General features: G+C 41.0%; 6 protein-coding genes across 10 annotated transcripts in view; 4 read left to right on the forward strand and 2 right to left on the reverse strand.

The window, feature by feature from the left end:
• Positions 1–16,528, forward strand: part of LOC308099238 (thyroid hormone receptor alpha) — a 132,956-nt gene extending 116,428 nt beyond the window's left edge. For 4 of the 5 annotated variants that reach the window (XM_080447914.1, XM_080447916.1, XM_080447915.1 and 1 more), the window contains 5 exons: positions 1,336–1,483; positions 3,038–3,243; positions 9,249–9,395; positions 11,841–12,099; positions 12,908–16,528. In XM_080447914.1, the coding sequence (XP_080304040.1) occupies positions 1,336–1,483; positions 3,038–3,243; positions 9,249–9,395; positions 11,841–12,099; positions 12,908–13,158 (1,011 nt within the window). In that variant the 3' untranslated portion in view covers positions 13,159–16,528. The remainder of the gene's footprint in view (positions 1–1,335; positions 1,484–3,037; positions 3,244–9,248; positions 9,396–11,840; positions 12,100–12,907) is intronic. The other variant, XR_013934368.1, reaches the window with a different exon arrangement.
• A 21,081-nt stretch (positions 16,529–37,609) lies between these two features.
• Positions 37,610–42,981, reverse strand: LOC308098185 (dual specificity protein phosphatase 3-like; the record flags this gene model as incomplete). The annotated part of the gene is made up of 3 exons (XM_080446437.1): positions 37,610–37,821; positions 39,758–39,990; positions 42,857–42,981. The coding sequence occupies 3 exons, from the start codon at positions 42,979–42,981 to the stop codon at positions 37,610–37,612; spliced, it is 570 nt and encodes a 189-aa protein (XP_080302563.1).
• Positions 42,982–64,833: 21,852 nt separating this feature from the next.
• On the forward strand, positions 64,834–67,762 carry LOC308099509 (uncharacterized protein; the record flags this gene model as incomplete). Its single annotated transcript, XM_080448253.1, has 6 exons — positions 64,834–64,914; positions 65,200–65,328; positions 66,428–66,524; positions 66,749–66,781; positions 66,891–66,947; positions 67,298–67,762. The coding sequence occupies 6 exons, from the start codon at positions 64,834–64,836 to the stop codon at positions 67,330–67,332; spliced, it is 432 nt and encodes a 143-aa protein (XP_080304379.1). The 3' UTR covers positions 67,333–67,762.
• Positions 67,763–69,860: 2,098 nt separating this feature from the next.
• On the reverse strand, positions 69,861–94,013 carry LOC308099296 (histone acetyltransferase KAT7-like). The gene is made up of 15 exons (XM_080448008.1): positions 93,810–94,013; positions 87,815–87,965; positions 86,155–86,376; positions 84,437–84,718; positions 83,663–83,745; positions 82,672–82,758; positions 82,073–82,171; positions 81,358–81,468; positions 78,980–79,171; positions 77,884–77,973; positions 77,265–77,405; positions 77,086–77,179; positions 76,677–76,823; positions 74,330–74,436; positions 69,861–74,055 (listed from the first exon to the last, which is right to left on the reverse strand). The coding sequence occupies exons 1-15, from the start codon at positions 93,822–93,824 to the stop codon at positions 73,957–73,959; spliced, it is 1,920 nt and encodes a 639-aa protein (XP_080304134.1). The 5' UTR covers positions 93,825–94,013; the 3' UTR covers positions 69,861–73,956.
• A 941-nt stretch (positions 94,014–94,954) lies between these two features.
• Positions 94,955–113,428, forward strand: aldh16a1 (aldehyde dehydrogenase 16 family, member A1). Its single transcript, XM_080447757.1, has 17 exons — positions 94,955–95,156; positions 96,527–96,626; positions 97,539–97,665; positions 98,697–98,854; positions 99,490–99,567; positions 99,844–100,031; positions 100,856–101,014; positions 102,567–102,725; positions 103,399–103,555; positions 103,710–103,785; positions 104,146–104,251; positions 104,620–104,756; positions 104,962–105,132; positions 109,180–109,384; positions 109,948–110,133; positions 110,932–111,057; positions 111,535–113,428. Exons 1-17 carry the CDS (start codon positions 95,070–95,072, stop codon positions 111,709–111,711), a joined length of 2,397 nt encoding a protein of 798 aa, XP_080303883.1. The 5' UTR covers positions 94,955–95,069; the 3' UTR covers positions 111,712–113,428.
• A 3,968-nt stretch (positions 113,429–117,396) lies between these two features.
• Positions 117,397–120,227, forward strand: LOC308098503 (ferritin, middle subunit). The gene is made up of 4 exons (XM_080446889.1): positions 117,397–117,727; positions 118,384–118,530; positions 119,322–119,447; positions 119,726–120,227. The coding sequence occupies exons 1-4, from the start codon at positions 117,623–117,625 to the stop codon at positions 119,879–119,881; spliced, it is 534 nt and encodes a 177-aa protein (XP_080303015.1). The 5' UTR covers positions 117,397–117,622; the 3' UTR covers positions 119,882–120,227.
• Positions 120,228–127,500: the final 7,273 nt, after the last annotated feature.

A 127,500-nucleotide genomic window follows, 5' to 3' on the forward strand; every position in this document is an offset into this window, starting at 1 on the left:
TGCTGCTTATTGTTGGGTTTAAACAGGAATCCTTGCAGGAAAAATAATCATCCTGCTTATTATTCACTCTTGTTATCATGATTAAATTGTACTTAATTCACCACCCCTCTCTAGAAACATGAGGTGTCACCATCTGTCCCAAAACAAAGTACATTTAAGAAGCTTGATGCAAACATACTGAGACTGCATTCTGTTTGTTCTTGTTGTCATAGCTGTAGTGGTACTGAGGTTCATTGAACTTTCCAACCTTTGTAAAATGAAAGATGAAATCTATAAACATCATCAGTCCCAGGAGGAAGTTAACTTCATAAACCCTGCCCAAAGGCATTCAGTTTGTGTGCGTCTTTGTTGTCATAGTCAATGTAGATAATGTACTGAGATCAGTGCCCTGCCTTTCTATGGAACCCAACGTGGAAATACCAAACTCCAAAATGAAAGGTGCTCCTTATCTTTTATCAATAGGAGTTCAGTTGCTGCACTGGCCTGGCCAGCACAGTACAGTTCAACCCGGCACTATCAAGTTAAGCAATTAGAGCGTGGTGCTACAACCCAACCCCTTGTCTTCAGTGGAATGGAATTCCAACCATTTAGTTCAGGCTTTATTTAACCAGGCCCGTCAATTAGAAGAAAATACCGATCATGTTGAATTCGGTTATTGAGTTTTTTTGCTCATCAGTATGGTTTCCCTTTAGCATCTGGCCCAGGTGGTCAATCTACCTATACTATTATATCTGTCTGTTTACCATTTACGTTATTTATTGGCCTGTCACACAGTGTTAGGGGTGAGGGGCTCGGTTTCCACTGCAGACATCCCTGCTGGCTGTGGTTTAGTGGTGTTCACTTTTTGTGGTTTCAAATTTCTCTGGGAAAACCGCCCACAAAACCACAGAATAACTTGCATACAAAGTTGTCCTGGCTTTCATAGCAGTGACAGTTACAGTACATCAGTGAGGTCTCTGTGCAACATTAACACAGCTAACAACTTCTGGTGCCAGTGTCCTCTGAATGGTTTTGTCCACACACCAAGCCAGCTTTGGATTCTGACCAGATCTTTCAAAAAAGAAAGAAAAGCACCAGTATTTCATGTACTGTATTCTAACTGAGAAGAGAGGGCAGGCGTTACGCAACATGTCACTTGCCAACCCATTTTTGGCAGTCTGGATGCAATCAACAGCCCGCCATGTGATGTGACTCGCTTAATTGACTTGTTTGATGAGATTATATCACACAAGAACATTTCTTGTTTGATTACATTTTGAGTTTATATAATTTCACATTAGATTCAGACACTGATGGTCTTTTCACACCGTCTCTTTCTGTCTCTCTCCTATCCAGGGTTTCTTCCGTAGAACCATTCAGAAGAACCTCCATCCTTCTTACTCCTGTAAATATGAGGGCTGCTGCATCATCGACAAGATCACACGCAACCAGTGCCAGCTGTGTCGCTTCAAGAAGTGCATCACAGTGGGCATGGCTATGGACTGTAAGTGACAAACACACACATCCATACAACCATACAGTATATCATCATATCAGCATACAACTGTATAGCATACAGTCAAACACAGTATACAGTCATACAGCATATCATTTGTTTCCCTTCTGGCAGTTTGTTTCCATTAGACAGTACTAGGCATTTAGTTAGTACTTTTGTTTAGTTTTTCTTTTCTTTATTTCTTTATTTTTTCATAATTAAGCTGTCCCAATTTTTTCCCATGGTCACCTGGTCACCCTAGGCCCAACATGATCCCAAACTAAGCAAACAAAGTTAAGTTTAGTTTTATTATGAGGCCACCTGACTAAAATGCCAATTTTGCTACTCATTGCATGGCTAATTTAATAGCATTAAGATCAAATTTTCATTCCGTTTGTGATGAGAGACATACAAAATTTAGTTTCTATGGCAATTATAGCCAAGTTTTACAGCGTGCGGCTGAATAGGCTTAAATAATAGCTTCCTTTCATAGAAAGTTCAGTGGCCTTGCGGTTAGGAGGGTTGGGAGGTTGGGGTTCAATATTGACCAAGTCATACCAAAGTATAAAAATGGTACCCATTCTCCTCCTCAAGGGTTGGGTTAGGGGTAAGTCCCTGCTACCTGCTAGTGTCATGTCCAGGGGGTGTACATAAAGCTGGTTCACACTACGGAAACAGGAAATGGGCTCCTGACCTTCTGTATGGGCCATGTGGCTCAGGACCCCAAGGGTACTTACTTTTTATTGATATATAAACACAGCATGTTATTGGAAATCATTGAATAAGCAAAAAAGCCATGAAATCGTTTTTGTAGTTATTTTTTATAAGATTTATTTAAACTTCGAATATTGAAAAGCAAAAGCCTAGCTAGCAAGTAAAATGACACACAGCACATTTTTAACCTCTGACATGTCTAGTTTGAGGGTGATAATCTGGCACAATAGCCAGCGCCGTGTTTTCCCAGAGTATTGCGCAGGCACTAATGAAATCTCCTGTCAGCATCAATACTCCTAAATGTTGTGAACTGAAACCGTTACCCTATGTTTTTCACATTTTGACCTATGGATTTTAGAACTTTCCAGGCCTGAACACATTTTTTCATTAACAAACATTCCATGAAAGCAATGGAAACACGCCACGGTCATGGACATATCCCACTTAAGGATTTAAGTACAATATACTATAGGTGCGGTATCTCAGATATGATCGCATCTTCTCCGAAATACAGCGCCCCTCCACACATCCACAGTCATTGCAAATGGAATATTTGACATTTCACTTTTAGAGACTTCTACATCACAGACTTTGTCTCTGGCGTAGGAGGACTAGCTGTTTTGGTTGGCAAATATGTATATCAATAAGCAAATGTTGCTGGTGAGAGAGGATGTATGTAAAATGTGCATACAATTCAGAGAAATACACGTGTAGCTTGGTAACATACTGTATACAGATATTGTTGGCATCAGTTATGCTCAGGGTCAAACTAGCAACTGAGGCTTTTGTTGTAGTTCATGTTCTGAGATCAGTTCCAACCCAACCTCCCTCTCCCCCAAAATCCCACAGTGGTCCTGGACGATTCCAAGCGCGTGGCGAAGCGACGTCTGATTGAGGAGAACCGGGAGAAGCGGAAAAAGGAGGAGATGGTGAAGACCTTGCAGACGAGGCCAGAGCCCAGCGGCGACGAGTGGGAGCTCATCAGGATGGTGACGGAGGCCCACCGGCACACCAACGCTCAGGGCTCCCACTGGAAGCAGAAACGCAAGTTCTTGGTGAGAGAACAACACATGCATGTTGCTGTGGGGCGGAGCACGCTTACGCCACAAGTCACACTCTGATGAATGGACGTCTGTTGGACTGTTTTGCTGCCACTTGTCTTAGCGTTAGATTTTCTTTGTTGGCTAACGCTCAACTTTTTTAAGTCTTCATATAGTTTTCTGTTCTTTATCGCCCCTCCGGATTCATCACTAATCACTGACACACACACACATTTTAACCATTTATTTATGTCCACATAAAGGATAATACATACAGGGACACAAATATTATAGGTGCAGTAGGGTTACATTCACAAAATCATGGCATATGTTTTCATGATACAATAGACATGTCACTCAGTACTCTACGGGTATAAGTAACAGCGTCTCCGCCATATATGGCGACTGCCAATTATAGCAGAGATAGCACAATACTTTGCCAGCCTTTTTGCCTCCTTTTTGGGCATCCTAAGTTGTTGAAGCCCTCTAACAACTAGTCTGTGGGTATGTCCCAGGCTGCCGAATATAAAAACAAATAGTCTGCACCTATAACCTAGCTCTGAGATGGTATGTAGGAGTGGTTGGTATTTAATGACCTTGGTCATAAAGGCCTCCTCTAGGCTAAGGTCAAAGGTGCATGCTATCTCTAACACAGACACTTCCCTGGACTCTTCATTCACCACAACAACATCTGGTGTATTAGCTGTCAAAGATGTAAAGATGTCTGGGTTATCACAGAGATGGAACATGGATGAAATGACACGGGAATGTTTGTACATTCTCACTGTAGATGAATGATATTTTGATATGTCCTTCGCTATGAGCTCCACTATTCTATCGTGACGTGCTATGTACATCCCTTTGTATGCATAACAGCCATTCAAGATGTGCGACAGTGTTTCAGTGATCTGTTCTGTGGTGTGGTGCATGCAATGAGGAACCTGAGTGCTGGGGAACCAGATGGATAGGTTGAGTCTGGTGGGAAGGACTTGTAGTCTGGCTTTAACTGTGAATGTGGTGATGTCCTCATTGAGTGCAGTGTTCTTAAGAAATGAGTGTGAAACAGAGTGATCAGCATAGGGAAGACTTGCGAGTTTCCCTTGTAGTTTTAGTCCAGTCCAGTGTTGTTGTTGTTGATGTTGGTGTAGATCCATGAGGACTCGTCTGGCACCTGCAGCTGTTAGCAGGCGACTGTGACCAGCAAAGGTGACTGTTGCCCTGACCTGGATAAGGGGGTCAGTTATAATGTCCTCTGAGACCCTCACAGTCCCAGAGTCAGACCGCACCCACTCTAAGGACACTCCAGTGCGGGTACAGAGGTCGTTCAGATCTGACACACACACACACACACACACACACACACACACTGTTCTGCTGTCAGGGTCCATTTATCTGAAATGGTTGAAATTTAGCAAAATCCGACATTATTCCTTCAGAAATGTAATAACATAATTCATTACTTTTTTATTTGCGGCAAATATGCTAATTATCTAATTAATTATGCACAATACAAAAATGTACATGGCAGAAATTGATTCTACGGGAAAAAACACATAAGAATCAACTGAGAAAAGTTTGGTACACCCTTTTATCGAATTGTTATAGGTTTTGCCCAGTCTAACACGCAGCAAAGGTCGTCGGGAACGGGAGTTGAACCCGCGACACGCTGACAGGCTGGCACCCTAGGCAGCCTAGGGTACCTGGACCGTCAAGCTATGGCCCAGGCCATAATTCATTACTTTTAAGTAATGATGGCTGGTCCCTTCGGCGCCATACCCTCATCCTCTGAGAAAATAATTGTGTACTTTCTGAAAATGTCTCCTGGGAAATTATTTATAATGATATTTTTGGAAGAGTTCAGCTCAAACATTATTAATTAAACCAAATATGTGTACAAAAATAGACTAGAATAGAATGTCTGTGGCATATGAAGTTCATGTAATAACCTGGGTACATCCAGGGTGACAACACATATTTTTTCAGTAGTACCGCTGAGAAAAGTACTTTGGTCATTGAAATTATTCTAGAAGTTAATGTTAAGTTTATGGATAAGTTATGGAAAGGTCTTTCTACCCCTCACTAATAACTTTCTCTGAATAAGAGCATCAGCATCATAACAAAGATACAACAGTGATTATAAGTATATAATATGATACAGTAATTACACTTAACTTATATATCACCTTTTTTATACAGCATTTACAAAGTACTTTACAGAATAAAAGACAAAAGGGAAATAAAACAACAATAACAAACAATACATAAAAAACAAAATGCAACATTTTCATACAAATAAAATAAAGACCTTTGAGAACACATCATGTGCACTTCAAACTTCCAGGACGCAGTTGTTGGGTCCGAAACACACAGGCCAAATGATTTCACCTTTTGTGGTTTGTTTCTCGTCGGTGTATTAATGAAATTACACCATGGGTTTGTAATTAACAGGTAATGGGTTTATGATTGGGATTGATTATGTAATGGCTTTGTGATTTAAACCCTACCTGCCCCCTGTAGTCATGGGGAATGTGAGATGACTGGCCAACAAGACGGATGATTTATCATCCCTGGTGAAAGACCAATGTGAGTGTCGGGAGTCCAGTGTGTTGTGGTTTATGGAGACATGGCTGAATAGGAATATACCAGACTGTTTATTTGAACCAGACTGCTTCATTGTGGTGTGAACCGACAGCGATAAACAGAACGGTAAGAAGAAAGGCGGAGGACTTGTTAACTCCAGATGGCGTAACCCCGGATACATAACTGTAAAGGACATGGCGATGTTGGCTGTGGGTTTGAGGCCGTACTATATGCCACAAGAATTCTCACACACCATTGATGTTATTGTTTATGTCTCGCCGAGTGCTGTGGCGACGCATGCGAGTGGTCATGGTCAATGAAGATTTTAACCTAAAATCGATGTAAACCCTGATGAACTTCACCCAGTATGTGACCTGTAATACAAGAGAGAATAAGGCCCTGGACCTGCTGTATGCCAATGTTAAGGAGACATACATTTCCACTGCCCCCCAGCAACATGCCCTAGATCAATGTGGACATTAAAGCCATGTTGCTCAGGAAGAAGATGGCTTTCATGGCAGTGGACACAGAGGGGGCCAAGAAATTACTGAAGAAGGGGCTGGGGTGGAAAAAGACAGTTACAAGGACAGACTAATAGGCTACAGGCCAACAGCTCCAGAGAGATTAAGTGTGTGTGTGTGTGTGTGTGTGTGTGTGTGTGTGTGTGTGTGTGTGTGTGTGTGTGTGTGTGTGTGTGTGTGTGTGTGTGTGTGTGTGTGTGTGTGTGTGTGTGTGTGTGTGAGTGAGTGCAGTGGGGGCGACTTCCACTTCAACTGGAGTATGTGCCACCTACAGCAGTTCTCCAATGACTCCTCCATTGTAAGCGCATGACATTGAGGAGTAGAGAGCCCCGGTGGAGAGATTTGTAGGGTGGTGTGACAACAGTCACCTCCAGCTCAACATCAGAAAGACCAAGGAGCTCTTCTTTGCTGTGGTACTGCATTGAGGGGATAAATAAGGATAATTCCTTTAACAGGTCCGTTCATGAAAGTCCTTGCGGTCTTGTTTCCAATGAGGGCCTGTGAGCAATTAGGGGTTAAGAGTCTTGCTCAGGGACATATTTCATTTCATCGACACATTTGCTGGCCTGGCCTGGAATCGTACCTGGGGCAACCAGGGCCTCTGGCTCCCTAGGCTCACTAACCACTCAGCTATGGCCGTCCCCTGGGGGGTACACAAGGCATGCATACCAACAAACTAGACAAGCTGGTGAGGAAGGCTAGCAGATGAGGAGGAAGCTGGATGCTATCCTGGATAACCCCTCCCATCCCCTGTGTGCTGAGCGAGTGAAGATGAAGAGCACATCCAGACACAGACCCATCCCTCCTCAGCACACCACAAAGTGACTTGGACAGTTCTTTGTGCCAGCGGCCATCAGGCTCCACAACCAAGCTTGATCCCCGATTGAGAACGTTAACACTGTGTGTTACAGACTTTTGACTACTGACTCCTGCATGGACTCTGGCACACTTGCACATGGACTACATATAGACATAGATGGCGATAGATGTATTTATTGATTGACCTTCATTTATCCAGAGAGGACCATTGAGAGCAAGCTCTCTTTTTCAAGGACGCCCTGATCACAACGTGTTAAAAAAATACATACAGTATAAATATATTAACATTTGTTCGTATATTCACTGTGTACAGTATGTACAGTTATTTATTGACAGACTCATTCAGAGATCCAGTGCAGATATCTAGGGCCAGCAGCTTTATTGTATCTTGATGTTTTTGTTGTGATTATGATATTAATGTTTTATTTGTATTCTTATTTATCTTGGTTTGGTTCTTCACTCTTAAGGTCCTTACACACCGGGGCGATTTTTTAAAAAACTTATAAAGTCAATGCAAGCTTACATGGAGCCTCTCCTGTGTTTCATTGTCACTGCTGTTGCTGCTGTGACCTGAATTTCCCTACGGGATCAATACATGTTTATCTTATCTTATCTTATCTTATCTAGGTTACCATGGCTCCAAGAGAGTCTCACACCCACGTGCACATATATACGTAAACAGCCACTTTCCTCTCAGTTCAATTCAGTGAAGGCAAGACCTTGAAGTCCCCTCTCTCTGGTTCTTTCTCTGTAGATTGCTACTTCAAAAGAAATGGCTGAATGCCCCCTTTCCATTCCACTGTGTCCTTCAGCATTCACTTGGTACTTTGTTAAAACGCCAACCTGTTCTTCCCCATCGCCTCACACAGAGTGGCATGTGTGGTTATGAACAACCTCTGAGGATACTTGAGTCGCAGCCAACATGTTGGGAACAGAAATTTGGAACATGAACTCCTGGGGTTTTGTCTCACACTCCCCAAAAGACTGAATCTAATTCAGTTTATTTCCAACATTCATTATGGGGAAGAAAAATATATATTTAATAATCGTAAGTTAAAAAAAAGTGTTAGATCCAGTCTGCAAAAGCTTTACCATTTTGTCAATCAAGGTTTGAAGTTACATAATTTAAATAGAAATTAAAATTATGTAGAAAGTGGGACCTCTTACTTTTGCATGAAACATTTGATATAAAAAGTTGTATTCATTTTAAATTCTTCATGATTGTTTAAGAGGATTGAATGCCTTTGTTCTAACACATACGATGCACTTTAGTATTTGAGAGGTTGTACAGTGGTTAGAACTCGACTCTTGAGATACTGTATGTAATCTTTCCTTCAGTCTTTCATTCATTCACTTTGTGCAGCACAAAATCTTCAGCTCATGAACATGCAATGGGTCTTGAACTACTACAAAATTATATACATTTATTAAAGAAAATCATTTAAACTTTCTATTTAACCACTTGAACCCCAGCATCCATCTTCTGGGGGGAACTTTTGCCCAAAATAGCCGATCTACAAGCTGTGAGCTTGTCAATCGGCTATTTTTGGCGAAGCGATTTGGTGTAGAGGCATTCGTTTTACTAAGTCTAGAGAGGGTTTGAGTGGTTAAACATTCTGTTCTAAAAAAAATTAGAACACCCTAACCCCACCCTCTGCCCTTCCGTTCTTCAGAGACTGCAGCCCTGTGCACGTGCAAGTGTCAGTTGCCAGGCAACCACAACACGTGGGCACAGAGAGGGATGGAGTCAGTAGAAAATACTGCAGCTTTTTTTCCCTTTTTCTTTTGAAGGGTTGTTGAAAATGTACAAAAGCAAAAACTACCAACTATGGAAATGTCAGTGGTGCTCGAACCTTTTAATTTCAAGGACCCCCAGTTTATTATGCATTAGGCCATGGACCCCCCCCCCCCCCCCCCCCCCCATAACGCAGATAGTGTGCAAAAGTTTTGCACACTCTCAGAGTTACAGACTGGTAAGGGTCCATTTGGTTCTTAAGTATCAATCATTTAGCTGGGGATCCTCTGGAACCCCCTCAAATGCCAAGTCCCCGGACTCCACCACTGTTTTATGTGACCAGGTGTTGTGTACATTGCTTCCAGCCCGAGGACATCGGCCAGGGACCGATGGTGCCCACGCCAGATGGAGACAAGGTGGACCTTGAGGCCTTCAGCGAGTTCACCAAGATCATCACCCCCGCCATCACCCGCGTTGTCGACTTCGCCAAAAAGCTGCCCATGTTCTCAGAGGTGGGCTGTGTGTGTGTGTGTGTGTGTGTGTGTGTGTGTGTGTGTGTGTGTGTGTGTGTGTGTGTGTGTGTGTGTGTGTGTGTGTGTGTGTGTGTGTGTGTGTGTGTAATATGTGGAATACCTAACCCTGACAGTGTTGAATGCATTCCTAACATATCACAATGTGGATAAGTGAACATTGAATTGCTTCCAGTACTCAAGTACCTTTAGCATACTTGAGAAAATTGGTCGTTTTGAGAGGATTTCTAGGCAGCAGAGCTGTACCCGCTGTGCATATATCAATAATTAATGGCATAGTGCAAGAACTTCACTGCTTGCAAAGTTGCTAAAGCTGTATTTTAAGCACGTGACAATAAAACCATTGAACCTGTTGAGGAAAGGGGGAATTTGTTTTCACCTCGATTTCATCCGCTCGCCAGACAGTATGTTTGGTACTGGTGTTAGTGTCACACTGCACTTACTGTAGGCTTGAACAAGGTCCCAGATTTTTTGGGGATAAACCAGAACTAGATTAAGAAGATTTCTGGTGGTGTTAACCACTTAAAGGGATATTTCACTTTCAAACATGTTTGGGGTCATTTTAACTTCATATTCATTTTATCAGACACACCCCCTTCCTATGCAAACGTGTTTGAAAGTGAAATATCCCTTTAAACCGTCTAGTCTAGATTTAGTAAACTGGACCTGAGTTGGCTCTGTACTTGGACAGCTTTTTTTTTTGGTGTACACCAAATATCTTCGCCCCAAAATAGCAGATCTGCAAGCTGCGCCGCGTTGTGAGCTTGTAGGTCAGCTATTTTGGGCGAATGTTCCCCCCAGAATATGGATGGTGTGGTTCAAGTGGTTAAGGGGTGGCAGTGGCAGTGGATCAGGGGTAGAGTGGCCGGGTAGAGTCAACTGGAAACCGCAAGGTTCCCAGTTCGATCCCGGGCTGGGGGGCTCCCCCAGAGTTAGTGTCGAAGTGTCCTTGTGCAAAGACACTGAACCCCTAATTGCTCCCGATGAGCAGGTTGGTGCCTTGCATGGTTTCCTCCGCCATCGGTGTATCATTGGGTGAATGTAATGCACAGTCTATGTAAAGCGCTTTGGATAAACGCTCTATATAAAATGCACCATTTATTTACCATTTAAGGGATTTCTATTTCCTCCTCACATTCGAGTGTTTACACAGAGCTAAACACGAAAGGAGTGAAAATTGAAAGAAAAGGGGATGTTGTAATATGGAGCAATCAGAGGCAATATCCAATGAACTCATCAAGTATCATCTTTGCGTGTGCCATTGACAGTTTTGATTGAAAACTCATCAGAATAGACATTTGCTGGTGCAAAAGCCACACGCGAGACAGCATGGTAGAGAGACAGACTCAATTTCTATTAATCCTCCCTCGGCTGCTCTGATCCGCATTAGTAGTTGACAGAACATTGTCATAGTAATCACTTTAACATTGATTGGCCTGTGAATACATCTTGTCCAATGTATCTCATTATCTGTTTAATGAGGCTGTTTAATAACCCAAACTGAGATCTGTTGATTTGATGCTTCGTCAAGCTAGGAGTTTTTTTTTTTGTGTTTAGTTTTTTGTCAAGCTGCTTGTATGACGTTTTTAGTGTAATTACACTAAATGTCCCCCCCCCCCTCTCTTTTTCTCTCATCCCATTCTCCCACTATAGCTTTGGATCTCTACATCTCTCTCTTACTCTTGATATGCGATGATCACCTCAAGCCTTTCTCCATGTCGTTTTTTGTTCTCTCTTTTTATGTCTTCTCCTGACGGCTGATGCCTCCCTGTCTGGGTTCCGATAATGAATAACAACGGCGATTGCCAGGCGATAATTTGTTTATCACATAGACACATACCCATAGCCTTATTTATTCACAGAGACAACAAGAAAATTGCATCTGATCAACATTTCAGTTGAATAAATACAGTGTAACATTACTGTCAGTGTCAATGATGATTGCCACTGTGAACGAAATTGCAGTACCGCTGGGATTTCCCAACAGTGTGGGGAGGGAAATGCTTACAACACAGCAGGTGCTGCTGCTGGCAGGCATCACACTTGTTGATACAAAGCCATGCTATGCATGGGTGTTGTGAACACCCGTGTTGTGAACATGTAGATCTGTTATTTTTGGTGCACAACGGTTGCACAACACCAGTGCACAACTAAGTATAACTCAGGCTTCTGTGTGTCTGTCCAGAGTAAATTTTTTGAGATTTTTATACATTTTGAACTTGTGAAATGGGACATTCTGCACAATGTGTACTTTTACTTTTGGTACTTTCAAGTACATTTCGATGTCAATGCTTTTGTACTTTTACTCGAGTACATTTTGAATACTGGAATCTTCCTTGTAACAGAGCATTTCTACATTGCAATATTGATACTTTTACTTAAGTAAAACATGTGGGTACTTCTCCCACCACTGCTTTAATTCCACAGCTGCCTTGTGAGGACCAGATCATCCTGTTGAAGGGCTGCTGCATGGAGATCATGTCCCTGCGCGCCGCCGTGCGCTACGACCCGGAGAGCGAGACGTTGACGCTGAGCGGCGAGATGGCCGTGAAACGCGAGCAGCTGAAGAACGGCGGTCTGGGCGTGGTGTCGGACGCCATCTTTGACCTGGGCAAGAGCCTGGCGCAGTTCAACCTCGACGACTCCGAGGTGGCGCTGATGCAGGCCGTGCTCCTCATGAGTTCAGGTGAGGAGACGGTGGCGGGTCGATTAGCTTACTTAAATGAGCTTACGTTAAATAATGTTACGCATGCATTTCAGTAAAGAGGGCATTTTTGATTTCATGTCTCTTGATTGAGAATGGGAATAAATAATGACTTCTTGATCACCGGTTCTCAAACTTTTTCATGTGAAGGACCCCCAAAATGATATGTATTTGGCAGCGGACCCCCATCTCAAATGTTTTATTCCAGGGACCCCCAGAAGCAAAGATTTGAGTTACAAATGTTCAAGATTTTTCAAAAATAGCAGATCTACAAGCTCCGTGCCGCGCTATGAGCTTGTAGATCTGCTACTTTTGAATAGCCAAAGTATAAAAGGTTAAAATTATTGTGATTTAGCTGGAGACCCCCTGGAACCCCCCCCCAAGGGCTCCTGGGGGTCCCCGGACCCCACTTTGAGAACCAATGTTCTAGATGACAAGACAAGACAATGGAATATGTATCATTAGCCCATACGAAAACTGGGGTTGAGCATTGTACTCGGCTCTGGTTGGTCCGAGCCTTGATTTTGGCACTGATTTGATAGCTGTAATAAATTGATCATTGGTACCTGTAATTTCTCTGTATGTATCAGTAAAAGTCTTTGTATATTTGTTATTTATGTTATTTATGTTTACGGAGGCTAAAAGGCTAAAAGGCAAACAGAAATGGATTTTTCTTTTCCCTCTGTTCCAGTGTTTCAATGCCAAAATGACAATTCAACTATTATGTATTTGTATGACGTTTAAATAGTCATGAAAGTAACCTTTCATGATGGTGACGGCCTCTCCGCAGATCGCTCGGGGCTGACCAGCGTGGAGAAGATCGAGCAGGTTCAGGAGACCTTCCTGCTGGCGTTTGAACACTACATCAACAGCCGCAAGCACAACATTCCCCACTTCTGGCCCAAGCTCCTCATGAAGGTGACGGACCTGCGCATGATCGGCGCCTGCCACGCCAGTCGCTTCCTGCACATGAAGGTGGAGTGTCCCAACGAACTCTTCCCGCCGCTCTTCCTGGAGGTCTTCGAGGACCAGGAAGTGTGACACCGATCCCCCTGACACCCCACACGCCTTCTTCTTCTTCTTCTTCTACGACTACTTCTTCCTCTTCTGTGAAATGATAAAAGACCCCTTGGAAACGAACTTGAGCCCTCCCGCTTGAAAGAGGTTGCTGAGCGGCAAGGGGCAGAATGTTAAGGGGCTGGGAAGAGGAAGAAGAGTGTGTGGGATGGACAAGATGCACCCTATAAACATTAGTTGTTTTGTTTTTTTTGTCTTTATTTTTTGGTCAGACGTGACTCTCCACCCTCTAACGCCCCTCACACTGACACAAACACAAAATGAACCACATCAGAGAAAAACCACCCAGCTCTCTCTTTTTCTTTCATGGTCTAACCAATAAACTTTATTGGTTCGTCTCTGCGAGCCTTCGGTGTGTCGCCCCCTGTCTTTCGGGGAGATCACTGCGGGGGGAGAGATGTGTGCGTGGCGGGTGAGTGAGTGTGTGTGTGTGTGTGTGTGTGTGTGTGTGTGTGTGTGTGTGTGTGTTTAGGGTCTTCACTTGTGCTACACCACATAAGACATGCAGTCAGCACCCGAGACAGGGTGTCAATTAGCTGGGAGTAAATTCATGAAGATCGATCAAAAGTTTATGATTGAAAAATTGGTACAAAATGTTTTTCAATGGATTATATTACTATTGGCCATGCTAAATATTATTAAAAAAATATGTAGGAAAATCGAACTTCCAGAAAAGCGTCATTTTCAAGATGGCGTCCATGAGGAGCCAGGAGCTTAAAATTGCAATATCTCAATTACAATTCAACCTAGAGAGAGTTTTGGTGTCTACTGTCTAGGGCTCGTTTTAGGGCTCAAGGAATGCAACTAAATCAGTGAAATTACCATCAGTTAACACATTAACCGCCAAGACCGTAGTCCTACGGGCCGTTAAATCCAACTGTTAAGCGCCGAGACCGTAGCCCTACGGGCTGCGGTCTTTTCGCGCATGCGCGGTCCGGGTGCACTTTCGGAATTTTTTTGATCCACTTCCGTTTCCGGTTTGATGACAGGAAATAGAATTATTTGGGATCCGGTTTTGACGATCACGCCCGCTCCCATTCTACAGACGAAACTGAAACTCAATTCTCTTCCTGTAGTTTTTTCTCCTCGCATTTCACTGTTTAACGTAATCCGCTCTAACTCAAACATGGATGCCCCGTTTGACACGTGGTTTTCACTGGGAGATACAGGGAGATCTCGCGGATGTAAACAGACCGTGTAGCGCTCAATCTTAAGGATTTTAACAAGATCTATGGCGACATGAAAAAAACAACAAAAACACCTTGGCACTGGTGAGTACATTATGAGATTAGCCCTTGGCGGTGGATGTGTTAATTATGTATTGCCAAATCCAAGATGGCGTCCCAAGGTGATGCCAACAGCAAAAATCTAAAACTTGTCGCCAAGTGTACAATCTTTATGATTTTTGACATATTTGCTCCCAGCTAAATGATAACCCCTCTGCAGTGGTGGAGGGTAGCATTGTAAGACAGACACACACACACACACACACACACACACACACACACACACACACACACACACACACACACACACACACACACACACACACACACACACACACATCACTAAACATAAAGGATTCATAGACAATCACGTATCCAACCCTCCACACTCTGATCAGGATCATATAACTACTGTATATGCAAACATAGACACAAACTAATCTACACCAACAACCTCTCTGGCTGACAACTATATGCAAACATACACACACAAACAAATCCACACCAAACACTGCTCTGGACCACAACTATTATGCAAACATACAGTACAGTATATACACACACACAAACACACACACAAACTAATACACACCGACGACTGCTCTGGCGACTCCACAAGTGAACCTCATCGGGAGCCGTGCGAGCCAGTCAGAGTGCACGTGGAACTGGCTCATTCCTCACACAGTGGAGGCAGTCTAACAAAACGCATGTCAGCTGTTTCTCTCCGCTTGTGTTTCCTGTGGGATGTTGTCGTCAACCCCATCCCCCCCGAACACCCCCCCCCCCCTCCCCCATGTTCCGCTCAGCGGTGGATCGCTCTCTCCAGGTGTGCAGCCCCAGTCCACAGCTCACTGAGGCCCTGTGAGTCTATGTCCAGCCTACCTCCTTCCCAATGCATTCAGACCTCACTAGTCGTAAGCACGTAAACATGCCTACAACACACATATTGCATACTGTACAATGTACATACACACAGAGACGTGCAAAATTACACATAGGCAATAGTGAAAGGACGTTAACGCAAGCAAACGAATGCACGGAATACATACATACATACCCACACACACACACATACCCACACACACTCACACAAACTGCCATCGCATAAATTCATGCACAAATTGCATGCCAGCCGACCACTCGTACCTCATTGTAAAACGTGTAATATGTTGTTTCCATCCATGGGTGACTCTTATCAGACTTTGTAATGACCTAGTAGTTAATACCGCCTCTAAAATCCTCACCAACCATGTACCTCTCTACAACATTGTTCGTCCATACGTACATGTGCATCCTCACCTACCATGTACCTATCTACTGCATTGTTCGTCCATACGTACCTCTAAAGTCCTCATATTACCATGTACCTCTCTACAGCGGTGTGCAGTACGTCCATACGTACCACTCTACGTACATACCTCTGCCTCCACATGTATTATTACCACAGACACTATACTGTACGTGCATGGATATGCATACTGCATAGTCACGTCCTCAGCGTTAATTCAACTATGCGCGTATAAATAATCTATCTTTACCCTCTGCGTTGAGTGAACGCTGAGGATTTAACTGTGTGGGCGTACAAAGTAGTAATACATATACGTGTCTACCTGAATACATATAGTATACCTCTCCTTTAACACATACCTCCTGTTTTTATTTACCTCACAGAGACATGACACACCTGCATTTTTTCATGGACATTCTGTGCACATGTGTTACCAACCACACACACACATGGACATACAAACGTACTGCACAAGCAGGCACACACAAACGTACACGTAAACACGAACACATGGCACACACACGTGCTACACACACACACACACACGCATGACCGAGCATGCATCACTTATGTTACCTCAGTTGTTTTGTTGAATCTCGATATCCATCTCCTAAACGGCATGTCCCCATTGGGCTGCACAACACTTGTGTGTGTGTGTGTGTGTGTGTGTGTGTGTGTGTGTGTGTGTGTGTGTGTGTGTGTGTGTGTGTGTGTGTGTGTGTGTGTGTGTGTGTGTGTGTGTGTGTGTGCGCTCGCGCGTGTGTGTGTGTGTGAGTGATCTCATTGGTGCCCCGCCCTGTCCGTCATCCTGTCCATTGGTCCCTCCTGGGGGGGTGGGTGTGTGGGTGGGTGGTTGGGGGGGGATTAGGCACTTAACCCTTTTGCAAGCCTCGCCATTGGCTGCCCGGTTGTTTCAAGCCCCACCTCAAACCAACAGATTCTACCTCACCACTCATCTCAGTGCAGCTGCCCCTCGGTCTACAAGACACACACACACACACACACACATACACATACATGTTCCCAACCGCACGCCACAGACCAGTTGCCAACGTGGACCCAATCTGACTTCAGCCCAGTGCACAGCAGGTGTGTCAAATGGACCACACATCATCTATAACGACACAGCGGTCTTTCTATTGGTCACTCTGCTTATTTTTGTCTTTTTTATTAACTTTTTTTTTCTTCGTGGATTCATTTTTAAATCACACACCACACGGGACCAACAGTAACTCTGGATTCCCTTTTTTAATTCATGACAACCCATTGAGCACGTGCGTGCTGAGGGAGGAGGAGCGTGTGACTTTGATTTACATGGTCGATGGACATTAAAGAAACACCATCACAGAGGTGGTGGTGGTGGTGTGGGGGGAGGGGAGGGGAGGGGAGGGGCAGACAGTTGCAAACTGGGAACACCAGTGGAAGCCATTTTGGCCCGATGGGTCAGGCCAAAGGATTGTTGCCACGGCAACCGGGAAGTGACTCAGCAGTATTCGCCTGTGGATGGATATGATGTTTTTCTCACAGCTGGCGGAAGGATACGGCGACGGAATGACTTTTGGAAGCGAGGCAGTCGTGTGACTCGGGCCAAGCCTATAGAAAACTGCCACGCGTTTATTCAAATGCCGCCCTCCTTCCCCCATGCTGGCGTCACTGATACGGATCCCTCTCTGTTTTTCGTTTGTGTTTTGTTTTGTTTCTTCCCTCGCCGCTGTGGCAGGGACGGATGCCTGGGAGGGACAAACCTAGCCTAGACATTCACGTGACTCTCCGACTGACGTTGTCCTCCCAGCAAACGTCCCAGTTACCAGTCGAACTCTGTTGGAATAAGCTCCACCACCATTACCCAATTTGCCAGCAGGTTTTGTTCTGTTGCACTAAAACTACAATGTCTGTATCCCTTAGTAGACCCTGTACCCACCTCCTTATGCCCCACTTTAACCCTCTATGCCTTTATATTATCCCGCAGTTTGTTCTCTTTTACCCCACCTGTCTGTCTTCCCTGCTCCCTTGCAGTCTTAACAATAACGTTCTCGTAAGTATTTCAGCCGTCCATTGGCCACACAAATACTTACACACACACACACATGCAAATGCACACTCACAAATACCTACAGTACATGGACACCACACACACACACACACACACACACACACACACACACACACACACACACACACACACACACACACACACACACACACACACACACACACACACACTACTGTCTCTATAATATCTGTTGTACCCAACAGGACTGTGACTTGGCAGAAAGCCAGCATCATTCTCAGTGTTACTAATCTACCTACAGTACCATGCAGCGTATTGAAAACAATATGAACCATAAGCTCTTTGACTGTACACGCAGGAACTCACACACACAAGTACAGGTACACTCAACACACATTCAGATGTGCTGTAAAAACACAGGAATAAACACACACACACACACACACACACACACACACACACCCACACACACACACACACACACACACACACACACACACACACACACACACACACACACGCGCACACACACAACCATGCAGTTAAAGTTACCACTTCTTTGGCTGTATTATACATGCTCATAAATACACACAAATAAACGCAGGTCTACACACAGATGTAACACACATACAGCAATAGCTGATTCCGTTCAGTTCTACGATACTTCTCCGACTTGTGCAGGTGCTAAACACAGTGCACACACAGTCGTCATACAGTACGTGCAGGTGCAGTTAGGACTCGAACCGCGGCCTCCAGTCTTGCTGTGCGTGTAGCGTACTCCTACACTATATCACTGTGAAATATAGCCATGCTGCGACAAGGTTATGGCTCTGACAGGGACATATTGGCTTAGTAATTACGCAACATAAATGTGCCTCATGGAGGTTGATAATATATACACATATAGAACTATATCTACGTAAATATAAATGTATATGAATATAGACATGTTACAGATTATATGTGTGGCATTAGTGCCATATTAGTGGCAAATCTATATTTACACTGCCCAGGTCAAATCTGATTTATTTATTTGGTTTGTTTGATCTATGTGGCCAGAGGATGTAGTGAAGAGTCCGCTCCACTTCAACTCACTTTTTTAGCCACCCATCGTTTTGTGAAATAGTGCTCTCAACTTTTAAAGATGGTATCGCATTATACTTCTTTGCATTAGTTCATAGTTTTATAAGCTATGGTGGTAGTTTCTGAGTCCTCTAAGTTTAAGAAAATAAGCTAAAGAAGATAAAACATGAGTACTACTGAGAAATATATACATAGATATTAAATATATGTATCGGTCTTTGGTCGCTGTTTGGTGATCGTTGACTTCATGGTTCATGGTTTACAGAGTTCATCCTTTATATTTTCATATATCACTACAACACTTTGTGTGACACAGAAAAGATCATTTCACCACCGTCTCAGAGAAGAACAAATGAATACGCCAAGGGACACTCGTTGTCCCTTTTCAGACAGCTGTGAAAAGATTACTTCGGTGTCACATAGACAAACAAAATCAGATTTGACTTGGCAGTGCAGCCTCTCTCACACAGCCAAATGATCACAGGAGAGAGGCGTTCACCTTTCTCCGATCTCCTATCTCAGACAAAACCAATCGCACCAGCACCACAGAGCACACTGCCTTCAACCATGATCAGTCGCACCAGCATAGCAGAGATAACAGATCAGTCTCAGTGGCCATTCTCAGTAAAGAAGCCATCCTAGTAAGACAATAATTGTCGGCTAGTGTAAGGGGTGGCAATGAAGTATGGATTTTCTTTTAGAGCAGTTGCGATGTAGATGGACAAACGGCAACATACTGAGCCAGTGGGTCAGAAATCTATTCAAACCTTTCAAGCCAACAAAGTGTACACGTCAATAAAGCAACAATGTTCAAACAACTGCTTGGCCACAATTGCCCATCCGTGTTGGCCAAAAGTTGAGCTTGACCTCGCAAATCTAGAATATCTGCAATCTGTTATGACAGACAATTGTGATTCTTTGCGTATTTAAGGGAAAGATGTGTCATATAGTCACCCGTAATATTGAGGTCAGGTGTGCATTTATCTTTTAATGTGAAATTCTAAGCAGACTTCCTTCGCTGCTGCTTGGCCCAAATATATAGCAACAACTCTGAAGACGTGAAAACCTAGCTAGCTTCTCATGCAACGTGTAGTCCACAGTTAGCCAGGCCACATTACTACAACAACTATACTACTATTACTGATACTACTACTAATACTATTTATCCAGGGAACACATTTGTAAATCAACATCTTTTTCTCTTTCTTATATCTCTTATCTCTCTTATAGTACTTCAATCCTCGTTCCGTCCAAGTTTTTCCCACCCACCTCAGTGATTGTATATTTGACAATCTCATGGTTTGGTATTAACTTCCTTTCTTACCAGTCCTTTCATCCCTACATATTCCTTCCTACTATTTCAAACCTTTTCCCCCTTTAGTATACCTCCTCGTCCTCACACACACACACACACACACACACACACACACACACACACACACACACACACACACACACACACACACACACACACACACACACACACGTGCAAACGCACACATCCAGTACACATACAGTACACACACAGGTCGTCTTTCCCCAACACCTACCCCAGCTCATTCAAGCACTTAAAAAGTGGTGGAGAAAGGTGACAATCCCTGCAGGAAAATGTCCACACGAGGAATGTAAAATAAAATACAAATTGTACGATTAATGACACGATGTGAAGTCCCAGATATTTTATTTTTCCTCTTTGTTGTTGCTGTTGCTGTTGTTGTTGATGTTTATATTGATGTTGATGCTTTTGTTGTTGCACCAAGTGTTTGCTGTCCGGCTTAATCTGGGGTTGGATATGTGTGTCTGGTTGAGGGGAAGGAGAGGTATAGGTTTAGACTTAGGTTTAGGCTTAGGCTTGATTTATATTTAGTTGCACGCAGGTGTTGCGCTGACGATAGCAGATACAAGTTCACAACGCAATGCCTTGCGTCGATGTCCTAGTTTTGGTGGCGACACCCACGCGCAGCTAAGTATAAGTCAGACTTTAAGCTGGGGTTTGATACGTGTGTCTGGTTCAGGGGAAGGAGAGGTTTAGCAGGGGAGGATGCAAACCCCTGCTTGCATCACAGAGAGTGCTCGATAAAGTTTTTATAAATATATAAATATATATTCATAAAAGACTCTTGAAAAGTGAGGGCTCAAAGTCCTCGCCACTATTAACGTCTGAGAGAGAAAGCAGGAGTAAAACTGAACTGTAAGTTCACAATTTGGATAAAAAAGATGAAAAAATATTGAGCTGTCTTTTTTTATTATTATTCTTGTTTGTTGTTTTTAATTTGCGTATGATTTTATCGGTAAGTGAATGTCTGTCTTATCTGTGTCAATGCTTTACGGTGTGAGTACGGCTCTGTTTGCACTTTCAGACCATCATTGGTGCAGTTATAGCTTGTCTTCAAATATCACCCTCACAAGGGTCAGAGGGGGCTGCACTTGACTTTCAAACCAACCAGTTCCGAAATTTGCTAATTAAATCAACATTACCGAGCGCTACCGACTACCGAAAACTAAACTCACTAATTAAAGACTCCGTTTTTGGAGTATTCTTAGACAAATTTCTGTTATTGTCTAATACTTTCTGGCAAAGGTTTCTTTCCATTTCTGAACTTGAAAGAAAGATTTCTTGCATTTCTGCTTCAGCTGGTTGAATTGAAAGTGATTTGTTCAAAACCCTGCCCTCCGCTACTGCTTGATTCTAGTGATCGCTCTGAGCTGCACGTTGGTCCTAAAGCTGATCTTGGTCAAATGTACTTTGCCCCTCATCCTAAACGTTTAATCTTCAGATGGTTCAAAGACATTCTGAGCCCCGGTTCAGTGCTTAGGACCAACGTCATCTATTGTTGTATAAATCTGCCGTATGATATAAAGTTAACACAGAAATATGACTTTTTCTCTGTTAAATGAAAACGCTTCACCATACAAAAAAAAAAAAAAGTTAAAAAAATATATAAATATATATACACACAAAATCACAAAATAGAAACCAAAAAAAAGAGATTTAACAACTGTTCATACCTCAGTGTATTGCTTTGTACCAGAGTGAAGAGGAGTGATCAGTCATAAAAGCATGGATAATCACTATAGCTGTGGTTTTCAAAACCTGGCTGGGGACCCAAGGTTGACCATGGGAGAGATTCAGATGTGACCAGAAATTGTTGTATAAAAATGTAAACCTTAAAAAACTCTTGACATTATGACTGGCCAATTCCAGTTTTTAGAAGCAACTGGCAATGGCAATGCCTCTTACACAACTCAAAAGCCTAACACATAAGCAGACTTATAAGGTAGTGAGATGCTAACCTTGAAAAGAAAGTGGCTGAATTCTGTTGACACTATGCAATCGCCTATAAAAATGCATTTAGGTCATGAGAAAAGAGAGAAAGTGGGTCCTCAGAATGGAAAACCTTTGAAAATAACTGCTTCACGGTGTACCTATTTTGTACTGTTGAACATGAAATAGCAGCATGAAATACCCCACCATGCTCTCTGTCTACTATCGTTGGACAGCAGACATACTCTCTCCCTTCACATTCTGCCCAGGAAAAAAACAGGAGAGGACAGCGGCATCATCGGGGGCCGTAACTGGAGATCCACCACTGGCCAATGTCTAAAATGTAAAACAAATCTTTCATTCCAGTAAAGACATTCACACATGGCACTATTGGCTTTACATGTAAGTCACTGCAGTGACTCATAATTAACACAACTGTGGATTGAGCTTGATCTCCTATAGGTTACATGGTTTCCATGGTTATTAACAACCGTTGAGCGTAAGGGTCAAGATTATGATGCCCAGACATTAGATGCATCAAAATCTATAATAGTAATCTAATAGTATGCAATCATTGGAGCTAGCAGCGCCCCTCAACTACCTGTTAGAATTGCACCCCAGATCTTGCACCCTGAGTTCTGGACACCCTCCCACCCCCCCCCGACCCCACCACCGCTACATCCTTTGGTGATCATGTCCCCTCCTGCGGCTTCCTCCCTGCTGTACTGTGACATCATGCGGTAATCCACACAACCAACCCTCCCTCCTGTACTGTATTAGCCTATAGAAACATCACAACCTTCCTGTACTAGTGGACAATTCTCTCTGTTTGATCGGCGGCCATGTTTTTTGTTTTGTTTTGGCACAGCACAGTGTTGAATGTAAAGCTGAATGAGATGTGGATTCAAGCACTTAACAGTGAGAGCCTGATGAATTTGTCGGTAATGCTGGTCATGAGTTTGTAACGGGCATGGTTAGTGTTTCTTTCTTTCTTTCTTTTTTTCCGTGAGAAATTTTATTCATGGCACAATCAGAGAATGGCATCTCGGGTCTATGCTGTTTGTGTATGTGGCTATGTGACATTCATTTTCGACATGATAAAATAATTTGATATCAATTTTCCGACTCCATCTGTCTTTGTCGTAGGTTCGCAGAAAATACACAGCTGATGCTATGCCAGCTGGAGACGGGGGGGTTGGGGTGGGGTATAACGATTGAGTTGTACAAAATTGAGTTTATTTATTTCCAATGGTACCACACTGACAAACATAAACACAGAGATAACAAGAAATACAGATAACACAGGTGATACTTAAAATAACAATCTCTAGGACCTTATACTGTTGGAGAAAAAAACCCACAAAAAAAAAACATTTTACCCAAATGAAGATGACGGATATACAGTATGCTATTTTAAGTGTCCATTCATCACGATAGATAGATACATACATAGATAGATAGATCTATCGATAGATAGATAGATCTATCTATCGATAGATAGATAGATCACTAAGTATATCTTTACATGAGTAATTCATTCAATACTTTTCATCAATGTAACAGTACTGTTACTTGAGTACTGTATTTGACTATCCTACTCTTTCAACCCAAGCCCAACAGTACAACAGAAGTGTGAGTGTTTCTTAAATTTGAAATCAATTTATATGTAATAATCTCTTTTTTTCTGTTAAAAATATGACAATTTGTCAAGAGACAATTGTCAAAAGGGTTGCTCGACAAAGTATAAATGAGTCTTCAGTGTGCTGTTTGGTGTCTTCTCCAGAGATGTTTTCCTGCCCACAGAAGCAATCATGGTCTGATGAGACAGACAGGCTTTGATTTTGCACTCAAAAAATATTTTCCAGTTGATGATGCTCTTAATCACTCTCCACGATTTTCACCTCCCTCTGGCCTCTTTGTGTGTGTTTTCTCTACTCCACCAAATAAACTAGACCAGTGGTTCTCAAACATTTTAATTTCAAGGACCCAACTCTCAGAGTTACAGACCTGTAAGGGTCCATTTGGACCTTCTCAAGGAACCCTGAGGGTCCCTGGACCCTACTTTGAGAACCACTGAACTAGACTATCAGTGACCTCTGGGTCAGGAGAAGACATCTGTTCCATCAATGGACAGAACTCCACCGTCACACCAGTCAGCCGACAAGTTCTGCCGAAGTAATGCTATTTGACTTTGACAGTAGATATTAGTATGACACTATGCAAACTTTTGATCTGTGGTGTTAGCCTGCTTAAGTACCAGATGGGCTTAATCACTTGGACATTGTCAATGACTTAGAGATAATCACTGCCATAGTAATACATTTGCTTTAAAGAACAGTTCCCAGAAAATGTTGATGCTGTCCACAAAACCATATTCTGCCAAGAGAGAGATTGCATTTTCTTGCAAAGAAAATTGCTATTAATTATTTGTTACGAGAAGTGGGGACTGCTACATGCAATTAAGCTGTGAGGGAGTTGACTATCAACATAATATCAACTGCTAGATTTGTGAATAAATTCTTCAATAACATCATTTCAAGTCCCTTCAGTAAAGCAACTTGCATTGAGGTTGTTGGCAAGGTAATGATGTAATAAAGGCAGTTTTTGCTTCCCACCAATGCCCAAATTTTTATGCTGTAGCCCCTCCCTCTCAACACATGTTGAGAACACAGAACACAGTTGGCATGCTTTGCAAGAGAGACAGCAGAGCAAATTATTGCTGGTATTATTGCCGAATGCATGGAGATATAAAGAGTGTGTGTGTGTGTGTGTGTGTGTGTGTGTGTGTGTGTGTGTGTGTGTGTGTGCGTGTGCGTGTGCATGTGTGTATTGGTATGTGCGTGCATTGGTATGTGTGACTCCCTTTTCACTCAAACACAAACTACCAAAGTGACACAGACTGACAGAATGGGACATCCATTACAGATTTTTTCCACTCCACTGGCGAAAAAGGCCCGCCAGCCACAGTCTAAAAATAGCATGCTAGTACTGTAGCTATAATGCCAACATCAGCTGACACAGGTCCATTCATTCAGCTTCTACTGTCTCACGCTAGAAATGACATTCCCGTAGAGATAATCACATTGTCACAGTAAATGTAAGTGATGTCATAATTAAAAATGAATTGGAATAGCTAGAACATGCTATAGTGTTATTAGTGGACCATAGTGTTATTAATATGATGATTTTGATTCACTTCCTGAATATACTGTCGTTTTGTAATGAAACATATATGAAGGATCAGGATGTACTTTAGTGAAATGTTGACAACTCTGCTGACATGGTGATGTCTAATTACTAATGTGCTTAAACAAGACTCATTTTCACACCAATACCACTCTGGCTAAGCAGGCAGTAGAACTCATTAGCCTAGCCTAGTAGGCCTCTAGAGGAACCAAAGCCCATAAAAGTGGAGATACCCCTACCGCAGGTGTATCAAAGCATTGTTTATGTATTGTGAATGATTCTGTAAAAAAAACGTTTGCTTGATGTCGATCCTCCCCAAAAATTTAACAAAATATATTGTTATGTTATAATCCAATACATAGCTACTGTATATCAAACTATATTTAAGGGCCTATGTCACAGCTGAGTATTTAATTCCCATCCAGTTGATTACTAATAAGCATTTCACAAGGTTACAGAGATACATCACACAGTTAGCTCATGCAAGGATGTGCCAGCTACCTGTTTGACATGAGATTCACCTGCAGAACACCTAATGACTGAGGAGTTTCACCTGAGACAGAGCACAGAGAAACACATTATGGTATCTCAATATGAATGCAGCGAGGCATGGGGGAAAAGTGCCTAGTGCCAAGAAGGGCATCACATGAGGATTATCCCCTAGCTGTCATGACATAAGGAATATGCTGTGCAAAGACATTAATGTTGGAGCCCTTTTCCCCACTTTCTGTTCCTTTGGAGTACATATACTATAAGCTTGTCCACATCAAAACAGGATTGTTGTCAAGAGGAACAACAGTGTTGCAAACCAAGAGACAGCTCACAGGCCAAGTGTTGGAGAAGTCATATGAAGCAGGTAAGTGCTCACCATCGCAATATACCAGTTTTTTGAAACTCCAAGCAAGAGTTTGTGTTATGTGCTAGATGTTTAGACAAGGTAGTCTTGCGTGGCCAGACTGTTGCCTCCCACAATTTTCAAATGTTTCCGGTCATACAATCTGGGATCTGATCATGATTAAAATATAAAGCGGATGTGAAGCCTCCTCCCCACTTCCGCTTTGTCTTTACAGTCGCGCAAATGTATCCTACTATAAATCAAAATCATCTAAGCATATATAGCTTGATGCTAAGCAGAAATGGAAATTAAAAAAATAAAATGAAAAAAAATATATATATATATATATATATATATATATATATATATAATATATATATATATAATATATTTTAAAATATATTTTAAAATATATTTTAAAAGATATTTTCGTGAACGGAAGTGCCAGCTTCCTCTCTTGGATTTCGGGAGGTGTAGTTCCAGGCTATATAGCATTCGGAGATTGTGGAATAGTTGTCTGGCTACGCGAGACTAACAATGTACTGATAGTAAACAGAAAACACAATGGGTTGGCTCAGTTGTGGCACAAACGTGCATAATCAAATCAGAATTCTTAAGAGAACTTTTCAGCTAGATGAAAGGAAGCCTCGTGGGTGAACTCCAAGCACACTCCCAGTGAGCAGAGCCAAAGTTTAAAAAGCCTTTTAATGTCTCAGGGCCTGTACACACATTTAAATGAAAGTTAAAACCGCCAAAGGGACGCCAACCGGTTTCGACAAGTGTCTTCCTCAGGGTGTGGCTAAGGTCTTTTCAGCTAGCCAGTGTGTCTGGATGTGGAGAAGTTTGTTTGCCTGGTATGCAAACTGCAAGGGGTCCAGGAAGTCACACACCAGGGGCTTGAGGTGCTGCAGTCTCTCAAAGATCTTCATGACATGTGACATCATAGAGCAACTTGCCTGTAGTCATGGAGAGTGCTGCGTGGTCCCTTCTTACGCACTGGGACAATAATGCAGGCATTGTCCATGGTCCATTGAATGTCCATGACATTCCAGAGCTGGGGCACCTTCTTCAGCCTCAGGAAGAGGTTGAAAACGTGCTGGAATGCTGCTGCCTGCTGCCGGGCACATGCATTGAGCAAACTGGAAACAAACAACATTTTACTAGAAGCAGAACAATTTGAAATCTCTAATGTCATTTTTTAGTTCCTACGATATTTAACAAGTTGAATTTGTCTTCATCTGCAATTGAGATTTTACAAGAAAAACTCATTATTTCTCCCAAATGTCATGTGTGTAACCCAAAATACATGACCAGTTGTCTTTCTAACTCCCCCACTGTTGTCCAATGTCCAATCTTCCCCCAGCTCCTTCTTGACCCCCACAGTGTCCCTCTTCTTCCTGATCAATGTTGGTACTGTACAAGCCTTATTAGATTTGTGGTCTGACCCCTAACAGCTCCCTCCCAAGTGCTTCTGAGCAGCCATCATCTGGGTGAAGCTGAAACTGAATTCCCCACGGCATTAATAAAGTCTATACAGCCTAGCCGGGTAGCTCATTTATCATGACACACACTAGCTCTGAAATGAAATGCAATATGACAGTATAGCAAATGAGACTGTCACTTAATGTTGCATGAGTCAGCTCATCTGATCATCTCATCAGTTGTTATTGGATATTATTTGTTTGAACAATAATGGAAGTGAAAGCAGATGGTGGAATAACTGGCTATTGAAGGATAAATCTATGGATTGATTTGCCCTAGTATTGCCTGCACAGCAATTCTTGGGATGTTTTGGTTTACTTGCACAATGTGATGAATAGCATTTCTCCAGCTAAATTTTGGAAGTACGTTAGAACACCATATCACACATAACCTATGAACAGTGGTATGCTTTCACGTTTTTAAAAGAATCGCTCAGCCAATAGGGAGTGACATAAAAATGATTATCTGAAATATTTGCCATGTGTAAGAAAACATGACTATATGTTGAGTACTAATAGCTGGACATAACATTGATTGAAGGTACAGCAGGTTCTGGGACCTGAACCTGCTATACCGTTGGCGTTGCCTGTAGGGGGCTGATGACATCAGACGGTGAAGAGAATAGTACAATTATATGATAAGATCACAGTCTTTCGTACATTACATTGATTTAATTTGATTGTATTTATTTCTTTAACCCTTGAGGAAATTTGTCCTCTGGATTTATAAGTAGGTTGGGTGAGGCTTATTGTTGGTATCAGCCAATAACGCAGGAGTCCCCGTTACAATGTGCTATACCCCTGGGAGATCGATTGCAGAGGTGGAGCGCTACACCTACCATCAGCTCCCAGTATTTACTGGCACGACTTGCTGCACCCAAGCCGTGCTACTCATATGTTGAGTTGGCAGTGCCCGGGATCGAACCCATGACCTTGTGGTCCAAAGACGAGAGCTCTACTGACTGAGATACGTATTACAAATATTTTTATAAGACATGGTTCACTTTGATCCACATGTCTCAAAAACAAAACTGACAATGTTCTCAGTCTGTTCACGCTTTATTAATGCAGACAAACAAAACACTGCTCTCCACAAACATGCATACAACTCAAAACATATGCACGTGCACGTACACTCACACATTTGCACATGTGCAAATAATCAGTCATGTACGCACGTACTCTCTCACTCACGCACGCACACACACGCACGCACACATGCACACATGCACACACACGCTCTCTCCTATACGTTCTCACAAAATGCAAACACTTAAAGGGTTAGTTCAGATTTATTGAGTATTTTCTGTAGGAAATACTTACCATTAATGTAGTGGTTGCAAAGGTATTAATTGATTGCCCGAGTCCTGTGGTCAGAGTTATGGTCCGGTTCTGATAAAAATGAAGTAGTTCCGGTAGATTAGTAGATTTGGTGGGGGCCGCTCATTCAAAATAAATTAATTAAAAAAACTAGCGTCATTTGTATTGTTGACCTATTTCTACCATATAGAGCAGGTTTCGTTCAATTTCGACCCCTCTGTCACATGGTACTAATGTTTGTGTCCAGAATCACTGCGCCGCGGCAGCCTACTCACGCACAAAATATATGACACAAAAAATAGTACCATGTGACAGAGGGGTCGAAATTGAACGAAACCTGCTCTATATGGTAGAAATAGGTCAACAATACAAATGACACTAGTTTTTTTAATTAATGTATTTTGAATGAGCGGCCCCCACCAAATCTACTAATCTACCGGAACTACTTCATATTCATCAGAACCGGACCATAACTCTGACCACAGGACTCGGGCAATCAATTAATACCTTTGCAACCACTACATTAATGGTAAGGATTTCCTACAGAAAATACTCAAAAAATCTGAACTAACCCTTTAAGCACACATGGCTGAACCTCCCTCCCCCTACCCAGGGTTCATTCATGCAGACCACAGAGTTACGTAACAGTTTTACCCTCCGCTCTCCTCAGAGACGGAGACATGTCCTCAACTCAACTCTCTTTGTCACGCCAGGACACACAAAGACAGAGGACAGATGAAAGAGAGGGAGATGAGGGTGAATGAGCAGGCAATTAGAGAGAGAGAGAGAGGGAGAGAGAGAGAGAGAGAGAGAGAGAGAGAGATGAAGATAATTAAAGGACCATGCCACTGTTAGCCTACTATTGTTCATGGGTGTTGTTGACAATGGACTCCATTGTCAACATCAGCCACATAGTTTGAATACACCTTGACCATTCCCCCCAAATCTCGTGAGATATTGTGTTTTTGGCCTTCAATAAATGTTACAGAATGTACCTGAACATTTTTGTCAATTTTTGCTGTAACTCACTGTATTGCTTTAAAAAGAAAGCCTAATCAAGCTAAGATTCAAGTTTGAAATGCAACACTTGTAAGGAATGATTTTAGGAAAGGAAGTGAATTTAAATTACTTGTATTCAAGTAATAATACTTTTTTTTTTTTTTTTAAATGAACAGTATAGTGACTTTCAAAAAGGTGAATTACCTATGCCTAGCAACTTGTCTCATAGAGACTTCCACACCATTTGAACAAGAATGGCAGTGAATGACTTTTAAAAACTAGAAGTTTCACATCTAGAGTTTGGGCCGCTATGCGCTAAGTGTACGTACTGTACGTATGTCTGAGTCCAGGGGTGCAAAGCTCACAGGACGGCCTTGCACGCCGTGCATGAACCTATTTGACCAGGAGCACGCGCAGGCACGCGCATAGATTTAAAACGACTTTAAATTCACACCTCAACAAAGTTTTCAAAGGCTCCCGACTCACACCTGGCGAATTAACATAGGAATTATCCTAGATGCATATCAATTGTCCATTGTGTGACCTGTAGTGTAGGTGTTAAGCGACGTGCGCATCATGTCATTAAAATAGAGTGCAACCACGTTCCACTTCAGCATTGCAACACTGTCTGAGTCATAATGACAGGGGCCTTGTCAGAGTACCTGTTGTACCGGTCTGTCTGTGTCCCTTTATGCCCATCTATGGAGATCTCTGTATCTGTCAGTCCTTGTCCCTTTTATACCCATATATGGAGATCCCTGGTTCCTTCAAATTGGCCTGTGCTCCACCATGAGGCAGATTGTCCAAACCTCACGCAAATCGATACACATTATCTGTAGTCATGTGATCAAGACGATCTGTCAGATATTTCAGTGTGTGTGTGTGTGTGTGTGTGTGTGTGTGTGTGTGTGTGTGTGTGTGTGTGTGTGTGTGTGTGTGTGTGTGTGTGCCTGAGAAAAGGTCAGCCTACAACGAGTAGTGCGATCGGCAGAGCGGATAATGGGAATCGAGCTCCCAGCGCTCCAGGAACTGTACAAAAAGCGGTGCGTGGTCAAAGCCAAGCGCATCATCAAGGACAAGCACCACCCAAGTCACAGACTGTTCAACCCCCTACAACGACCGCGACCGGGCAAGGGGCTCTACCGCAGTATCAAGAGTTCCACCACCAGATTTTGGTGTAGTTTCAATCCAGCTGCTGTCAGAATGCTGAATGGGGCATAAGCCTGGATGAGTTCAGCAGCCTGACAGCAGGCGGCGCAGACTTTTCTGGCTCTTCCTGAACACACCTGTGGATTATACCAGGGACAATGACTTGGACTTTAGCCCCCCCTCGGACACACCTGTGGACTACACCAGGTACAAATGACTTTTTGTTGCACTCCCTCATGGAGCTACATGCGGATTATACTAGGGTCAGTCCACCCTAGGTGGACACGCACTGACCTTTTGCACCTTAATCCCTTGTATAACGCACTGACTTTTTTTGGGTCTTTTTTTATTGTGCTCCTTTTCCTCTAAGCACCTTAACGTCCATTGTCTATCATGCACAGTATAAGTATAACATGCACAGTATACAATACATTGCTGCTATGCTCAGGCACCTTAGTTTAGTTTTTTTTTAGTTTTTTTTATTATCTCAGGTAATTTGTAAATATGTAGATAACTTGTCTGGCCTTCTGTTGCTCTCTTGTTTTGATCTCCTTCCCACCTGCCCCCCACCCTCTTCTTCTCCCCCCCCCCCTCTCTTCTTTCTATGGAAACTAACGTTGCGATGGGAACGATGTACAAAAAAGAATTTCACCCACTTTTTTACCTTGTAAACCTGTGATGTGACAATAAAACTGATTCTGATTCTGATTAGAGAGAGAGGCAGCCCCTCTCATCTTGTCATCGAGTAGAGTTAGTTTGGAGAAACATTGCTGTCAGTGTTATAAATAACAGATTCCGATCACCAGAAATTACCATACCTGATTCAACCCACAGTACATTACATTGGTATCAGAAGTGGGATAGCGAGCGTCATTTGAGGGAATCAACTCTGCCCTTCAGCATCTTGTGGAATAGCCCAAAAGGGAGCAAGTCAAACACCGGTGCACAAACAGACCAGTGCAGGCCATGAGCGCAGACGAGAGCTGATAGGCCACACCAACTCTGTACTGGGAATCAAACTGCCGATCTCTGGTTTCTGCGGTAGCTGTCGTCCAAACCTTCCTACAGACGGAACACTAAAGGATAATTCCTCAAACTTGGAGGTATACTGGCTAGTGATGGCAGTCAGACACCAATGCTTTGATATGTGCTTCAAACTCAAAACTTCATTTCCATTGGAACCACCGTTTCAAAGCTTGTATTGGTGCGGATGGGGTGTCCGTAATAACAGTCCATGGAAACCTGCGAAATGGGAGACACAAAAACTCTGGGGAGTGAGTCTCCGGATTTTGAATTAGTGGCAAGCCTTACTGGAGTGTGAATCCATACAGCGTGCACTGATGAGACATGAACCCACACAACCAAAGGGATGAAGAAAAGAGAGAGGAAAGGGATGGAAGGAAGAGGGGAGGGGATGGTTTGTAAGCTGTCGTGGTAGGTGTGTGTGTATAGTTGTCGTTGTTCAGTTATCATTGCGTTTGTACAACTGGTAAAGAACTTGGTAGCAATCCTGAACAACAAGTATGAAAGATTTCATATGGTCAATGGCTCAATGGTCACGACCCTTTCTACACTGCTCGATCCCATAGGATCAAAACAATTATCAGGTATAAGCAGCATTCCAACGACATCCGACACTCACCAACAGAACAGCCGTCCACATCTTCCCAACCGGAACCAGCAGCACCAATTATAGAAAATCCATCCTCTATACTGTCTGCAGGTAATGCTATAAATAGTTAATCGATAAAATACAGGACAAAATAAGTGAAAGTAAAAAGAGGATACAAATGGAAAACTTTCAGTACTGATTACAGTCATATTTGTCTTCCAGATCTTAACATTTGGGAAATTCTTGACATTGATGCCACTGAGGCAAGGAAATCAAGGAATGCTACTGCAAATGCTTCAGTGGGGCTGCAGCTGTATATGACTTATCCACCGGTGTACTGGATAAACCATCAGAATGTGTACCCCCATTTGTTTACACTGGCAAAACTATTCTTCTGTATGCCAGCGTCATCTGCTCCTGTTTTGTTTTTAGTTTTTTTCCCAGCATGGAGAAGTTGCAAGAAATTAAGTAACCGTCTGTTACTGTTTACTTTTTTTATTTATTGAATAAGTCTTTGAGTGTTCCCCATCCCACATAATCACCCCCTGCCCTGTTTACACAAGCACACCCTTCCTATGCCATATTTTCCCAGTACATCCTCTGTTTCCCAAGCAAATACTCTCCCAAATATTACATTGCACACATTCATCAATCTTTATTTGTACAAAGAACATACACGTGTGTGTGTGTGTGTGTGTGTGTGTGTGTGTGTGTGTGTGTGTGTGTGTGTGTGTGTGTGTGTGTGTGTGTGTGTGTGTGTGTGTGTGTGTGTGTGTGTGTGTGTGTGTGTGTGTGTGTGTGTGTGTGTATACTGTATATGAGTCTGGTTGAATGGTTTGATAATCGTGATTGAGGTTGTTGATTTCTGTTGATGTATCCATTTGTTTTACGTGTGTGTTAATTTGGGGGGAACGGGAGCAACAGGGGACTTGGTTTGGAGACACATTGCTGTCAGTGTTATAAATAACAGGAATTCCTATCACCAGACGTTGTCATGCCTGATTCACAGACTACAGTTCATTACAATAAGTTTTGCATCTATTTGTGAAATTATTTGCAGAATAGATCAACATACGTTATATGGATATTTTTGAACATTGTGGCATGTTGAGTTCAGCAAATTAGAACAGAAAAATGCAAATCTTGATTTAACCATCCACTAATTTTTCTCTAACACTCGATATGACATTCAAGTCCTATGATGACAGGGTGAATGAGTCATGCTATTTAGAAGTAATGCCTTAACTTAAAAACAGTTCACTCCTGTCATCAGACTCCAAATCCCTACTAGAAGTTGGCAGCGTTCACTGTCTGTAATCGTAGAATATTTTGTGAATGAGACTGGGGGAGAGAGATAGGCAGGTCTTGGCGTCACACAGACACAGCTGACAAAACCTTTTGGACGGACTTACTTCCCTGTGTGGTGGCATGAAGTATGGTTTCCATTAAAGGAGGGCGGAGTGATAATTGTTAGGAACCTACTGGTTCAAATAACATACGAAGGCTATACAGACTGTGAAAAGAATGACGTTCCACTTCTAGCTCTCTGGTGTTTACAGAAGATGTGTGGTCAGCTTGTGATTGGCTGGCTGTTTGGTTGATTGTCAGCGGGATGGGAGGTCATTGAGTGGGTCACTTCAATAATTGTCTGGTGGATTTGTTACCCTTCTGGTACAGACTGTTGATGGATCTTAGAAGAAGAAGTTAATGTAAGGCTGATAGACTTTTGACATTTAAAGATTTAAGGACACTCAATTCCCGTCCCTCTATGGATTGTCCTTAAGAGGTGGTCCAAACACTGGATGTGCATGGCACTCTGGGACTGACAGTGGTCTGAATGATTTAAAACTTGTTAATCACCTCGATTTTGGACCTGGTCCAGTATCCTAGCTGACACAGAAATAGAACCCCAATCACACACACACCAAAACAGATTAAAGGTGGATTTACAGTATAGAGCTATATAACACCTTATCCTCAAGTCTTTGTGGTGCACACCTGATCTTCTTACGTCTGTCTAAACTGGGTTACACCACATGGAGTCTAATTCACTCAGTTTACAATTACAAATAGAATTTAGAATGAGAGAATGAGAGATACAAAGGCTACCATACCTGCTGTAAATCACAAATAAAGATATACTGGTTCCAACTGTTAAAAGGCTGTTTTCATGTGAAAGCAGAACTAAGAGCAAGTTTACCCAATTCATTAAATTGATTCAGTTAAACTGAGTTCTGGTCCCTGTCTCCCCCTGCTGGCTATACACGATAAAGCAGTTTTATTAAGGTCACAGAAGCAGGTTTAGCCCTGAGAGGAAAAGCTGGAAAGGTATAGCAGCTGAAAGATTTCAGATTTCACCCACCCCACCAACCACCACACCATCAGCTGTTAAACAACAGAAGAGAAAGAAGGGCACAGTGCAAATACATCAGTGTATATAATGATATATAATTAAGTAGTCAATTTTGAAGCATAAACAAGTTGAATCAAGATGTGAATATAGGGAAGAACTCCTATGACCACTTGTTAGAGTAGTGACATATCAAATTACTCCTATTATTTTGGTTGCTTGTTAAGTGCTATCGTAACAGAATTCACAGCACTGTGAGAGGATTACAAAGAGGTGATGTGGTCGGGTAACTCAGCACTCTTGCCAGAACTTTACCAAGTCACCGTAACTGTGACCTTTTGGGCATTCATTTATTTGTTTAATGATCTACGTCAATCGTTGCTGTACTGTGTAGTATGTGTTGTCAGGTTGACATGCCTTAAAAGTAATCTGAATCTCCCGATGTGCAGCTGAATTGAATGCGGCACCTCTTCGAAGACAGCTAGTAGGCTCCGTCCACTTCAGAACAATTTGTACATGGTTGCTTATTGCACATCACCAGCTAAATGATTGTAGGATGGGTTAACTTATGACACTGCCACCCCTCCATGAAATGTACAGTAATTGTATATGATTGAGTGATAACTCAATCATAACAATATAGTAGATTTATATAATACAAGTAAGATAATCATATCACCCATAATGAACAGAATTTTAAATGTTGTGTCTGTTAAATGTAAGAAAGTTTGATCTATATGTTGTCAAATAATATATATATGTATAAAAATATATATAAAGAAAACAATCATAATTTTTCAGTTTATTAGTGAACATATGAAAAGAGAGGTAACAATAACAACAATCACAAGTGTCATTGTATATAAAGTGCACTTTGAATGCAGCAGCAGTGAGATCCGATGAAAGCTTACTAAACAGCACAAAATGACTCTCTGTGCATGACGACTTAATAAAGACCATGTGCCAACAACAAATATATAAACAATACTTTTGTCTTTGGCTCAAACGTACAATATGAAGCATGCTGCCGGACAAATTGGTATAAAAGTAAACACAATAATGTGCAAAAGGTCTCTATAGAACACTGAAGACAAGACAGAAAATGTAATCCACAAAACTAACAATTGACATACTGTATACTACTATATCTCAGTGTCATAATTGGGACAACAAACCAGCGACTTCGAGGGTACGCCACAATGTCGTTGTTTATTTTCACCTGGCAGTGAGTAGTTTCACCAGGAGGACGTAACGTGTGACGAAGGAACACGCTATTCTTCCCAGTTCTCTGCTGAACGGGCACCCGGACCTTCCTTTACAGCGAGTCACTAGTGCAGTGCAGTGACAGAGAATGCCCCGCCCTTGCCGGCTTCCCCCACAATTGTGTTTGTTGGAATTTACGGTGGTGGGCAGGAACTTTACCCCTGCACCACCCTAATGACACAGCTTCATAGACAGATCTGGTTTTAATTTGATGTCACAAGAAAATCCGTATTGTAGCATTGCGTGAAATGGTGCTACGGCTACTTCCGTACCAATGTGAGAGACAGATTTTTTTAAAGACCTAATAAAGACTGGTCGTTAAATATAATATGCTTTTTTTGTTTTTCTACAGTACATTACTGCACTGCTGTGCAGTAAGCATAACCTGAATAAATCTGATGTATCCTGATATTGTGTGACCCTGACTCCAACCCTAAGCTGAACCCTAACCCTGATCCTAAAAATATGAATAGAACCTTATAACTAACTGCCTATGTAGGCTAGTCATTCCCACGGGTACATCCTGGGACACAGAAATCTGGCAGTGCTCAAAGGTTCAAGGGTAGAAGAGTAGAAAAGAGTGGCATTATGTGTGTGTGTGGAATGGAGGGAGAGTTAAGGGAATTATTTGCGCACCTGTGTTGCACACAGAAAATCCCAGATCTACAAGCCAACAACGCAACATGCTGGGACACATTGTGAGCTTGTTGATCTGCTATTTTCCAAGTATAACTCAGGCTTCCATTACCAGTTTTACATTACATCACAGACAATGTTCACCTGCTTATAGAATGCTGGTGTTACATAATAGTGCCAGACGATCAGTTTGATAATGAATAGACGAGTACAGTACTACATACATACAGTATAGCATTTCCGTGTACATTGTTTAAAAATTCCTGTTTTCACAAACACAAAGAGCAGTAACAGTACACTCTGCTGAACAGTGAGTGTTTGGCAGGGTCCCGCCTTCCCACAAAGAACAGGAGTTTGGCCTGTTCAGCCGCTCAGTGGCATCAGACAGACCGTGAGTCTAAATTGTCCAATTTAAAAAGGTGTGAAAGTGAAGGGTACAACTTCAGCAGAGTTTCACCTTTCCTGTTATGTTCCCCTGGCTTCCACTACCCCCCCCCCCCCCCCAATTTGTTCTAGAACCTCCCTTAATGAACTGTACTCGTTAAAATGTCAGAAGGGGTGAAAGGAAGTGACATGCAATTAAGCAGACTTCTCTCATTCATTTTCCCGCCAATCTCCTTTTTACTCTCTCTCATTAAGCAGAGTTTTCCCTCATTTTGTACTACCTCTTCTCTCTCTCTCTCTCTTTCCCTCTCTCTCTCTCTCTCAATCTCATTTGTTCCAGGGCAATTTCCCCTCGGCTGACAAGCTCTGGTTGAGGCAGCAGAGCTGGCGCAGGAAGCCATCATTTGGTCCGATCTCTCTCTTCTGCCGCACCATGGCCAGCGCGCTGTGCACATCCATGTGATGCTTTAGCATCAGGTAGGCGATAACCAGCGATGGAGATCGACTGTAGCCCTCCCTGCAGTGGACGTACACCTTACCTGGAGGGGGGCACACATACAGTATAAACATTTATACAGACCCCAAACACACAGACATGCCAGAAGACAGGAATACAGATACAGTTAAAGTTACAAAGAGGATGCAGTTCTTCCCTGCAGAAAATGTTAAGTATAGATATATTGTGCTAAAGGTATCAACTAGTGGGCCTACTCAACTAGTACTCTAGACTTATGCTAATGTTTTTTGATTGATTGAATGCTTTATTATAAAGATTATTAACAGTATGCCTACAGGTAGGTTATGGTCAAAGGTTATGGTTATACTTTGTGGCTTAAAGGAGTTAGTTATTGTAATGATAATAATTAAAAGATGAGTGTAGGGATGTTTGAATCGGCCTCCCGATATTATCGGACGATATTAGCATAAAAATGTAATATCGGAAAATATCGGTATCGGTATGTGCATACAAAGTTTCACGGCAATCGGACGCTGCGTTCATGATTTGAGGCATTTTGTACAAAACGGGCCACTCCTGCAAACTTTGGAAGCCAATCAGGAATATGAAAAATCAGACAGATCTGTCTTGATCACACGAGTATAGAGATACTGTGTACCAATGTGCGTGATGTTTGGACAAAATCTGTAGGAGTAATATAAAAAAAGGTAACATATATAACAGGCCGATGTGAAAAATTTGGGGCAGAGGTTCTGCCCTGGCCTCCATGCCTTTGGCCTCGCGGAGACAAAGAACCAATTACCCAAATGCCCCCGGCCCCCAATTAAAAATCGCGGAAACGATAGAAAGCAATAAATGAATACATTTTAACACTCCTCTTCGAATTATTAACATTACAAACTAATAAAAGAACCCTTATTGTAAAAAAAACTAAGTTGTCCATTAACTTCAGAAGGACTTCTAATCTATAGCTGGAAGAATTTTTGTTATCTGGTTTTTGGCTTCAGTTCAGCTTCTAAAACATTGACTGGACTCCCATACACCCAGAAATGCTACCAAAAATGACACTTCTGTACAAACAATACTTTTGATGCGACTGACAATAAAGTTTGGCATATTTTTTCATGCAATTACTGCTGTTTAATGCAGTATTGCAGGCAGGGGGCGGAGTCAGGTAGGCAACGCATCAGGATGATAAACCACACCTGTACGCAGTTATCTCTTCCCCATCTTACACCTGTGTGTTTTAGCAGCTTCTCAAAGAATGTGTGGAGGCAATAAGGTGAGGAGTTTTGGTTTTAGATCAACAGTGGAGCTATGTTTTTATAATATTAATCTCAGTCAGGAAATTCATGCATTGTACCCTGTCTGTGTGTGATGTGTCTGTCCGTTGCTGATCTCGCATACTACACCAGTGTAATCCTCTTGCTTAATTTATATTTATGGGCGTGGGTGGACATTGAAACATGGATTTCATTCAACTCTCTTCGTTGACAAAAATTCCCTCCATTCAATCACCACACCGGAACTCTTGCAACCCCTCAACAGGCCCTTCTATATCCTCAGACCAAAGTATACATTCCCCCTATCCCTGTACAGTGTTAAGTAATACCCCCAAAAAACATTCCCAACATTAAAACAATTATCAAAAAAAAAATACATCTCATTACACTGCTAAGCTGATCAGCATCATATTTCTTGTGCACACTGACAGTAGCCCTTAATTGACTGGCAGTACAAACATAATTGACACTGTATGAGAGAAAGGGCAGAAGACTGTAGGGGCGATGTACAACTGTCACTGCATACATCGCTTTTAAAAATAGTTTTGGACAGAGGAAGGCTTATTATTCAATATTTGGCTGGCTCAGGACAGAGGGGAGAGATAAGCGATACAGCTCATGAATTAGGTTTGAACGTGTTGTCTGTGTGTTTTTTTTGGCATTTGTAGAATCGGCCTAAGGTCTTAATGGCTTAACAGTACGATTACTAGTTATTGTTATGACAGCTTTCCTTACCTTTGCCATGTTTGTGCGCCAGGGCCTTTTCGATGAAGTCCGCCCCCTCCTCGAAGTAGACGCTGAGGTCGAAGTGGTCGGTGTCACTGGCTTGGATGCCATGGTAGACGAGCCCTGTGTCAGCGTAGAACTCTGCGTTGGTGTTGACGTGCATGTAGGAGTTTCCCTCTGCCGCATTCAGGATATGGGTGATGCGCAGACGCTTCAGACGCATTACATTCATCGCCACAAACCTGCCAAAGTGAGGTAGGTGAAAGGTGGTTATTTCAATAAGATAGAGTGGCCAAAATACCCTATGTCTGATGTGTATTTCCCTGTGAAATGTTGACAGTGCGAAACGATGAATCTAACCAGTGAAAGTCAGATTCAAGTCTTATATTTTGTACAATTAAAGGGATAGTTCACCCCCAAAATGTTTTTTTTTATCGATTAGGCACCCTGTGGACACTTTTTTTTGCGACAAAAACAAAAATTCATTTTTTGGGCTGAATTATCCCTTTAAGTATAAATTAGATTTTAAGAAGAACAAACTGAGTGGTTGCTCTCTTGACTTTGTTATACTGTAGAGAACTGTGCACATGTATTGACGTACCATTATGTACCATATGCATGTACATGCCTACTGTACAGTATATCTGGATTTCTCTATCTATCAATCAATCTATCTATCTATCTATCTATCTATCTATCTATCTATCTATCTATCTATCTATCTATCTATCTATCTATCTATCTATCTATCTATCTATCCATCTCATCCTCTCTCATGCTCCATCTGCCCATCCTACAGAGATAAAAGACAGCAGTGTTTCTGCCATGTCGATTATTTATGATACGGAGAGAACACCAACACAGGGAACGTGAGTATAGTTCTATAGGCTACATGACTGGCTCAGTTTGAGAGCTAGTCCCTTTAATAGCAACCACTGTGTAAAAACCTTTTAAAGATGCCATCTGGAAATTCTCTGCCCAGATAGCAAGATTTCAGTTATTTTCCATGTGTTACCGAGAAAAGTTGTTGTTTTGCAAGCAGTTTTAGTACATTACTACTGGAAGATCAGAGGAGGAACTTGGTCAGGAACACCCTTTATTGACAGATACATTTGCATGTACAGTGCATGCATGGAATTAGACTTCTTCACAGAAATTAATTATAATGCGTGTTAATAAGAAATCCTTTGTGGCCAAATTGACCACAAATCCTACCATGGGTGGTATTGGGCACGTTTGACACCACCATTAGACTAAAATGTCCACTTGCAGATAGGATAGTCAGAAATGTAAAACAGCATGTTGTACAGTAAGACATTAAAGCTAAAATTGTGGTCCTATGTATTCAATTCATCAACATAGCATTCACAATTAACACAATAATACATGTCATCAACAAATACAAACACAATGTACACAAGAGATGGGAAAATTGAATGTTTCTCCTCCTGATAGATGTTTTTGAGCTTAGTCTAGACTCTAGTCTATGTGCTGAGTTTGGGAGAACTCCACTTTTCCTTGGTGGTGGGAAACGGCGGCTGTCCAAAGCACCTGGAGTCACCAGCGGAGGTGGCATATCGCCAGGCATACTTGGCGGTGCAAGCAATTGCTGCCAGTAGCCTTGGGGTTGTGCCAGCGGATGCTCTTCTAGTTACTTGCTGCTGGCAAGGCCTGTCCTGCTGGAGAACCATGGGGTTGGCAGTTTATGGGTAACCGGAACGGTTGGTACAACAACCTAGTTGGACCCTTTTTTCCGCAGAACGCTCACCCCCAGGAGGTCGCTGGATTTGCGGGTCCGACCGTTCCAAGATCGCCGGATATGACTGGGGAGAGTCACACGAGTGGACTTGGTGGCCAGAAATACGTGGGTCCGACCGTTCTGAGGTCATCAGATTTGACCGGGTCCAACTAGGTTGTTGTACCGACCGTTCTTGTATTCAGTGTAGGGGCACTCTGCTGGCCGCCAGCGAGAGAGGTCGACATCTTTGGCGATGGGTACTCTCGGGAGGATGTCTTTCCCCGGTGTTACGCCCAGGCGGACAGGGTTTTGAGTTTAGGTTTAGGGATTATTTCTGTGAGGTTAGGGTTAGGGTTAAGGTTAGGCATAGTGTTTGTGAGGTTAAATATTAGGATTTAAGCACAATCAAGGCAAAACACCAAGGAAAGAGGGAGTCCCGGCCTCCGGGTACTCTCAGAACCCATGGGTTCATAACAGAATGTGCACATGCATCATGAAAATAAATGAACATAGTCATGTGTGGGTGTGTGTGTGTGTGTGTGTGTGTGTGTGTGTGTGTGTGTGTGTGTGTGTGTGTGTGTGTGTGTGTGTGTGTGTGTGTGTGTGTGTGTGTGTGTGCACCAACGCATGCTGGGAAGTCCTTCTCTGTCCTCCTTCTCTTCTTCATACGAGTTATTTTACTTCACCAGAGCAGGGGTATAAAATCTTCTGTAGCCTACTTATCTATTTTCAGAATTCCCATCTCCCATGGCTTCCTCCCATCTCTGCTCCATTTCGCCTTTTGTAAAAATGCATTTGCCTCGTCTCCCAGTCCAACCCATGTAAGGTCAGATCATGTTTGGTTTGTTTCAAGTTTATTCTAATGCTTACTCAAAAACAGGGCAAGGTAGGCTATAAATTAACAGACAAAATAATAGACTGAACTGAAAATAACCAAAAATAGATAGGCCGAGTCTTTTCCACAGGATTAAGTCAGTTGATTCAAAAATGTATCAGGCATTTTATTGATTCTAACACAAATAAGCAGGTTTTTACAAATATTTTTTTTTAAGCTGAGACATGATCTGTCTGTATTGATTTGTCTTTTTCCGCGCTGCAGCCTGAATAGAACACAGAACATTGACGTCAACTGATGACCACAACGTGCTGATGGGCGTGTGGGTGTGTGGGGCCGCAATGTGGAATACAATTGTGTTTTTATTCAATTAAACTTGTATTGTAATCAGGCTAGTTACAGAGTGTCAGAAATTAACAGACAGATCGCCCTCATCGCCGATCAGAAACAACCTTAATGGAACACTTGTTGTGGACACATGGCGTTATTATCCCGTTACACACTTTTATAATTAGGTTTCAAAACAATAACTCACGCATTGCCGACGTAGATCCTGGGAAACACTTCATGGCAGTGTTGTGTCGGCCAGCTGTAGAAGCCGCTCTCGTCCGTCAACAGATCATTGAGCTGCTGGAGAGTCACGTTGAACTGATCGGACATGTCGACTCGGGCTGGCCTGGGCAGTCTGGCAACCGTTATCTTATTGTCTTGACCTGTTGGTTGGAGCGACATTAAAGTCATAACAATATGTGGGAAATCAAAATAAAACCCATGGGAGGAGGGAGGGAGGGATCGGGGTCAAACAGGTGTCTGTTTACAGAGGGAGCAGACGGTCCACGGACAGACTTGTAGGGACAACGACGCGCTGTCGCGACTCAGTCACGCCCTCTGTGTAGCAGCCAGTGGTGGAAAAAGTACTCCCAATTTTTACTTAAGTAAAAGTAATCAATACCGCAATGTAGAAATACTCTGTTACAAAAGTCCGGAATTGCCTTGAGTAAAAGTAGGCCTACAAAAGTATTGGTATCAAAATGTATATACTTTAAAGTACCAAAAGTAGAAAGTAGCCAACTCATTATGCAGAAGGTCCCATTTCACGTTTCAAGTTTTAAAATGAAATCTTTTGAAAATAGCAGATCTACAAGCTCACATTGCGTTGCATACTGCCTTAATCTGAAATAAAATGTAGGATACCAGATTCAGTTGCCTAATGGTCAAATATACAGTACGGTGTTATTTCTCATCATTTCCTTAACCCTTTTCACGTTAGTTTTGGCATTTCTGAGAGGTCATGTGATTCCAAATAGCCTATCTATGCTTGGGAAGACCAAGGGAGAAAGCAGTTGTAGAATCACATTGATTTGTAGTAGTAGTGGCCTGCCTACTAGTTTTTCAATAAAATGAAAACAAAGCATTTGTTGCAGACGTGAAGGCATGTGATACACAAAAACTACCAGTAGATGGCAGTACGGTCCAAGGAGTTAATTATGTGAGAGGCCTGCACACACACACACACACACACACACGCACGCACGCACGCACGCGCGCACGCGCGCGCACACACACACACACACACACACACACACACACACACACACACACACACATTTTATTTATTTGATGGGGGGGCTATACTTTAGATGAGTTCATATATTCATCACAATTTTCACTTTTACTTCAATACATTTAAAATAAAATATATGCTTTTACTCCACTACATTATCATTGGACACCTTGTTACTCAAATGAAATCATAATATAATTGCTAGTCTCTCATCATCATGGTATCGAATTATCCAGTCTGTTCATATTCACATGAGAACAACTGGCACTCTTATCAAGACAAGTTGCCTGGTCTCCATTGTTGTGTGGACACAACAATTATAGGGACTTAATAGCACCTGGCTGTTCACATTTTGATTTTTGATAGAATAAATCACTGTTTCTCAAACAGTGGGTCGGGACCCATGTGGGTCGCAGAGCAATTTTGATGGGTTGTGAGGAAAATACCCCTTTATTTTTATTATTCTTTCAAAAGATTTAAAAAAAAATCCAAAATGTTCACAAGTTAAAAGCAAATTCAAACATTTTTTCAAAAGAATTCCATAAAAAAAATATTTTAAAAGTGAGCTTGTAGATCGGCTATTTTCACTAGTTTGGGTCCCGGGGAGACATCAGATTTCTCTTTTGGGTCTCAAGCAAAAAATATGAATATTCCAGTGTGTGTTCTGTGCATGGGGCCAGGCACTGAAGTGTCTTTAAGAAGGGCAGTGGAGGCTAAATGAAATGAAACAAATGACTTTTTTTCAATATTTGTTTCTAAAACCAAAACGTCAAAAAGGCTGGCATGTTGAAAGTGTTTCCATGTTAGTAATATGAATCAAAGGGTTTGTTTTGTTGTTCCTGGCTGATGAGCACAGGCTCTTATGGTGTGTTTGTTCTTTCATGAATCGTTAGTTGATTGGTAGATCAATCAGCCAGGGACACTCTTGAGTGACTGAATGAAACATACTAGGTAAAAGTGGATGTAGATGGAGAATTATTTCTTTCATGTGATGGAAAGAATCCACTTAAAACGAAAACATACCACTGTGTTAAAGCTACAAGTGGTTTGATATGGAGAATTATTTCTTTACTAAAACTGAAAGATATGTGAAAATCCAAAAACGTGTTTGGAAATGGATTATTATTTCTTTGGTATGATGGACAGAATACACTAAAAACTCAAACATAGCTGGATGGAGATGGATATTTCTCCCTTTGATGTGCACTAAAAATTCACCTGTAGTGCTATTTTATGTTGATGTGCCACTGAAAATGTTGTGATGTAGCTTATTTTGTCAAGCTGCCCAGCTACATGGTGAAAACTAAGAATAGCTGAACTATTTGCAGCTACATAATTCTGAAAGTAGTGAATCTAGGCACAAGCTACTTGGAAATGTAGTTGAGCTAGTAAGTAGCCCAACACTAACACGTGAGATTGTTCACCTGTAGTGGTACTGGGACAAATTATGAAGTCTCTTTATTGCAAAAGAGAAATGTGAAATGTCCTTCACAAGCCGGCATGGTGATGTCCACTGTATATGGGTCCTTGATATGGGTGACAAATGAAAGGAAAAATCTGAATAATTGAGTGGGAAAATACAACAAATGCTGATGCTTCCATACAGATTGACTGCATTATACACAGTGGTGGACAGGACAAAATAGTCTACTCAACCCCAGGACTTAAATCAAAGTGTAGATACTCCTGGCCAAATATTACTTAACTACAAGTGAAACTTGCTCTGTACAATTTGTACTTCACTTAAAGTAATAGAGTAGCCTACTTGCTTTTAAAAATTACAAAGTAGCCTACATTTTCTTTTTGATATCAATGCTTTGCTGTGTAAAAAATTACACATTTACAAAAATATCAAAAATGATGCGACGCGTTGTGAGCTTGTAGATCTGCTATTTCACTGTAGCCTATTTAAAATAGGGCTTAAGTAGTTAATTGATAATGTACTTTTTCCCTTCCTAGAAATGAAGCAAAGGTCAAAGTCAAAGGTACAGTATTTGTCTTTGAAATGCAGTGGAATGAAGGTCATAAGTATCCAAAAATACTCAAGTATAGTGCAGATACTATGAAATGTTCTCAAGTGTAACATAACTCAAGTAAATGTACTTATAGTTACTGTCCACTACTGATTATACAATTAAGCAATTAACATCCCATCATGCTCTGTGGCATGTATAACATGCTGAGCAGGATCACTTGACCTCAAGATGTCAAGAAAAAAGATATCTAAGTGACTACTATGAAAAAGTTCACTGTTGGGGAATGGATATGGCGGGAACATCAGTCACAAAGACTGCTCAACTGGCTAGTGTTTACTAGAATGGCATCTGCATTTCCATCTGTGGGAAATGGTTAGAAATTGAAAGCCCACATTCACTGTTATGCTCATGCACCCTAACCGTAACCCTAACCCTACCCTAACACTGAATGTTGTTTTTTTTACTGATGAGTGAGAAAACAATGTTGCACATCAAGCTAATCATCTGGGGACCCCCCAAAAATAATTTGGTGCATTAGTGTGATGTACAGAAAGAAAAAACAGAAAGAACAACTCTTCCTCAGTTGACTGAGAATATCAGTGCGGGATGTGATCATACTGTGTGTAAGAACAGTCGGCCGACAACATAAAGAGAGAGGGATGTTATAGTGTTGCAGTGCTTAAGCCCCTCATTACAAAGACAAATGTACATTTGAGAGTTCCGTGGTGCCAAGGCTATTGACACTGGTCAGATGACTGAGATGAGTCATCCTTCACCATATTCTAGACAAGGAGGCGAGTGCATGCACAGTGTACACCAAGAGAACGGTACAGGCCTGAATGCTTGACCTCTTCAGTCTCATCTGTTATGCTCTGGGGGGCAATTTCCTGTCATGGTTAGGGTATACTCATGTACCCATGCCTCTAGAGAGGGATGGGTCACCTTTAACTTTATTTTGACATCACAAGTTTACAGATAATAGCGGGGCACAGCAAATTATTCTGATCACTTTGATCCTACTAGAGGTTCGGGCCGCTACGCAGCCCTCACATCTACGCGGCCGTCACGCGTTGCACCGTTGGTCCAACTGATGAACATATGGAGATCTCGGTATCTGTCAGTCCTTGTCCCTTTTATACCCATATATGGAGATCCTTGATGACATTATGCCCATATAGACGAATCCACAGACGCGCTGCCTGTAGCTGCCTGTAGCTGCCTGTAGGCGGCCATTGCTGCGGTGTCGCGTCCGCGGAGCGTTGACACCGCAGCAATGGCTGCGCGCAGGGCAGCGCTCCGTGGATTCGTGTATATGGGCATGTGACAGGGTTATGTTTGAGTCATAGTGACAGGCCGCGGTGGTCTGCCGGCCGGCCGGACGGCCCATATGCCAATTTTAATATAGGGTGATAAAACATGTATATTGTGATGGGAGTCTCTTGCAGGATGACAATATCCAAATCATTATGCTATTGCTTAGTCAGTAGATCTCAACACCTTTGGACATGATTTTAGATTTTGGACATGTTAGACAGCTTCTGTGAGCCTACAGTATGTGTTTGGAACGTACCTAACAAACAATGTATAACCATCAGTTCCTATTGGCGCCTCTGACTCATGTATAATGAACTAGGGAGTATAGAGGAGGATGGGGTGTTTATTGCATTTGACCAAACAGCAACCAGACCAGTCAAATGCCTGCCAGGCTGTGTGGGATATACAGAAGTGTGAGCTATGACTAATGTTAGTCTGGTGCATTGTATCGACCTTTGTAATCTTTGCTCTATGTCTCACTCACTCACACACACACACACACACACACAAACATGCACACTTCCGTGTGCATGTTTGTCTGATTACTTTTATTCATGTGTCAGTTTTTCCATATCTGTGTGCGTGCGTGCGTGCGTGCGTGCGTGCGTGCGTGCGTGCGTGCGTGCGTGCGTGCGTGCGTGCGTGCGTGCGTGCGTGCGTGCGTGCGTGCGTGCGTGCGTGCGTGCGTGGATACACATTGTGTATTTGTGCATGGACTGCATTTAACATGCCTTATTTAGCTGTAGCATGGGACCACTTATACAAAGAAACTTCCATGAATAAGTGGAGTTTACTAATTGGACAGTGTTCAATTTGTCATCGGAGCAGCTCCTTAGCAGCTCCATGCACAATACATATGCATGCACAGATTGCGCACACACACACACACACATACACACACACACACACACACACACACACACACACACACACACACACACACACACACACACACACACACACACACACACACACACACACACACACACACACACACACACACACACACACACACACACACACACACACACACACACACACACACACACACGTACTGCATGCATCATGAAATAGATTGTCCCTTATCTCTCTTAATTCAAATGGCTTTTTGGCATGCGTGAACAACTGTTGTAGCTAAATTGATTGTGTCCTCTCCTTGAGTTCATGGTAGCTGTAACACTTTGCTGATATGATTTCTGGTACTTCTCATAAACATGTGCGCAGTTGTTCATCAGATGCTTTGTTATGGTGGGATGTTGACAAGGACTGAGGCAATCAGTCCCAAGGGAACAGAGATGGTGCTTTAATATATGCCTTAAACTTTGTAGTATGATGATGCCACAAGAGTTCTAAGACTCACACAGGAGACAGACAGGACTAAGGAATGACTGGTGACACAGACACCATAATTAAAATTGTATAGGAACGTCTCTCTACCTGTCCATACCTGAGGCAGTCGAGGAGGAAGTGGAATGAATTTTCCATGTATACATTTTTTTGGTAACACTCTAGAAGAACATTATAGGCAACAATTGTCAAAAAGAGGCTAGGCCTATATGCTTTAGGCTACACAGTCATGACATTTTGTGTGCGCTGAGTAGATCAGCCATTTTCACCGTGCGACACTTAAGTATAGTGTTTAATAGATCAACTCTTAGTTAATGAGTTATTAATGACTTAAATGCTTGTTAATTGTTCTTAACGATTTAAAACTATGCCTTATAAATAGTTAATAGATAATGAACAGGCTTTAGTTAATAGATAATGAACAAGCTTAGTAAACTGTACTTACTAATAACTTGCTAAGTATTGTTCATAGTTTATTATCTTTATGTGCAAGCAAAATGCCAAATATTTGAACCTTGACCTTGTTTCTTCTATACATTAAAAACTAAATGTTAATGTTTTCATATGTGCTGTTTCTTTGGTAAAATACAGCATTCACAACAGCAAATGGGTGGATCAAGGTTACGGTACAAAAATGAGATATTTTGCCCAACATCCAACAGCTTGTTTGTAAATGAGGAACATCCCAGTAATGTCTAAGTAACCTATAAATGCAGCTTGATGTACAAGTACATGCCCTGACGCTAGTATAGTATAGTCACAGGGACTTACCCCCAATCAACCCCTTGATGCTGTCATGCTGAGTGCCAAGCAGGGAGGCATTGGGTACCATTTTTATAGTCTTTAGTTTGCTATGACTCGGCGTCCCCTGACAGGGCAGACGCTAACGACAAGGCAACTGAGCCGGCTTCTTATAAAGATTACAGAATGATAGGTAAACTAGAAAAAGTGCTCTTCGGAGCACAGGTCTCCGCCAGGTCAGGTAGGTTATTGTGGCCTCCTGGTGGCGCTATAATAGGCCAATGTGAAAAGGGTGCCATTTCTTCTTAGGCCTTGCACGGCAATCGGACACTGCATTCATGATTTGAGGCATTTGATCAAAAAAATTGTTTTGCTAAATTAGACCTGCTGGTGGCGCTATAACAGGTCAATGTTTAAAGGGTGGCATTTGCTCCTCAACATAGTGTGAATGTGCGTGAAAAGAATGATTTGCAGCATTTTGTTCAAAACAAGCCACTACTGCAAACTTTAGATGTCAATCTTAGCCAATCGGGATGGAATATGACACATCCGTCTTGATCACATGACTATAGAGATCATGTGTACCGATTTGCGTGAAATTTGGATAAAATCGGAAGGAGTAATGTAAAGAAATATGTTTTACATAAGTCGGCCCCCTGGGGGCGCTATAAAAGGCAAATGTGAAAAATGCAGGGCAAAGGTTTTTCCTTGACCTCTAGGGAGTGCGCTTACAAAGTTTTACACAGATCGGTGCAGTTATAGGTAAAACACGAATCGGCCTGTTATAGCGCCACCATGAGGCTGATTTGAAAATGTTCAAGTGGCATTTTTTCCTCTGCATAGGGGAAATATGCGTGCAATATTTCAAGGAAATTGCATGCTGTGTTCATGATTTGAGGCATTTTGTTCAAAACGGAGCACTCCTGCAAACTTTGGAAGACATTTTTAGCTAATCAGGATGGAATATGAAAAATCCGAAAGACACGTTTTGTTTAATGACTACAGAGATACTGTGTACCGATTTGCAGGATTTTTGGACAAAATCTGTAGGAGTACTGTCAAAAAATATGTTTTGCACAAATCAGCCACCTGGTGGCGCTATAAAAGGGCCATGTGAAAAATTTGGGGCAGAGGTTCTGCTGTGGCATCCAGGGAGTGTGTGTGCACAGTTTCACTGCGAGCAAGCCAACGGTGCTGGAGATTAGCTGTCCACAGACAAAATGACGGACGGACGGACGGACGGACGGACGGACGGACGGACGGACGGACGGACGGACGGACGGACGGACGGACAGGGGGCAAAACATACTCTCTCGCCATGCCTTTCGGCCTGGCGGAGACAACAATTCATGAGATTTAATAGGACAAAATAATGTTTGTGAATTTGCCACATGACAACAAAACACTGACAGTGGACTCTAATAATAAACAATTTAAAGGAAAAGCAACAATATGGCCTCTACTTTGTGTAAAGTATGGACTTAAAATTGCTATTTTAAGAGCTGTGAACATAGTTGAGAATTAAACAAAATCCATCCAATCTAACAGTAACCACGTCGGATCATTCTGACGGATCCCTATCTGGGATTTATTTTAATTCAATGGTAAAAATTTAATAAAAAGTAAATGTTTCCATGTGGTCCTCTTATAATATATATACCGGTATTATCTTGAAATGACAAGGTAACAGCACAAAATAGAACAAATATTAACAACAATGAAAATTAAAACTAGAACAAATAATCATTCAATGTTAATTTATCAAACCAAAAATAATAAGCAGCCCTATTGGTTAATTTCCGTCCATAGACTCTAACTTGCAAGTTGAGGTTGTGTTTCTGCTGTGTCTTCTGAACTGAATTGATGCTGTTAATTCCGCAAACCTTTTCCATTTGTAAAGGTTTTTTGCTTTTCAAGTTTTACTCCGATTCCCCACCCAGGAAGGTTAAGATCTCAGGGGCAAAAGATTAATTAATACAATTACGAAGACCGGAAAACTGTCCAGTCATGTTTACTGCCTTTATTCATTACCCTTACTGATCCAACTTTTGTGGGGGTTCAGCAGGGACCTGGGAGAGGTGGAGTCCATTACTGTTAAATGGATTTGGAGCCTCTGGGTGAATAAAAACAAAACATGGCAAAGGGAGCTATATCATGAAACAAGACAAAACAAATGGAATCTGCACACTTACAGTGTTTATTGCAGATTGCAGAGCAACGTTATAGCTGTAAATGACAGCTATACACTGTCATTTGCATGCAAATGTAAACACACACAATACATAATGTTAACCCTCTTACAGCAGTGATAAGATTGCCTGTTTATAGCCTTACTCCTCATTTACATGTACTATGCCTATATGTACCTAACCAGAATACCTGTACTATGCCTATTTACCTAACCTGAGTACCTGTACTATGCCTATGTACCTAGTACAACAGTACCATACTATGCCTACCTACTGTAGCCAGAGTACCTCTACTGTATGTACCTAATCAGAGTGCCTTACGCCTACAGTATGTCCCGGCCTATCCGGACTACTTGTACCACGCCTACAGTACTGTATACATAACCAGATTACCTATGTACCAGAGTACCTGTACTCCTGTGTAGTGCAGTATAACCAGAGTACCTGTACTATGCCTACCATATGTACCTAACCAGAGTACCTGTACTATGCCTACCATATGTACCTAACCAGAGTACCTGTACTATGCCTACCATATGTACCTAACCAGAGTACCTGTACTATGGCCTACCATTATGTACCTAACCAGAGTGCCTGTACTATGCTTACCATATGTACCTAACCAGAGTACATGTACTATGCCTACCATATGTACCTAATCAGAGGGGAAATCATCAAGGAAGTATCAAAATTGTGTTTGGTGTACATCCAACAACTAAAAGATAGTTGGTAGATTGTTGAAAAGATAGATTGAGAGATGGAGAAAGCAATCTGGGAACATAATTGCTTGATTGAAAAAAAAATATATATATTTATATATTCTAATATGGACACACACACACCTGCACATCCATTTAACTCTGAAGGTCTTTACACACCGGGGGCATGACAAATAAATAATACGAAAATCACCGGCATGTAATTTGCATCAAAGCTATTCATAGTTGATGCCTCATTCATACAGGTTGATGCCTTTATTGGCTGTGAAAAATTGACCTGGTTCTGAATGAAAATTGCATCGCTTTATCGTTGTGTAGTATTCACGTTCTGTGTGGATGTACTCGTGACTCAAACAGTTGCATTTATTTTGCTCACCAAGGACCTTGAGAGTGTAAGAACGACCCGTAGGATTTAGTAGAGCACAAACAAAAGACAGCTTGACAGACAGACAAACAGGATGGAACATTTCACAAACTGATAAGAGGAAGCTGATAAGGGATATAATTCAGTCAGACACACTCATCAAGATGAAAATGATGTTGCATTGTATTTGACGGTGTGGCTCTGCTCCCGGGATGCTCCAGAACAATCTGTGCAAGCATGACACATACTGTACTCTTGAGATCACAAACCCCAATGAGGCAGAGCCTGAATATGAATACATTGTTATTACATGGATATGATAAGACATATGAACCTCTCGTATAGGGCGGAACCTAAAGATACAGAATTAGAAATAGAAGAACATGTCTGAACTCACATCGACTGACATAGTGAAGAACTAATGCTACTATAGGAGGAGGCTGGGAAGGTGGAGGGAGTTTGTTCACTGACATACGTGTCAGTTGTGGTAGCAGTGAGACATGTTGAGCATAAACAGTTGATTGATGTGATAGGAGTTGTGTGTGTGTGTGTGTGTGTGTGTGTGTGTGTGTGTGTGTGTGTGTGTGTGTGTGTGTGTGTGTGTGTGTGTGTGTGTGTGTGTGTGTGTGTGTGTGTGTGTGTGTGTGTGTGTGTGTGTGTGTGTGTGTGTGTGTGTGTGTGGTATTGACTTTTGTTATACCTTTGCTATGAATAATGCTGTTCCCGACAAAGGTCTTAAGGAGCTGTGACAAAATCCTTGATACGAACGGGCCTGTAGATCTAATCCCTGGAAGTTATTTGAGCTTGGATCATCTCAACTGCCTTGTGGGTTGATGAAGCTAAGATCATGTCAGTGCTAATAAAGCCATGGCACAGCACAAGCCTGAATTGCGACTTGAAAATATATCCTCATGAAAAAGAACATTTGACATCGAGATGTCAAATATTTTAGGAAAAGTGATGTACGTATCTCAGAAGGAGTTCAAAATCTAAACAAACTAGAAACATTTGCTCCTCTGAGCACAGGTCTCCACCAGGGCAGGTAGCTTATTGTGGGCCAGCAATGTTTCACAGCAATTGGACACTGTGATCATGATTTGAGGCATTTTGTTCAAAACGGGCCAGTTCGGCAAACTTTGGAAGCCAATCTTAGCCAATCAGGATGGAATATGAAAAATCGGACGTCTTGATCACATGACTATAGAGATAATGTGTACCGATTTGCGTGATGTTTGGACAAAATCTGTAGGTCTGCAAAAATCGGCCTCCTGGTGACGCTATAACAGGCCAGTGTGAGAAATTTTGGGCAGAGGTTTTTACTTGTCCTCCAAGGAATATGCGTGCAGTTTCATGCCAATTGGTTTAACGGTGCCGGAGATTAGCTGCTCACAGTCGGACACACACACGGACGGACAGGGGCTTCGGCCTGGCTGAGACAATCATTGTACTTTTGAAAGGATGAGAGGTTGACTAAATGCTTTGATAACAAAAGAAAACACAATTAAACATAATCTGACTTAGTTTTACATTTTATAGTTTGATTTTATAAGCGAACTCCTGTATTTCAGTACAAGTGAATGTCACCCAAAGCTAGAATCATGCCACGATCGAATGCAAGTAATGTACTGTACGATGCCAGCGAGAGACCAATCCTGGAGCTGCTCCTGACAAACACTCTAATGTCTTTGTGAATTTAATACGATGTTCCTTTCAGGACCTTCTCTATCCAAACAAGCATTTATTGTGTATTCAATATAGCAACATTATATTACATATGTAATGGAAATGGTGTAACCCATTCCGTCATTACAAACCAAGAAAGAAATAGTTTTCATATCCCTGTAAAATCACCCCAGACACTATCATTATGTACTTCAAACTGGTGATAGTTGGGGGTCGATGGAACAGTGATAATGTTTGCTTGGATAAGTTGTAGCCTGTGGGAGAAGACCAGTAGTGTTTAGCTCTCCCTTAAAGTCCTCCGTTGAGAGCCTTCATTGGCAGACAGCTGTTGAGCGTGAATGAGGTTCCTAATGACAGCAGACGGCAACAAGAGCTCTGTCGACCGCCAGTGTCAGCCGTATAGCCCCTGAGAGAGCTGCAGAAGAGTGAGGGAGGAAAGGGAGAGAGAGAAATGGAGAGGACAGACTAAGGGGATGAAGGGAGAGAATAACAGCAAAAAGAACAGGAGAGAGGGAGAAAATAAAAGCAAAAGGGACAGAGAAATGCAGAATGATTGCATGAATATACAATACCGTTTTCTACACCTTTTTGAACATTTGCATACAATCCTTATTTTGAAGTGGAAAGAAAGACATGGGTAGTCGAGAGAAGGCGGGGGAGGAAATTGAGGATCACCACAAATGGAGAGGAAAGACCAAGGGGATGGAGGGAGAGAATAACAGCAAAAAGAACAGGAGAGAGGGAGAAAATAAAAGCAAAAGGAACAGATGAATATACAGTACCGTTTTCTATACATTTTTGAACATTTGCATACAATCCTTATTTTGAAGTGGAAAGAAAGACATGGGGGGTCGAGAGAAGGAGGGGGATGAAATTGAGGATCACCACACACACACGACACGCACGCACGCACACACGCAAGCACAAGAAAGAAGGTAATGAAACACAAATGAAAGGAAAGACACAAAGGACTTCACATAATGAAGTATGTTTATATGGGATTCTATATAAAACAGTAGGGGTTTGCAATTCTAAGCCCTGAGATCTAACTGCAAGACCTCTTTGTTTATAGAACATTCTGGACTTTTTTATTCAAAGCCACCCAAAAGTACTGTAAATAGCACACAATCACAATATCTGATCCGAATGTTCTATTATTATAAAAGTAATAATAATAACCATCTTAACCCTGGTGTCCCTATTTTGGACATGTAATAGATAGGTAATTATCTTCACAATTTTTTCCCCCCATAATTTTCTAAAATAGCAGACAAACAAGCTCACAGTGTTTTGCATTGTAGTTCAGCTATTTTCAAAAAGCTGATGTGTAAGTATAATTGGATAACATTTGGCATGGTATGGATTTAAAGTGGGGAAGGGGTAAGTGATATTTTTTCATTAAAATAAGTGTTAAATAGCTATGTTGTGATAGTAATCATTGCTATAGAGTGTTTATTTTGTAACAGGGGTCTCCCTGTCTTTACGGCTCTTTAGTACACAGAAAATGCATTTTCAGGTACCATTTTTATCCAATCAGGAGAGAACTCATAAAGGGTTAGTGCAATTGGAAGTATTGACAAGTAAAACAGCAAAGAAAAAATGGAACTGGAACACTATAACATTTACTGTAAGATGATAAATGGGTACTCTTTCCTGATTGGCTGAAATTGGCAATCCGTACCTGGAAAAGGTTCTCTGGTTATTAAAGAGATGGAGAGACGAGGAGACCTCTGTTTCTGAACAAACACTCTAGCAATGATTATAATAGCAATATAGAGCTTTAAACAGTTTTTGTTTTAACAAAAAATATCACTTACCTAGTTGATATCCACTAAACACTGAACGACAAGGTGGCAGTGAGCATACGAACATGTGCCTCTCAAGTAAAGAAATGGGGCTCATACAGTACTTCTAGGTATTACTTGTCCTATGCGACCCCAATCCCACACTTATACAGTACAGTCAATCATGCATTTCCCTATGGGGATTAATAAGGGTAACCTTCTGTCTTTTTCTTCTTTTCTAATGCTTTAAAAGAGGCCACAGAATTGCAGTTTGAACCTCGTAAATTTAAATGACGCAAATCTCTCATTCCAGCTCTTTTCGTCACGGTACAGTGATCAAATATAACGGAGATAATGGCTTAAGCAACTTTCAGTGTTGCCCTCTGTGGTTGTGTAATTATGATGTGACGCCCGATTAGGTACAAGCTCACTGACCCAGAGTACAATGTTATTCTTAATGGTTATCACGAAGAGTTGAGTTCCAAAAATCGAACCATTTCCATAACCCAAATCAGGTCCACTTGCTCAGCACTCACCCGATCTACTATAAATCACATTACATCCAAATGTCCTCATTCCATGGGGTGTACCTTTCCATTGAATGGGGTGATTCATAGTAGATCGGGTGCAGCACTAAATAAATATCTCTAAATATTTTTTTATATTGTCAGTTATTAACAGTTATTATAATCTCCACTAGACCGACATGCCTGGAGGTGGAGGATATGTTTTCGCCCCTGTCCGTGTGTGTCTCTGTGTGCAACTGTTCACAGCTAATCTTGCAATTTGCAGAACCGTATGGCATCACATTTTGAATGCACCCTCCCAGTAGGCCAAGGAAGACCGTCCACCTTAACCTTTTCAAATCAGCCTCATGGTACATTTTCTTCCTGTGATTCCGTGGATCATAACTTCCCTTATAGGCTACATTCATTTCTGCCTAACTAGATAGTTCTTCCATTTAGCTTTTTCTTCAAAACTGATTTAGTCTAAAACTCACACAAATCAGTACACATTACCTCTAGTCTGGAGTCAAACAGGTATCATTCTGATTCCTCATATTGTTGAGGGGCCTCTATAGAACGTACCTTCCAAGCTCCTTCACTCCTGCCCATAACGGGTGCCACAAATGCGCAGTCGTAGAAATGTATTCATGTTTGAGTCTGTGTGTATGAGTGTATTTACATTTACATTTACGTGTGTGTGTGTGTGTGTGTGTGTGTGTGTGTGTGTGTGTGCGCGCATGCGCGTGCGCGTGTGCGTGCGTGCGTGCGTGCGTGCGTGCGTGCGTGCGTGCGTGCGTGCGTGCGTGCGTGTGTGCGCTTGCCTTTTAGTGATGACTGGCAGAGAGGGTAGTGAAGGAAGTAGCCACAGTTGAGAACGCACAAATTGGTTTTCACCATTCCCTCTGTCTGAGCGTTTGTCTGAGCATCTGTCAGTATTTCTTTCTGTCTTTACTCTTTTCTTAATTTTGTTATTGTTAAGGGTAGATATCTTACTGCAGAATAACTCTCTTCAGGGGTACTTGGTGTTGATCTTTGGTGACCTCACAGTCTTTTCAATAGACTCTGATTGTAAAAGGAGACTGATTGCACAGCTTTCTTACATAGTATGAACATCATGAATCACCTTTATTCAATTATATTAATGATAAGAGACATTGAGAGATTGCTATTTCTAATGGCAATTTCCAATATACACAGTTCCTCGGGTAGGTGTTTGCTAATGACTAATGCTGGATGTTAGAGGGTACACACACACACACACACACACACACACACACACACACACACACACACACACACACACACACACACACACACACACACACACACACACACACACACGCGCACACACACACACACACACACACACACACACACACACACACACACACACACACACACACACATACTGTTTTTATATATGACCGGTACTATTATTTATTGTTATTATTAAAACATGTTTTACATGATGTACTACAGCAATTGTACATCAAGACATCATTCATTCCAGTGCATTGCATTGCAGTATGATCATCCTACAGTGGTTGACGTCATATTTCCTGGAAAAGACATGAAACAAAGTTATGTATACACATGCTTGGCTGTGACCCACTCAGCAACGATATTGAATGTGCTCTTTTACGTGGGGAGGGAGTGGAGGATGTTCAAGACTGATGCTTCCTTCACCATGGATGATACAAAGAAGATCTGCACAGTGCACCGTAGCTCCCTTAAGTGCAGTCTATTGGCACATCCAACAGCAAGAGTTCTCTTACCGTTGGATTTGCTAGTGAGGGTGTGCGGCTCTTATTTGTGTATCTATGCAGCACCTACATTATTTGGTTTGTGAATATGCACAAATACTTTGTAGTCGTACACCATGGAGATCATCACCTTTGGACAGTGCCTCTCAACGTGGGGTCCCCAACAAAATAAGACATAAAAATCAGTTTAACCACTTTAACCTTAAACTATCTTTTTTTTTGGGGGGGGGGGGGTCTGCGGCCAAATACACAAAGGTTTGAGAACCACTGACTTACTGTAGGAGAGTCAGGCAGCTTTTATAGCCAGGCTGCTGACTGGTGGTGATTAGTACATCCAGCTGTAACCCATTCCCCAAAGATAAAGAACGTGCCAAGTGTAATAGACCAGCTTACATACACAATAAAAACAGTATAACGATAATAAAGGCATAAAAGACCCAAAAATAAATATATATAAAAAAAGAAACAGTATAATGTTAAAGCAACAAGAGTTAAAAGTTAAGATAATAAGAGGTGCTCTTGGATCAGACAGGATTAAATATCATAAAAAATGGAAGATCCGGGCACTGGAAGTTAGAAGAGGGAACAGCCTCTTTTAACATCAGGTGAAGACCGCGTCAGGTCGAAACATGTTGGCGTTGTAGTAAATAAATGCTGTTCCCTCTTTTAAGTAATGGATCATTTTTACACTCAGTGTTAGGCCACAGCACATTTATGCTCCATCGCACAACCGTGTCACACACAGTAAATAGCAAATCTACAAGTTCACAATGCATTGCATCCGTGACACGTTGTGAGCTGGTAGATCAGCTATTTTTGCTGTGCGACACACGTCATACGACAAAGTATAAATCAGACTTCACTGTTCACTGTTCGCTGTCTCTGGTGCTGAAGTCTCAAAAGTGGCTAATAGTGTAGGGTACTAGTGACACATTCCACATGTGTGACTGTGAGACAAGTATCTAAACAGAATGTGTGATACTGTATCTCGGTGATTTCTGTGGACAGCGGAAATCAACGGCTCGACTGACTATTCCCTCTGGTTTTAGCTTTTATCTCATTTAGTCTCAATCGATCGAGGATCAATAAAGCGCTTTCTTGTCTTGAAACTGAACGAGAACGAGAAACCACCGTGGTGTCACAGTGTCTGCTGCTGCAGTGGATATACGATTTTGATATCATGGAGAGGATGCTCTTAAAGCCTACCCTCTATACTTTGTTGACTGGGGTCCCCCAGGGGTCTATACCTGGTCCCCTCCTTTTCTTGTAGATCGGCTATTTTCGCTGAATGTTCACAGATTTTTGCCTTTGCATCTATTATGACATGCCCAGAATTGGGACGTTAGAGTTCATGTGGTTAAAATGTTTCTGTTCGTTTATGTTTTTTCGAAAGAGTTCATGTCTTCCTTTTTGTGGCTTCATGCATCAAAGTGTAAGCTGATCTACCTGCAGAGTAGAATCCTCAGAGTTCATTTAAATCAGGGAGTGTACAAGAAAAAGAAAGTGTACACACAGATAAATGAACACTCAGGATTTTAACTTCTTGATGAAAAAACGTTAGCTTCTCTGCACTCAGCCATGTGTGTACTGTATGTCCGCATTACCCTGCTTTGTAGTTAATCACTTTTAAGAAAACATAGAAATGGGGATGTTAGGGTGGTTCCATAGTGCAACTTCCACGGTGCCTCTGGCTTGGCCGGGTGTTAGCCATGTTTGTGGGATAAGGAGGAAATTTGGCGATCTCTGTGGCCAGTGACTGCTACTGGTTGGTCAGGGCGCCTCTTCAGTAGCGTGTGGAACAAGGAGGAATAGCGTATACCTCTGCATGTGTTACAGTATGTCCTCCCTGTGTTAAAACTCCTCACTGTCAGGTGAAAAGAGGCGGCTCTGACATCCCTCATATTGGAGGAGACACGTGGTTGTCTGTGCTCTCCCTATGAGCAACTGTAGGACTTAGCAGTGACAAGGGACTGGAGTACATGGGGAATTGGGAATTGGCATAACGACTAGTATAAGAAAAAAGGGGGAGATTGTAAGATATTCTCATTTCTTCACTCACTCTCATTCATATTCATCACATAGATACAGGATCGATATTACATTCTGTTTTCTGAGTGGTGTGCCTACTGACCCTTCCACCCTTTGGTTAGTATGATTAGTTGCATGAAATGCTGACTGCTGTTGCTCCAGATGAGAACTCTAAAGAAGCCTAAAATACACTCAAGGAACTTTACAAAGAAGTAAAAACAAAAGAACAGAGATCAGCAAAAATAACAAACTTAAAGTGAAGTGTATAAATGAGAGATTTGGTTTTGGTGTCAAATGGAGGTTTTGGTATCTTCTAAAATCCCGGATTTTTACCAGCAGTACAGTGTGTCCCCATAACAGCTGCTCTTATATCTAATAGGGAGGGACTGGTGAATCATAATGTCACTTCTCACACCAGTGGATCTGGAACAGATAAGAGGTGAATAAGAGGTTCTAATTCTTTTTCGGAAACCTGCCATTATCTCTTAGGCAACCCATTAGAGACCTTCTCAGATTGTGCACTGAATTCTTAGTTACAAAATGTATGTGTGTGCGCGTGCATTCGTGCGTGATGCATAAAAGACATTTTCGTGCATGTGTTTGTGTCAGAGATGTTTCTTGTTTAGTGTGTGTGTGTGTGTGTGTGTGTGTGTGTGTGTGTGTGTGTGTGTGTGTGTGTGTGTGTGTGTGTGTGTGTGTGTGTGTGTGTGTGTGTGTGTGTGTGTGTGTGTGTGTGTGTGTGTGTGTGTGTGTGTGTGTGTGTGTGTGTGTGTGTGTGTGTGCGCGTGTGTGTGTGCGTGTGTGTGCGTGTGTGTGTGTGCGTGTGTCTGTGTGCGCGCATGCACGCGTGCATGTATGCATGCCTGTATGCACGTCTTTCCACCACACACGGCAAGTCTAATTTCATCCATCCATCCATAACTGTGACTCTGGGGAACTATGGGACTGAGCATGATGTAACACTACGCTGGGGTCAGTTTAGTGACTTCTCCACTAATGATTACGGTGAAGATTTAGCGTCGGTGAGGCTGATCCCCAATCAGCACCTGTCGAGGCAGATAGATGGAGGCCATACACATTGATATGGAGGCCTGCTGGAGACAGGTAATGGCTGGTGGCTGCTTGATTGGATGGGCGGGGCATGTGTGTGTGTGTGTGTGTGTGTGTGTGTGTGTGTGTGTGTGTGTGTGTGTGTGTGTGTGTGTGTGTGTGTGTGTGTGTGTGTGTGTGTGTGTGTGTGTGTGTGTGTGTGTGGTATTGACTTTTGTTATACCTTTGCTATGAATGATGCTGTTCCCGACAAAGGTCTTAAGGAGCTGTGACAATCCTGTGCATATATAGCCTGCTGTTCAATATTAAAGGAGAACTTCCAATTTCAATATCTTCATACACTGTAACTGATACTCATTAATGCTCATTATATGATGCCACCATTTGTGTCTACTCTCTCTGCATCTCAGAGGAGGGCTATGGACAGTTCAGAAACCTACCAAAGACATCATTGATAGGTATTCCAATTTAACAGAAACTGCAAAATTAAACAATAAATAAAGTTTGAAATCTTGTTCAAAATTACCAAAATGGACCTGGTCAAATTTTGTGTGTAAGTGTAAACATGGACACACCCTGTCCCTCTGCATTTTGTCCATGTCACATGAAAAGGTATGCTCCAATACGACACCAATGTATCCGTAATGACATTACACTCAGTGAAGGTTACACAGGTGATAAACATGACACTGACCATGATTACGAGGGTGTTTTTTGTGTTGTGCTAACGTGTTGAAATATGGATCTGACATTTCTTTATGTCCTGGTCCTTTGCAGTTGCAAAATGTAAGTGTATATTGCATGTATAAATCAGTGTATATTGCATGTATAAATCACATACATCTATGGTGTTTGCCTGTGGTCTCACACTGAAGACCAATAACTATACCAATGACTAATGCTAGCTTTTACAATTCAGTGTTATATTCTCTTTCTTTCTGGTTGTACTTTTTGGTATGGATGTGAAATAAGTGCCCTTAACTCAAATACTAATATTAGTAACCTGTAAAATCACATATGATTGTAAAGTTTTTAAATCAAACCCCAACTCAACAAATTAGAATTTGAAATCATCAGACAGTTTATTCAACTTCAACTCTGCATATTGCCATGCTGGATACCATTGTCATTTTCCGGGCTCTTGGTTCATAAATACTATGATTGAGCATATTATTTATGAACCAAGAGCACCCCATGCTACCACCAATGCCCCTCGTGGACAGAATAAAACCCTATCAAATTAATTAAACATAAGAAACATCACATGCATTATACAGTGAGCGATTACAATGTGCTCAGCATGTAAGTTTATACAAATGTAACCAGCACTATACATTCAAAAGCTTAAAAGCTTAAAATTGTGTGCATAGATTATCCACCAAGCATTATGACACACCCATACTGTAACACAAAGACAATGAGCAAATAGCATTGAATCAACACTGCGACGCGAGGGGTGCGGACTCCCGGACTACGGAGCTGAAACCAATTCTAGACTCCTGGATTGCCACCCTCCACTCTCAAGCATCAGTGTCTTGAGCTCTGCAGTGTTGTTGCTCTGGTGTCATGCCCCAGTGTGTCCACGTAGGTGGTGCACCCATGTAGGTGGTGCAGCTCCTTCCCCTCCTAGCTGTGCCTTGTGTTGGCTCCCACAGTGTCAGTGTCACTTGATGTATAAAATACATTTAAAGTGGATTTTAAATAGATTTTGATGCTATTCATTTGCAGCTGCAGTTTTAATGGCGACCCCCTGGAACCCCCTCAAGGACCCCTGGGGGTCCCCCGACCCCACTTTGAGAACCTAGGATGCCACTGCCAGTAGCCTAGCCTGTTTTCTGTTATTGTGGGGAAAGCTTTCGCTTTAGCTTGTAGATCTGCTATTTTCAGCGAAAGCTTTCCACACAATAGGATGGTGGGGTTTAAGTGGTTATATTAGTTTAACAGGATAAGAGCTTGGTTTCCCAAATCTCCATTAACATTCTAATAAATACACTGACAGGTATATTCACACCTTGTTAAACCAGTGGCGGATACAGAACGTGCCTAATAAACTGGGCCTGGAAAAATCTGTCAGAGAGTTTTTTATGCTTTGATATTATAATGTGGATGATGTCAATATGACAATTCTTTTCACTGTTTCTGATTGTCTCTAATGCTTTGAAAAGTTCAAAGCATTAGTCCAATTTAGAAAGAAGAAGAAGGTGAAGTAGAAATTAGACAAAAGTACAGAGATGGCCATGGAAATAATAAGAATAATATTTACTTTTAAAGCATTTTTTTTAAACTGGGTTATTATACAAATTGCTCCATCTACGCCTTCCCTCTCAGCTTTCCTACTTACTATACAATGAAGTACAGAGGGATGAGGAACCCTCTTTAACTAACTCTCCCTCTTTAAAAACATAGCATGTGTTCTCCATCGTGTCTACTGGACTAGTATTTATGGTAATATTATTGACCAGTCATTTTGTATGTCTGTGGCACAAAAAATGTGTTTGAGGAAAACGTCCATCACAAGCTGGCATGTTATGACCCCTGATGAGTGAGCATTGTACCCACACTAACACGTTTTGGAAGTATGTATCTCCAGGCACGTGTACACATAGACATGAAAGGGGGCTTGAGCACCTGCCCTTTTACCCGTCGGTAAAAAGTGCCCTCTCCAGACTAGAAAAATAAAATAAAATAAAAAACTATTACCTCCAAAAAAGAAATTTCAACTGCCCCTAGCGGCCTAACGGTAAGGCAGACGGAAATGGCAGTGGATGCGCTGGATGCAGCTTAAAGTGAACTTTACTCAGGTATCTAGTTTGTCGCCATCCGACCTTCCGCCAATGTTATTAAACAAACCGGCGAAAGTGGACGTTTTCAAGATGTTTTGGCCATTATCTCTGGAACGGAAGGTCCAATCTGCTCAGTTCAAAGCTCAGTTCAAAGGACATCAAGCACGTTTTTGAGTTATTTGGGCCTAAAAGTATGATCATTGTTCGGTGCCCTTTTGAAATTCCAGCCCCTGCCTCTCCAAATCCCTCTGCACGTCCTTGTGTATCTCGGTATATTGTTGTTAATGTTGACTCTGACTTTTGTATTTGGCTAAATGTACTGTTTGGCTTCAATAATAATAGTAATAATAAGAAAATAATAATTCATTCGATCATTGTTCTAGCTAAATTTCATATACATCAATAAAAATGTTGTCATTCCAAAACCTCTTTCATTGTATTTGAGATTGAAGCCAAGCAGTAGCCTACATTGGAGCAATTTATGACTCAAAAAATAAGAAAGCTGCAAGAACTGTCCTTTAAATTTGTGTTCACTCTTTAATATTTTCTGTTAGTAAATCCCCCTGGCTCTGATGTTGTTGTATTGATGTATTAATAACTTATTTGTTTGTGTTTGTTGTATGGCTGTTTTGTATTGTGTTGTATTTCATGTCATGATTATAAAGATTTGTCTGAAGAAAAAAAAATCATGAGTGAGCAACATGAACATCCTGGAGAACATGATGATCTCCACATCCATCCATCACAGTTTGGGAAACGGTCAGATGGCATTAGACACAGAGGTACGTTTACTCACCGGCGTGTCTGCGTCATGTAGGCATTTATTATATTTTGGCAGAAGTAGGGAGGAGCGTGGCGAGGCATATAAGGGCAACCCGACCTCAAAAACAAACACCGAAGCAGGACCTCGAGGAGATCCCAGAAACCAGCGCAGAAAGTAGCCTAGGTTACGGTTGGCCTATTACATCTGCATGCGTCCGATAGAGCAAGCCGGCGTTTTCATTCATTCGTAGTGGTTGGAGACCTTTTTGACTGCAGGCACTTTATTAACACTTTTTTTGGTGTAGAAGATGGAGATGGTGAAGTTTGTGGTGCTGCTGCTTGTGGCGTTGTTCGCCCTGGTGTTTTACGGCGCACTGGGGTCTCCTCTCCCCGGCGAAGAGGACGCAGACATCTGGACACTTGAGAACTGGCAGGTGAGATCACTTTAAAATTGGTTCTCAAAGTGGGGTCCGGGGACCCCCCCAGGGGTCCTTGGCCTTGCGGGTGGGTTCCAGCATAAGTAGTTAATGTAGCGTCACAATCATTTGAACCATTTTATCCATTTATATGTTGGCTATTGAAAAATAGCAGATCTACGCGTCACTGCGAGATTGTACATCTATTTTTCTTTGTTGAGAAATATCAAAAATGTTTGGATTTTTTTTTTACATAAATCTTCTCTTCTGGGGGTCCCTGGCACACAACATTTTCAGATGGGGGTCCGCGGCCAAATACATTTCACATTTTTACATCAATGTGGGGTCCTTGGCTTGAAAAAGTTTGAGGACTACTGCAGTATCCACTATCCTACCAATTATGCAGTTATAACTGCTGCCAGAAACCACATGGGATCTCAATCTGAGTTCTGCTCCGCATTAAATGCTGCCTATGTTGTTTCATCAGCCGGGTCTCTGCCGAGAAAGCAAGTTCTTACTTTATCATTTAAAAAAAGGTGATATTATCTTACAGCCCATACTTTTTGTTGTAGGCTACTGACATTTACCTAGATTTTCGGTTTGTCCTATACTGCCACTTTCCCAAGTGAAATTACATTGCACAACTTGGATAGCAAACGTTGAGAAAGTATACTGTATCAATCAGATTCATCCGTATCAAAGTTGAATCACAAAATCCTATTCACCGCTCTTAAATCTCGATTTCCTCAGCGCACCCATCCTGCAGTCACATTCAGCACCGCAGACAGCGACAGAAACGCTGCACCTGGCTTTAAATTAAATATAACCTTTCATTCGATCATTTGTATGTCAACAGTTTATATGAGATTTATTTATTTCAGTGTTTATTTTAATCATTGCATATTTTGACTATTTTTGTTAGATTCCTGAGCATTTGATTCCAATATCCTTAACATACACCTTTTATTTATTAATTCATTATTTATGTATTACTTTGGCTAAATATTATTAACGACTGGTTAATATAGTTGGGGAAATTGGCATCCCTTTTTACTTTTTTATTAATTGCAATGCGGTTCATCCAAGATTAAAAAGAAAGTGAATTTTTGATACATAGGGCTACCCACCAGAGAGGGGTCTTAGCATCAGGCTGGCAGACTTCATCAAGCGGTCCAAAGCACAGCAGTTCCATGGTCTTATGGGACGTAGCACAGGTACATCAATTGTTTAGTTACCAACTATATTGTGTGCAAACATCATTCATCAGCATTCACACATCTGTATTCCATGAGGTTATAAAAATGTATGGCACTACAATATTCACACACACACACACACACACACACACACACACACACACACACACACACACACATTGTCTTCGTCTGTCTTTAAGGTACTAATCTATCTAAACAAGTTTTATTTTTGTTTTTTTCAGGGGCCTCCCAGCCTGTGAGATCGGGAAGGAAAAGTAAGTAGTCCACATTTTAAATCAAGTGGTAAATATGAATACTCACTTTGAACTTTTTAGCGATTTGAGCATTTTGTCCACAGCCATTCTTATTTCTTTCTCTCACTAGGAAATAAAGGAGGGGAGATGTTTGTTGGACTGATGGGAAGAAGGAGCTCTGATAGAGGTAGAGTTAACTATTAACTAATTGTGTCTTTGTTGTCAAAACGTTAATTGTTAAACCCTTGTTTTACCTGGAAAAAGGGGATAACTGACTTACAGGCCACACTTAAACACCACGTATTATAATGTTTGCATGGGAGAGAGACAGGGGAGGAACAGAGGGGAGTCTCATCTAATGTTTTAGTGTTAGTTTGTGTATATATCTGAGAATGACAGCAAGACATTGAGACAGAGAGACAGAATGAGACAGAGAAAGAAAGGAATCAATTCAACCGACTGCTGAACTGGAAATTCTGCAAAACATTGTAAAAAACACTCCATTCTAAGGATTTTTGTTTCTCTTTACTTTTTCAGACTCAGAGGAGGAATGGAAACCAGAGTACTATTAGAAAGAGGAGAGATTAAAATGAAAGAGGAGAGATTAAATCAACCAACCATGACTACCGCGCCAATTCAACTGTAATTTCCTCTCTAATCATTAGCCCCAGTGATCCTACTGTACAATCAGTATTCATGTAGAGATACACATGTGCTGACATGATAACGACATAATGCCTTACTGATCGTGGGAGATGATAGGAAAACGTATTGCAATTTGAACTTAAATCATACTGTAGTAAAAAATGCTTACGGTAACTGAAATTATAGCCTCATCCATTGCTGTGGAACTACAATCCTTGTTGTCGATAAAGTTTACAGTTATACTCCACCATGTTCTCTCAAGCCTTATGTTTTGCTGTCTACGTTTTTTTGGTTTCATGCCAAAGCAAGTTGGGTCCATAAAATTTGCTAAGAGTATCTTTATTTTGTATTGAAGGCAAGTTTGTGTAACGATGAATCTGGAACCTGCTTTTTGGCTGTGAGAAATGTGGTTAACTTATGATCAAATGATATTCAGAACATTAAGGATGTGGTTTACTAATAGATCATATCATATCATATCACATATCATTCATTGCTAATTTAACTTGTTTCACTGCTGGGAATGTCTGTCTGTGTTGTATTAACACCTCAATGTGAGAACATGGAATGTTGTTGCAATTTCTTCAATTAAAAAAAAACGTATTTTGTTCAAATTGCTGTCAGATGTGTGTTGGTGCTCTTTTCAATGTGTCTTTTCCCCTACATTTGCAAGATAGATAGATACCTTTATTATCCGGGAGGGGAAATTCAGTCGCCCAGAGGCGGCACAGCAGTTAAGGTTACAGAGTTACAGGTAAAGAGTAAGAAAAAGCATCAACAATACAGAGCAACGGTAAACTGAGGTAAAAACTAATAAAATGTCCATTACAGTCAGTGCTTCATAAGTGTCTCACTGTATCTCGTCATAAAACTAATAATAATTATCAGTGCAATGCCAATCAAAAAAGTGTTCATTCGTTCAGTGCAAAAGAGTGAGAAGTGAAAGTGCTCACATCGAGAAAAAAACACCCTAGAAATGTCATTTGAGGTCAGAGTCTTTGAAACATCTCTTTAGTCCGGGTTAAGTTACGGTTGCCACACCGAATGTATTCTCATTGTCTGTTCCCCGTGGGTGGTGTGTATACTGTATGTGTTTCTGTGTATATGAATTGAAAATGCATCAAGTGTTACAAAGTAACAGTAGTGTGTTACCGGGTCACTCTATTACTTCCACTATGAATCAACTACAAGTGAAGTCTCCCTCCTCCTGACTTTCTCCTCAAGTTCTTCTCCTTTTCAATCACCCCCTTTGACCTATTCTTGCAGATGACCTTGTCCATCATATTTATTTTCTGAGCACTTGTTGAAAATGTCTTACAGCTGTTGGGGGCAGTATTTGCTATTGGTTCCTTGTGGTCATCCATCAAGGTAAACTTATTCTAATCACTCATGTGTCACTCATTTAATGTTGTTTTATGCTTTTGCTTTTTTTGCTTTGTTAAATTATTTGTACTTTTTCTGTAAAGCACTTGTGCTTTATTATTGCTCTGTAAAGCACTTTGGGCTGCATTTCATGTCATGAAAGGTGCTATACAAATAAAGTTTATTATTATTATTATTACTCAAAGTCACACTGGGTGAGACCTTCAGCTGAAGGACTATAAATAATTGCTGTTCCCATTAGCTTTGTCCCAGATTTTATTTTATGAATAGATTTCCTGGCTGACACAATGTACGTGGACAGGACGTGATGTGACAGGAGCCTGAATCCAAGGTGGCAAAAATGCCTCTAATTTAGACCACCAGGACCCCATTAAAATCACCACAAAAGGATTTCTTTCTGGCCGAGCTGCAACGTTAGCTTCTTTCAGAAGGTGGGACCATTGAGCCCATTCACTGCCAGGCTGGAGGACTATTTGATGTAGGCGAAGGGACATGACCTTTTTTTAAGACATTGGTAATGCGTTTGACCTTTTCTTCATACAAAATGTGTGTAGAAACGATGCATACCTGCACACAATGGACTCTTGTTGATAAGTTAATGTGAGCCGCCTGCTGTTGCTAGAGTAAACAAACACACAAACAAGCAAAAAGAAGCAGGTTTGCTTCATTGTTTGCATTTATTGAAGGAAGAAATATAAGTGGGGAAGCGAATACAAAAGCAGGTGCACAACTGAGCTACATATTCAATAGTCAATATTGCACTACTCTTGGTTAGCTGGTGCTCGCTGTGCGCAGTATAGGTACGATAAGAAGCATAGCAGTACACAAGTACTCTACAAAAGTTCACTCGTAGCTCAACACAACGGAATGCCTGTTATTCTAGAATACTGTCAATCCTATTCTGGAGTGTGAAGCGGACATGGGAAGGGCATTCTGGAACACCTGCTCAAGGCTGACCTGGAATCAGAGCCGTGAATCTATAGCTGCCACTGGAGCATTGAAGGATTGTACAAGACAAACAGCATGTTGTATCAAAGTAGAAGACAAAAGGAAGAAAAAGACAAGAAATGGATCTGTGAAAGCGGTCCACATACATATGTATTTTCTTAACAGTTATGGAGTTTACAAGTTATGCAAGAGCGGCACAAAATTCTATTGTTTTGTTTTTAGTAAAGATAGAATGTGACAAATAATACCTTTGGGTCTATATATTTTCAACATTTAAAATGTTAGTCAGGTTTTGATTTGCTTTGGAATGAAACGCTTTGTTTTCTCTTCCCAGAAGAGAAACATTAAAGGAGGAATTTTGATTGACATACATATCAGATAAATCTCTGCAGTAAGCCGATGCTTTGACCCGCTCCTTGCAAAAAGCACTTATTAAATGGCAGCAGTACTCCATGCACTCCAAGTAAACATACTGCAAGTGTTTACACTAACTGTAGTAAACTCTTATGGGAAATTGATACCCTTTAAAACAAACAAAATAAAATAATGCAATTAATAAAAATGTATCACCTGTGAACTATTTGTTCAATTTTAAATCAACATTTCAGTGACGTGACAGTATTATAATTCCCACAGGTTTTTTGACCCAACTTCAGACAAATTCACATTTACAGATGGATGAAATGACCACTTAATTAGAACGAAAACAATGTTAATAAACTCACACAAACTAAACCACATAACAATGAAAACACATGTGAAGTATGTAAATGTTCAGAAAAGAAACATTCAGCATACATTCTCAACGTTATGATATTTGAAGGCGATGTCGTTTCCGACTATGAACAAGTTAGGAATGAAGGGCAAAAATCTACCAGGAAGCTGTGAGCAAATTAAATATGAGGAGTTATACATTTCTCAGACCTCTTCATTCTACCAAAAATGTGCCGCTAAAGATATGCAGTATAAAAAAGACAAGTAGGCATCAACGAAACTCTGTTTCTTCATTGGTGACTGGACAGATGGACAAATGCAGAAATTGAAGTCTCTATCTTAAGCTTCTTCAGGTCAACCTGAAGAACATCCAGAAAGGATCGAAACATTCTTTGAAATAAGAGAATTTGATACTTCTTTTTTTTTAACCCCCTGTGATATGACTCTTAATGCCAGTAGCACTACAGGTTATAATGAAAAAAACGAAGTGGTAGAATTGTGGTACATTGTATAACTTTAAATTGCTGTCTGCTGTTGGACTGTGTTGGACTTTCTCGCATCTGTTACGTTTTAGAAAGGAGTCTCTTCGAATGATGTTTATCCCTAAAATGTTATGATTATTTGTTTTAGATTCACATAGGAAGCCAGTCCTAGAGAGCAGACATGTCTAATACAATCTCTCTTATATCCTAACCAGTTCAGTACCATATAGGAATATAAATAACTTATTTAAGAAAGAAATCTTTTAAAAGGCAGTTTTCTGTATCTGAATGTAACTACAGTACGTATTTTCACACTTTTGACACAAAATTATTTAAAAACAAAACAAATCAAAACAAGCTTAAACATGGGCATTCTAGCTTAAAATACAAAACAAAAACAAAACAAAAAAACAGTGGTAAAACAACAGAGGTAGAAAAACAGGATCAAATATTATTAGAAACAAAACCACCATGAAAACCCCAAATAAATGGCAATTATGATTCTCCCCTAAGAAAATAATCTTGTGATTGTTTGGCCACCTCTTTCAATCAAGAAAAAAGTCAGTCAAGAGAGAAAAAAAAGGTAATTAAGGGTATGCTTTCCTTTAAAAGCTTTGCAAACAAGGTATTGATTGTACACGTCTAAAATAACAAAACAAAAATATCGTCACACTAACAAAACTCAGAACAGGACATACAGTGCAAATAACAACAGACATACTGTAAATCAAAACCAGTGGGGGGGGGATCATTTCCTGATGACAAAAACACTCACCAAATATGGCCAGTGGCAGCTGTAGCTTCCTGTCTCCTGACAGGCTAAACTGAATGAAAGAATGAATGTCTGACTGACTGAACTAGGTTAACACTGTTAATATAATATATGTGTGTCACACAAGAGAAAAGCTGGACTGTTATGTGCTCTGGGTTCAGACAAACCATCAATACTAAACAAATGTAAAATATATTAGAACATCATTTTGTGGGATGCTTCCCTCAGTTCTGGACTAAGAGCCACAAACGTCACAGCCGGATGTTTTTATAAAGTGTGTCACCAACTTCTTCTGTCCCCACCCATCTGTATGTACTGTATTTATGTATGCATGCATGCATGTACCAGAGGACTATGGTTTTGTCTGCCCTTCCGCGATACCCATATTGTGTCCACCACAAGGACTATGCCTGACCATGACGTCTGACCCTACACAATAACCATGTATTATTATGTGTCCTTTTACACAGCAAACTGAGAGTGTAAACATGTACCCTTAATGGGCCATGTGGGTGAGGATTTACAGTGTACAGTTTAATCATAGCCAGCTGCTCAGTGTGTGTCAAAACACACGGCTGTGAGTCAACAGTAACACTCCCTGTCCACCTCCATTTTGACAAGTGAGCAGGTTTTTCGACGTCAGCTGTCGGAGATTGGATTACGGGCTGCAGTCTGGTGCTGCTCTGCCTTAATAAAGTGTCTTAGAATAGGGTGTGCTGCAATGTAAAATTAGTTTGGCTCATTATGATAAGAAATGAGAGGCTCCGACCACATTGGTGGTTCTACGTGCATCATTGAAGGGTAAACTGAGATGGAGAAGTCAAGAGTTGTGTTCTAATGTACATGGGAGTGGAATCGCAGGAGTGAATGGGCACTGATGTAGGAAATCTGATCACATAGAAAAAAGAAGAAGAATACTAGACATGTTTTGTCTATGTTCATCTAAATGTGATGGTTTAAAATAGGGATGCACCAATATATCGGCCGTATATTGGTATCGGCAATATCGGTATCGAATCAATATAACAAGAAAATATCGGTTTTGATTTTATAATATTTATGTTTGAATGTAAAGCTGAAAAGGGCTTTTGTGATGATGAAGGTTGCAGATACAATCATTATTTATGGAGAAGAACGTTTGTATCAGTAAGCCTAATACATCAGGTAATAAGAATGCACTATTTGTTAGAATTCTGCATCTGCACCCAGAATCACAGTTACTGTATAATAAGTGTAAGGTAAACCCAATTGGAAACTTGTAATGCGATATATGTATTGGTATTGGTCAATTTGACCATGCAAATAATCAGATATCAGTCAAAATATCAATATGGTGCATCCCTAGTTTAAAACTATATTAGCAACTGGATAAGCCACATTGAAAGAGGATTTATGAAATACTAAATTATTTCCCAAATACTAGTCAGACATCAGACGTGTCATAACACAGATACATTTGTGTTGGGTAACATGACTTCACTTCTTTGACCTCTCCTTGTAATGATGCTCTCTGGATCTATACTCTACAAAATAAACTATCCCATGTGTACTGGGAAGACATCCCACATTGAACTATCTAGTATATTCAGATTTTACATATCGTTGCTGTCGGGTGGAAACCTTGCATGTCTAAGAATCTGTGTTCCAATGAATCCAATATAATTATGATTTAGTCACAAGCTCTTGTTAATACTTTTCATTGGTTAAAAATGCATACAACCCAATGCCACACTTAACCATTTTCACTTTCATGTTCAAAATTAAATGAAAAAATAGCAAAAGCTCACAATGTGTGAGCTTGTAGAGCTTGTAGATCTGCTATTTTTGCTACTTTTGCGCGACACTCATGTACCCTGAAGTAGGGCATTACTTTTAAAAAAACACAACTAGTTCAAATATGGAGATACGAGGTTTCTGCCCAACAGCAATTTTACTTATTAAATACATGGATCAGTCTGATATTCCAGTCATACTGTATGTATGCATATTAAAACACTTCTCAATTATCTGTCTAATAATCACCAAAGAACAAAGTTATTGTACATATATGTGGTTGAGCTAAAGCAGTAGTCATTGGTTGTAGGTAAGCTCATCAGATCTAGACAGTGAGTGTTGAACCCAGGGCACCTTGTTGGAAAGTGTTTGACAGTAGTAGTTGCCAAGAAGTGCGAGCTGTGGGTGGAGTGAGTTGGGATCAAACTGTGTGCGCACAAGTGTGTGTGTTTTTTGTGTCGGGCTGTGAGAGGACGACCCTACGTTCCTTTAGGCGGCGTCCATTTCAATGCTGCAGGGTCGATGGTCTTGCTCTTGCCACGCTTGGTCTCCTTGGCTTTCCAGTCGTCGATGAGGTCCTGGAGAAGTAAAGACTTACTTACATTTCTGTCCAGAATCAAAACAATTGCCGATCTACAAGCTCACAACGAGTCGCAACTTCACACGTTGTGAGCTTGTGTCTTTGAATCGGACACCAATTGGTTAAATAACTGAAGTTTTTGACAAAATATCGGTCAAAACATTGGTCATCGGCAGTCTAGGACTGTCCAAAATCGGTATCGGCATCAGACACAAAGAAATCTGGCTTTGGTCCGGCTCTAGTTAAAAGTATGGTGTTCCCGCCTTTCCTACCTGTCTCTTTAAGACCAGGTGCTTTCCCTTCCAGTATTTGAGCATCTGTAGGGACTGCAGTGTGCTGACAATGTCCACTGGGTTCACTGCCGTCTCCTGGCTGATCTCTGAGGAAACACGAGCAACAAGAACATGAGAGCCAGGAAATCAGGCTGATGGAACTGGGACTGCGAAAAAACGATTTGAATGTTGTCAGAGGGTTGTAGAATGTTCACGTGTTCTCTGAGGAGACAATATTGACGGTATAGAATTGACAGTGTAGAATGGACATTTCCATTGAATCCAATGCTGTGCTTACATTTTTATATTACACAATTATGGAGAAGAATTAAGGCTGTAATTCCTCTGTGTTCCAATGGATTCAATGTAGTCATTATTTAGTCACAAGTTCTTGTTAATACTTTTCATTGGTTGATTGGAAGATAATGACTTTCAAAATGTGTAGCTAAAATAGCAGGTCTACTTAGCTTGTAGACTGGCTATTATCGCTACTTTTACGCGACACTGTCATACGACAAAGTAGAAAATAGGGCATTAATTTATGGGGGGAAAAAATATGAAATATGAAATGTCTGCTCAACTGCAATGCATTGGTTATGCTATATATCCATAGGAATAAAATAAGTGTCAAAGTAAATGGCAGTAAACACAGAAGTCTCAACTTTTATATCTATGGTGTATGGTGTTAGGAGCACAACTAAATACAATGTATTTTCTTTGCCTAGCCTCTACAGCTAGAACGTGGTACAATGCGTATAGGTCAAGTTGGAACAGTATTCTGCAGTGTGAACTTTACAACTTAACGTTTCTGGCTACACCCGCTGAGTAGTGTGTTGTGTCCTTCTAAATCTCTCTGGGTCTGATGATGATGGCATAGAATCAGATTAGTAGAGTTGCAACTCGTTTAGAAGGCTGTGTCTTTTGCAAATCTCTGTGTCTCCAGCATGGTTGAGAGATAATTAGATTCTAGCTACTATAATAATTACATTTTTTAAATTATCTAGAATTTGTGTAGAACATATGCATACGCATTACTGTCTTCAGTATGAGGACATTAGCATAATAACTGTGATGCTAGTGTTCTATGAACAGTGTGAATACTCTGGAAACAGTTGGTGTGTGTGTGGAGGGGGGGGGGGTGATTATGGCAGCAAGAGCCACAATTAGTCAATCAAAATGTATAATCTTTCATTTCCCTTCCATTGATCTTAAACAAAGGACCCACTCTACATTCACAGATTTACTTTGGTTATGCCACCATTGCGTAGCCGCTAATCAGGATATAGAGGATAGGGGAATACATTTTATATTGTCAGTGTTGCCCTTTTCTATTTCCTGTCTTTTGTTCTATTTTTCCAATACTAAAATTATCGATTCTGGGGGGAAATATTTTCATTTAATTTAGTCTTCCAAATTTTGTAAAAAAAAAGTGAAAATAGCAAGACACCATTTGCAAGACACTGTATGACATTGTATGATGAAGTATAAAATAGGGCTGAAGAGGTATTAGAGATTAGACTAATCGATTTAGCTAATAATGATAAAAAAGAAAATTTGAATTTTCCCACCTTGATTCATTGATATATACAATATTTTAAATATATACATATTTTAAAGGAATCGATTGAATCAAAGCTAAAATAACCGAGAGTTGCAGCCCCAATGTGGTCCTGCTATGCCTGTGATGTCGTTTATTGGAATTAAATCCAACCTACAACCTCTACCACATGGCATTCTCTCTCTCTCTCTGCTTCTCTCAGGCTATTTTTTCTGTCTCTCATTCAATATCAGGGTTCAATGCTTTTTATTTAAGACCTCAACACATATAATTCAAGACCCAACTATTTCAAAACAAGACACAGAGTGCCTGTGAGAGTTGTGGCTTGCAGGGAGATAGGCTACAAAGTAAAGGAAAGCCTAAATGAAAGAGGAGAAACAAGAGAGAAGGAGAGAAAGAGACTGAGTAGATGTTTAGGAGCAAGTTCAAGAGGGATCACGTGTGATTTTCTTTCGAGTCGGCACAGAGATGGCGACAGGGACAGGAAGAATAAAGGAATTGCAATGATGAAAGAAAAGAACTGTGGCTAGAGAGCTACTACCTTCACTAGCCACAGGCAGACACACACCCAAACAAGTATAAATACAATCCAAAATACACACATCCAGAACCAAACATAAATGCAAACACGTACACAACAAACTTACATTCCTCCAACCATTTAAATTGAACTTGCATCACCCCATCTTGGCTCATCCCTATCTAGCAACCACAACTGACGACAGAGAAGAGATGACACACAGCCAGACACACCACCTGACGACAACCAAAGTGTAGCTATTGACAGACCTTTGATGGAGATCTCTTTGCCCTGGAACATGTTGAGGTAACGCAGAAGCACTTCCTTCCAGTAACTACGGTAGCTGATGAGGCCCAGGTCAGATAGGGGTCTTTCAGGCGAGCCAACCTTCTCCTCCACCTTGGACAGCAGGTAACCTGGCAGGACAGAGCACATAGGCAATAGGGTTTTGGGTTGGGTTATAAATGTTGTATTGTATTTTAATTTCATTATTCATATTCTTTCTTCCATTTTCTTCACCTAGTAGGAGAGATCGGATTTAGACCCAGATCATCTTTTAGATCAAGATGATCTAAAATTTAAACATCTAACGGCAAAATTGCTGAACACGCACCAAGGATGCCAAATAATCCAGAGAGACTCATACAAACACCTTAAAACACCAGTGCTTCTACTTACTGAAATCTATGAGCATCTTGCCGTAGCCCTGCCTCATGTACTGTGGCATGGTGAGGATACAGGAAACATTGTAGTTGAGGAATGAGTTCTTCTCCTACAGAACACACACATATCAAGTTACCTTTAACAGCCACTCTTACCCCTCATTTATATCTACACAATAAAATATGTGTTTCTACCTTGGAGAAGTAGCCGACCAGGTGGCATCCAGTGTTGTCAGCCTCAGTCATGACATAGAATAGGAAAGGTTCCACATCATAATACAGGGTCTTGTGGTCCAGGAAGAGTTTGGCCAACAGGCACAGGTTCTGACAATAGATCTATGGACAAACATAGGGTATCATAGAGCCTTCCCCACCAAGCACTGTAACTATTAACGATCAGTTATGTGGACACTGCCGTCCATTTGAGTTCAAATACATTTTAAAATAATATTTATAATTATAGTGCTTGATGTGGACGGCCCTTAACATCCACGTGATCAGTCAACTCAGCTACAGTAAGGGCTGGAATAGAGCGTTATGACCATAAAGGAACTGGGAGTATGGCCTTACATAATCTAAAATAATCTATCCACATTGGACGAAATCTACTGATAAAGTTCCTCCTTGACCATGTGACCCTGCTTTATTCATTAGCCATGCTGGTTAATTCTGACATTTCTGAAAGGGCACTGTAAGGCATTTTACGTTGTACAGACTTAATACTATGCTTTTTTTAATCAAAACCCTATTGATATTTTCGCATATTTATTTATTTACTGTGTTGTATTCATTACTCTCAGTGGCACTCTCTCACCTTGTTCTTCTTGCCATCCACTTCAAAGACAGAGATGTTACTCTTTCGGTAGATCTCATCTCCTGGAGGGTGTTTCCACACACACTTGGCCTTGAGGGAAGATGAACAGAGTGTGAGAGCAGATCAATGTGGGCTCTGTACCATCTTGCTTCGCAGTCTGAGTCTATGAATGGGAGACGGCTAATCACTGTCTGTAGTTTTCTCAATTGAGATCGTCAGAGCGGAGACTGTACTTGGTCGTACGTACGTCAGTGTCACACGCGACAAATAGCCGATCTATAAGCTGATCTACAACCTAATAGCTGATCTATAAGCTCACAACGCATCACGGACGTGAGTGTCTGCTTATTTGTTTTCAGTCTGTACAACGGAGCATAAATTAGGCATCAAGGCATGCATACAAAAACATCTGTATTTTATAGGCCTGACCTCTAATAGTCGAATAGTCGACGAATTAGTCGAGGGGTGTCTGAGTCGACTGCCTATCTCTTAGTTGAATTATAAACAAAATATATATAAAAACAAAAAAAATAGGATATACATCATAATTTATTGGGAGAAACCAATAGTATTATGTTAAATCAGACACTAAGCACCCCTACAGCCAAATGGAATGTTCCTCTATTACATAACATATTTTTTGCATGATTTGACTGAGAGATTGGCAGTCGAATCAGACTGATTCGACTGCCAATCTCAGTCGAATCATGCAAAAAAAAGTCCTTAGTCGACTGCCAGTCGACTATTGGCAATTAGTCGCCAATCAGATTCGACTATACAAATCCTTAGTCGGGGACAGGCCTAGTATTTTAGCAGTTATAAACATCTCCAATGTCGTCTGTGTGGTAACTTTGTAGATAGAGTCACATGTGATCCTTTATTGTTTCTCTCTTACTTGACTCTGGAAACTCTATAACCTGGCCAGTTTGATGCAGTTCATATGCTATACAAGTGGAAACTGCCTGTGTACTTGAAATCAAACTCTATACATCATAGAACATAGCTCAATTTCAGAACTGAAACTAAAAGGTAACAGCTGAGTATGTAAAAACAAAAAACAGACAATGTGATTGCACACATTAAAAGGCCGTCTCACCATGTGTCTGCGCAGAATGGTTTGGCTCTTCATGTACTTGAGACAGAACTCGCACATGTAGAGCCTCCCCAGGCGGGCGTACTCCTCTGGGTACGGGGAGTGATACCATGTGTCCAGCTCATAGCGTCCAAACACGATGGTCTTGATCATGTTGCTGCCCTCCGCCACCTGGCCTGTCAGACGAAGCTTATCCTGTAAGAGTGGTGGTAGGAGTAGGAGCAATGAAGGAGAAGCAAAGCAGGAGAGAGAAGGGGTGGGGAGGTGGGAGGACAAGAGGAGTTGGTACAGGTACATGTAGGACAGATGAGATGAAAGAGGAGGATGAGGTGTAATAGGAGAGGAGTGAAGGAGGAATGGGGGGTGAACAATTACAAGGGAGAGGAAAGGAGAATGACAGGATGAGGGGTTAAAGAAGAAAATGGGATTGAAGAGGGTAAGAGAGGGAGGAGAGGAAAAGGAGAGAACGCGATGATGAGAAAACAAAAAGGTCCATAAGACCCTAAGAGTACACCGGTAGGGCATCCGCGGCGGAAAACCCAGAGTGAAGGTAGTACCACAGTGAAGGTAGAACTTCAGCAGAGGTAAAACCTTACCGGAGGTAGAACCTCACCGGAGGTACAAACGCAATCCTAATTTATACTTACACGATGGTATCATTTACCAATAAATAACACATTTTCAAGATTTTCAGCAAGCAACACAACAAGTATATGGTAAATTTGGATTACGGCTCGTCACAATGGGAAAATGTTCACAACGGTGCAACTTTTTCCATCAACACCCGTAACACAGAGTTTTGTCATTATGGCCGTTGGACACTACACGCACGCACGCACGCAGAGCATATCCGTTTTCAATTTGCTTCTGTTAACTCATTGGCCGCCATTATCGCATTAACGCGATCTAATAAATAGCGCGCTTGGCCGCCAGGATCGCATTAATGCGATCTAACGTCTTTATTGATCTTTATGCTCTGATCACGCTATTCTGTTATGAATCAGGCTAAGTTTCGGGTTCCACTTACTTCAACCACCACTGCATCCGGTTCCATGACTTGGGTTCCGTTTTCGGTTTTACATTTTTCCCCCCAGTCATTTTCGACCATAATAGGGAAACAAACGGTTTTTCACACGCTATGAAAAGCGATCGGAGACCTCCCCTCCTATAATCTATGGTCTGGGTGACGAACAGTCATCCCCGTTGTGGATCACAAAGTAATTTTCGCCGATAACAGAATCTGAGGCATTTCACTTCCGGTTCATGTGTTTCACTGTGTGAGTGGGTCTGGGAGGGGGCGAGTGTGATCGAGAGGCGATCAAGCTTGGTATGTGCTGCCCTCTAGTGGTGGAACGATCAAAACGATTCAAGTGTCAAGGTAGACTTTCTAGATGTGAATTAAATAACAAAATAACGAAACAAAAAAACACGAAAATCGCTGGCAAGGGCTGCTATGAACGAGGTTTTAACTCTGGCAGTCAATGAGTTAATCAATGGGTGTATTACACTCACTAGACAGAGAGCAGCACAGGCTTGTGGACGTAATACCTTTTTCCCGTTCATGTTTTTCATAGAACCGCACAGTACAAAAACACTGCAAATGGTTATTTTAGCAGCGTATAACCAAAACCCCTGCTCAACTTCCGTATGATAGAAATATTATTGTTTAAGGATAACCTTTTCACAGTGTCATTGGTCACGCATGGTGTTGCATATAAATGTCAGCGTGAGAGAAAATAGTAATGTAATTTTTTTTAAATGATGGCAGGGAATTTATGGAGAAAATTACACTGGTGGAAACTTACACACCTTATGCCACTGGTAAAACCACCCACAAAGACAAGCCTAGTAAAATATCAATAAAAAGGTACACCCTCACTGTAGCCAATCAGAATAACTACACAGAGCCCCATCAGAAGCAAAAAACTAAACTTAACAAAAAACACTTTGTAAAAATATACAGAACTGGCATGACACTAGATGAAGGATGGATTTCTATGAGGGGACATACAAATAAACAGTTGGAACAACAGATGAGTGAATACTGTAGAGAGAAATGAACTATACTTCTGAAGAACTGAAGAAAAAAAGATGCTTATAGTTTCAATCCTAAATGGCTGAAAGAAGTGTCCTGCCGATGTGTCCTTGAGCAAGACACCACAGCCCCTACCTGTTCACTCATCATACGTCGCTCCTGACCAGAGCAGACAAATGCCTAAAATGTATGTAAATGCAGAAGAGAAGAAGGGGGAAGTAGGGCAGAAAGAAGAAAAAGAACAGGAGCAACGGGCAGAGGAGAACAAAGAGAGAGAGGAATCGAGGAAGGGGTAAAAGAAGAGAACGAGGGAAGGATGAGGATGGAGATGAGTTTTCTCTCTTACAAGGTCGTCCGAGGCACGTGCCTGGGCTTTCCTGAACAGCTCCAGGTCATAATCACTGGTGATGTTCTCAAGAAGAGGCTCCCGGCTCGTTCCGTGGCTCTGACGGTGCTCCTGGTGGACAGGTGCAGAATGACACAACACACAGGATGTGAGAGAAGGAAACGGTGGAGGGGATGGAGGAGATGTGTTTGAGTGAGTTTATAATTGATGCTTTTTTATTTAACTTTTGCAACTCATTGCCGATTAAGTAAACTAAATCACACATGTTCTATGATCCGTACTGTGGCCCATTATGTGCTTTTTACACATAATATTATGTGTGTGTGGACCCCAGGAAGATTAGCGGCTGTTATGCAGCAGCTAATGGGGATCCTAATAAACTCAATAATCATATATTATTTTCCGCAAAATGTGTGTTGATTTTCTTTTTGACTGAAACATGTTAATATAATAAGCCTCCTTTATTAAAGTGCTTATTTTCTAGATGTATCCAAAATAATTGCAAAACTTCATTTGGAACCTGTAGTGGGAACCTGCGGCGGTAGTAAATTCCAGGTTGTCCAACAAAAATACATGATCCCTCCAACCCAACAAGGAAAGTGTTGGGTTGGAATGAACCCTGCAGCTACTGGAACCTCTGGGTCACATGATGTAGTAATTATTGCACCAAGGTATATCTGAGCAGAATATATGTTCCCTCTCTCCTTCCACTCACCATGTATGATTCCTTCTGCTCTTTGTTCAGACCAGTGTTTCTCTTCCTCCTCAGCTCTGTCACCTTCTCCTTGTAGCGCAGCTGACGCTCTGTAGGGGCCTGACACATGCATGCGAGCAAGTGCAAAACAAATACCAAGCTTTTAAGCATTAAGTGCATTAAGGGCTACATTGCAGATAATTCGAGGTCACTCGTCAGAAAATTCTGCACAATATTACATTGTGCTTCCTCTTAAACAATCCATCTAACTGCTTCTGTCTCTTTTTCTCCTTTAGATCTACTTTAGGTAGCTCTAACAAGTGAACCCTAATCTGCGTTACTCTCAGTGCATGTGTCGGTACATATGTCGCATCGCGTTTAAGATTCTGTGTAAGCGGGGTGCATGCTCGGTTATTTGTGTGTGTGTGGGTATGTGGATGCATTTTTCTGTCAACATGGAGCCATGTTTATTTATAGATTTAGGTTTCTGTGTATGTCTGTAGTACTCTGTAATGCATCTATTTGTGTACTCATGCAGTGGCAGGTGTATAGAATATTTGTTCACACAAGTGTGCTCTTCATGTCTGTTTTTGTGTGCATATACTGTATGTGTGCATTACCTGGTTCCGTGTGGCGTGTCTGTTCTCGTCCTGGCGGTGAGACAGCGTCCGCTCTTCCACCTGTTTCTCTCGCGATGATGCCTTGCCCTGTCCAAACACCGACACGTTTCAATGCACGCCACACCTCCAAGTCACACCACATTTCCCCCCCGGCATAAACACCTACCTGGCCACTGTTGCCACTGTGACATTTAGACGTGTTTTATTTAAATGCGTTGGCTTTTTACCCCTCACCACACAGCAACATTCTCAGTATTCATTTAACGTAGAGAAATGTCGTTGGCATTACTGTATGTCAACATCATAATCAACTTGCCTGATTCTTTTTGGGTGCGTCAACGTTTGTCTCTCTCGTCTCATTATGTCTGCAGTTAACACATTGAGTGCCAGAGTTTTTTTTAAAACAGGGGTACAGCCAGTGCCAGCGTTTATTGGCGATCTTTTGAGAGCTGCAGAAGCCACAACGAGGACCCGGATGTAAACAAACGGTATCTGGGCGATGGCCAAGGGTCCCGACTAACAATTGGATCAATAACATTTCTACCGCGATACGCCGTTGTAGAGATCGGCCGTCGAAAATGGCTGGTTTGACCACAAAAAAAAGCTATGGGGATATGGACCTTTTTCTCAAGATCCCATCATTGGGGTGGATGCATGTCCGTTTTTTCGGGATGACGTCACATCCGTCTATTCCCTTTTAAAGGGTCCTAGGATCATTCCTGAGTTGCGTTAGAGCGCCCTCTTGTGGAAAAATTACAATATTTATGGCACTCCACGGGTGTATTTTCAAAAACTTAATATTACGTTTTTGGCACTCAATGTGTTAAGAGCTCATTTTCGTATGTAGTAACTATTCTTCACAACAGTAGCATTGGCCATTTAAACCAACGGAGAGCTACCAAGCTAATATGCAGCTTTGGTAGGCTCTGCCCATTGCTTTCAATGGTGTGTGTGTGTGTGTGTGGGGGGGGGGGGGGGGCGGGGGGGTTACCTTGCATTCATCTACAGACAGGTTGTGGTAGAGAGGACAGCCAGATATGGAGAAATGTCTCTCATGTCTCCCTGTTAGATGACCTGAGAGAGTGAGGGAAGAAATGAAAACAAGAGGAGATGAGGAAAATATGAGAGAGAGAGAGAGAGAGAGACAGAGACAGAGACAGAGAGAGAGAGAGAGAGAAAGAGAGAGAGAGAGAGAGAGAGAGACAGAGATTACTAAAGAGAAAGTGGTGGAAACATGACTGTGTGCTTTAAGGCCAAGGGTGCACAGCCCACCAACCACAACAGCTGCGTAGTAATTCACCGTTAACCACTGTGTTTCATTCAGAGCGTTGTTTACATGTACAGACGTGACACCCGACCCGACCTCTTCACACTTCCCTGATCTTTCCCTGCAGTCTTTTTTCCCCCCCATTGTCGTGCCTGATTTGCCTCTTTGTCTCCACTGAATTTCCACCATTTAATTGCCACCCAGGTGTGAAATGACACCATTTCACATCTAGCAAATGCCCCCCTTTCATGGATCCAATTGGAATGGATCCAATGTAGTTATTATTTATCACAAGCTCTTGTTAATATTTGTCATTGGTTAAAAAATTGTAATACAGACAGATTTACAATCTCACAACCACGTCGTGACACATTGTGAGATTGTAGATCAGATGTTTTCTATACTATTGCACAACACTGTCATATGACAAAGTAGGCATAAATATGGACATACAAGGTTTCTGCCCGACAGCAATGATTTGTGCGTTTGCATCCTTACCCAGGGAGTTGCATCCGGGCGTGGGACACTTCATGTTGAAGTTGTAGCTTTCATGGAAGCGGCGCCGTTTGGGCCGGTGGGAGAGGTCGTGGGCGGCGGCCTCTTTGAGGGACAGCTCCTTGGCCAACCGCTCGTCTTCCTCTTGGGAAACAACGTTGTCGTTGCTGGGAGAGGCGAGATCGTTGCTAGGGCTGGACACCTCGATGTCGGACTCCGAGGACGGAGCGTTGCCCGTTGGCGTGCGGGGCGGGGTCTCGTCCTGCTCCGCCCCTTGTTTCAAATCTGACAAGCCAATAAGGAAGGGAGGGACGAATGTTCATACTGTTAATCAATGTAGTGTTTCCATGCTAGTCCTTGTAGGCACTGATTCAGCTAATGACAAAAACTAACACGTATAGAATGAACCATAGCGCCGGCACGTGTTGCCTTAAATCTATGCAATGACCACTGTCTGCTGCTAAATTAACACTGGCTGTTGTTGCACTACTAGACCATAGAAGATCATGGTATTTTAAACAGGCAGGTTCTGAAAGATACTGAGAACAATAGAACATATACGCTGCAGAACATTAGCCATGCTCACAACAGCAACAATCATTTCTAATGGGCACATCTGAACAGTCTAAAATATAAAGAAAATAAGACAATAACTGCTTGTCATCTGACAAGATTTAAACTATAAAAAAAACATATATAGATTTTTCCTATTTTGAAGAAACCACTGCCGCTTGGCAACACTATTATCTCAAATCATGGTAACAGGTAGTTTCAACAGAGTCAAAAATGTGTCCCAAGTTCCCAACATACTGGTAGTAATTCCTGTAAAACATGGCTATACTATATGTGGAGACTTGAGTAACCAGGGAGCATTTGCAATGTTTGTACTTTGAAGAAAGATGTTCTGTAAGTACATATCCTTTGAAGACTGTTTTCTTTTTTTGTGTTTTTATGTCATAAAACCTTTGAGGACGTTCTTTACAGTGATTATGGGTAATTCTGCACTACTAACTGTACCCAGTCAGCAGTGTCTCACACTTATTGCATCACCGCTGTATCCATTATTTATCACAGCAAAGCCCACTGTCTCAGGCATTATTGCTAACATTCAGTTCCACAGTAAGGAAATAAATATGTATACTGGACAATCTGAAGCCTTTAACACTCCTCGGGTCCCCCAAATGTCCTGACATTTAATAGATACTATGTTTAGGATGTCAGCAAATAAGGAACATGATTCTCCAGGCGTGGAGGTAGAACAGCACACAGGTCCAACCAGGATGGATTGTAGACCCATTAGTCTTGATCTTGCTCTGGACGCGAGGGGATAATATATAGACCTAATAACATGAGCAGCACAGTAGCACTGTAGACAGGGCGAGGAGGTAATGGTCAAAAGAAGTGACGTAAGCAAACCGATGCAGAGAAGCTCTGGTGATCGCCATGGACCTTATCCACTCCTATATCTGCTTTACCCCAATTATATCTTTAATTTCCTATCAACTGAGCTTGGGGCTATCATCCCGGTCTTCTTTCTCCACCTCTCTTCCACAAAAATAATCTATTCAAAAACACCCTAACGGGACAATACGTCCACAATACCTTTTCATCAATCTTCCTGCTCTATTATGCTCTTTATATTATGTAAAATATTCTTCCTCCTTTTCCTTCTCTCCTCTTTTTTTGTCCCCTACTCCCTCCATTTCTCTATCCCTTCTCACCATTATTCTCTGTGTCAGATCCAGATGACCTGCTCTGTCTGAGAGGGTATTTCTTGGGTGTGGTGTTTGATGCCCCCTGCTGGCTGCGTGTGACCCTGCGGCCCGAGGAGAACACTGATGCTGCTGCAGTAGCTGCTGCTGTTGCTTCTGGTGCCGAGTTCACTCCTTCCTCTGGACCTAATGTCACTGGTGAGCTGTTCTCCTGCACTGGGCTGCAGGTATCTAGGAAGATGGATTAAACCCACATATTATAATTAGCACACATTATGTGTTTGAGTGTGTGTAGAGAGAGAGAGAGAGAGAGATAGATAGAGATTACATTACATTCATTTTGCAGACGCTTTTATAGGGAAAATATGATTGTGGTTGACATCAAATCAGATTTCCAAGTTTCCAAGGCTGAACTTTATAAAGGTAACCTGATCCTAGAAGCATTTATTCATATCATAAATTGTGTAAACTGGCAGACAGCATGTCCTTAAAATGTAAAACGCTATAAGAGTGCTTGAAAGAGCATTACATCACTGAGTTCTGAGATATATTGATAATTTTTCTTGTTCTGTAGGTAAAATTGGGGGAACGTTGGAAGGGAAGGTTGGAAAAATGACAGCAGCCACCAGCCCAGTGCTGCTTTATGTTGGCTGAGGCTGGTTAAGTTTGTCTAATGTCTAATCTACAATGCCTGTTGATTTTCACAGCATTCATCACCATGGAGAGACGGAGTGATATTTTCCTTCCTGGGTTGCTTGTAGGATTGCACAAACGCAAAACAAAGAGTTAGCTTAACCCAATAAGTTTCCAGACATTGGTGACGTTAGCCATTCAAAGCAGAGACAGCACATGCTCCGCTTTGCAAGCTACGCCAGGAGTTATGTAGACATTGTAGAGGAAAAGGACCACTAAACTAGATGTTTGTTTGTGTGTGTGTGTGTGTGTGTGTGTGTGTGTGAGAGTGTGAGAGTGTGTGAGAGTGTGAGAGTGTGTGTGTGTGTGTGTGTGTGTGTGTGTGTGTGTGTGTGTGTGTGTGTGTGCGCGCCACTGCTTATAATCCCACTTTAGACCAGAACAAGCCAGCTTCGTTCAATAACAAAAGGAAAAGGAAACTGTGTCACTCGACTGTTGTAAATCTCCTCTGACAGCCAGAGCCTAAAGAGGTCACGTGGGGGATGGTCAGGTTGCCACTGTTCATTCATGCTGCATGCCTGCCTGTATACAATGGCTTCTGCTTTAAAGTCAGGTTTAAACCCCCTTGCTGTGGAGGTGCATTACTCTCCGGATGTTTGTAAATCACTATATCAAATTGTATACTTAGGCTATATTACAAGCTATCTGTGTTAAAGTTGTTATTAAGCTATTAATTGCATAACTGATTAATAGGTGTTAATAGTGTTTAGCAAATGAGCTAGCAAAAGAATGTGCAAGGTAGGATCAAAAGAAAGTTTGAGTTCACTACAGAATAAGTAGAAATAAATAACTAAAAGTAAAATCCAAATAAATTGGTGTATAATTACACAGCAGAGTAGTAGGAAAATCTAGAAGTACAAAATGCAGGCTAAATAAAACATACACAGTAAAATCCTCAGTGTTAATTCCATTCCATTTGTAAGTTAGCGAGTGCACTACAAATGTAACCAAATGGACCAATAACAGTGATAGGTACCTTGTGAGCTTTGACTAAGTCGCAGCGAAGCTCGGGTGAGCCGCGTGTTTCTCCGTCTGTGTGCCTGGTTAGTCTCTGAACCCTCAACTGGCTCCTGGTCAGCTGAGAAATCTGAGTCTTCCGTCCCTTCTGAGCTGCTACCTGCGGTCCTCTGGCAGCACAACCAGATAAAAGCAATCAGATAAAGAATTAACCAAGCTCAAGTGTTGATCAATTAAGCTTTGTTTAATACATTTTCCAGTAATTTGTCCTTTGTCTTTGTTTTCTTCCCAAAAACGTGTCTTAATTCTATTATTACCATTGGATAATTCAACAAAGATCCCATATTGGGAGGTGGGGTGCGTGGGGGGAACGACCATCCCCTATTCCACCAGCTTTTGACAACCCTGTTAAGCTACTTCATCAATAAACAAGCAGCTGTCAATAGAATAAACCAGTGTGTAGTGTTGTGGCAGTTCCCTATTCAGTGCACTGAAATCATCTTTACTAGCCAACAGTATAATGAGTTTTGACGTAATTGTATACACGCATTGATGTAAATTAAAGAAAAGCCTTAAAATAGTATCCCAGATATTTACAACACCCACAAAAATGTTTATTACAGTAGCCGTGGTAACAGTGGTGGAAAGTAACTAAGTGCATTTACTCAAGTACAGTACTGAAGTACAATTTTGAGCTATTTTTACTTTACTTGGGTATGTCCAATTTTCAGTTCTTTTACTTCTACTCCACTACATCTCAGAGGCAAATATTGTACTTTTACTCCACTATAATTATTTGACAACTTTAGTTACTTTGTAGATTTGGATTATTATTACAAAACACACTAACCACTTCAGCCCTATATACATTTCGGCCATTTGAAAATAGCAGATCTACAAGCTCACAATGGATCGCATTGTGAGCTTGTAGATCTGCTATATCCAAAAGATTTGCATACATTTTAAACATTTGAAAACTTGTGAAATGGGACATTCTGCATAATGAGTACTTTCTACTTTTGGTACTTTAAGTACATTTTGATACCAGTACTTTCACTCAAGTAAATTTTGAATTCCGGTCATAGTTGCAACAACTTTTGGGCGAAGGTGCCCAAAAGTGGGCCTAAGATCATTCATAAAAGAACGTATAAGGCATTTCTGAGAATCATTTTGTTAAAGATTTGAAAAACCTGAATTGTAACAATATTTACAACCTTATTTTCAAATTATTTGTGATGAACACACCCCAATTAAAAAGCGTACTGTTAGGAAGATCAAAGCCCCCTGGCTTCTTTTTTTTATTTTATTATTATAAAAGAGAGAGATTTACGTAAGCAGTCTGCAATTGCATCTGGCTGCCCTGATACCTGGTAAAAGTGTCAGGCCCTTCGGAACAAAATTACTAAAATTAATAGACTGAAGAAGAAACGCCACTATCAATGTAAATTTGAGGAATGTCAATATGACATAAAAAACAGTGGAAAATATTTAATGAAGCTGTGGGTACGGATAAAATGGGCAAACTGCCTTCATTTATAGAGGTAGAGGGTAAGTTTCTAATCACTAGACCAGTTGACATAGCAAATTACTTTTTTGCCAAGTATTTTTTCATCAATAAAGTAAATACAATTCGGGACCAGAATGCTACCAGTTAGTGGGGACTTTCTGATTCAATTATAAAAAAAACAAGATTAAACATATCTTTAATTTGTGTCTTGAAAATTGTGTTTATCCACAGCTATAGAAACTTGCAACGGTTACTCCACTGCCAAAAAGCAGTAGGGAACCATTCACTGGTCCAAATAGTAGGCCTGTGAGTATTCTACCAGTGCTAGGTAAATTGATGGAGAAAGTTATATACAAACAAATTCAATGTTACTTTGAAGAATACAGCATTAACTGAGTGTCGGCATGCATATAAGGTTGGCTATTCCACAAGCACAGCACTCACAGCGCTTACTGACAACTGGCTTAAAATATTGACATGAAGTCAATGGTGGTGCTGTGCTTTTGGACTTTAGCGCAGCATTCGATATAATATAGATCATGAGTTGCTGCTCAGGAAGTTATCAGCATATCATTTTAAAGAAAGTGCTATTGAATTATTTGGTCAACAGGCATTAATGTGCAGTGTTTAATGGTACATTGTCAGAGATTGTGACCTCTCAATGTGGCGTCCCCCAGGGAAGTTGTCTAGGTCCATTGCTTTATAAAAAATGTGTTAATGATTTACCACATGTACTAACTAAACAGTGCATGTATGGAAATATATGCAGATGGCACTACAATGTATGCCTCAAGTGAAAGTTCTGTTTCTGTTAAAAAGTTGTTGCAAGACGAGTTAATGCTGGTTTCTAACTGGGTTAGTGAAAATAGCCTAAAGCTGAATGCTTTAAAAACAAAGAGTATTATGCTGGGTTCTAGATATATGCTGAGATCTAATCCTGAACTAAGTCTTGTTTTGCAAGGTGCTGTGTGATGACCCATGGGCTGTGTGTTATTGAACAGGTTAAAGAGGCCAAGTTGTTGGCCGTGATTATTGATGAAACACCATCTTGGTCGATGCAAATTAACAAAATGGTGGGTAAAATGAATAGCAACATTTCAATGATAAGAAGAGGAGTACATAATGTTGACTGGCTCAACAGTTAAACTTGTATTACAAGATTTTGTCCAGTCTTGAATATTGCCCAACAATTTGGTCCAGTGCTTCAAAAACGGATTTGGACAAACTTCAGCTCACTCAGAACAGGGCAGCACGCCTCGCTCTACGCTGCTCTGAGGGGAGTAGTGTTGAATTAAGCAATATTACACGAGAGGGTGTGCTTAGCCGAGTTCCGCGAGCATCACAGAAGTGCCAATAATGTAAGGTAAAGCACACCCTCGAGTGTAATATTGCGATTATACAACAGTTACCAACAAAACACATCCAAATGTATTCATATTGTATATTGTATTCATAATAAAAATGTTTCGCTATTATCCGTTTCCCTGTAAAGAGAAGAGTTTTTCACTGAGACATTAAATAGTCCCTGTAGCAGCGCTATGAGCCTGAGACACCGTCTCATCAACACAGCTGAGCTATCAATGCTTGCGCAGTGGAATGAATTCCAGTAGGCTATATGCTCCGTCGTACGACCGTGTCACGTGGCCAAAATAACTGATCTACAAGCTGACAACGCGTCACGATGGCGACGCGTTGTGAACTTGTAGATCGGCTATTTTCGCCGTGCGATACCTTCGTACGATAAAGTATAACATACACTGGACTGTTAACGAAATGGGAGTAATTTTACTTTAACACAGGAGGATATTTATAACCTTCTAACCATTGATCAACCATAAGTCCACCAAATAAGTCAAAATTCATATAATGTTGAGTGGATGCATGCTGCACTGTCTTGGATGAGAGTGTATCAAAAGTTGGCTTGTAGCCTGTTGTGACATTTCTGTTTAACATCTGTCATACTGATAAACCTGCACATTTGTTGTTACAGATACAACCCACCAATACTACACATGGCCAGTGGCGTATGGTGAATTCTAACGTTGACCGGGCCAGAATCTTAACCCCCCCCCCCCTCCCCCCGAGGGGGAGGGGGGGGGGTTCGCACAACAACGGCTGATAAGTCTATTGAGAATTACCGAGCCATTCCGGGTGGAAAACGGAACGCTCGTCCCAAAACACACTGCACCATTTTTTTCGGACCGAGGCCGACGGTTTAGACCCGGGGCAGGGTGTTTCAGGACGACGGTTCTTCTTCTATTACATTTCTGAATGGAGAGAGGTGCGCGTCTCTGCGCAATGGAGAACCGGTTTGACGGTGAAACTGGTTTTCTAATGGCCACTCATTAACAATTCGGCAGAATGCAAATGAGCCCCATTTGAAAAGAAAGGCGACTTATAGGGTGAGGTGCTGCTAATATTGTTATGCTGATTTTTTGTTTTTTCCCCCTGGCGGATCATGCCCCTAAGCAGGTACACAGACCGGGCCTTGGCCTCGTTGGCCCCAATGACCGTACGCCTCTGCACATGGCTATGCCACAAGACAGGCTATGGGTGATCACTTTACTCCGCCTTTAATACCAAGAACTAATGCGCTTAAGAGAACACGACGCATTGTGAGCTTGTAGATCTGCTATTTTCAAAATATTTGTATACATTTTATACATTTGAAAACTTGTGAAATGGGACATTCTGAATAATGAGTACTTTTTTGTGGTACTTTAAAGGGATAGTTCACCCCCAAAATAACTTTTTTTTTCCTATCGATTAAGTCACCACATGGAGACTTGAATTCATGGATATTTTTTTGTTTCCGTTGCATTCCTAATAAGCCAATAATTCGATGACCAGCGGCAGCTCCGGTAGGAGACTCAAAGTGTCAACTCTCCTACCGGACACATTAGCATCTTTCCGCCAGTCTTAAAAGTATTGGCTTAGGAATGCGACAAAACAAAAAATCGCCATGAATTCAAGGCTTCATGAGGTGTGTAATTGATAGAAAATAAGTAATTTTTTGGGTGAACTATCCCTTTAAGCACATTTTGATACCAACCCTTTTGTAGTGTTACTCAAGTAAATTTCGAATTCCTGACTTTTACTTGTATTAGAGTACTTCTACATTGCAGTATTGATACTTTTACTTAAGTAAAAAAAAAATGTACTTTTTCCACAACTGCACATTTGAGATATATAAAGAAACGTATTTGACAACTTCACAACAATAACAAGAGCGGAGGACCCTAATTAACATACGACCAGTCACATCAGAGACGGGGCGTGACGAGTGACTGTTCAGCCAATGGCTGAAGAGCGTGTCCCGGGCTTATCCAATCACAGCGTTGTTATCAGTGTTGCCATGTCAGCTTATTATAAGCGACTTTGGGGTTCTTTTTCTGTAAAGTTGCTTGTAATTATTGGTGGTTGAGTTTTTTTTTTGGCTTGATTCTTAAGTGTACTAGCTTATTTAGACTTGCTTACAAAAAAAAGCTAGTTATTTAAACCAGTGTCTCTCAAACATTTTCATGAAAATGTTTTATGCCAGTCAGGGAGCATTTGCGTTGTTAGAATGTTTCAGAATTCTTCCAAATATACCACATTTTTTTGTTTTTGAAATGAGCAGATCTTCAAGCTTACAGATCCGCAATTTTCAAATTCAAGTTCAAGATTCAAGATTCTCCATGAATTGAGTACATGAGGATCTCATTTGAAACAAGCCATCGCGGCTTTCATGAGCGATCCATTTTAGTTGACCTTGTATTGTAAACTGTACATCCTGTGCTTTTTCTCTGCAACCTTCTAAATAAAGTATTCAATCAATCAAGCGTGGCTTCTTTTGGGCTTGTTTCATAGACCTGGTTGCTTATTTCTCTCACAAAATCTGGCAACACTGGTTGTTATGGTACGGACCCTAACCCCGCCCCAAAGAACAGATTGTTCCCGTTTCCAACTGACAATCTAAAGCCAGAGCATCCAGCTCCATATTCACCATTATTTCCACAAATATTTTCCTCACCTTTCGCATTGTTTGCACCCCCATGAAACGTTACTAAAACACCAACTAACTCATTCGAAACCCACATTAACGAAATAACAATTAAATAATGTGTGTGTGTACATTTATAGGATAATCACAACTCAACAGCAAGCCATTAATCATACCAAATACTAGTATTTTGTTTTGCTCGGATTGATTGGTTGATTGATTTAATACTTTATTAACAGTTTGCCAAAAAAAAGCACAGAAAGTACAGTTCTTTACAAAAGGATGCTAAAATTATTAAACCCGAGAAAGCACTTATATGGCTTGTTTCCATTGGGGTCCAGTGTATTCAATTCATCGAAACATTTAATGACAAACAATAACAAACCCATAATAATAATAATGCACTTAGCTACAAGTTTCCACACAAGCTGTGCTCTCTGCTTAGCGCCTGCTAACATTAGCCATGACGTTATGCTGTTGATGTGCATTAATGTCTGTCCTCCTCCTGCAACACATTTAGCTTACCTTCCTCCTGGGCATGTTTAACTTGTGCAGTGAGTGCTTCGCCTTTAGGTAGAACACTGTTCCAGTGCTGTAGGGACAACTGAATGCTGCCTATGTTTAATTAATAAAAACAGCCCAAAAGAAAACACAGTTGTCTCCTTTAGTCAACTCAGCTGTAAAAACATAAAAAAATAAAAAGCGCAACAAATTCTCCCTCCGCACTTCCCTGTGTTTACAGCGCATGCGCAGTCAATCTGAAGGTCCGGTTGCAAAATATGTCCGTGTGAAAACTACAGTCTGATGGTGAAAAAGGTACCGTTCCGCCTCCCGGGTCTGGAACATAGACTGAGGTCTACTGTACAGTGGTGGAAAAAGTATTCACATTTTTTACTTAAGTAAAAGTATCAATATTGCAATGTAGATATACTCTGTTACAAGTACAAGTCCTGAATTCAAAATTTACTTGAGTAAAAGTACAAAGGTATTGGTAACAAAATGTACTTAAAGTACCAAAAGTAAAAGTACTCATTATGCAGAATGTCCCATTTCACAAGTTTAACACAAGTCTAAATTGTATAAAAATCTTTTGATCTTTTGATTTAAATATTTTCAAAATGCCGAAATGTAAATAGGGCTGAAGTTGAAGTTTTGTAATAATAATCAAAATCTGCAAAGTAACTACTAAATAAAGTTTTCATATAATTAATTGTAGTGGAGTACAATATTTGCCTCTGAGATATAGTGGAGTAGAAGTAAAAGTTCTGAAAACTGGATATACTCCAGTAAAGTAAAAAAAACACCTCAAAATCAAATCAGTACAGTACTTACTTGAGTAAATGTACTTAGTTATTGTGTGTGTGCGTGCGTGCGTGCGTGCGTGCGTGCGTGTGTGTGTGTGTGTGTGTGTGTGATCCGCGCATGCGTGTGTTTGCGTGCGCTCAAATGACCGGATACGGAAGGCGAGTTAGAGATTTGATTCGTCAAAACTGTAACAAGTGGGAGGGACAAGTATAATCTGCTTGCCAGAAACACCAGATCTACAAGCTGTCACGGTGTCGCGATCGGTCGCGATGGGACGCCTTGTTAGCTTGTAGATCTGCTCTTTCTTTAGCAGGCGCAGCCAGTGAGACGTGACGTGACAGCACCCACAGCACACAGGAGCGAAACAGCACGTTCACGTTGCGCTGCACAGCACTCGCCGTGGAGTCCAGAGATTGTATTTGTACTCATCGCTTTGTAACATTTAAGGGGACTTTTAGCTCGTTACTTGATGACATTGTAATGGCCGGCAGCGCCACCAAAACAGTGCACGACATATTTGAAAGCATGGAGTACGGACCGAGCAGCTCTAGCGCTGCTACTGCACAGGTACAACTTTACACAACACTGTATTTCATAACTGGCCGCCAGTGACATATCAGAGACAATTGCCCTGTGATCAGTTAATTCAACGATTTGAACGAAGGAGTGATATTCAGCATGGTATCAAACGTCAAATAACGATAAATAGTGCCTTGCTGGATAGTGCCAGCAGCCAGAGATAACGTGCTCTTATAGTTTTTTTCGTTCTTCTTCAGAACCCATAACCATGTGAAGTTCATTAGCTTTTACTGTAGCTCACATCACAAGGCAAACATGTGACTGGCAGCAGGAACATGTTAATTGTGTGTCTTTATTTACGTGAGATAGATAGTGGAACCTGGTGGTTGTGTGATCGTACACATGCTTGTACAGACTATATTGTAGTTGCAGTCCCAGTACAGTCAGTGCAGTACAATGGATTCAAACCTAAGCAGCCAGTTACTGCCCTAGCCCTGAAACATGACTGTCATATCAATAAACTGTCATATCAATAAAATACATCTATGATAGTCTTGATCAAAGGTGAGTACTAATCCAATCCACCACCTATTGTTAAACCAACAGGTAAAATAGGTGTTTTGAGTCACACCGTTACACAAAGTTTGTTAGTTAGTTCATAGCAGGATAGAACTGCACTTTTTCCAGTGTAAAGTTCACCTGCCAGCAAGTGTTTGGAGAGCCTTTTGAAAGCCCCTGCGGACCTATGTGGGTGTGTGAATTTATAAAAGTTCCCTTTCGTTGTCTCCTCTGTTGATGGAACGCATAAATCATAATGATGAATAACTTTAAGTTTTAATGCACATTGTGGTTGGGCTGAAGGCTAATTTTGGAGAGAATCAGATTCTTTCTGTACCTTGTTCCTCTGTCAGTAGGCGATACACTCCCAATTCATGCCTGGTCTTTCATTGGTCACTGTAGCAGAGGTGTCAGTCTTCCTGGCCAATCAAATAGCAGCCTGTGTAGGCTACAGTTTAACTTGTGTACATTGTGAGCCTTGTCTCAAAGTTCAGAGCTTCAGTAGAACTAAGCAAGTAAAAATGTAATTTCATCACGTTATTAGAGATGTGAACACAATAAAAAACATGATAGGAAATGTTGATTCTCTGATATCAGTTGTGCTTTATCACTGCACTGCATTTGACTTTAATCTGGTTTTAGTGTAACAGTAAATGCACAATTAATACCAAACTGCAGCAGGCTGCAGTGAAATAAACACTCTTCAAGTCAAGATAGATGCTATTTCTATTTTGTTATTTTTATGCTTCCGGATGGGTAGTTGAATAGTTGAAAGTCATACAAATAAAGCCCCCCCCCCCCGTTTAGTTTGGTTGTTTATGTTTAACACTATTCAAATTTTTGATCTGTTGTCTCATCAGGCCTGGCTGGACCACCATTCTTGTTCTCTGGGTTTGTTCATTGATGGGAAGATGGTCTGTCCAGCAGGCAGACAGACTTTCTCCATGGATGACATTAAAGGTAAAGGCTCAGGTAACATTGTACTGCTGCTATTTTGTATTTTGTAACCTATGTATTGTAAAAGTACTGCAGCTGTTTTTCCAAGCCATTATTCATTTAAAGATGCAGTGCCACGACTTTGGTACTACTTTTTCCGTTTTTTCATTTGTCTAATAGACTCAACATTACTCTTCTGGACTGACTGATGTGGTTAAGATGTGTGAGGGTGTATTGGCTGTGGTTTTTCACTTTCCCATATGTAAACTGCCAGCTTCTCTGGCAAACACGTGAATAGAGGCAAAAAAGCATCACTCGGGCCCGGATGGCTGGTGTAGCAGTCCGGGCACCTAGGCTGCTGGTGCAACCTGACAGCGTGTCGCGGGTTCGAGTCCCGATCCAGACGACCTTTGCTGCATGTCACTACCCCATCTCTCTCTCCCATTTCCTGTCAGTCTGCTATTCACCTGTTTCCTAGGCTGTGTGTTTTCCACTTCCTGTCAATTTGATCCAATGAAATCCAATGAAACTGGTCAGATGACCAATGATATCCAATGAAATCGACAGGAAGTGGAAAACACACAGCCTAGGAAACAGGTGAATACTCTATCAATAAAGGCAGAAAAAGCCAAAAAGATATTAAAAAAGAAAAAAAGCATCACTCAAAGAGATTAATCGTTTTTACAGCTAATGTCTTTTTTAGCTTTGTTACGAAGCAGTTTTTACTAATAGAAGAGAAGTTTAAAGAAGGTTAAAAATATACTTCCTTTACAATCATTTCTACATGACAGCTTTGTTTCTCTTCAATTATGCAAAGATTTCTTTTTAAAGTTTGTTCAGAATCTATAAAAATCATTTAGTTTCCATAATGATGTTGTAGCAGTTTTTAGGTTGAATCCATTGAATGTTTATTTTATTCCCCCTTCCTCCTTCCAGGTGGCAGTGTGTGTAGTATAGTGTGTGCTGAGGAGGAGGATGTGTCACTGTGTGTTTCCTCTGCCATGAGTGCCTGTACGGCCTGGAGTGGACTGCCCTGTCACCAACGAGCCAAAGTACTGCTCAGGTAACAAACCCATGTCCCTTTAAAAAATGTAAGTGAACATGGAGTAACATTTAGGGCTGGCACGGTCATGAAAAATTATTTTATTTTAGATTTGTTGTCATACAAATAACTGTGATCAATGATTTAATTGTCTTTTTGGCACTGAACATTGGAACATATAAATAAAAAATACATTTCTATTTGCCTTTTAGGCTTTGTAAACAGAAATTGCTCAGGGTAGATATGACAAATAACTTAAATATACAACACCTCTCACTTTTCACTATTTGTGAATTACGGTATTCAAAAAAATGACTGAGAATGACAGATACCAATACTCAAACTATACAATGTACTATGGCCAAAACAGGCCATATCCTTGTCATCCACACCACAGGAATTATGCTCCTTATTGGCTGGGTAGATTCCGGGCAAGGAACACAAGCTTGTTGACCCTATCTGGCCGCAACAAGATGACGTCAATAACTGCTTAAGCCGTAGTCTCTCAAGCCAGACAACTCTTCCACTACTGTATCTTTGAATGCTACATAGATGTTAGGCGGAAGCATTTGAAAATTGTGTGCTCCAACAGTCTTGACTTGAGAGACTACTTCAGTCCAATTCAAAATCTTTCAAAAAATATTTGATCTTCAAGCTCACAATAGCTATTTTTGTAATTGGCACCTATATGACATGCCTAAAATAGGGACCCCAAAGACCTAATGATGGAAATATGACATTTCTGTTAGTTTCATCCAGCTGTTATTATACAAATGAATGTAAATTATTCTAATTATGCAAAATAGTTGCTTAATAATGGCGATGAAGTAATTATGTAGTCATTGTGACAGGCAGAGGCATAGTAACATTTGATATTTATTTTGCTTATTGCATTTATGCATGCATGCAGGATTTAGCTGTTATTTTCTTGCTTATGCTTTTCAATGTGCTTTGTAGCTGTTTGAAGTGTTAGACTCCATGCCCAGCTCCACAGCAAATCTTCAATCTGGGACAGTACAATCTTCAACTTGAACGGAATGTGTTTTTCCCAGGTTGGTGAGTGTCCTGGGGCAACATGGTCAGTGTGTGTCAGAGATGTGTGATCTGTTCCAGGCTCCCTGTTCTCCCTCTTCTCTGGTCAGACTGGCCCAGTACTACGCTACCTGGGCCCAGCTCAGAGACACACTGCTCACTAACTGGACTCCTCTGGGTGAGGACAAGCTGTGTGTGTGTGTGTGTCTGTGTTTGTGTTTTAATTATGCTGCAATCGATCGGCCACTGATTTACAGCGGCCGATTTTCACTCCAAATGACTCGATCGGTTGTTGCCAAATTAACCCATTTAGACCGGGAACGCATCTGTGTGTCATTTTAAGATTTCTTTGGGCTATTCAAAAATAGCAGATCTACGAGCTTGTAGATCTGCTATTTAAAAAAGAAAAATCGTGACAATTTGTGCAAATTATATATATATATATTTTTTAAAGCGAACATTTGTAAATATTTTGTTCCAGGGACCCCCCAGAAGAGTTACGAATATTCGCTTTAAGAATATTTATATTCAAAGATTTGCTCGCAATCTAAAATGACAGAGATGCATCCCTGGATTGAATGGGTTAACAGATCCGTTAAACTGATCCTCTGTGAAGTGGTGCATGTGTAGTTGGGGTTTGGGTGGGGAGATTATGTTGTTCGGCTATTTTGGTTATGTTCCATGTCTGTGTGCATTGTGTACACATCTACTTATTTGTGAGAATGTATTGTTCATAATCAGAGAATCTATTGTGAATCTAAATGTACAGTATATTTATGTTGTGTGGTTAATGTGTTTGAATATGTTTTTCAGGTGTGGTGTTAGTGGTGGTCTCTGATGATTGCTCTCTATATTCACTAATGCTCAAAGTACTTCCAGCACTGGCCATGGGTAACACACACACACACTCGCACACACAAATCCATCCATACATAAATGGATTTGAAATTGATTTATTGAGTGATTCTCATCATAGCCGCTACCTCTTTGTAAAATGTTCTGGTCATTTACAAGACGACAAGCTTTATATTTTATGTGCAGTTTAATATTTTAAAAAAGTAATCAGGACCCAAATATTGTTTGTTATATGGTGTGTAATTTTCTGGTGGATGTGTATTTGCTTTTATTGTAAAAATGAATAAATAAAATGTATTCACTGTCTCCTAGGCAACTCTGTTGTTGTTGTTCCTGGCTCGGTCACTGCCTCTCCGGCTCTCCTATTGGCCCAGATCTTTATGGAGGCAGGATTTCCTGCTGGAGCGCTGAATATTCTAACAGGAACTGGTGTGTCTATGGGGTTTAAAGTGGCCCAGAACTCTAACATCAGCTATGTCACCTACAGCGGCAACAAGCAGGTGTGTGTCTGTATGTTTCGTTTAGTGAGGGGTCAGTTTGATCCTCAGCTGATACCTGATTACGGTTATTGCTATCAGCTTAAACCCACATCTTTTCAGTTGATAGATACTGTAAACCACTGGAATAATCAATAATGAGTGTTTCATTTCTAAAGACTGATTTATACTGCGACAGTGTCACTCTACAAAAATTGCTAAACTACAAGTGTAGTTGTGACGTAAGCTTGTTAATATTTGGTGAGTCGCACAAGTATAAATTAAGCTAGAGTCCCACTTAGATCTTCCACGCTGTTGACGTCTACACTACCAGCTGTGAACTCTTAAAGTGTCGTTATTTCCAATTCAGCATCTCCAACTAAAATCCAGGACAGAGAGGGTTGCTTGTAAATCCTAACAATCTACAAGCTAACAAATCTGCATAATCGCAATGCTTTTTTGGCAAGTGACGCCTTCAAACTAAAGAGTATAAACAGGGCTTTAGATTGCTCCTGCAGCGGATATAGATTTCCCCACAAATGTGGTATATTGCCTTGTCCAATTTCAACCATTGCCCCATATAGCTTGGCTCCAAGCCAAGATATATAATTGAACATTATCTGTAGATATTAAGTAGTATTAAAAAGAAGTAATAACATTACATACAAAAGAAATCCCCCATAGCCCCTTACCGCGAACCTGAAGTGACTTCTACGTTTCCTTTCTCCCCAAAAGCCCTTGAACATAGAATGGAAGACAGTCATTGATGATAACTAAACGATGATCATTATTGTGTTTATTCATCTGTTTTATGTTTCTAAAATACTCTCTTGCTCTCCCTATTTTAGGACGGAGCGATGCTGTGCAAGATCACAGCGGGGATGGGTGTGCCCATGTCTCTCTCTCTGTCTGTGGGGGCCACCTGTCCATTTATTATCTTTGAGTCGGCCGACATAGACAGCGCCGTGGATGGAGTGATAGAGGCCGCCTTCAAGAAGAGGAAAGAGGTGAGAAAGGCAGCCCTGAGCCCTCCTATACAAACATTCAGATTCAGCGGTTTATTGACATGAACCAAGATCATGAAGAATCTGTTTTGAAGTATATAAAGGAAAAGCAGAAGAGGACATGGTAGACATTTAGCTGATGCTAGGTTGCTCAAGGACAATTTGACAGAACTTAGTTTTTCTAAAATGTACTTCCGGTACAATGATTGAACCTGTGAAATGTATGCTACAATTCATTCATTCCTGTGATGTAACTGGCTTCAATTTGAGACATAAATTCTGCATTGAACATAAAATCCAGACCGGATGATTGGGCCGACATTCAGTAATAATAATAAACAAACAAACAAGACAGGTTCTAAAGGCATGGCTTCCATGTGGATCTCTGACTTCATGTGGCCAGTCCATCATCAGTCAGCTATTGATTGATTGATTTGATTAGGATTCAACAAACAGAATCTCATAGCAACATGAGAAAAAATCCAAAGGATGGCAGCTAAAAGTATTACTTAAAACACTTATTTCCAAAGTGGTCCTCAGTGTAACAAAAACATTACATACACATGGAACACATGGAACATAAATGTTGTGCTGATCTATCCAACGGTTTGCAATATTAGTCCCGGACAATCATACACTCCTCCTGCAGTCTTGTTGTGCACTGAAGCTAAAGTTAGCTAATTCAGACAGATACACTCGAGAGGTTTACACACATGCGCAGCACTGTGTGGGCGATGTAAGTAGATGACCAAATTGGTGGTCTATTAACACATTGACTGCCAGAATTATTTCAGATTTTTAGCTGTAGCCTGCCAGAGATTTTTCATTGAAAAAAAAAAGTACTCAGGAGCCGAGATACAGAATTTTTAAGTTTTAAGTTAACAAGGAAGTGGATAGGAGTCTAAATCTTCGAACAATCATATCTCCTTGGTCTTTGGGTCAAATTTAAAAGAATTTTTTTTTAAATAGAACGCAGATCTGCGTTCTTGGCAGCCCACGTATTTATTAAAAATAGAACGCAGATCTGCGTTTTTGGCAGCCAATGTGTTAAGCTCACCTCATTCATTCTACTTCAGTGCCACTGAATGTTGTACAAACTGTGTTTGCTCCCACCACCAGAAGGCTATGCTTTCCCTAAGGTTCTGTTTTCCCCTGGGGGGTTGTTACTGATGTTCAATGGTTGTCTTCTAATGTGCTGACTGCTGAGAGCAGGGAGTAATGTATAGCGGAACCTGAACGCCAAGATCAAATCTATTCATGAGTTATCTGACTGAAATAATGACATGCCCAAAATAGAGATGCCAAGTTAAAAGTGGTTAAAATATATATTTTTAGGCTATAGACTTTGCCTCTGTGTTATGCACAAAGCACTGATGTAGTGAAAAAATACTTTTTCTATAGTCAAAAGGCAATAATAATGTGTGGTTGTCAGAAAATATCATGGCTGGTGTGCACTTGTCTCACGGCACACCAGTGTGCCTCGGCTCACCATCTTGGAATCCCTGCAATAAGTGTAGCTCTTGTCTTTTCCTCTCCCTGTCTCTTTTCTCTTCAGGTCCAGTGGGTGTTATGTGTGCAGGAAAGCGTGTGGGACAGCGTGGTGTCCCGTCTGACGCTTCGCATGGCAGGCATGAAGTGTGTGGCTCTGCCCAGCGAAGTAAACAGGAGCCTGGTGGATGCTGCAGTACAGGAGGCTCAGCGCCAGGGGGCCACGGTCAGTCACTGAACTGTGATTGGAATTTGTTGAATCCAAGCAGCAGCTCCTCTCCCGGAGGAAATGGACCCATGAACAGCTCTAATTTGAACATTTTAAAATAAATTACAATGTATCTGTTCCGTTGCAGCATTGGAGACAATGCCCTCATTGTTCTGTCAGAAATACATGCCAGCACTGATAAAGGGAATTGATCTGCTTGGAGACATACAATGTTAATTCTTGGAGTTAACAATTCCAATTCTCTTCACAAATCCGGATCTCGAAGTTGACGGAGATAGAGTCTGGATCATACAAATGGGCCAATGAGATTGTCACACACAGGGTGGCTAGTTGGTAGATTGTTGAAGAGACAACCAAATAATCACTGTCAGTTAGCTGTTAATGCTAGCACTACCGCACTTGAAATAATGTTCACATGAGCCAGTTATACTTCAAACTGAGCGATAAGAAAACAGAATGCCTGCAACACTCCGTACTAAAAAGAGTCTTAAGGTGCACGGCCCAACAGTAGAATGAAACAGCCAGCACTCAGTAAAGTCCTTTCATTGATTTATTTGCCTGGAGGAAAGCAACGGACGCGTTTTGACCTGGTCGGTCTTCCTCAGCGGACCAGGTCGAACAACGTTACCCAACACTGGTTAAGACAAGGCAATGTTTATCTCTTCCCCAGCTGATCCAGCCCTGCCCCGCATCCTCTTCTGGAGCTCAGTACCCTCCCACGGTGCTGTGTGGCGTGGCCGCCTCCTCTCCCTGTGTGGTCACTGCTCCACCCGGACCACTGCTGCCTCTCATGTCATTCAGGAGCAACACAGAGGGAGTTGCCCTGGGTAAGGGACTTGTGTGTGCACGTGCATGCACATGGACAATGTAGCCGATTGTCTCTATATTGTTTTCAATTACAACATGAATATAGTATATTATCTATATAGTTAAGAAGTGTATGTAATCATAGACATATTTGTATTATTTGTGTGTTCCCAGCTAACCACAGTCCCCATGGCCAGGCAGCCTCTGTCTGGACTGAAGATCTCACCCTGGCTTTGGAGACTGCTAAGAGGTGCAGCCTTCTCTTTTGTCTTTGCTAATTTTCTCTCCTCTCTCTTCTACCGCTCTTTCTTTTATCTGTCTGTTCCTCTTCTGTTTATCTACCTGTTTATCTTCTTCAGGTCATGACCTGAAGAAGATCCACAGCGGATCGAAACGTTGTCAGCCTTTTTGTAATATAGATGTACATTTTACCTGCTTTGGTGTGCGGGCTCTATCTTTTTGAACTGAAGCCTCTTTAGCCCAGCAGCCACCGGTCGATAAACTGTTGAAACTGTTTGAATACAAACCACTTAAAATGTTTAAATTCTCTCTCTGTTTGTCTCTCCCACTGTCTCTCTGCCTGTCCATATCTTACTGTCTCTCTCTCTAGCCTGTCTGTTGGATCAGTATGGGTAAATTCTCACTCCATGTGGGACCCCTGTCTCCCCATTTCGGGTCACAAGGACAGTGGAACTTGCATTGATGGAGGACAGGAAGTAAGCATTTCCACACAGAAATAGTGGAAATATGAATCGTGTGTGCTTGAACCGCTTCACTGACTGACTGATTGATTGGCTGAATGATTGATTGTTGATGTATTGTGATAATCTAATAATCTTGGTGTTGTAAAACTATGATCAGGATATCAGAAGCCGGTTGATAATCATTGATTTTGATTAAATCGATTAAAAGTACTTAATTGATAGTCAATTAATTGTTTACATAATGTACCTAGAAGCAGGAGATGATATCAGTGAAGCTGGAAAAATATATATATTTTTAACCTATGATAGATTTAATAATTTTGTGCGTTTGATTGTATTTTATAAGTTCTGAATAATGACTTCTCTCTCCTGTCTCCCAGGGTCTCTACCAGTTCTTGAAGTCCTCCAGCTCTTCCTCCCCTCCTCTTCCTCGTTCCTCCCCTGTTGATGTGAACTATGACAAGTTTGGAACATCTGCGTCCTTAACTATCATTCCTGATGGTTCAGACTCTGCCAGGTGTGTGTGTGCGAGCGAGCGTGTATGTTTGTGTACACACAATGTACCGTATGAGTATGAATTCATTCATTTTCTAGATGATTTTGTGAGTCATATTCATCACAATCTCGTCCTCCTCTTCCTCTTTGTGTATGTCTTTTTCTGTTCCCCCCCACCAACCCCTCCCTCTCTCCTCTCCATTCTCTTCTTCTTTCTTCTTTCCCAGTGCCTCTAAAACCTACCAGCAGTTTGTCGGGGGAAAGCCTTGCAAGTCAGAGTCTGGCAGCAGTGTGGCAGTGGGGGCACCAGGGGGCGCTGGCGTGTTGGCCTACTGCCCAGACGGTGGCAGGAAGGACGTCCGCAACGCAGTGGAGGCTGCGATCAAAGTTCAGCCTGGGTAATAGAATACTATACAAAACAACACTGGTTCTCAAAGTGGGAACAGTTAAAATGTTCAGCTATTTCAGCTAAAATAGATGATCTACAAGCTCATAACCTGTTACTCTGCGACACATTGTAGCTTGTAGATTGGCTATTTTTGAAAAATGCTGACAAATCTTGACAAATATTCTGTTATGGGATCCTTAGCACAAAATATTTTCAAAAGGTGGTTCATAGTCGAATACATATACATTTTGGGGTCCTTGACATGAAAATGTTTGAGAACCTTTGCAATATTGTAAGGGAACAGCCAATCACACATGCGAATGACCATCGCCTGTAGAGACTGAATCCATATCTTGTCGAGCTAAACGTGGGCAGTGCAGAATGTGATGCACACAGAAATCAATTTGCTGGTTTATTTATCCTTTTGAGTGGATGTGGTAGTTGTTCACAAAAATGAGCGGCCAAGTGCGGTCAACCCCACACACTTCGTTGTTGTTGTTTGACGTTCGGTCAAAGTTCTACAAAGTTGAACAGAAGACAAATATTTAACCATTTAAACCCTATTCTTAAGCTGACCAGGGTCCCTTGGGGTCTATACTTGGTCCCCTCTTTTTCCCTCTACACCAAATGTCTTTTACGAAAATAGCTGATCTACAAGCTCACAACGCGTTGCGGCGCGCTATGATCCAATCCAATCCACTTTATTTATAGAGCACATTTAAAACAACAGTGTTGAACCAAAGTGCTGTACACTCAGTAAAATACTAAAATAAACAAGAGAATACACACAATAAACAAGACAACATTTGACACAATGCCTGGAGGAAGCAGCAGCTTCTCAAACGCTATGAGCATGGCGATCGGCTATTTTGGTTTGATTGATTGAATACTTTATTAACAGTTTGCAAAGACAAGCACAGGAAAGTACAGTTCAATACAAGGTCTGTTGTGAGGATTTTAAACCCAAGAAAGCACTATGGCATGTTTCCATTGGGGTCCTTTGTACTCAATTCACCGAATGCTCGCCAATTATGACATGCCCAGGGTCTAGTGGTGGTTAATTTGTGCATTTGTGACTGTCACTGTACCCCTAGTCTCGCGTAGCCAGACAACTATTCCACAATCTCCGAATGCTATTGAGTCTGGAACTACACCTCCCGAAATATAAATACATTGGCGCGACTGTAAAGACGAAGGAGGAGGCTTCACAGCCGCTTTATATTTTAATCATGATCAGAGCTTCCGTGTCCCAGACTGTATGACCGGAAGCATTTGAAAATTGTGGGAGGCAACAGTCTGGCCGCACGACTACTGTACCCCAATATACAAAACCCAATAAAAGTTAGTGGAACATATTGGAATGAAATTAAGAGGGAACAACACAATTGAATTTAATGTAATAAAACCTTAGAAATTTGCCTTTTGGTTTAACTGCGGTAGAGTTACAATCAAATGTATTCTGAACACAAGGACAATAAATAACATCTTATCTTATATTAGATGAGATGCAATAATTGCAGAGTCTAACACCAGCACAGAGTTTTCAGCACAGGGTCCAGAAGATATTTACAAGAGGGTGTGGTGGAGAGCTGGTAAAACTGAAAAGTCAGTGACATAATGGGATATGTTTTAGACATCTACTTTTATTCTAAACCAGTATAACTAGATATATTTATTGGCTTACAGAAATTTGTAGAAAGCGTTGTTACTGCTGAAGAATTGGTTAAAACAGGGGTTCTCAACTAGGGGTTCGGTTCGTCTAGGGGTTCGTACGCCTAGGGGTACTTGCCAGTACTGCAGGGGGTTCACAAACTTGTGAGGAAAATAGGGTGACTCTTTTTTTTTTTTATGTATTCTGTACAGAAATATGGTTGTAATGATTTATAATATAGCAGTGTGAGCCTGAGTCTAAAGTGAGACTGAAAGTTGTAAATTGTTCACTACATTTATAGCCTACCTTTTTAAGCTGCAATTACAACAATTGTTCTTATTGAGCTACATTTGTAATCATAGGAGGTGCTTCAGTTGAACCTTTGAGACAGAAGAGGCAGAAGAGGTTCAGTGCTCAGAAAAGGTTGAGAACTCCTGGGTTAAAAGGTTACATTTAGGTGGTGCACAGACAGACACACAGCTAGTAATCTCAAACCATATTGTCACCTGGAAGACATAAACATCTTCCTGTCAGGCAGAGTCTTAAGTCTAAGTTAAGGTGAGACACATGACATGAATACATAACTGTTGTCAGATAAGACAAAGAAAGCTAAACACACACACACACACACACACACACACACACACACACACACACACACACACACACACACACACACACACACACACACACACACACACACACACACACACACTCCCATGATATCTGGGAGGACAGCTTGAGGACAGAATTTTGAGGACAGAATTCCATTTCTCTAACTGCTAACTGTGTATCTTAAGGCTGACACTACCATCCAGCGTCCGAATCCTACGCAAACTTAACCATAAGTTTGACAAAACCTTAATTCTAACCCTGACCCTGTACCTAAACACTATCCCAAAATGAAGCCTTTTAGTCGTAAGGTTTAGTAAAATTATGTGTTCACTGTTGTTTAGGCGTTTTCTGTTACGATGGAGACGTTACTTTTCTTTCAAGGGTAGAATTATAAGTACACACATACGTGCACACATACAGATGCACACGTATTGTCCAGACAGAAGGAGAAACATCTTTTGCAATACAAAGTAGGCACCTATCAAAGTCTAATGTGTCTATGTGATAAACACACAAAAAAATCTCTAGTACTATATGCTACTGTATTATCAGACATGCATTGTAGAGTATATCATGTGCAGGTGTGAGGCCACCGTGTCATTAATAATTAACCAATATATTATTACTCATGGTATCAATGATCACCTATGTCGATATTGATGGCTCCACTGTCACACCCTCTACCGACATAGAGTTCCTCCTGCATGTAAACCGGGGTCACCAAAACTGCCTTCTTCCATCTTGTACAAAATTGTCTGTCTCCGGCCCTCTCTGTCATTCTCTGCAGCTGAAACACTCATCCATGCATTCATCACATCCAGGCTCGACTATTGCAACAGTATCGACAGTATTCAAATAGCCGATCTACAAGCTCACAACGTGTCGATGTAGACAATTTTAAAGTGTTTTTCAAAATAGCAAAAAATGCCCAAACAATTAGGCATAAGGGGTAAGGCGGCCTCTACCCATTCTGCTATGGCTATTGGCTGCTGACAATACAGCAGGAGCGGTAACGCCTAGTGGTGTGTTCTAGTTGTTTTTTAAGGTATATGATGATCATTCCCTGCACGACACGCGCGTGGTCGTGGGTATACGCTAGCGCGTTTTCAATGGATGAAATAGTTAGTAGAGGGCTACGATTGGCAATAAATGTTTCTGCAGGTCACACTATGTATATAGTGTAACACGGTAGAACACACCACTGGTAACGCCCACCAAGGGTTTTGCAAGGTGCTGGTGCTGACCTTCGGGAACAATCTTAAAAAGAAGAAAATAGTGTCGCACCCTCTGGCTCCATATGCAGTGATTTTATTTGAACCTTTCAGCCTGTTGGCCTTCCTCAGAATCAGCTAATGACAATATACTATGGTCTTCTTGACTTGAGTGAGTTTTTGCTTTTATAAAAGAGTTACCATATATGGCAAAGTCATAGTCCCGATCTTTAATAACAATTCTATTACAATAACCATTTCTACAAGAAATTAGTCCCCGGCTGCCTGCTTAAACAAGGCAGTTACTATGCAACGTTTACTTTAAGGTTTTTTCTTCAAGTTTGTCAGTTTCATTGTCCAGCTTTGCCCGTTTTTGATACTGGCATAAAAATGGTGCAACATGTAATTAAACCACATTAGTTGTTGTTTGAAATCAACAACTAATGTAAAATGTGCAATCGTCTGATTCTGTATTTCATTTTGGGTTTGGTGCAAGACTCTTATAGTGATGACTAAATAGTGTTTTTTGAACACAACTTGTTAATGATCCTCCTCTTCTTTAAATTTTCCTCTTTTACAGCTGGATGAAGAAAAACCCTTCTGCACGCGCTCAGTCCCTCTACGCTCTGGCCAAGGGACTGGAGGCAAAGAGGAGGGACATGTCTGCATCAATCACTGCCCAAACCGGCCTCACATTGGAGGAGGCTGACATGGAGGTGGAGCTTAGCATCGCCAGGCTCTTTGATTGGGCCGCACGTTGCGATAAGGCACTGGGTGGTGCTCCGGTAAGGATTTTTTGTGCGATTCCACAAATGCAATAAATATGTTTAATAAGTAGGTTTTGTCTTGGGGAAGTTGGTATAGGGACAAGGTAAATGTATTTACGTTTTTTTTTCTCACAAATGTGAGATAGGCAATTGCGGGAAGAAAGACATAGAGTCTAAACGTGTGGCTTCCCTGTACAATCTTTAGTTAACGAGTTTGTATGTAAATAGGTGTGCAGTAACTGCAGTTTGAGAATGCTAGCCTAGTTGGTTAACAGACAGCTAACTAGCAATTCCAGCGTAGTGTCTCCGGATTATGGATATAAGCAGGCGACGGAGCCAGCTCATTCCTCTGATATGGGAACAAATATGATAATGCACAAAACATTTGACAGTATTTCCAGATGAGATATTGATGTCTTTTTTCTTGTTTTTCTAATTGCTACATGGATCAAGTATGTTGTGATTGCCATTTTGGGACCTCTGTGCTCTCGCTTTGGAAAGGCGTACCTGCAGTGTATGGGAATGTAAAACAAAAAGTAATGGCTGAGTGACAGATAATATAATCCCTTATTCTCCTCCAGCCCGTCCCTCAGTCTGGCTCCGCCCTCTCTTTGCCTGAGGCCCTAGGAGTGGTGGGCATTGTCCTCCCTGACAACAAGCCCCTCCTCTCCCTGGTGACACTTCTTGGGGCAACCATCTCCATGGGCAATGCTGTAGTGATGGTTCCCAGTCAGAAGTACCCTCTCCCAGCTTTGCAGTTCATCCAGGTGAGGCTTTTGCCACAGGGCAGACATGCAGTTACACAATGTCCTGAAATAACTAAAACACCTCACTGGAGTGTTTTTTCTTTTTTTTTTTACCACTTGAACCCTATTGTCCGTGTTCTGGGCATGTCATAGTAGGTGAACATTTGGTGAAAATAGCTGATTAGTCAGGTGGCTTAGCAAAATTACCATCACGAAGCGGATAAAAGCGCAAAAAAAATCTTGAGGCCTCTTTATGACCTACTGATTCTAGCCTACGAGCCAAAAAAAATAAATCTAATTAAGAAAATCTAATTAAAAAACAGGCCCATTCACTTCTTGGCCTATAACTTTTGAACCATAGGTCATACCACCAAAAAACTTTTCCCTGGACCAAAAGTGCGGATTTGTGTTAGTATTGGACAAAATCTATATGAGTAGTAGCATAATGTGTTTTGAAGATAACGCAAAATGGCAGAAATAGGCGGGGCCTTTATGAGAAGTTGCGTCATGATCCAATGTTAAAAAATGGCATTAAGCCACTGGACTAGATGTGCAATCACACAACGTGTCGTAGTCTTGTAGATCAGCTATTTTTGGTGTATGTAGAGGGAAGAAAGGAGGGAGCCAAGTACAGACCCCTGGAGGATCCATGAATTGAGTACGTGGGGATCTCATTTGAAACAAGCCATTGCGGCTTTTATGAGCGATCCATTCACAAATCAAAATCTGATTGAAATTGTCATTTGTGTTGGTGTTTGCAGGCTTAATCGTCTACGAAATGTTTCTTTCCTCATCTTCCTCTCCTGTCCTCTCCTCCAGGTGCTTCAGTCTTCAGACCTGCCTGCAGGCTTGGTAAACATCATAACAGGAAATAGAGATCAGCTGACTGCAGCTCTGGCCAATCACAGTGTCATCAAGTCCATCTGGTACTGGGGTAGCATGGAGGTAATTAGACAGTGATAATGAATAGGTACATGTACACACTGTGTACATACACACAGTTGTGTGGGTCATTAAGGGAATTTGATGTATTTTGCTTGTGTACATTTTGTGAGATTGTTAATCATGCTGAGACTGCCTGGTTAAATAATTGAATACAAATCTGAAAAATACACACTGTACATACATCAAACATACACACCCTAATGTGTTACTTTTAATTCATATTATTGTAACGGCTCAGGTTCAAGAATGTATTCTCCCGCTTGGTCCGCATCCTATATTACATTTTCTTGTTCTCATTCAAATGAAGTCTCTTATGTTTGTTTGCTCTTTATCTCGCTCTTCCTAATATCTCATTCTTAATTTTTATGTCATTCTAACTTTTATTCCTAACTTTTATTCCTCCTCTCTCTGTGCCCCCCCACACACACACACACACACACACACACACACACACACACACACACACACACACACCAGGGCTGTCAGTACCTCCAGTACACATGTACCCACCCTCTGAAGACCCTGTGGCTCCACTGCCAGAAAGATGAGGAGAAGAATGGAGGAATGGACTGGGCTCACCCTCATCCCACGCTACTGGAGGAGATGTGGAGAAATGCCGTCCAGTGGAAGAGTGTCTGGATCCCTACTGCCTAGAAATGAAGAAGGAAGGAGGGATAAAGAGAGTGGTAGAGTGTCAAATAATGTATGGTGGGTGAGATGGATGGAGAGGAAGGGACCAGGAGATCTACTACTATTGCTTGTCTAGAGAAATTACAGATTCAGTATTTAATACTGATAGATATACTATTGGTAGACAGGATCGCAAGGATACTGTACATTTGAGAATGTGGGAAAGGGAAGGAACTAAGAAAAGAGGGAGGGGGGTTTACAGAGTGCACTTAATTCAGACAGGCAGGCAGATTTTGGATTAGGGGGGGATTTTCAAATATACTCACAGGTATTAAGGTTGTTTAATGTAAAATCAACCCAAAACAGAATTGAAATGTGTGAAGCTTAAGTTAGCTTCAGTTAGTATTTTCAGGTTCCCAGGTGATTTCTTTTCTTTCTTTTCTTTCCCCTCAGATGACATTATGAAGACATCTTTGCTCTCTTTAAGATGTCTCTGAGGTCATGTTTGTGTCCCAACAGAGCAAAAACAAAGCAGAATCAAAACTTTCGTATGAAAGTGAATTCACATTTAAATAGTCCTATTGTTATGATTGGTAATACATAAATAAATAAATTGCCTTCTGTCTGAAACTGAGAAGGAAGCTGTGGGTTTTGGTGGGTTGTATCTGCAGTACATCAAAGTCTTAATGAAGGATATTACTGTACATTTTGTGTAGGATGCGTCAAACAACATTTAGAGCTAAAGCAATCACGTTTTGTTCTGAAATAAACCTATAGAATCATATATTGTTTAATGTTCCACAACTAATAGTTGTAGTGTCATATCATTAATATAAATGAGAACTCTACTGTCTACTACAGTTGAGGAAAAAGTATAATGAAATAAAATGTCCCCATATTTTGATGATCATTTAACAAAGAACACAAGATCACGGAAGAAAACTGTGACTTTACTTTATCATCATTTGTACAGCCTCAAATAGTAGATACATCTCAGTAGGATTCTCTGTAGAAAGATTATTTATCTTTGATTTTACTAGCCAAGAATCAAATCCAGGAAGAAATTGTTATTGTCATGAACATCACCAAACCATTACAAGCTACCTCTTCCTACTGTTTTTCTTACTTCCTACTGTTTTTCTTACTGTCAGGTTGGTCATCAGACCAGATTTGGGTCTTTTCCTAATCCTAAGATCCGTATTGTTTGATTTACAATTGAACACTATCAACCTTTGTGCTCAGATACCTGTGGTGAGCAGAATGGCATACAAACACCATGACCACCTGGATTGCCAGAATGGTGTTATATTTCAGTCCAATGTAAAGCTAAGTTAAAATTTCTACTATACAGTGCTTTCAACTATACAGTGCCACAACCTTTACGCCTTACTTCCATTGTGGAATTATATTTTTAATAATTAAGTTAATCCTGCCATACTTAAAGCTGTGCAATTTGATACTGTTTTTGTTGTTAAATTCCTTGGTATTAACATTCCTAGAATCTAGAATGTGCCAGATTCCATTTAGGAAGTAGTGTTTTGTTTAAAAAACTTTTATGTGGAATGAAAGAATGGTGACCTGGATGGATACATGAATGTCTAAAGTACCTAATTAAAATGATAAAATGACTTCATGAATTAGTTTTTTCCTGTAGCTTTTAGGCATAAATGTTTTAATGGTAGGTCAGATGGTATCTCACATACTGTACAATAACTGCAATACATTTTAAGTTTCTGCTTCTCACTTGGTCTTCCTTTCTTTTCTAAACCTAAACTCGCTGAGTAAAAGGGCTACTGAAAAAGAGAACTACAGAATGCTGAGTCATGGCAATGACACAGCAAAATCCTTTGGGCGGGCAAAGCTTGACTTGACATCTGTGCAGAAATGCATGACGATGAGTCAGGCGAACTTGTGACAAAGCACAGGATTAATGCAGACAGGAAGGATCGTGCCTTTTTAAACTGCAGTCACCTTTTTGTATAAAGTAGTTGGAAGATTTAAGAGCATATTAAATGAGCAGTTCTGTATAGAAATTAGCTTGTATAACCCACACATACAGAACATTTAATCTCATTTCCTTTATGGAACCAGAAGTACAAAGTGTACCACAATGACATTGAAGGAATGACTTTTAAAACTATCAACTGCCACGGTATTTATCACAGGTTTATAACTGGTGACTGAGTTCTTTTCTTACTTTGAACAACACCGTAAAGTTCAACTTCATTAAACAACATTAAACAATATTGCATGCCAATTTGGCATGTCTCAATATTAGCTTTGTGTTATTTACCCTAGACGAACTTGTTTTAGAATGAGCCACCCTGAAAACACTGAAGAAGAATAAAGCTTAATCTATACTCTATCGCATGATGGTTTAACTTGCAGATAATATGTGATCTTCATCTTCAAGTGTTGTTCTTTAAAATGATTTCTTCTTTAAAGCTTTAAATTAATTAGGTCCAAGGAGATGAACAGAACCTGACTGTGAAACTAAACAAAATACTTTTCTTTTTTTTAATGCTATTTATTTTCTTCTACAGCTCTGCCCTCCTCCTGTTTATATTGAATCTACATTAGATTGTGTGTTTACTTTAAATTAAGTCTCAATGCATGAACACAGTTCAGTTCATAGGAGTTGGGAGTATCTTGATGTTTTTATCCTATTATAAAATATTCCTTTTCCTACATCATAAAATGTCTCATCATGGTTTCATAATGTCACATTTATTTCCTCTTTCCTCAGTCATATGAAAGAAGGTCACTGACCACAAGTCAGAATCACAAGTCCTAAGAATGACAACGCAGATTACCATTTAAAGTACTAGTACGGTACAGGTAATATTCCACAATGAATAATAATATAAATCTCATCTGATAGGATAACATTTGATACATTTATTGCTGTGTGTATTTAAATCTTACGGCAGTTACCCTCCAGCCTTCAGCAAGAACCAAAAACATAGTGGAAAAAAATATTTAATTAGGTTGCGTTCCTTTTAAACAGGCATTATTCAAGAGGACAATGCACCAACTAGTCACGGCACAATGGCTCGCTATCATGCCAACTAATAATAGACAATCAAAAGGCATCCGCAGCTATCCAGACATTGCAGACATTCCATCCCCAAACACATTGTCCAACTCAGTTCTTTTACACACCGAAATTGGTCCGAAGTATCAAAAAGCAGTATTGAATCAAAATTGATGGTCAAATGAATAGATATCTCAGATTGCACATGTAGTGAAGAAGTTCAACATTCTGTCATTCGAATTACGAGATGGACAATCATTCATATGCAATTATTCACCTTAACATCTTGAGAAGACCTTTCATAAAGCAGAAAAAGATTCATGGTGCCCAAGGCTGAGGGTCAATGTTTTAAGAGGCCCTGTATCATACCTTTCCATGGGGTCCAGAATTCATGGCAACAGCCCTGGTGATCATGAGTCCCAGTCAGATGTTGTATGTTTCAGAAAATGTTTTAATTACAGGTTAGAGGCAGTGCACTGGAGTTTTCCCATGGTAACAATACTCAGGTATTCAAGAACGTATTGTTTATAAGCTCACAGCTTTTAAACATAGTCAAAAATCATCACTATGTGTTGTTGTTATATACAATAGATCTGAAGGAACAATATAACCTCAAGGGCTGTTTTTCCCAGTCTCCCTGTAGTCTTGCAACATTACTGTGTGTGTACAGTCATAAAACAACCCTGTAACCATACCCACAAATACTTATGGTAACAGCCTCATCATTTGATATCATACTTTATCAGTTGGTTTCAACCATATTCATTGATTAAAGCTGTTTGTGTTATGAATTAAAGGTTGGCTCCAATGATAAAGGATTGGTTCTACTTAGCCTGTTTTCTATTACATAACTCTAAATATAATTAAGCAAGTATTAATTGGTTTTGGTTAGTAATTTAATACATGTCACTTATCCCCGCCCCCCAATCTTGTTGAGAATGAAGCAGCTGTACTTATAGTTCATATAAGGAGCATTCTGGCCCCTAAATATGGGTAAAGTTAGGTCTGCTATGGGAAAATGGTTGGTCAGACACAGTAACAGTCATATGGTATTGAGTAATACCATAAAAACCACTGTGGCTAGAAACAGCTTATCAGCAGTTTACAGAGGTGTGAGGTTTTGCAGGTAAAAAAGACCTACATTTATAGCCTGACCCTGGGAGGCCAGTTCTGTTGCTGGTGCTATGCAGAATCTGTAAAAAATAATGAAAAAGTGGAAGTTGTAAGGCAACTGAGGGAAGGGGGGGGGGGAGAAAAGATTTAAAGGGGTAGTTCACCCCCAAAATAACTTTTTTTCTATTGATTACTGACCATCTGGAGCCTTGAATTCATAGATATTTTTTTGTTTTTGTCACATTCCTAAGCCAATAATTTGATTATAATAAATGTGTCCCCATTGATTCCGGTAGGAGACACAAATGCATTTGTGTCTCCTACCGGAATCAATGGGGCTAAATTTATTATAATCAAATAATAAAGGAAGGAATGCGACAAAAACAAAAAAATATCCATGAATTCAAGGCTCCATGGGGTGAGTAATCAATAGAAAAAAAGTTATTTGGGGGGTGAACTACCCCTTTAAGAACTGCTTCACTTTTCCAGTTTTCTAGAAATTTCCACTGAGTTCTGTAGAAAGCCGGAACCACAAAAAAACTGTAGGCTATACACTTTGCTCACATCATTTGTCATCAGTATTTCTCCACCTGTATTTTTTTTTCCTATGTAAAAAATTGAATATTGGTATTGATATTAAAATCGCTGATTCACCACTGTTTATGTTATCCAACCAAACAACATTAGCCTATAATATGTCTATGCCTACATAAGCTTTATAGCTCCAAATTGCATTATGCACCAAATGATTATTTTTAAATGAAAATAATTAGGCCTACCTTTGTTATTTATTTATTTTTGCTAATGAGGTCAAATTGAACGAATTTATGTGAAAATTATAACAATCAAACTGAAAACATGTTGCAACATTCATGAGGTCAGACACAGTGATTGGCAGTGGTGGAAAAAGTACTCACATTTTGAGCTTTAGTAAAAGTATCAATACTGCAATGTAGATTTACTAAAAGTCAAGTAAATCAAAATGTACTTTAAAAAGAACAAAAGTTTTGGCATCAAACATATTTAAAGTACCAAAAGTAAAAGTACTGATTATGCAGAATGTCCCGTTTCACAAGTTATCATGATATAACCAAAATTAATACATTTTTTTAAAACTGTCACATCATGACGCGTTGTGAGCTTGTATATCGGCTATATTCAAACAGCCAAAGTTTAAATAGGGTTGAAGTGGTTAATGTATGTTTATTGTTTTGTAATAATAATCCAAATCTACAAAGTAACTAGTAACTAAAGTTTTCAAATATTTGTAGTGGAGTAAAAAGTACAATATTTTCCTCTGAGATGTAGTGGGGTAGAATTAAAAATATTGGAAATGGAAAATACTCTAAATGTAAAAATTCTTCAGATTTGTACTTAAGTAGGCTACCATACTCACTCTATGCATGTACTACGTTACTTTCCACCACTGGTGATTGGCCAACTTACACAAACAGCCCGCCTACTTCCTGTCCAAATCCTGATATGTTTGGCTGAAAGGTTTGGCTACATTTTGTGCTGCGTCATGTCTGTCACGCGCTGCATTGTGGGCCTATAAATACAGCCAGCGACGCCGTTCAACTTCACATTTTCCGGGAAGAAACTACAAGGAGTTCTTGCTTCAACAGTGTTTGAACGGAACTTCTAACATTCATCCCGCCGTATTACTTAACCTGCATTCCGGAGTTGTTTGACCAAAAACGTCTACAAGACCGCCACAAAGCTGCATTTAAGCTATATTTTTCTACAGTCTTAATTTTGATAAGAAAACCAGCGAAAACGCCAGCCAAAATGGAGTCCTCTCAAGTGCGTCAGAACTACCACCAGAACTGCGAGGCCGCCATCAACCGTATGGTCAACATGGAGCTGTATGCCTCCTACACCTACACCTCCATGGTAAGACATGAATAATCATGTGTTTAATTTAATTAAGACGTGAATCATGAGAAATGAGTGCGTTTATCTGCGGACAGCCAAGCTGAGGTGCACAAGCTGAGTCTTGGATCAAGAGTCTTTATCCAAAATACATCTATGATAGACTATCAATCTATCATAGATGTATTCTTTATGACATTTTGCATAGATACGAAAGTAAAAGTCAGACTCAATGAAATGCATGTATTATAGTCTTGATCCAAGGCTAGCCCAAACAGAAATAAAGACAGATGTTCGTAGCTTAATTTCATTTTACATCAAATTAATGAAATGTCTTGGTTGGTCGTCCACTCACCCAATAACAGTTCAGGTGACTCCATGTGTTGTTGACAAGAAAGCGGCAGCAGTGTGTAGACACTAGACACTAGACAGCCATCCACACCCTGTGTGTCATGCATTCATACATGTTATTGTTGTGCTTGACTAAGAATAAAACTACTAGATTTAGTCAGACAAAATGACCCGTGTTTTTAACCACAGTCTGTGTCACAGCTGCCTCTTTTTAGCCAAATAATGACCGGTACCGTTTCTTAATCATTGTTTTTGTGCTCTTCCTGCCTCGTGTTTTTCCTTCCTGGTGGCCTCTTGTCTCTTTCTCTCTCCTATCTCTTTCTCAGGCCATGTATTTCTCCCGTGACGATGTGGCCCTGCCAGGATTTTCCAGTTTCTTCAAGGAGAACAGCCATGAGGAGAGGGAGCACGCAGAGAAACTGTTGTCCTTCCAGAACAAGCGAGGAGGACGCATCTTCCTTCAGGACGTCAAGGTCCGTGTCCTTATCCTATTTCCATTAACCCATAAGACGTGATAAGCCGACTCTACAAATGCTCTTCTAAATCAGTAGTTCTCACACTTAAAAGATTTTTCTAAAATAGTAGATCGCTGTGAGCTTGTACATCTGCTATTTTTGAATAGCCAACGCTAAAATCTAAAATGACACTGATGTTTCCCCTGTTTTACTCACCCAGTGTGTTCACCCTTTCGCTGAAACGTCTGTAACTAAGATGAAAACAAATTATGAAAATTAAGTATTCTGGGGTGTAGAGAGCTTAATTTTTCAGTATATTCGTCATCATACCCGGTATACATTAGTGTGAACTATTGAACATACTGATATTAATACTTGTTATCTCTATTTAAAATAAACCTGTACTTAACCTCTCTGGAAACTTGTAATAACAGCTGGTGTACTTAAGTTGGGGCGACTGTGTCAAATTTAAATGGGCTCTTTTAAGAAATTGCTATTTTACAGACAGGTTTTATGTATCAACCTATCATCAACAGCGGTTAACATGATTATTGCACCGGATTTTAACCTTTATGCCTTCTGTGTGAAGTCACGGCCCAAATCATAGGATGACCTAGCATTTGACTATCTTGTAACCTGGACTCACACTTGGGATCACGACACTTGTTATATACATTTATAAAATGTCCTTGCAAAGCTGACCGTACACACTCAATAGTAAATATGGTTGTGTTACAACCATGACTTTTTCTTAATGAAATTCGTTTTTTATTCCACTATACTTAACAGTGCTGCCCTTTCTTTTGTAGAAGCCCGAGCGTGATGAGTGGGGCAGTGGACTAGAGGCCCTGCAGTGTGCCATGCAGCTGGAGAAGAACGTCAACCAGGCTCTGCTGGATCTGCACAAACTGGCTTCTGAACTAGGAGACCCACATGTAAGTAGATTCAGTTACGTTTGACAAACTGCTATACAACCACCTGACGTGGATTAAAAAACCATGGTGCCCAAATTGAATAACTAAGATTTAGCTTTATTGACCCGATTACGTCACACTATGACACTAACAATTTGTTTTCAATTTTATTATTGTCCCAATTCACACAAATGCTTTGCATTGAGCAGAGACATGATTCCCCCCGGGCTTCTTTTTGCAATGGTAGCAAGGGAAAATAGTAGTTAACCGTTCCATGTCATCTTGTCTCCTCTGTGTAGCTCTGTGACTTCCTGGAGACTCACTACCTGAACGAGCAGGTGGAGGCCATCAAGAAACTTGGCGACTACGTCACCAACCTCACCCGTATGGACGCCCACACCAACAAGATGGCCGAGTACCTGTTCGATAAGCACACACTGGGAGAAAAGAGCTAAACCCATGCTCCGATGAGGGGGAGAGAAAAATTTACACGCAGGCTTCAACTTGTCCCAAACAAGATGTTACCCAACCTCTGGCCTCAACCTTGCATACACTGATATTCACTGATGTTTCTAATCCATTATGTGCTTTAACACATGAGTTCTCTCATGATGACGTTTTGCATGCGAGATTATCATGATTGTTCAGGCACAGTCATTGTGGTTAAAAATATTGTGTGAAGAGAAGTTTTATGGGGTTCTGTTGCTTTGCTTTGGACCATCCAATTCTCTTATAATTAAGAGGGGTTGTGAATTAATGTTTCTGAACACTCTGAATAAACCTTTTGTGCTGGAGTCTTAATGTCTGTCTGGGTTTGAAATTTCTTGCAGAAATTACCACAGTGCTGTAGCTTGTATCAGCTGTTTTGTTTGCACCATGACACAATTCTCTATATTAAAATGAAATATTTAACATCTTAAATTAATTTGCAATATACACCAAGAAGCTTTATCTCACCAGATAAATTCTTAAACAGTATTTCAAAGTGGTCTATTGATGGTGGCTACAGAAAATTGCAGGGAAATGGAATACTGACCGCTTCATATGTATTCATGAAAAACCACAACGCACCAACCATTTCAATCTTTTAACTTTAACATGGAAGATGGCCTTTTGGTCAGGTTAAGCTGCACCCTGAGTGCAACAATATTCTAGGCTATTGAGCCATATCCATCCAGCTGGATCGGAATGCATCCATTTCTCATTTACAAAGATTGAGACCATTCTCAGTGAGTCGAGCTGTGTCCCAAACATGAGATGCCATCTGCAAAGCTAACTTAAAGGCTGGAATGCATCAAGGTCTGTCATATTGAGACAAGGTATCAATTTACAGTGTGCTGGGCTTAAGGAAGCCCTTGTTTTTCCATTATCTTAATATCGATCTACCCCAATTTTCTGAAAACTAAAGATGGAGTTTGTACGAAAAACGAAAACATCACCCTACACATGTGATGTGGCAATCGAGCTTTTTCTGATTCTATGGGAAAGCTTTTCCAATATTGGTGGTTTCCGTTATGAACCACAAGGTGGAGACATTTTCTCACAGCAAATATTAGACTTGCATATCAATTGGTCTACATAGAGATCAATTATGAATTAGATCCCTGAAGCCAGCATAAGACATGACAATGTATAATGCACTGCAATATAGAAATACTCTGTTACAAGTAAAAGTCCAGAATTCAAAATGTACTTGATCTACAAGCTTTACATCTATAAGCTCACAAGGTTGTGAGCTCGACTATTTTCAAATAGCCAAAGTATAAATAGGGCTCAAGTGGTTAAAGTATGTTTCCTAATAATAATAGAAAATGTACAAAGTAACTAGTAACTAAAGTTTTCAAATAATTGCAGTGGAGTAAAACAATATTTGCCTCTGAGATGAGATGCATTGCAGTGGAAGTAAAAGTACTGAAAATTGGAAATACTCCAGTAAAAATACCTCAAAATTGTACTCAAGTACAGTACTTGAGTAAATGTACTTAGTTACTTTACACCACGGTAAGGGGGGATCAGACGGTAAGTAGGTGGATTGACAGTAGTTGGCATACAGGGATCTTCCACAGATTAACACATAGGGAGGGATCGAGAAGTAGCCTAGTGCTTGTGCGCAATTCCAACTCCTCTGTGTGGATGTGTCCACAATATAGTCTATATGGAAAATAAATATACATTAAAATCATAATAAAAAGCGGAACAGAAGACAGAGGAAGAGACCGTAAAGGGTGAGTTAGTCAACGTGGTTGTTTTGAACTGAGTCAGTATTTTGTATTTGTTAAGTTTCAATGTGTTTTTGTCAGCTATAGGTTTCAGTCTAGCAAATCCCTTAATGAATAGACACGAAGAGAAGTTTGTCCAACAACACTAATAAAAAACCTGACAACTTCTGTAGCTTATATCTGAATAAATTCACTTTCTTGAGACAAGAAATCCCCCAATTAAACTTATCAGCTAAATTGGGGATTACGCACAAGCAACAGAAGTGCATGTCCAAACGGTGCACGAAACACAGGTGATATTGTAGGCTTCAGTTTTTACAGAGAAGCTTTTTATCTTTGTTCTTATTTTTATTTATTTCATCTTGATGTAAATATGACTCTGAATATCTGTGATTGCTGTTGTCGTTCAGCCTGGGGCCAATATGATTTGGGTTCTTTTTTAGCTTTCATTAATACCTACCATCCTCAGATTGTGTGAATCAAGGAGTTATTTTAACTAAATAGATTTTAGTTGCTTTCAAAATAAATGTCCAACCGGGTTGGACCAACCCACGAGGTATAGCTATTAGGCTTACAGTTTCTATATACATTGCCGGGCAGCAGCGCGTCAGACTTAATGGAGCTTGCCGTTCTGTTCACGACACGCTAAGCCGTCAGTTCAGCCCCAACAAAATCCCACTACAGCCTGTTCATTTACAATCTGCTTCTTCACACTGCAGAACAGGATAGAACAGAGAGGGTAGTGGAGGAACTTAGGAAGAATAGCCTGCATGCAATGTTTTAAGATACAGACTAGGCCTACATACCTGTCACTTTTAAGGTTCACAATTCACAGTCAAATTTAGCTGAGACATTAATTAATGCCATCAGTCACCACTGTAAAATCCACACTACCTGCTCACACACGTAGACAAGATCTATTCTGTTCCTTAAAAGGAATTGTGCAGTAAAGAGATTTTTTAGCAAAGAAACACGTGTTGTGCTTTAATTGTCTCTGCCAGCCAGGCCAAAGGCAGACTATGTTTTGCACCTTGTCTGTCCATCCGTCTTTTTTGCACAACTTTTTTTTTGACAGTAGGCCTACTCCTACACATTTTGTCCAAACATCATGCAAATTAGTACACAGTAGCCTATCTCATGTCATTAAATGAAACAGGTCTTTCAGAATTTTCATATTCCATCTCGATTGGCTAAGATTGTGTGTGCAGAGTGCTCCATTTTGAACAAAATATATGCCTCAAATGAACACAGCATGCAATTTCTGTGAAATTTTACATTCCCACTAGGCCGAGGTAGAAATGCCACTTGAATTTTTTTATCAGCCTCATGGTAGCGCTATTACACGCCAATTCGTGTTTTTAGAGATCTGTGTAAAACCTTGTATGCACATTCCCCAGTCAGGAGGTTTTAATATTAGCCTACTCCTTCAGATTTTATCAAAATTCAGTTCATGCAAATCAGTACACATGATCTCTATAGTTATGTGATCGAGACGGATCTGTTAGATTTTTCACATTCCATCCTGATTGGCTAAGATTGACATCTAAAGTTTGCAGGAGTGGCCCTTTTTGAACAAAATGCTGCAAATCATGAACGCAGCATCCAATTGCAGTGAAACTTTGCACGCACATTCGCACTACGTTGAGGAACAAATGCCACCCTTTTAACATTGCCTTATTATAGCGCCACCAGGAGGCCAATTTTTGCAAAACCATACATTTTTATATTACTCCTACAAATGTTGTCCAAACATCACGCAAATCGGTGCACTTTATCTCTATTAGTCAAGTGATCGAGACGGATACGTCCGATTTCTCATATTCCATCCTGCTTGGCGAATTCGGAACATTGCTGGCCCACAATAACCATCTGACCTGGCGGAGACCTGGTTGTGCTCCGAGGAGCACTTTTTCTAGTTAAATGTATTGGACTTCCCAAGCCCCCAAATTAACATAGCTAAGCTACCATGTTGGGATAGTTTGAAGCTACATTGACATTTTTGTCTAGCAGAACAGAACATAACAGAGGGAATATATAATAATAATAATAATAATAATAATAATAATAATAATAATAATAATAATAATAATAAAATCATAAAAATAAAAACAAATGCGTAGCTTACATAAGTTCTTAATAAGACCCCCATCTGAAAATATTTGGTGCCAGGTACCTCCATATAATATTTATGTTGTTAAACAACAATATTTAAGAAAAAATCTCATAATTTCAAAGAATTTGAAAACAGATCTACAAGCTCAAAAAGCGTTGCATCGAGACACGTTGTCAGCTTGTAGATTGGCTATTGTCAAATAGCTGATACTGTACTAGGGTTACTTAATTGTTAACTAATTTAGCTGGGGACCCCCGGCCTAAAGGTCCCCTGGTCCCCACTTGGAGAACCACTGGTTTAGGTGTTGTTCAGGTATTGTTTAGGTGCTATTCAGGTGTTGTTTAGGTGTTGTTCTGGTGTTTTCAGGTGTGAATCAGATCCCGTTTTGGTGCCTCACCACCTTAATGAAGGAATGGAGAAAGAGAGAGAGAGGGAGAGAGAGGGAGGAATAGATAAAGAGGGAGAAATAACACAGAGCTATGAATAAGCTGGACAGTTATAGATTCAGTATTGTGTGTTTGTGTGTGTGTGTGTGTGTGTGTGTGTGTGTGTGTGTGTGTGGGGGGGGGGGGGGCGGGCATGTGCATCTGCAGAAGAGCTTATAGCTTCGCCATAGAGGAAAGGAGTGAAAGGTCACACTACTGATTGAACTCTGCCAACACACAAACATAAACACACACACACACACACACACACACACACACACACACACACACACACACACACACACACACACACACACACACACACACACACACCTTTGACCTTGCCTAGTGATGTCAGAAGCCTATTAACCATACATACACACGGCCACTGCTCTATAGTCTTGTGTTGATGTCTTGTCTTGTCAGTCTCCCTGTCTCTGTCTGTTATTCTTTCTTTACCTTTACCAGATAGAATTGATTGATTGATTGAAATTTTTATTAGGCAAAAGAATGTAAAACAACACAGTTACATTTATAATGCTTTTGTCTAAAAGGTCCGGCCAAAAAAGTCCTTGCGGACTTGTTTCCGTTGGGGTCCTTGAGTTAATTTCATAGACATATATAGTAGCAACCAAACAGTTCAAAAATCAACATGAAAATACAGAAATTACATTAAAAAAATACCACTATGTACAAAAAAAGCATTTAAAAAATATATGTACAAAAAAAAGGGGGGGGGGAAGCATGGAAAAATAAAAATTATATACAAAAAAAAGCATGAGGAAATACAAAATATGTACAAAAAGAGGAGGGGGGGGGTCGTCTTTCTACAGGGAAACTGGTACTAGCTCCTCTTTCGGCCTCCAGAAAGATGGGTTTTTAGGGCTGTTTTGAATGAGCCCAGCGAACTGCATTTTTTGAGGGATGGGGTTAGACTATTCCATTCCTTAGTGGCTGTGCTATAGAAGGAGAATTTGCCCATGTTTGTTTTATGGGTGGGTGGTACCAGATTGTTGTTTACGCTCCCTCTAGTTTCGTGGCTGTGGGTGTCACTAACTTTTTCGAGGTATTTATACAGATATGCGGGTATAGGGGGCATATCGGGCAAATCTGCATTTACAATTTTGAAGACCAGACCCATTTTTAGTTGTTTAACCCTGTCTTCCACCCTGAGCCAGCCTAGGCTGGCAAAGTGAGTGGGAGAGAGGTGGGTCATGGGCCCCAGTCCGAGAAGTAGTCGGATCAGTTTGTTTTGGGAGGTTTGAAGCTTAGTCTGCAGTGACACTGAGGTGTTGGAGTACCAAGAGGAGCTAGCATAGTCAAAAAGGGGCTGTATCAGGGCCCCTGAGAGGGTCCTGAGGGCCTGAGGGTTGACAAAAGAGGAAACTCTGCCCATAAATCTGGTTCTCTGGTTTACTCCTTTGACCACCTTTGTTGCCATGCTTTCACCTGTCAGGTATTTGTCAAGAATACATCCAAAATAGGTAATCTCTTCTTTGCTAGTGATGATTGAGTCATCGACTTTGACCTTGAAGTCATTTACCTTCATTTTACTGAGGGAATGTCTGGTCCCAAATAGGATGGATTCAGTTTTCCCAAGGTGTAGAGACAGTTTGTTATCGGTCAGCCAGGTACGGATTTTTGAGAGTTCAGAGCTGAGAGCTTCCTCAACTTGCAACTTGTCCTCACCCGAGATCAGGAGTGCCGAGTCATCAGCGAACAGGAACAGTTTGCAGTTACAGGCAGCATTCATGTCGTTAATGTATAGAAGGAACAGTAACGGCCCTAGAATGCTGCCTTGAGGAACCCCGCAGCTCACCGGGAGGGATGAGGACATTGTTCCGTTGATGTCAACCACTTGTTCTCTACCCTCCAGGTAAGATCTCATCCAATGTAGTGATGTGCAATCAAAACCAATCGCCCTCAGCTTATCAAGTAGAATTGCGTGGTTTACAGTGTCAAACGCCTTTTGGAGGTCCAGCATGACCATGCCACAGTATTTGCCCGAGTCTACCTCACGTTTGATGTAGTCGGTCAAATATAGTAGGCATGTGTCAGTGGAGTGGGATGTTCTGAAGCCTGATTGGAATTCAAACAATAGTTTACGCTCGCTGAGGTAGCTGTTGATTTGTTCTTGGATTGATCGCTCTATAACCTTTGAGATGGAACAAAGGATGGAAACAGGCCTATAGTTGCCAGGATCTAGTTTGCTTCCTTTTTTAAATAGAGGGATTACTCTTGCCAACTTGAATTCTTGTGGGACGTGACACTGACTGATGGATAAGTTTGTAATGTGGGCTACTATGGGAGCAATGGAGACCGCTGCGTCTCTGAGGAATCTGGTGGGGATGTTGTCAAGGCCGGTGGCCTTGTTTGGCTGTAGGGCGAGGAGTTTGTTTTGCACATCCTCAGTCAATACAGGTTTGAAAAAAAAGGAATATTTTTTAGCCCCTAGTTTCTCATAGTGAGCTTGAATGTGGTCGGGGCCGTACAGACCTGAATGCTGAGGGAGTTTGTTTACCAACTGGGTTGCAACTGTGGTGAAAAAACTGTTAAAACAGTCCGCTACCAATTGCTTGTCGGTAGTGAGTGAGCCACTTGAAATAATGCAAATGTTTGTAGATTTAGTCTGAATTTTTCCGTTGCAGCCTAATTGTTTTAGTGCCTCCCACAGTTTTTGTGGGTGGCTTTTGTTTGCCTCTATGTTCTCATTTAAGAAATTCTTTTTGGCATTTCTGATCAATTTAGTAACTACATTTCGTAGATTTCTGCACTTTTCAAGTAGCTGCTCACTTTTGTTTTTCCTGAGCTCAGAGTAGCTTTTGTTCCTGAGTTTGATGGCATTCAAAATGTCACCCTTCATCCAAGGTTCTGTGCTAGCTTTGACCCTCACCACCTTTGTGGGTGCGATGTTATCAAGTACACACAAAAAAGCTTTTTTGAAACAGGACCAGGACTCCTCCACAGAGGTGCAATTTAGGACATGGGACCAGTCCATTTTTCCAATAGCTGTTGTTAGAAGATCACTTGAGTAGTGTTTCATAGACCTGCAGCTGATTGTCCTGTGACAATAAGCTCCAGGTCCGTGAATCTTCCGAGTGCAGAAAATGATATTGTGATCACTTAAACTACACTCAATCACTCCACTCTTGGAAATTCTGGATTGGTCCGTTGTCAACACTAGGTCTATGATTGATTGAGAAGCAATGCCTACCCTTGTAAAATGCTTTATCAGCTGGGTAAAGCTGTGCAGGTCACAGAACTTTCTGAGGGACTTAAAGGTAGCTGCGTCTTTCTTCAGAACACAGGTGTTAAAG

This window comes from Gymnoscopelus braueri (genome assembly GCF_963280865.1).
Source record: "Gymnoscopelus braueri genome assembly, chromosome: 13".
In the NCBI taxonomy this organism is placed as follows: Eukaryota; Metazoa; Chordata; class Actinopteri; order Myctophiformes; family Myctophidae; genus Gymnoscopelus; species Gymnoscopelus braueri.

Coding starts and splice junctions, on each gene's coding strand:
- LOC308099296 (XM_080448008.1), bottom strand. Junction 82,172..82,671: donor GACACGCCACACGGAACCAG/GTAATGCACACA, acceptor TGCATGTGTCAG/GCCCCTACAGAGCGTCAGCT. Junction 79,172..81,357: donor CACGTGCCTCGGACGACCTT/GTAAGAGAGAAA, acceptor CCACTCTTACAG/GATAAGCTTCGTCTGACAGG.
- aldh16a1 (XM_080447757.1), top strand. CDS start 95,070: ATGGCCGGCAGCGCCACCAAAACAGTGCACGACATATTTGAAAGCATG. Junction 103,786..104,145: donor GCTTTGGAGACTGCTAAGAG/GTGCAGCCTTCT, acceptor CTCTCTCTCTAG/CCTGTCTGTTGGATCAGTAT. Junction 104,252..104,619: donor GCATTGATGGAGGACAGGAA/GTAAGCATTTCC, acceptor CCTGTCTCCCAG/GGTCTCTACCAGTTCTTGAA.
- LOC308098503 (XM_080446889.1), top strand. CDS start 117,623: ATGGAGTCCTCTCAAGTGCGTCAGAACTACCACCAGAACTGCGAGGCC. Junction 117,728..118,383: donor CCTACACCTACACCTCCATG/GTAAGACATGAA, acceptor TCTCTTTCTCAG/GCCATGTATTTCTCCCGTGA. Junction 119,448..119,725: donor CTGAACTAGGAGACCCACAT/GTAAGTAGATTC, acceptor TCCTCTGTGTAG/CTCTGTGACTTCCTGGAGAC.